The 110225-nt window shown below is 34.2% G+C and overlaps 5 protein-coding genes and 2 long non-coding RNA genes across 9 annotated transcripts; 4 read left to right on the forward strand and 3 right to left on the reverse strand.

Moving 5' to 3' along the window:
- Positions 1-9332: 9332 nt before the first annotated feature.
- On the reverse strand, positions 9333-12280 carry LOC145608073 (uncharacterized). Its single transcript, XM_081663677.1, has 4 exons — positions 12116-12280; positions 11964-12023; positions 11791-11866; positions 9333-11538 (listed from the first exon to the last, which is right to left on the reverse strand). Exons 2-4 carry the CDS (start codon positions 11991-11993, stop codon positions 9875-9877), a joined length of 1770 nt encoding a protein of 589 aa, XP_081519803.1. The 5' UTR covers positions 11994-12023; positions 12116-12280; the 3' UTR covers positions 9333-9874.
- A 31392-nt stretch (positions 12281-43672) lies between these two features.
- Positions 43673-46023, forward strand: LOC145608000 (uncharacterized). Its single transcript, XR_014105693.1, has 4 exons — positions 43673-43817; positions 44105-44200; positions 44973-45072; positions 45154-46023. It is a non-coding gene; the product is annotated as an uncharacterized LOC145608000 (long non-coding RNA).
- Positions 46024-46462: 439 nt separating this feature from the next.
- On the forward strand, positions 46463-47197 carry LOC145608001 (uncharacterized). Its single transcript, XR_014105694.1, has 2 exons — positions 46463-46549; positions 46938-47197. It is a non-coding gene; the product is annotated as an uncharacterized LOC145608001 (long non-coding RNA).
- Positions 47198-47447: 250 nt separating this feature from the next.
- LOC145607220 (D-ribulose kinase-like) lies at positions 47448-51405 on the forward strand. Its single transcript, XM_081662944.1, has 9 exons — positions 47448-47478; positions 47573-47661; positions 47770-47817; positions 47912-48044; positions 48375-48463; positions 48673-48950; positions 49332-49532; positions 50034-50157; positions 51195-51405. The coding sequence occupies exons 1-6, from the start codon at positions 47448-47450 to the stop codon at positions 48817-48819; spliced, it is 537 nt and encodes a 178-aa protein (XP_081519070.1). The 3' UTR covers positions 48820-48950; positions 49332-49532; positions 50034-50157; positions 51195-51405.
- Positions 51406-66809: 15404 nt separating this feature from the next.
- LOC145608436 (putative E3 ubiquitin-protein ligase LUL4) lies at positions 66810-80466 on the reverse strand. The gene is made up of 3 exons (XM_081664052.1): positions 79673-80466; positions 77769-78276; positions 66810-67266 (listed from the first exon to the last, which is right to left on the reverse strand). Exons 1-3 carry the CDS (start codon positions 80278-80280, stop codon positions 67150-67152), a joined length of 1233 nt encoding a protein of 410 aa, XP_081520178.1. The 5' UTR covers positions 80281-80466; the 3' UTR covers positions 66810-67149.
- An 11998-nt stretch (positions 80467-92464) lies between these two features.
- LOC145608435 (uncharacterized) lies at positions 92465-97936 on the forward strand. Its single transcript, XM_081664051.1, has 7 exons — positions 92465-92712; positions 94240-95240; positions 95346-95427; positions 96439-96505; positions 96961-97149; positions 97245-97305; positions 97675-97936. The coding sequence occupies exons 2-7, from the start codon at positions 94472-94474 to the stop codon at positions 97845-97847; spliced, it is 1341 nt and encodes a 446-aa protein (XP_081520177.1). The 5' UTR covers positions 92465-92712; positions 94240-94471; the 3' UTR covers positions 97848-97936.
- Positions 97937-98544: 608 nt separating this feature from the next.
- LOC145608437 (uncharacterized) lies at positions 98545-106828 on the reverse strand. Of its 3 annotated transcripts, none has more exons than XM_081664055.1 (10): positions 106381-106828; positions 105555-105616; positions 104907-104961; positions 103937-104035; positions 103568-103654; positions 101436-101552; positions 99969-100061; positions 99753-99783; positions 99078-99265; positions 98545-98901 (listed from the first exon to the last, which is right to left on the reverse strand). In XM_081664055.1, the coding sequence occupies exons 1-9, from the start codon at positions 106474-106476 to the stop codon at positions 99084-99086; spliced, it is 822 nt and encodes a 273-aa protein (XP_081520181.1). In that variant the 5' UTR covers positions 106477-106828; the 3' UTR covers positions 98545-98901; positions 99078-99083. The 3 variants fall into 3 exon arrangements, with proteins under 3 accessions (XP_081520181.1, XP_081520180.1, XP_081520179.1); XM_081664054.1 differs by having other exon boundaries at positions 98545-98990; XM_081664053.1 differs by having other exon boundaries at positions 98545-99265.
- Between the last annotated feature and the right edge of the window lie 3397 nt (positions 106829-110225).

Here is a 110225-nt window from a genome sequence, read left to right on the forward strand (position 1 = left end):
TAGATCATTGGGCCGCATATAAAATTCGTTTCGGGCCCAATTTAGTATTCTGGTCGTAACTTCCTCATTATTCATCAAATTGGGCTTATAATATATTATTGGAAAGCTCTTTTCGAGCCCCATCCAACTACACTATTATTGGACCCTTATCATGGACCAAACTAAATTGGACTGGCTATTTTCATAAATAGAGTACATTCTCGAAAACTAAAAAAAAATATTTAATAAAAATAACTGCAACACTAGACTTTTCACACTTTCACTTTATTCGATAATCAAGCTACGTGAAAGGTATTCAATAATCTGGGTTCGAGGCTTCTGTAGACACCCATTTGTGTCTCCCCAAAACCAAACCCAGTGATGAATACCTTTCGTGTCGAACCATAATCGAATGAGGTGAAAGTGTGAAAAGTCTTGTGTTGCGGTTAGTTTTTATTAAAATTCTTTTCTTTCTGTTTTCGAAAACCCACTCTATTTTATGAAAACGTCCGTTCCAGTTTAGTTTGGTCTATGATAAGGGTCCAATAATGGTGTAGTTGGATGGGGCTTGAAAAGACCTTTCCAACGATATATTATAAGTCCAATTCCGAGGAATAATGAGGAAGTTATGGCTAAAATACTAAACTGGACCCAAATCGGATTCTACCTACGACCCAATGATCATGAGGAGGGTACAAAGGTTTAATCCTATTCCTAAACTAATTAGGATTGATTAATCTTTTATAAGTTTCTAAAACAACTTAATTATCCTTTTTTGAAAAGATAAGATCATGGAATTTGATTTAAATATAAACTTTCTTTTTTTTATAAAACTTTCCTTTTTTAAAGTCCTAATTCTATTCGAATTTAAAGATGTTCAAAGACAGTCAGATATTATTTTAGTGCCTCATATTTTTTATCCAAATTTTATATGGTTGGATAGATCTTGAAATTATCTTTCCAATGATATATTATAATATTAATTCCGAGCTATAACGAAAAAGATATGAAAGGAATACGAAACTCTATCCAAAACTGACACCCTTTTACTATTTCGGCCATATCTTTTTATCTACAAAAGATTTTAATCTTATTTTGATTGCATTAAAAATTAGACTTCAAGAAATTTCCAACGACATATTATATGCCTTATTTGGACTTCTGGATCAAAAGATATGATAAAAAACAAAATACGCAAAAACTGCAGTCTACGAGTTTTATTTCGATTCGAATTCGGATTCTTTTCTTAATTCTTCGACCCCCTTTTTTCCTATAAATAGAGGTCATATCTCCCCTTTTTCAATCATCAACTCTCATTAAGAATTACTTAATTCTTTCTTTCTCTCTCTTTTTCTAAACTAGCTATTTTCAAACACGATTTCACATACACAAGATTTAGAATCACCTATCCAAGTTCGAAGTTGCCTTCGCCCTAGATGTGCAAGGTTTAATATTTTCTGAGGGTTTGGTCCAAATCTAGTCAAAACTTTATTTAATTTGATTTCAATTTAATTATTTATTTATTCTTTATTAATTTTCATTGAAGTTTACTAACTTGTGTATTTTGTTATTAGAAAGAGGTACGAGGCTTCAAAGTATGTAATCTTATTACTCTCTTTCAATGTAGAAAGCATGTTTATTATTGTTTTATGCTTCCTAGTATCATGTTAGGATGTTATTTAATGTTTTCTAGTATCATGTTTAGGGTGCCTTTTATTATTTCTAATATTATTATAGCATGTTAGTACCATGTTAGGTTTAAAGCTTTGATTTTTAATGTTTAGTGACATGCTAGGATTTGTTAGCCTAGGATCTTGCTATTATATTTAAGCTTTATTATTATCATGATTGTTATTATATTTGTTATCGCTTATTCTTATGTTTCTTGATATATATTATTATTATTGCTTGATCACGCCTTTTGCGCATGTTAAAGGGAATTTGTACTTGAAATCACGCTTAATAAGATAATTAATAATTTTGTTTAGGCTAATATGATTTTAACTCAAGTGATCACCAATAATGGTTTTATTTGTGCATTAATATTCAACCAACATAGGTTAAACAGGTTTAGGATTAACCTAATGTTTGCATGTTAGTCGAAAAGCGCACATGAATACGAGTAGAACAAAGTAGAGACCTATTTTATAGGGCGGGTCCTTTCTTTTGTAGATTGGATTCGTACCCTCATTCCCGAACCCTGTTTGGTTCAAGACCTTATGGATTTGACGATCTCCTGGATCGTTTTTGGGTTTACAAGTCCCTAAAACTTGTTGGCGACTCTTTTGCTCTCTTTTTCTTCCCTTTGGAGCGCCACCATACTTTAGTGTATGATCACAGTGGGGTTCAAGTTTGGGATCATAATGCTTTAAATATTCCCTACAGGGCCAAAAATCATATTAAAAACGGGATGAAAATAATAAAACCGAGCCACTAATCTAATAAGCAACTTAAAAGCAGGAAAAAAAAAAGCAATAAAAAAACTTGGAAAAAACATGATTATAAAAATAAATGAGCGAGGCTCCGATACCGCTGTTGGGGTTTGATGAGTCCAATTCATCGTGGAAGAAAACCCAAGCCAAGACCACACTCACAATAATTATAACCATAAAGCATAATTAACTTAAACAACAAGATTAAGAAAGAGATTATACCTTTGGCGCGTGCTTCGCTCACTAAAAGAGCTCATACTTAAAAATCTCTAAGTCACGCTCACACGAGGACCTCCAACGAAGTCCACTCACAACCCGAGCACCGAAAATGGTCCAATGCTTAGGTGTTAGCTAAGCTCGACCTAAACCCGAGTAATTAATTGTGTTCAAAGGTTTTCACAATGGTGATGCCTTTTTCAACGTACTCAAGTGCTTTTCCCAATACCCCAACTTGGGTATTTATAGGAAAAAGGATGAGTAAGATTTGCTCTTCCATCAATGTGGGAGAATCAATTATTCCTCTTATTTTTAAATCAAAAACAAAAGAAAATAAGCATCAACTAATACATCAAAAATTGGCACATTTAGGTGCAAGATTAGGTGAGGACCACATGGAGGGGAGGGGAACAAACTTGAGCTCCAATTTAGCCGCCACCTACACACTTCAAACTCCACTAGCCGGCTGCCACATGGCACCCCAAAAGGAGCACCAAGGCAGCCGACCTTAGGCTGCTGTCACGACCTAGCAGATGCAGCCAAGGCGCAGCTTGCGGCTTCAGCCTCGGCCCAGCTAGCTGGCCTTGGCTTGCGGCCCTTGCGCCTGCCGTGGCTACCTTCTTGCTAGCCGTGGTGTGCTAGCATGCACCGGCCACCGTAGGCTCAGCTTGGTGCATTTGCTAGCCACCTCGGCTTTTACCAAATGCCCCTAGGCATCGGTTTGCCCGGGGTATTCCGATCCAATGGGTATTTCGGTAATTGTTGATTTATTAGTAATTTTATTGTCTTGTCCTTTATTATTTCGACTCGACTTCTGATGTCGAATTCGACACTCCAAGCTCGAATTTCCGACGTCTAAATATTAATTACTCGGACGACTCATTAATTCCTTCCGAATTAATTCGTCGCGTCGGTTCGTTAGTTGCTTGAGTGTGACCCGAAGGGTTCAGTCAAAATTAAGTTGTAATATTAATTATACATTAATATTACTAATCGGAAGCGGCCTCCACCCAGGCATTCCGATCACTTGACCTCACTAAATAATTAGCTTTTGAATAATTCCGAACCTTCTATTTGAATAATACACTTGTTCGAAGGACACCATTCTTTTTAATAAATCCAATGGAATGGATCCTATAAGCTAAGGTAACACTTTGTGTTATTGGATTAACCAAAGAAAGAAGGCCCAAAGGCCTTATGGGGTGGCCGGCCATATAGAGAAATAAGGAGGGAAAAGTTTGGACTTGTTTAGGAGCTTAGGCTTGCTTAGGACTCAAATAATATTTGTGATATATAATAGAGCCTTGCGTAGGTGTTGCTTACAACACAATTAACCAGTCAATAGCAACTAAAACCTGAGCCTCATGCACACTCTCCCTCCTCTCCCCTTATGTTCGTACGGTGTACGGGGGTTCTTGTGGTGTGTTTGTGGCCGGTTTATTCCCTCTACTCCATAGAAGGTGGTATAATGGTGTTCGTGCCCAACTAACTAGCATTAATGAAGGTTTAATCCAAGCTTGTAGACCAAGTATAGTAGAAGAATCGCATTTGAGGTTCTTATTCGTCTCCTAAATTTCTTGGTCGATTGCACGTGAAAATCATGCATTAAAGGTATAATTATGTGTTTCTGTATGTGTTGTGCTTGTAGATTCTGTTTAGGTGCCAACAAATATGATTAGTGAAATTCTGCAATACAGTACCTAAAATCACATAAAGAGCTAACCATATCGCGCTCTGGAATCCCTAGTTTTTAGAGTTGTCAATTCGGGTATTCAAGTCGGGTTAAACCAGGTGTTGGGTCAAATCAGGTTTTATTTATGTCGGGTTAATCTATCCTCCAAATCAGGTTTAGGTTGGGGTCGGATACATCTCGGATTACGTTATTTCGGGTCATTCACTCTTTCGGGTGTAGGTCGGGTTCGATACAAGCCAAATTTAAGTCATGTTCAATTTCAGGTTTGGGTTGTGTCAAGTCAAGTTTGGGTGAGTTAATAACTAGCTAGTAAATACGGGTTAGGGTAAGGTCAGTTAATTATCAGGTTTATTCTGTAAATTGTATCATTCTTGGATTTGCGTCAAGTTCAAGTCAAATATTGGGTTGTGTCAAGACAGGTTTGGGCGGGTCAATAGCTAGTAAATTCGAGTTCGAGTTAGGGTTGGATCAAATAATTATCACTTTATCAAGTCTAATCTTTAAATTGGATCTGTTAAATTGTGACTCGAAATCTAGTAGAGTTAACTTTGAACGCATATATTTCTCAAACTACAAGTGACTTAGAGGTGATTCAAGTTGGAGGTGATAGCTTGGTTCAATAGCTTTAGAACGATAGCTCAGCTGAGCTATAACGAGGACTTGCAGCAGGCATAAGCTAGCTGCCGAGCTATGGCTCGGTAGTTAGGATTCTAGGATAATTTATGGAATATTTCTTAAAATTATATCTTTTCTATAACAGTTATTTGATTATACTTGGGAAACAATCTCAAGTTTTTTATTAGGGTTTCCTTGAGTTATTAAAGGACCCTTACTTTAGTTGATCAATTTGATCATACCTTTTGAGCCATTAGATTTAAGACTCCTTGTATAATTCTCTCATTCTTTCTCCATTATAGTGAAGAAGCTCTCAAATCCCTCACCTGTGGATGTAGGTCTATTTTGACCGAACCACGTAAATCCTTGTGTCCTTTGTTTATCTTATTTATTGCTTTTCTCGTTCTTACTTTCCATTGATTTGTTCCGCATTAATTAAACACAATCACACCCTTGTTTCCTAATAGGATCACTCTTGGATTTGCATCAAGTTCAAGTAAGATCAATATCGATGTTGTCAAGTTGAACCTATATAATTATGTATGTCATATAATTCGATCAAGCATCATGAAGATTTTATTAACCCTATATAATAGAAAATAAGAGGTGTATAATCTGAACAAATTGTACTAATATATTGTTAAGCCAGCATTGGTATATTATCTTAACATACTGTACAATCTACAGTTTTATCATTGTAAACAAATTAAATTCAAGATATATTAGGTATGATTGTTTTGGGTTATTTGGATAAAAGCAAGTCGGGTTGATATTGAGTTTCATGTTAGTCTGGTCGTCAATGGCAGGTTGGATAACAATGATCAATTGATGAGTTAAAAAAGCCTGGTTATAGGTCACCACGGGTCGGTTCAATAATAACATTTTGTGTCGGGCTATAATCATATCATTTTCGAGATTCTAATTGGGTTGGGTACTAGTTCGATTTCGAATTGTTGTCGGGTCGAGTTAAATTGGTTGTCGATTACTATCAAGTCGGGTGTAGGTTTAGGTTTAGGTCATAAGTATCGGATCAAATCGATTGTCGGTTAACATCAGGTCGGAATACAGGTCACTACTTTCACCCTAGTGTTCGAGTACATAGTTCGGGTCCTTGTCGGTTTGACTTTGTTTTTTTTGGGTCGGGCTAGTTTTTGACAACTTTACTAGTAATATTATTTCAAAACTAGCATAGTGCACGTGTTTGTAAATCAAATTATTAATTTCGCTGAAAAAATCTAAGATAATTAAGTTAGTAAAAAAACTAACAAATTAATTATTAAAATATTATTCCGTCCGACCGATCCAGAAATAAGGAATGTGATTTGAATAGAAATTTTATGTCATTTGCATTCCTTTTAATTATTTTATTTCCTTTTATTTTTCTAATGTTATTTTATTAATTGAAAAATAATTAAATATTGCTCCACGTAATTGTATAAGAGAAGTACTCCGTAGTATTCTTTTCCTATCTCCCACACGAATTAAAATTTTCTTGTCTTACCATTTACTTCAATAGCTATATAATCTAATATCTATTTTACCCGTCATATTCATCAAATATATAAACATAATAATAACATTATATTTTATCCATCAGTAATTCAGTATACTTCCTCTGTTAATGGTTATTTGCAACAAAGAAATATTTTATATTTCACAAATAATACCCCTTTGTTGCAAATAACCATTTACAGAGGAAGTATATATTTTCCTAAGCTTAGCATTGTACTTAATTGCCGACCTATATGCTTAATTGCCATCACTAATTCACCATCCATCAGAACATCCATGATGCATCGACTAGTTACATATTATCATATGAGACAACACTGACAAACTGAAATCATATCTCCAAATCTTCCACCACCACCATCATCATCATATAGTACAAACTTATTATCAATTAAATTTATATTCTTGTAACTATATAAAAATAAAAATATCTTTCTGTCACATTGTTTCTGTACTGCATTTGTTGACATTCACATGTTAATGATGATGATAATGGTGATGATGATGATCATCATCTTCATGATAAGCCACCTCATACAAGTATACAATTTGTACTGTCTATCTCAGTACTCAGATACGGTTTTCTGTGGGTCCCACTGTACTATGGTCTGACTTTAATTTGTTGATAACTTTGGATTTTATTTCAGTGTGTATTAGCCTACTGCCTACCCTATTGATTTTAAGAACGGATTGATTTTGCTACAACATTAAGAAGAAATGATGGAAATGCTTGACTAATTTTAGACAACATAATTTGGCATCATCTATATCATACTTCCTCCGTTTTTTCAAATTTGTCAATGTTCAACATGGTGAAATTCGAGTTCTTTATTTCCCATTCCGTTGGACATTATTACTAAAGGTCTGCTTAATTAAGGTTTTATTTGATAATTATCGGGACAATTTTAATGATCGGTGTCCTCCTACTTTGACTGCGAGGTGTGATAAATTATGTCAATATTAATGTAAATAATGTAGTTTGTAATTTATTAATCTAGCCTTGCTAACCCTAGAACTCTCATGTATATACAATTTGTTTAATCAATAAGAAAGACACAACAAATCTTTCTCATATTAATATGTTCAGATAAAATTAATTTAGATAAGTTTAAACAAGACAGTAACTTCAAATAAGTAAAATCCGACTCAATTCTTGTTTAATGTGATAAATGAGTTGCTCAAATAGCTTATGTGTAGACAAAAATTCAATTTAGCTTGTTTAGTCATGCGGATCAATTATAGACATTTTAGGTGAAGTGAGATTAGTTTAAGATGAATTCAAACCTTTTGTATGTTATTTCACTACAAAATATTACTCCGTACTCGGTAATAAAACTTAGTCATGTGAACAATCAAGTCAATTATAGGCAAGTTAATTTTATTTTAAGTAGCATTCAATTATTTGATTTCATCATTTCTTATATTGTTTAGGACTTTAAGTGATCGAGTCAAATGTGTTAGGTCTAGTTTTGTGAGTAGAGTCTTAATTTGTAAGCATGGTGAGAATGGGAAAAGATAAAAATGAAGGGATTTTTTGGGGGCATTAATTGTAACTAGCGCAAGATCCAAAATTTGGTTATGTGCTTGTTTTAGTAATAAAGCTTTGGCCACTTACTACTCCTTGAGTCCTTGGTTTTGCACTAGTTTGGTTAGTTGACCTTACAAAAGTTACTTCAAATAAATCTAAGGGCTTCCGCAACAAGCTAGAGGGAGCACAAGACAAATTTCTTATTTCGTCATTCTTCACTATGATAACTATGAAACTGTCTCAAACAGTCAAGCTGTGTTTAGTTCAGCTTTTAATTAGGACCTTGTTATTTCCAGTCAACATTGACATGAAAGCGGAATTTAATTAATTTTTAACAAACATAATACTATAATGGGTGTTTGAAGCAAATATTATGAGCATGTTACCATATATAGCTAAGAACAAGGCGAGGTGGGACAAGATAACAATCTAGAGCAAGGTTTCTCATCAATAGATTTGAATCTAAAAGAACACTTGTTGCACTACCTATTGATATAAAATTTGTTTTGTATCGAAGATGGACATAGGTTGTACCTTGTGTGCAGAGCCCATGTATCATGGGCCTGTATAGACTCAATTTACAATTAAGTTCATTATCTACCTACACTCCAAGTTAAAATTTCAAAAAGGTGGCTCATATACAACCCTAGACCATGAGGTCAGACACAACTCGCACAATAACATGCACAACTCGCACAATAACATATTTTGTTGTTACTGTTGTAGCAATGTTTTTTGTATTTATTTTTTCTTTCCCCCCTCATATTGGGTCACTTCATGGTACAAGCTAGGCCGGCCCAATGTCATCTTTAGCCATTTTCTTACACCAATCATAGATTTTATATGGACAACCGTACAAACCAAAAGAGATGTGCATAGTGGCACACTTTTACTCACTCTAAATTATGTGCTCCCATCTACACACCAACATAGATTCCAAAAACAACATAGTAATAAATAATCGATCGTCTTGTGGACCGTGGGACGTACCTAAGTTTTAAAATGCATGTATGAAATAGTATCTTGCTAAGCTTAACACCAACCTTTTGAATAGATTGGGTTTGATTTACCTAAAACACTTTAGCTAAAAGAAGCTAGTGGGACATGGGGCCATTAATCCACTTTAGCGCAACTTATGGATTGTGACCCTACAAAAATATTTTCATTTTCTTTTATGAATTAGCCTTAATAATAACAATAATTATAATGGTCAATAATAATGAATGGAAACTACGTAGATAGTGATATCTCACATGGACCATCCAAAACTAGTTAAAGCTAGCTACAAAACACAGTGTATTGGTGAAGAAGATAAGCATTTACAATTGAGCAAATAATAATATATTATAACAAAGAATTAGGAGAGAAAAAAGAGGGATTTTTTTAATACCCCTTTCTAATTTTATTATAATTATTTTTATTATTATGGGATTTGTTTTTAGAGTAAAAAAAACATTTATAAACACATATAAACATCTCACTGAACGAGGACAATGTCCCCTTCTCATTCTCTCCTAAAAGTTTACATTATCATCTTCCACTACAAACTTGTTTTCTTTTATATAAATTATCTATATAATATATAACGGACCCTTCCTCTATGATAATTGAAAATCCTGAAAATATAAAAAACTTAGGACTAAAAATAAGGAGTAAAATTAACAAGGTGAAATTATGAAAATTTAAGCTAAAATAAAGGTTTTTTTCTTGCATCATTTATGGTAAGTTTTTTTTTTTTTTTTTTTTTTTTTTTTTTTTTTTTTTTTTTTTTTTTTTTTTTTATCAAACTATCAAGATTCCGCATGCCCTTTGAGCAGAGAACTACCCTTGTTCACCGAGATTCATGACCAAACAAGGAACAAACACCACCCTCTCATGTTTCTTTAGGCAAATTTTTTATCACATTACATTGCAACTTGATGAGGTGTTTTCATCACTGAAATAGTGAGTATAGGGGTCAGCCGGTGGTGGGTACGGGGGCATATAATGCATCGCGGGTGGTGGCCGGGCGTACATCATGGGCTGAAACCGCTCGATCCCATTGGCTCGTTGTTGGTTCATCATCATTTGAGCTAACATTTGTTGGTGGTACGGGTTACCGGGGTTGGGGCCCATCATTTCCGGCGGTGGGCCCCCATGGTAGTATGCGGGTCCGGCAGTTGCTGTGGTGCCAGCTGGCAACCCTTGAACGGCCGGGATCGAGCCCATAGGGCCCATTTGCATGTTAGCCATTTGGGCTACTGGTGGCATTTGGCCCATATTGGGGGCACCACCCACATGATGAGCAGGCATGCCCCCCATGCCATGATTGAACCCTCCTCCATTTGGATTGTTATTCATTCCATTTCCTCCCATGCCATGATGATTAGGTGGTAATCCTCCATCATTCATCCCACCACCACCACCACCTTTCTTCCCCCCACCACCACCATTCATCATCATCATCATGTTCCCACCACCGCCTCCGCCTCCACCGCCACCATGAGGTTGCCCATTACCATTTTTGCCACCATTTTTAGAATCACCGGGCATCGGCCCACCGCCTTGTTTACCACCACCACCTTGTTTCCCACCTCCTTGATTTTGATTATTATTTCCTCCCCCCTTTTTACCTCCATTCATCTGAACCGGAATATTACCTCCTCCTCCTCCTCCGCCTCCACCGCCTTTTTTACCATTATCACCACCACCACCCCCACCGCCTCCACCACCTCCACCACCACCACCATTATTAGCCTTCGCTTGAGCAATAGCATTCATCAATTGAGGATTCATCATCCCACCACCATTCCCACCCCCGGCAGCAGCATTCGCCTTCGCCTGAGCAATAGCATTCATCAACTGAGGATTCATCATCCCACCACCCGGACCACCACCACCACCATTCATCATCATATTCGGCGGCGGTCCACCCCCACCCAAACCCATCGGTTTCATCTTACCGACATCCTCGAATTCATCATCAAACTCTTCATCATCCGTAAAATCATCATCATCATAATCATCATCGTCATAATCATCATCATCATCCAAATCATCCTCCGGCACATTAAACTTAACTCCTTTCCCACCCGGCTGCGGCAGCTGCGGCTGATGATTATCCTTCGCCGGCATCTTCATTCCCTGAAATTGTGGCGGCATTTTCAGATCTCCACCTCCCATTCCAAGCCCCTTCATCTGTTGCTGCAATTGCTGCAGCTGTTGTTGCTGCATTTGCTGCAGCTGTTGCGGGCTCGGCTGCTGCGGTCCACCCCCACCTTTCGGCTGATTTTGAGGAACCCCACCACCACCACCACCACCACCACCACCACCACCACCGCCCTTTTGCGGCTGATTTTTGTTTTGGTTTTGATTTTGATTTTGATTTGGATGTTGGCCGCCTTTACTACCATTATCAACGTTTTTCAGTTGATTTTGGTTGTTATTATTGTTCGGTTTCGGAGCGCCCCAAAGTTCTGCATGTTTACCAGACTTATTGAGCTTCTTGATGAGTGTTGTTGGGTCTACATTTCCTGAAACCGTTACTTTTCCTTGCTCTGCATCTATACTTAACTTGTAAACCCCTGTTTCAATTCCAATTCCAAATCAATTACTCGTGTTTCAACAACGGTTAAATTAATAACTCTGTCGGTCCATCTATTCGGAATTAATAATCATGTTAATAGTGTGAAATTCGAACTAGTGATGTGACAACTAAATCGGGACGGGACAGTGGACTGAAAGAGTTTTCTGGTCAGTGAATTGAGAAACAAGAAAGGCATAAAGTAAAAATTATAAAACAGAATTACAGAAGAAAGATAGAAAAGAAGATTTACCTTCAATTTTCTGCAGGATTTTTTTGACTTTCTGTTTACAACCATCACAATGTATATTCACTTTAAGAACACAAGTCTGCAAATTAACAAAAACCCATTAAAATTAATCAAAAAGGGTGAATAAAAATTATTGCTATAATCAGAAAATCAAACATTCATTTTTTATTTTTTACCTGAATTTTTAAGAACTCTTCTTTGCTCATTTTGGTTTCTTAAATTTGGTAATAGATCTACTGCAAATAAAAGAAATACCAGAAATTGAGAAAAAAAAATAGTGAAAAAAGGGAGTAAAATGAAATTGGAAAATGTGTTCTACTGTTCACACCTAAAATGAGAGGAAACAAATGGTTGTATTATTTTGAAGAGAGAGAATGAAAGAAAGAGGTTAGTTTTGAAGAGGGGTGGGTGGACATTAAACTTGTTTCTGATAAAAATCACTGCTTCCTCTATTTCAGAGTTAGAGAGAAAGTAATTTTAGAGAGAGAGAGAGAATGTAACACACACAATGGGAGGTGAAGGTGAAGCAGAAGCAGAGGGACTGGTCCAAAGAAGAGCTTCCCCTCTTCTCTTAGAAGACTTTTTATCCCCTTTTTTGTATTTATAAATTAATTAAAATGATATTAATATGTCCGTTTTTTATTATTGCAACATGAGAAATGTTTATAGTTTCAAAATACAATGTTAATCTTATTCTATACTCTGTTATAAATATTATTAATCATACAGAGTAAAACGTTAAGAATTATAAAATACGAAAATCGGTTCACTTCACCTTATTTTTGTTGAATTGGACTTATTTTATTGAATATTACTAAAATGAAATTATTTTTGCTTTTTAGGTGAAGAAAATAGGGTCTATGTAATACTATTGTAAAATATATATACATAAGTATATTGAAACGAATCGAACAAAATTTTATAGGACAACATATTTCATAAAGTACAATATATGGCTTAAGTTGAATACTTCAATAGTATCAAAAATTCAAAAGTCCAGACGTTCCAATTAGGGGTGAGCAAACCGGGTACCCGGTCAAAATTTTAGGACCCGGACTTGGAATTGGTTGGAACCGGGTCCTAAAATTCGGAACCGGAATTGGAATTGGTTTAACCGGGTCCTAAATTTTAGGAATTGGAATTGGAACCACCGGGTACCAGTTCCGGTTCCGGGTACCCACTTATGTATGTAATTGTTAAAATATAATACAAATTATAATTCTTATTTTAGTTGGTATCATTATTAGTGTTTAATACTTATATTTATATATGCATTAAGCTATTTGTATTCATGTTAGGTATTAATAATACTTTTTTATTGTACAAATTAAATACATTTAACATATTTTTATTATTTAAAATTTATTTAGTTTAGGATATATTGGGTAACCGGGTACCCAACCGGTTCCGGGTCCAAAAAGTTGAGAATTGGAATTGGAATTGGTTATAACCGGGTCCTTAATTTATTACCCGGAATTGGAACCACCGGGTCCAATCTCGGTTCCGGACCCGCCGGTTCCTAACCGGTTCCGGTTCCAATTCCGGGTACCCGGAATTTTTGCTCACCCCTAGTTCCAATATGTAAAAAGCGGAGGAAATACCCATAATAATTGTTGTTTTTGTTTACAATAATATAATCTATTTTTTATGTAATTTTTTGGAGAAAAATGAGTAGTGTATGAGAGTAATTGAGTTGAGGCATGTGATAGTGTTCTCAATTTGGCTTGCGTCATAAGTCATAAGGTAAAGAGATTAAAGTTGAGTGAGAACTAAAAACACTGAGTTGGCTGGCTTGGTGTCCTTCTCTTTTTCTTTTTTTTTTTTGTTTTTATTTATTTATTTATTTTATTTTTTTTTTAACATTATGTCACACTTGAGTACTTGACTCTTTAAGTGTTGAGTAGTGTTGACTGTTGAAGATCTTCTCTGATGTAGAATTTAAATACTTAAATCTGCTCCATGATTTGGTATCTTTTACGGAGTAATGTTTATTTTTCTTTTTCTTTTCAATTCTCAACTCTATTAGGGATGAACTATACTATTTTGGCAAACTATCAATACATAAACCGTTCTTTAATTTGATGTAGAAAGTTAGATAAGATATATTTAACAAGTTTTATTACGTGAAAAATATCATTTAATTACTTGTAGGAATTCAAAGAATGAAGTAATCAAAGAAAGAGTTAGGTAGCCTATTGTATACCTTTTATGGAAGTATTGATCGCTCTCAAAAAAATAAATGCACAACAATCAAATTGTTCCATTAGTTTTGTGATTGTTAAATTAATCTCCTCAACCAAAATATTTTAGCCTTTAATAAATGATTATGTGAAAATTTTGCATTCTATACTTTAATAGATGATTAAATTTTGCACTAATGTTGTGATCAACAAAGTTACTATAATGAACACAATAAACAATATATATGTGGTTGTGGTGGCTATGTAGGGTTATTCAAAGATATCAGGACTTATGTAATACTTATTACACTAACTGATTGAAATATTTTAAGATGGAAGTTACTCATTAACAAACGAAAAGCGAATTAAATTTTCTAAAATGAATGCAGGAATAAAGGAAAAAGGTTGTTGCATCATTCAAAATCTAAGAAATAACATTTTAAATTATCTATCATCCATAACTGCTTGAAAAATCATCAGTACACGTGTCTCAATGTGATGTATTAGCCATCTGTCTAACCTTTTCATATCGAGATCTTCTTTTAACTTTACACTATCACGCGCTTATTTTCAAATCGGATCATTAACTTATATATGCATCCTCCTAAAACAATAAAATGTCTCTAACATATCCATTAACACTTCTTCTCTATGGCATTCCCCCTCACCGATTCTCCTTTCGGGTCTATCAACCTAGCTTATGATCAATATCCTTTAATTTTATTCTAAGAAAATAAACGCACTACATCCTTACTCTCAAATTAATCAATATAATTTTGATTAAGTACTCGAATTTACTAAAGATCAAGATAGTTGTAATTTATAGGATGAGACTAGGAAAGATACCACAACCAAAGAATGAGGGGGGTCATGTTAGGGTCAAATAAACAACCATTATATAAGGATAACATACAAGCTTGTACATAACATGCATGTTTATCACATAAGGTTATTAGTCTAAAGTATATAAGTAATATAAGTGGAAGTAATGATTTCCCTAAATGAACTTATTACATATAGTGATGCAACTCAACAAATTATAATTTTTTGGGTGTGGAAATGAATAAAGTAGCATTCCACTACAACACTACCCCTTCCAAAACGAGTGAATGAAATGAAATCCTCCTTGTGGGCTATGTCAGATTGTTCATCCATAATTGATAGGATACATTTATTTTACCTCATTAAATTTTATTGTTTATTAATTAATTTTTTTTAATTGATTTATTTATTTATTTTTATTATCTTAAGAGATAGCACAACATAATTTAATTTCCATAGTCCCCACACTTCATACCCTCTTTGTTATTGCACTACTGCAGTCCTCATGTGTTTCTGGGCAATGAATTTAAGTCTGGAGTTGCAGCTTTGTACCCCTACATATATACTTCTATTATTTATGTTTTTTATAAAATTATTAGGCATAATAAATTTCATTATATTTTCAAAATTTAATTTTGATAGCAAAATTGTTTGCTTTGTACCATTTCCTTTCCAAGATAGCTGCATCTAATTACTACGGTACTAGTTAAATTACACGCACAAATTAAAAACTACGAAGGTATATTTTGAAAGTATATACGAAATGAAGTATTTTCTAAAAAATCCATATAAAGCTTTTAAATGTGCAAGAAAGCCATAAAGTAACAAAAAGTCAAAATAATGAATATATTTGGAGATAGAGTAGCAACAAATAAATCGTTTTATCCAATTTTGATCTCTTTAATTAAATTATACTGTATAAATTTCCATAAACAAGCCCATTTTCTTGTTTAAACAAGGAGAAAAAGAAAAAATTCTTGTTGCTTGCTTGGCCTCTCTGCATTTAATTTAAGAACGAAACCCGTTATGCTGGTACAGTACATACTAGGATATTCCAACCAAGCTATGATTGAGATTTGAGATGAACATAAATAAATTCAATTAATTTTCAACTTTGGAGTTTTAGGATTTTTTTTTTTTTTTTTTTTTTTTTTTTTTTGTGTTCTTCAGATTGACTACACATACTAGGTTAAGTAGCCTAAATCAATAAATCATTTAGCCCTAAAATAATAACGTAGACAAATTTAATTATTGTTCAGTGTTCACAGATCAATACGAGTACAAAATGAAATTGATAGCCAAATAATATAATCAATGACAAATTAAATAATTTTTATAAACGCAATGTGTGTGAAATTTTATATATTAATCACGGTCTTATAAGTTATAAGGGATCAAATGGTCCAAAAAATACATACGCGTTGTACTTTACCTATTTACACAATACTTTTATATAATATTTATATATAAAACAAATAACACTTGAGTTTGCTAGGCAAGGATTAAAATTAATAAATCACACATTTTTGTAAATAAAAAAATTTAAATAAATAGGGTTATTATTTTATTAAAATTTTCTTCTATATGATATTATAAATACATAGAGTTATATTTCAAGTGTTGATCATACATCTCTGATAATACAATTAAAATATTTTATTTCTATTATTGACTTTGATATAAAATATTGTACAATCATATTAGGTTTACTAAGAGTCTGTTCACTTTAGCTTAATTTCAGTTCAGTTCAGTTCAGTTCAGCTCCTAATTTCCTTCTTACATAAAATATTCATTTTAGCTATATTCTGTTCAATTCAGTTCAGCTCCAATCACTCAGTTCAATAAATATGAACAAGCCCTAATCTCTCTCTTTAACAATACACTATAAAATAAATTTAATAAAGTAGAATAGTTAAAAGAAATTAATTAATACAATATCAAATGTTGCGTTGTACTTTAAAATTTTTAAAGTTTATTAATTTGTTCCACTATATATTCCTCCCTTTATTATTTACCTTAAAATTTGCGATAAGTCTAATGTTGTGATCAACTTAAAACTAGGTTAGGTCTCGTGTCAGGCATAATTATATTCTATATTTATAATAGAGTACCTAATAAGATTAATACTATATATTTTACTTTTTAAATAATAGGAGTTGACACGCATCATTGCTGGTTTGTCTATTCATATATATAGCTAGACTTATTGAACTAAAAATACGTTGTAAAAATCACTTGTAATCATTTAAAACAAATTTATTCTACTAAAAGTTATTTTACTTTTATAGGAATTAGGTGAAAAAGACAAGCTTCAATTAATGCAAAGAACCAAATTAAATTCATTATATTTTTCAAATTTGACTAGATTAGACCTCACTTGTACAATAATATAGTAAACCTTACTTGTATCATCAAATTAATGTGTATTTTTTCAGATATGAAAATTTTATACTTCCTCCGTTCTTTTTTACTTGACCCGCTTTGACTTTTACACTATTCATCACCTCTCATTTGACCGTCTTTTGTGAATAATATGCAAGGAAAAACATATTCATGTAAGATCTTTTTGAATTCTTCTCAATAAGTACTATCATAATATGTAAATTTTACAATATTTACTTATGGTGAATTAAAGTTATTGTTCGTTAAAGTTTTGCATTGGCAAGCGTGATAAAAGAAACAGGTCAAGTAAAAAAGAACAGAGGAAGTAATTATTTAAACCACATAACTAAATATATCAACATAAGTAAATAAAACAATCTAATCTGATATGACCAATCTTAAAACAAATACAGAGTAATTATTTTTTTAAATAAATTGAATAAACATACCTTAGTCTAAGGCCCCGTTCTCTTCATCTTATTTTTGCTAAACTGAAATTATTTTTATTGAAACAAAATTATATTTGCTGAACTTAAATTATTTTTATTGAACTTAATTTTACTGAACTGAAATGATTTTTGTTGAACTGAAATCATTTTTACTGATTTTCTATTCTAATTCTTCTTTAAGAAACTGAATTTTACTGAACTGAACTTATTTTTACTGAACTGAAATTATTTTTACTGAACTGAACTTAAAGTCTGTTCATATTTAATTAAACTGTTTATATTTACTTAATTTCACTTCAGTTCAGTTCGGTTCAGCTCCAATCAGTTCAGTTCAGTTCAGCTCCAATCAGTTCAGTTCAGTTTAGCTCCTAATTTCCCTCTCTCATAAAATATTCATTGCAGCTCTGTTCAGTTCAGCTCCAATTAGTTCAGTTTAGTTCAACTAAAATCAATTCAGTTCAGGTAATGTGAACATGCCCGTAATTTTACTGAACTAAACTTATTTTTACTGAACTGAAATTATTTTTACTTAATATTATTTTTTTAAGGTGAAGAGAACAGGGCTTAATTGAAATCAAATGTAGGGAAAAAAATTGTAATATAATAATTCATGAAACTCTTGAAAACTTTTACACCCTTATTGAATTCTATATTAATTTGAGTGCAATTATTACATGCATATAAAAAATACTTTGTGATCTAGTGGGAAATTCAAGTGATACGTGGGTAAAATTGATTCTATTTTTGTTTCAAAAAAAAGAAAAAAAAATGGATTCTATTTACATCATAATGTTATCTTAATTGTGTTATTTGATCTAACATGAATGTCTTAATTAATTGGATTGCGCTTTTCATTACACGTAGAGAGCTTAATAAGCTGTCTCAGTATATAATTAGAACATAGTTTGTCGGAGAAATTAGGGGCATGTTCAACTAAGTAAGACTGAAATTTAGGGGTTTGTTCAATTAAGTAAGGACCGATAATTACCATATGGTATAATGACATAAATGTGCTTTGTAATTTACATTAACTTGCTCTAAATTGTGGTGTTAGATTCCTGGTGACTTGTGATTTTTTAGATCCCTAGTAAAAAACTAATACTTGTGCAATATATTATGAAAAAAAAACAAAGATTAATTTTAAAGACTCGTAGCTTATACATTTGTAGATGCAAAAACAAAATTTAAAAATAAATTTGGCAAAAGCTAATGAACACCCGAGAGCGTTAGATTAGATGACTAAAAATAGTGATATTAAATTGAAATAAACATTAATTACACCGATCGATGTTTGAATTTGGCATGTATTCTAAGATTCATACCATTTTAGGATATGCCTTAAATAGCTATCTATAGCCTCTGGGGTGCTCGTTAGCAAGATCATTATTAATTCACTAAATAATAATTCATATCGTACTGAAGATAGACATAAATATTTATACAGTACATGGTAAAGAAAGAAAGAATGAGAATAAATAAGCATTAATTATACTGATCAATGCATGTTTTTATCATGAATATCCTCTAAATATAGCATTATCCTTTGATTCTTTATCTCTACTTGGTGGAATACTCGTTACTCAACTCATAGGATTAGTAGCCATCTTCCTAAGCGGGGGATATAGTCTTGTGAACGGAGTATGTTATCCTCGTACTCATTATTTTAGACCATAGATCAGAATTTTTTCATGTATATAATTGGATGTCTTTCGTGACTCCCAATAAACTAAATGAAGAATAAATAAAATCGTGACAACTCAAAATTTCGTGACTACCCTTGTGATGAAATAATGTCACTAGTCACTGCATTGTTTACACAAACTCTTACACACTAGAGTATTTTATAGGTAGTAAGAATGAGGGAGTGACACTGTAACAATGCAACAAAAAAATTATCCACTTTATAACTCTGGACGTTATAGTACAAGAATGAACGAAGAAGTTGCCTATGTAATGCTAAGGATGAGCATCTTACTTGTACTAGTTTGCCAGTGAAATTAGGAAACAGCTAGCCACTAGAAAAGGCTACCGAATCTCTAGTAGAAGCTTAGGAAACCAAGACTATTATATAACTATTTGTGTAAATGTAACTTCATGAAGTTGATGTCATACATAATTGCATGATATTACCATCTATCTTTTCACATCTAAATTGGTAGAGATAAAACAAGAAATAACTGAATAACATGAAGAAAGCTATAGATCGTCTTTCCTTAGCTTATGCCGAAGATGATCTTGCAGACTTGAAAAAGAAATAATATTTATTCATACATCAAAAGTTCTTACGATTTTACGAGAGACACACATGCACATTGAAAGGCATTAGATAACGGTAATGGTGATAAATTTATACATAGTTTAGTAAAATGAATATGACATTCTTAAAATGTACATGGTAATGCAATGTTTTGTTTTTGTTTCCGCTCAAATTAGAGTAATTGGGCCGAATGGATATTCAGAATTTAAGACTGAAATATAAATACCGTCCAGCACATTGTGTGATCGGCTAAATTTCTTATAAAAAAAAAATCCCAAAAACGATCCAAAATCTAAGATTGGAACGAAAAAAATAGCTGTAATTTAATTTTACCAAGCCAGTCGGACCAATCAACTTGTAAAATCACCAATCACTCATTCACTCCATATTACCCTATCACTTATTACCAAGTTATGCAGAGCAAATATTTAAAATTCACTAATGACGTGTTTACTTGACATTAATTCCGCTAATAATCTATGTTTAGATGTGTGATCGATCTAATATGAAATTGATTTTTCCCATAAGATATAATCTATAACCATATCTAAATTTAGAATTTAGATAAAGTAATTACTATTATTAATATTAGGGTTAAGGTTATAATAATTGTATATAATTTAAATTTTTCTCAAAAAAAAAATTGTAAATAATTTAATTACAGTTAGTATAGAAAACAATAAAATAAAAATAAAAATAACACTTTGACAAATAGGTATGTCAATTGGGCGGGTCAAGTAGAAGACCCGCCCCATCCTCGCCGGATGGGTTTTGGTTTGGTGGGTGGTGGGGCGGGAATAATGGGGATAGAAATCATACCCGCCATGGAATTTAGTGGGGATGGAAATCCAAGTGGCTGGGGGGTGGTGGGGCGGGGATGGTTTTAAAATTGTACCCGCCAGGGTGGGCTGGGGATAAATTTTGGATCCGTCGTGGGGTTGGGGGTGAAAATTTTATGTGGGGATGGGGATAGGAAGGCCAACATCCGCTCCGCCCCGCTCCGCCCAATTGACATCCCTAGTGACAAACACACAATACTCTTATTATACAAAATACTTCGTAAATATTTCAAGGAAATTTTATATTTTAACACCAGAAAAAAAAACCCCGAAAAATGGTTTTTAACACCTCCATAAAAAAATTAATTAATTTTAACACCATAAAAATTTTCGAAAATTTGATTTTACCACCACTTAACAGATGTCGTCCATGAATCTGTTAAGTGGGGTCTACACTGCCACATATTGCTTGTTGTTTGGTAAAAAAACAAAAAAATTAATCCTAACTCTACCCAGCCACCCCAGCACCACCACCGCCTCCCTGTTCTCTAACCTCACCCACCATAGCCTACAGCCACCCAACAACCACCACCACCACCACCTGCACCTTTATCTTCAGCACACCTCCTCCTCCAACGCCACCCGAACCCACCATAACCGCAGCAATCACCGCGACAAGCTTCAAATCGTCGACTATCCCCAAATTGCAGACCCCTTCCCCAAAAAACGACCACAATTTAATGGCCGAAATAAGCAAGTTTAGGCCACTCAGCCCCAAAATCGGCCAATTTCGGCCATAACTGGTCGTTTTTGTGGCCATTTTAGAATTTAGGATTTCGGCTAGGAGGGTTTACGGGTGCAAAATGGGAGAGAGATGGGCTTTGGTAGTCGGGGCTCGGGAGGGGGATGGGTTCCAGTGGTCGGAGCTGGGGAGGAGTGTGGGTTTGGTGCCGGCCGATTGAAGCTATGTATGTGGGGATGTGGTGGTGAAGTTTTTATTATTATTATTATTTTTTTTTTGGACCAAACAACAAGTGACATATGGCAATGTAGACCCCACTTAATAGATTCATGGATTGAATCTTTAAGTGGTGATAAAATCAAATTTTTGAAAAATTTATGATGTTAAAATTGATTTTTCTTATGGGGGTGTTAAAAACCATTTTCAGGTTTTTTTCCAGGTGTTAAAATCTAAAATTTCCATATTTTAATGGGCACGACTTGAAATTACTAGGCATAAAAAAACCTTGAAATTACCAAATCATTTTTTTTTTGAAGAGGGAGGGGGAGGGGAATACTACATAGACCTTTTGTTTTATTTTTAAATAATCCATATCAATGAGTTGGATGAAGCTTTCATTGTTTAATAAGCTAATTCTTCTTTCGTTTTTGTTGTACTCGTATGAAAGTTAGAGGAAGCACTAGTTTATCTTTATGATAAACAAAAAATATTCATCTAGTTAATGGGATTTTTGTAAATAAATTTATATAAAATCTCAACAACACGACAATTCTGTAAATAAATCAACATCAGTGGGCCTACATTTAAAATAAACTGTTAATTTATTTACAAAAATGCCACTACATAAACGTTTTTTATTTATCATGAAGATGAACTTTTATTTTCTTTGAAGTATCCTTTAAAGTAGAGGTGATCAACATAAGCATTGCCCGATTCGACCCGGAAATAGGGTGGGTTTGGACAAGTGTAAAAACACATTTTTAGTTTAAAACCCGAACCCTTACCTGAAAAAAGCCCGAAAATTCCATTTTGGCTCGACAAGCCCGCAACTTTTTTGCGGATTTGGGTATGAGATATCATGTTAAAGCTCGGTTTGGCCTGATTTTTTATCACCTCTACTTTTAAGGTTGGGTACTATCATTCTTTCTTTCTTTCTTTCTCTCTTTTTTTTTTTTTTTTTTTCCTGTTGGTGAAGATGCTAATTGAGTAGGGGTAAAAGTTCGGTTTGCGTTTTGAATAAATTCAGTTTTGAATTTCTCAAACCGAAGTAAGATTCAGTCCACTTGAAACCGAACCAAATAAATTTAGTTTATCTAATAATAGTCCATTTCAAACCGAAATTTGTTCCCTTCTTTCGCAACATTTGAATCCAAAACCCAAATTCCACCCAAATAAAATTCCTGAAATTATCATTCAACCAATCTTCATTGAATACATTCACTTCTAGTGTACATTAATAACTTCAAAGAAATTGAGAGAAGAGGGAGAACTGGAGACGAAGATGTGGCCGGTGAGCAGATTGAAATGTGAAATGAGGAGGGAGAAAGTGTGAAGATGTGGCGTGAGCGGTGAGCCATAGCTCTGTGAGACACTAAGGAAGCGAAATTGGAAATTAGGATTATTTATTTTATTCTGATTTATATATAAAAGGGGCAAAAGGGTCATGATACTTTGTAAAGGAAGTTGAGCCTAATGTAATGGGCTGAATTTCATATTGTAATTAGATTTTGGATTTTTTTTAATTCAAGACAAAACTAATTGTAAAAACCACAATCCATATTTATATTATTATTCCTAGTCTATCCGAGTCGAATTAAAAATAAAATCCAAACCGAATTATTAATCATTTTCATTTTCGATTCGATTAGATTTTAATTCGTTTCACCCCTATAATTAAGTAATATTTGTAAATATTGGACATAGAGTGTACAAAAGATAAATGTAATCCAAGAATCAATTTGATTAAAAGGAACATATTACTTGATGCAAGTTTGGTAGGTGATAGGACGGAGGGGGGATTAGGTTGGTGGTGAGATGAGGAATTAGTGGGGTTTAATCTGGCGAGTCACGTGGATACCTATCTAGGTGAGGGTTGGGCGATGATGGTTTTGAACTTATACTGATTGTAGTGGGGATAGAGATGTATTTTGGACCCTTCACGGGGGATGAGGATAAACATATTAGGCGGGGAAAGTGATAGGTTGTCGTACACGCACGTGTCAAAAATAAATGCTTAACAAAACCAACTAACAATGTAGTAGGGTAAGTAGGGTCGAATCCACAGAGAGATAGCTATTCAATTCAACCTCTAAGAAAGTAGAGAAACTAAACTATGTCACGAAATTCGGATTGAAAAGTAGTCTAAATTAAAATAGGAAGGAATAAAACAATTAATATAAAGACTTAGGGTTATGGTTCACCATGCTTATAATTCTAAATCTATCAAACATCAATAACAATTCAATCAATCAATTATCTAGAGCAATTGCTAAGCCTACCATCAGGTCTTAACGCTCTCAATTCAACATATGTAGCTCGGTCGCTAACATAATCAGAATTGCTAATTGTAGGTAAGCCAGTAAGATCTTTCGATTCAAACTCTTATTAACAATAATTAAATAAACAATTTATCAGGTTGCAAGATTAATAATAAATCACTATGAATTAGAGAAATCAATAATAAAAATCAAAAATATCAATCAAGATTTATTATGTAAACATGGATTCCCAAACCCTAGAAATAAACTACTCAAACATGAAATAAATAATTAAAACTAAATCTAATGGAGAAAGCACAATTAAAGTAAAGAAATAAAATTACCTCAATGAATAAAATTAATAAACTCAAGAACAATCCATGGAGAATCCATGGAGTTGCCCATGAGAAAACTAGGGCGAAGAAAACGAACTTGAAAACGGCATAAAGGAAAAATAAAATCCCTTGGAGTATTTATATTATCCTAAAACTAATCTAAAGATAAATAATGAAAAGAAATAAGAAAATATAAATTGCACAAGTTGCATTACTATTGGATAATAGAAGATGACGTGGCACAAACAAGATCGACGGAATCAAGTGGCGAGCTTGCGTACATGCTACTGTTCACTCGCTGAAACCCGCGGTCGCAGGCATAGCTGCGGGCTGGCAGTAGTGCTGGGCGCTGATCGTGTGGGCATGGGATAGACCCGCAGCAAATCATGCGGGTGGCTGACTACATTACTTGGATTAAAATGGCCATAACTTCTGTCAAAGAAAGCGTCTCAGGGCGTGTGACCTATCATTGGAAAGTTGGTCAAGTCTAGTTTCCAACGCAATTTGAATCTCTTCAATCCGATCTAAAAAACTCAAATTATGATCAAAAGAGTTAACAAAGGTCAGTTTTGAGTTTTGATACTTTGTAAACCATCATTTTTCCTCGTCTCTAACTCAAATTCATCATCGAAAGGTGTATAGCGACTCTCGTGGAAGTAATTTTCATTCCATATGCAAATAAATCACAACCTAAGCTTTCACAAACATATCTTTCATTGAGCGACCTCGATTCATCGACTTTTCATCCTTTCATTGTCTGAATCTTCCAAAACCACTCCGAAAGCGTCCAAATAGTTATAGAAACTCCCTGAAACATAATGAAAACACAAACAAAGCGTAATAGAGCACAAAACGGACAACTTATGAAATTCTGACCTATGAAGCGACAAAAGACTCAAAAAGCAACTATAAAACTAGCATAAACGTGCTTATAAACTCTATATAAATATGACTCATCAGAAAGAAATGGGAAGGCCACATCCGGCCCACCCCTCCCCAAGAGAAGTATTGATTTATTTTAGGAAATTTTATTTCATGGGGTCAAAGCTGGAACTTCGAGTTTTTTTCGAGCCAGATTTAATTTTTAACTAAAAAAGTGTTTTTTGGCTTGCAAAATCCGTCCTTTTTTTTCGGCCCAGGCTATTGATCACCTCTAAGAAAATTTGTTTCCACACACGCTGGCATGGGCGAAGGTTATGGGTGTATGAATCTTTTTAATAACAGCCTAGATCAATTTGAAAAGATACGTTGCAATTACATTTTTTTAATCATATACTTCGTATATATAATAACACCTAGTTGATTTGCTTGCCATTTTTGTTCCTTCATTTCAATCGACACCAAAATTTTTTCTTTAATTGCCTCCCTTAGTATCTTTTTTTTTTTTTTTGAAAGAGCCTCCCTTAGTATCTCTTATGCCATCTTTATTTTCTGCTAATTTTTCTTTGAATTCGCTTGGTTAAAAGTCATTGAAAAGATGTGAAAAAATCATACACACTTTTTTTCTCTTCATCTCCGATCCCTTTCTAATTCGGGTGGGACATTTACTCCAAACGATTCTTTGTTAGTGCACAAAATTTGTATTGTTTGTGCTAATCCTAGAGGGTGATCATTTGTGAGGGTTTGTACATGTGCTCAGCCAATCTGCCATAATCACCTTTTAGGACAATTGTCTCTCACGTCATAACAACACTACGAGTTCATCTTTATCCCTAAGATTGTTCCCTTAAGTATGTATTTGTGTGTGTGCTTCCTTTCATGTTTAATTACCAATATAAAATATTGAAAAAAAGTTGACCTTATAATATTGTTAATTGCTATATTTTGACTTTTTTTATTAACCTTAACTTAGGATATAGATATTTAAAAGAAAGATCCAAGTGAGGGAAATAAATAAATCACTCATAATAAAAAAGGATAACATTTATTTGAGTACGTGATCATAAAGTATGGAAATATCTTATGTTTATTGGTTGATAGTTGATTGTTTAATGGATCATGTCTAAACGTTTTGGGGGTAATTAGTGGTGTAAGAGAAGTAAAAAACGTGTAGTCGTTTTAGTAAATTAATCGCTTACAAAAGTTGTTCTTTTGATCGAGGCATTCTTTTCGACGATCGATTTTTTGAGAAATTGCGAGGTGCGTGGGCCTAAAACATAATGATCAAAAGGAACTAATGAATATTAATACTTTGTAGTTTGTACTAAAGGTTGTGACTCTTGTGAGGGCCAATGTCCCAAATTTTTAAGTTCAATACTTCCTCCGTTTCTATTTAGTTGACGCGTTTGATTTAGGCACATTTATTAAGAAGAGGAGAGAGAGTGATAGAGAATGAAAAAGTAAGTGGGGTAGCTTGTAAATGCAAGGTAAAAAGTTTACCCAAAAAAGAAACGTGTCAATCAAAAAGAGACTTCCTAAAAAGGAATATGTGTCAGCTAAAAAGAAACTTCCTAAAAAAGAATACGTATCAACTAAAAAGAAATGGATAAGTCAATTTCAATAACATAATTTTTATAGTATGTGTATAAGAGGCTCAAATTTATGCTTGCTAGTACAATAACTATTACGTTTTTAAAGAACACCATTTTTTTTTATGTAACCTAAACATATATATTTATAATAAGAATAAAACTATGATTACTCTTATGTAAAATTTAGTTGTAATCATTTGATATTTTGTTGTTTATATAAAATTTCCACCAAAGGTTGTTCAACATCTTGATTAGAATTTTAGTACTCAACATCAATGTTCTTATGGTTCGTTTGATGTTATAGCCCTAATGTATACTTTATGTTCAAATAAATTATTTATATTGAATGAGCACATTTAATTTGTCAAATCATTACTTTGATTATAAATATCTTTAATTGTATATTAGTAAAAAAAAAAAAAAAATTATAACAAATGAATTATAAACTAGCTACTATTTGAGATAAATCATATAAGACTCAATATGATTATATCATGTTATATATATAAAGAGTAATTGAAAAACATTTCTGATCATACTATGAATATCATCAAGATTTTAAATAGGAAGAACATTATAAAATGGAGGAAATAGTGTTTTGTACTTTTGTATGTATGAGACCGTGACGTTTGAATTGCAATACTAGATTCGCTCTAAGAAAAAATGGACTAGTTTTAGGTTTTACCAAAATTTGGGCTAATATTTCAATAAGACCTTGTTCTCTTCATTTGATCGATTTTTGTTATACTTAAAATAATTTATAGTGTAATATAATTATTGTTACCAATTAAGACTCATTTTCATTGATTTTCTATTATATTTGTTTTTACAATATAATAGAAACAAAGAGAAGGTATTTTGTCAGTCCGGACTAATGAAACATTTCCTCAATCTGGACTGACAAAATACAGATTTATGATATCCTCAAGTGGTGGGATGATATCCTCTATTAGCGGGATGATGATATCCTCTATTGGCTGGATGATATTTCTACTAGCTGGATGATATCCTCTATTGGTTGGATCATATCTTCTACTAACTGGATGATATCATTTATTGGCTATATGATATCCTTTATTAGCTGATGATATCCTTCATTGGCTGGATGATATCCTCTATTGACTATATGATATCATTTATTGGCTGAATGATATTTCTATAGAAGATGACATCCTCCATTGGCTAGATGATATCATATAGCCAATAGAGGATATCTTCCAGCCATTATATCATATAACCAATAGAGGATATCATCCGGCCAATAAGTGATATCATAGACACAATCATAAATGATATCATATTATGATATCATATAGCAAATAGAGGATATCATCTAACCATAATATCATATAGTCAATAGAGGATATCATCTATCCAATAAAGGATATGTGTAACTTGTTTGGGGATATGTATAATTTGTTTGATAATATGTATAACAATGGTGGAACCTCCATTGAAGATCTCGTACTAAGGTCATAGGTATAGCATAACTTGCTCATTTCTCGACCAAAATCCATGCATATGTTATAAAAAATGCTTACAATTCAACATACAATCATATGGGACAATCAATTTTTACAATTATACATCATATAAGAAAGCCCCAATTAGATTTTTTGGGCATTTTTCGAAAACTCCAAGAATTAAACTTTCTCTCTCTTCCTCCATGAATGACCCCGCTCCTCTCCTTCGCCATTGATATCGTCATCGTCATCGTCGCCTATAGGGGGAGAAGGAGATCCACCATTGTTGTCATCATCGTCATCGTTGTGTTTATCGTCATCTACTCCACCGCACAAACTATTTGGTCAGGCTTGACTGACCCAATAGTTTGTGTTAATTTATTGCCCTCATTAATGTTAGTTACTTCTTTTTTCAAACTCTTAATTAATAATACTGTGCTGACATGTATACCCTTAAAATTATTTTGTTTACATATATTCCTTCATTAATGATGTGAAAAAACTAAATTTGTAACATAAAGTCAAATTAAAGATCAAAAATCTCTGGATATGGCTAGCTAGAACGTGCATCACACGCGTTAGCCACCCTCGTTTTATCGAAAAATGTGCTTGGATTGTTTTATGATTTGGTTCAAAAACATTTTTATCTAGTTTTGGATACCATATTGATAAATTGAGTACTCTATATATGTTCGGTACATAAAAAAAATTGGGAATTGATCGAACCCGATATATGAACCTCTTGAAACATGTTCTCGATTTTGTTAGTTGACTTTGAAATCAGTAGTTCAAGTTTCGGTACCAGTTTCGCACTTTCCTAAAATATTTCAGGCCGGATCGACATGTTGACAACATATTAATTACTGCTCCAATCCCAGTTTCACTTAATTTTTGCTCACTCCTAATTATAACCTCTTCAGAAACCAATTGAAATCCTCATCTCAATGTCACAAGCTTCACATTGATGTGCATCCTTTTTAAAAAAAATATCTACTTTCTATTCACCTAATTTTTACTTATGTCTTAAGTTTATCTTACCTTCGAATATCATTAAACCTTATTAGAATATATTTTAACTGAATTTTGGCAATCCAAGCCAACCCTATAAGAACTTATTGTCCTAAACTTCTAGTATTTGAACTTATCTAAACTAATCTGAATTTATTTTTCATAAAATAAGTGAAAATAAGGTGAATGAACATGCATTATACCAAACTAACTTAAATAAAACTTAGGGGAAGGCTCTTTACAAAAGTAATTAAACTAATTTTCACTTAAACTAGTTGAACTTCAAGATTTAAGAGTAAGCAGAATAAAATTGTAGCAGGGCCGTCTACGACAATTTGGTGGCCCTGTTCTAACTATTAAAATTGGGCCCTTTAATTTTTAGAGGACTATTTTAAAAGGTTAAAAATATTATTATTATAAAATGACTTTTTTTTTTCAAGTACAGTACTACAAATTATTATAGAGCTTAAATATTCATATTACCAAGTTTAATAGTAATTCAATGAAACAACAAACAAAAACTTTTTATTTAAAAAGTGTCATCCTTCTAATATTTTTTAAAGCAAAATCCTCAACTTCATAAACAAAGATGAATTTTAGGTTTTAGTTTGAAAATTGTGGTCTTTTACAAGGAAGAAAGTGAATATGTAAGGTTATAATTTTTTATTTTTAAAATTATGGGCCCCTGATTTTCGGGGGCCCTATTACGTGTGTAAGAAAAAACATGTCTAAAGACGGGCCTGAATTGTAGTGACTTACAGTTTGCTTAAAGAAACTACAATTTTGTTGAATTGAATGAAATGCATTATACTACCTCCGTTTCTTTTTAGTTGACACGTTTTCGTTTTTAGGAAGTTTCTTTTTAGTTGACACGTTTCCTTTTTGGGTAAATTTTTTACCTTGTATTTACAAGCTACCCCACTTGCTTTTTTCATTCTCTATCACTCTCTCTCCTCTCCTTAATATATGTGTCTAAATCAAACGCGTCAACTAAATAGAAACGGAGGAAGTACAAAATAATATGCATTACATGAGCAAACTTAAAATTAAGGTTAAATAAAAGTGTCTTAATATTGAAAAGTTTGTTGGTAAAGTGAGACATTTACTAGAGAAAACTTCAAAATGGTTTTCAAGAAAGACTGAAATTAAGGATTCATTATTTGTTGCATGTGAAAATTTTCGTTTTCCATTGACTAATTTACAAAATGAGTGATGACTGATGAGGTTACATCACTTACATGAGCTACATCTTATATATACACTAAAATCAAGTAAAATTTGTGACCATATAGAAATTATCATAACAACAAAAAACATAAAATCAATTTAGATGACACAAACTATTTGAAAATCGAGATTAAGAAATACTCTGTAGTTTAGATAAATATTCTGTAGTTTAGATAAATATTCTATAACAAAATCACACACATAAAATTTTCGTTTCACTCTATCATACCTGATATTTTGAAATAAATTTAGAAAGGAGATTGTTAGGTAATTCATTAAAAATACTAAAAAAAATATACTACATAATAAGCTGATAAGTGAGTCATTTGATTTAGAAGTATATTTAATTACATAGTATGTATAAAATTAATACGAAATACACTATCTCGATCTCAATTTAAGTATATACGGAGTAATAAAATGTCTAATTTGAGTATGATTCGAGTATGTTGAATTAACCATATTTGATAAAGGGTACTCATGTACAAGCATCACTATCTGTCTGTCCTAAACAAAGTCCTCTAATTGAAATCTTGCTGTAACTGACAAGATTGTTATTTGTTAGTGCTAAATTTCAAATTTGACACTATTAGTTTACCAATAGTAAAAAATGCAAATTACTTCTCCTAGTAGTAAAAAAATTTACTATAAACAAGACAAGGTAGTTGGATTAATGATCAAATCACATTTTCCCTCATTTTTAAGTAGCAGTTAGAGTCAAAAATCAAAGTAAGGGAAGTGGGTCCTACTTATAATTCTAATTTTTAATTTTTTAATTTTTTAATTTTTAGAAACCAAAATGATTATTGTCGTTCTTAAAAGGCTAACCCGTGATAAAACGGTTCTTGGGTAGCTTTTGTCCTTGGCACTCTCTTTTTGAATTTCAACTCTGAAGAAAAAAAGTGGGGCCCTTTCCTTTCTTTCCTCTCGTCACATGTATATTACTTCAACATTATGAATTCGAGGTCCCTCCATTATTAAACCGTTTGCATTTTTCATCAATATTATGCAGTAATTCTGGTTTTGTTCCCACCTGTCTATTAGATTACACTTGCATTACATTGGGGGGTTAAATTGGTCAATGTCACATTATATGTGCAATTATACATACACACTTGGGTGGACTTAGGTACATCTTGCTGATTTAGATAGCGTCTGTTGTAACACATGTAAGAAAGATTAACAAAAAAAACAAATTAGAATACACAATTTTATGTGATTTCATCAATATTATGCAGTAATTCTGGTTTTGTTTCCAACTGTCTACAAGTAAGCACTTGCATTACATGAGGTGGTTACATTGGTCAATGTCATAACATATATATACTTAGGCCTTATTTGTTTCAACTTATTTTTTGCTGATCTGATTTGATCTGGTCTGATCTGATTTGATTGCCTAATTTGACCAAACTTTGACCTTAAGTGTACGATAATCTATAAGAAAAAATATATCAAGTGGGATCTTGTTAGCTAGATTCGTAGTAGTGTGTAGTTTATTAATATGTAATTTTCACATTTTTTTTCATTACGAAATTAAAGATATTTAGCGATAAAAAAACCGTACATAAAACGATGTTCTAATTTAAACTTATTTTTTCTAATTTGAACTTATTTTTTCTGATCAGATATAATCTGAACTTATTTTTTCTGAAATAAATAAAAATAAATTGGACTAAACAAGGCCTTAGTTGTTTCTTATAAGTAGTTACTTCTTGCTGATTTAGAGAGTGTATGTTGTAACACTTGTAAAAATACACATATTTTGGTTATTTAGAGTGTATGTGTAACATGAGTAAGAAAGATACAATTTTGCTGATTTAGAGAGCATTTATTATTGTAAGAATATACATTTTTTGCTAATTTAATTAGAAAGCATGTATTATACAAAATTACAAAGTAACACTTGTAAGAATATAATTTTTTTTTGCTGATTTAGAGAGTGTCTGTTATAACACATATAGAAATAAATTTTGCTGATTTAGTGAGAGTCTATTGTAACATGTATACTAATACAAAGATTTACGACATACATGAAAAAGTTTTATTGATCTTAAACATATAACAAAGATAAAATTTCCGTCAAAAAAAAAGGGTTTTTCTACATGGTACCCTTAAGTTTTTGAGTTTTCAACCTTGTACCATCCTAAATTCAAATTTCTACAAGGTGACCTTGAGTTATTAGTTTATTTTACATTATACCCTTGAGTTTTTGGATTTTTCTATATGGTACCCTTGAGTAGTAAAATATATGACTCTAAATTAATTTGACTCAAACCAATACCATCTAAACGACTTATTTAGCACCCTCAAAGACACGACTAGCATGTTTATTGCAAAAAAAGGACTAATAATTTGAGTCCCCTCTAAAACAAGCTCTTGTAGTTAAAGCAGGAGCAAAATTTTTTTTTTTATCTTCCATCTCAACAATCATACAAAAGTTCCACTAAATAGCGAATAATGAAGATTGATAATTTCTCCATCTAATATAAATAGAAGTGGTGAATAGATCATTTAGATGGTGTTAGTTTAATTTGAGTCAAATAATGTTAAGCGTTATTTATTTTACAACTCAAGGGTATCATGTAGAAAAACCCAAAAACTCAAGGGCACCTTGTATAACTTTGGATTTAAAAGGGTATAACGTAGAAAACCCAATAACTCAGGGGTACCATGTAGAAAAACCCAAAAAAAAAAAGATAAAGTTATAAACAAGGCTTGACTTATTCAGTGATTAGACTATTATTATTATTATTATTATTATTTTTTAACAAAGGGAACAAACAAATAAAGAAAACTAAAAGATATGAAAAAGTAAATCCCTGCGCCGAGCAGCTGTAGCGAGAGAATGCCGTAACTGAAACCCGAGTGACCTTATGTATATGACAAGTAGTAAATGAAGATAACAGACCCTGAATTTCCTGCAGAATCCAAACAACTGAAAAATCTGGAGACCCACGATCCAGAAGTAACTGAGGAATCCTCAGACAATCAGTGTGAAGGCAGATACTAGTAAAACCCCTTTGCCGAGCATGCTTAAGCCCATAAAGACAAGCTAAAAGCTCAGAATGAAGAGCAGAGCTAGCCATGCAAGCCCTAGCGCCACCTCCCAAATCCCGGGAAGAAGAAGCCTCACGAAAGCACCAACCTGTACCAGCATTAAAAGTCCCCTACTCCCAGGCACCATAAAAAAGGATCAAGACCTCAAAGGAAGCATGAAAATCTCCCCGAATGGCCCTACTAAGAGGAGGAGTAGTGAACCCAAGAGGAGAAATAGAAGAAGAGCTTAAAACTTCAAGAGCCTTCTTACTACGGAAACACCAATCAGAGGCCAAATCTAGCATAGAGTTAGGAGAGTACACCGCCGATCTGAATCTAGTACTGTTCCGAGTTAACCAGATTTAGATCGCTTCTTCGGTACATGTTGGGCTATCTGATTAGACTATTGTTTAAGATGTTAACATGACTTATGTTCACTTCATTATTTTAACTAGTACGTAGTATAAACTTAGTTGATTTTATCATAATATGTTCGAATTTGTCTAAACTTATTCAAACTTATCAGTTTTTATTAAAACTTATTTTAAGTGAACTTATGTAGCTTTTATTAATAATTATGAAAAGTTAATAATCATTTTGTTGAACTTACCATGTTGTAAGTGGAATAAAGGCAAACAAAACAAGGCCAAATATTAGAACGACTTCGGGTAAAGATCTTATGAGCTTTTTTAATTTACAAGTGTCTCTCTGGAAAATAATGCACAATAAAAATTATAAAATAAGGCCTTGTTCATTTCACCTTAATAAAATAATATTCAGTAAAAATAATTTCATTTCAGTAAAAATAATTTCACTTCAGTAAAAATAATTTCTGTACAGCAAATATAATTTCAGTTAAGTAAAATACATTCAGCTCAGTAACATTAATTTCAGTTCAGTAAAAATCAGTAGCTTTAAAGAAAAAATAAGACAAAATCAATAAAAATAATTTTAGTCCAGCAAAAATAATTTTAGTTCAGTAAAATTAGTATTAGTCCAGTAAAAATTATTTAAGTTCAGCAAAAATAATTTCAATTTAGTAAAAAAAAAAAAAAAATCATTTCAGCAAAAATAAGGTGAAGTGAACGGGACCTAAAGTTAAGGTCTAGCTAGTGAGAATCATTCTCCTTAAATCACCTTTGATACTATCACAACCTTCTAAATTCCCATCTTAATAAATTTAGACACTCGCTCATATAAATAAATATTTATTTCCAAAATATAATTTTTCCCGTTTTCGCAAATTTTAAGATGCACCATGGTGCACCTAGAAATAGGTGCACCACGCCTATACTTTTTAACATTTAGTAAAAATCCGAACAATGCAAATTTTGAACATGTAGTAAAAACATCTGAACATCGCAAATTTTGAACATTTAGTTAAAAAATTTGAACAATCGCAATGCATCACGTCTATACTTTTGAACATTTAGTAAAAAAATCTGAACAATCTTGAATTTTGAACATTTAAATTAGTAAAAAAATCTGAACATCAAAAATTTTGAACATTTAGTACAAAAATCTGAACAATCACAATGCACCACGCCTATACTTTTGAACATTTAGTTAAAAAATATGAACAATAACAAATTTTGAACATTTAGTAAAAACATCTGAACAATCGCAAATTTTGAATTATTACGAGTCAGACAAATTTTGAAAGAAGTTTGTCTGACTCGTAATAATTTAATAATATAAACTGAACATTTAGTGTATACAACATGAACATTTCTTTATAAACTATGTACACAAAAATTGCATGTTTATGTTCAATTTTTGTGACGTGCTCATATTTTCTTACTAAATGTTCATTTTTTAAATGTAAAATGTTCAAAGGTATAGACGTGGTGCACTTATTTCTAGGTGCACATAATACTAATTGATGTTAGTTGTATGTATTCCAGACTGGCAATCGAGTTGGGCACGATTATTCCAGGTCCACTTGCGGGCCGGGTTTTGATTGGGTCAATATGAGATTCGGGTAATGCTCGTGTCAATAGATAATCGGTACAATTTAGGTTACAAGTTCAGACTTTAAATCAAGTTAGGTTCAGGTAATTTTGAGACAATTATTTCGGATCGAGTTGAGTATTCGATAAAAACTTCAGATCATGTTTGTATCAGGTCAGTTTAGATTGTGACATTTAGAGTTAGGTCCTTTCTAACTTTGGTTAAGATTGACTTTTGGTTAAGTTTGAATTGGGTCAAATGGAGTCGAGACCTTTGAAAATTTAGGTATTTCTAGTTTTACCTTGTACCCCATCATTGTTTTCATAATCAATGAAAGGGAATAAGCATTATGTGTAATTCTACACCTACATATTACATTTTAAAAGATGAAAATAAATTGAGCCGGTGTAATTTAAATCAATTTATTCAGATTAATCCGGCTTAGTTCATTTTTAGTCTGAAAATTTCGAAGATTGAAAATTTTCGGTTATAGTCAATAACTTCGTACTTCGGGCTATTTGGTTATAATTGTATAGGTTCACTTTGGGTTAGGTAAATTCAGGTTATGTCAATTCAGGTGCCTCGTTAAAAGCTTGTCAAATCCAATCGGGTCAGGTCAGATTTTGGTTCAAGTCACTTTGTGTTTCCGGTCGTTGTTTTTGGTCTAGAATGAGTCTTGGAATTGGTATTTTAGGTTGGATATTCAACTATTAAAAAAAAAAAAAAAGGTTGGATATTCATGGTTGGATTAGTTATGCTAGGTCTATGTATATTCACATTTATATTTTTATACAGCGAAGAGACACAAAATAAATATAGTATTCCCTCCGTTTTTTTTATATGCATCACTTTGACAATTACACTATTCACATTCCATGGTTGACTTAATTTTTTCACCTCTAAAAAATGAATAAATATTATTATATTATATATCATTAGATTCGTTATAATGTCTAGTTTCATAATATAATTTTGTTACAATTTTTATTCGAAGGAATCCCAATTAAATATATTTATGGTCAAAGTAGCGTCTCGTCAAATGTACCGGTCAAACTGATGTATATAAAAAAAAAAACAGAGGGAGTACTTGATGTCTTCATGTATATATACTTTGTATATTTTTAATCTTAACACTGGTGTACTCTAGTAAAAAAAAACATGTCAAACTATTCATAGCAGTTAATAAAAGAGACAAATAAAGATTTCAATCACGGTGGGTTTTATTCGAAGGAATCCCAATTCGAAATCATCATGTATAGTCAATCAATCAATAGTTATATATTTTGGATTGGAAATGACTCAAATGAGCTATTATTAGCAGCTCTCTTGTTCGGTTGTTCGTTCCCTGCAGTGTATGAGAAAGTCCTAATGCATACTTGCATAGGAGGATGACAAAATTTTAAATATTGACAATTTGCCATATGTATAAGATAACACTAAATATATACATGTAGATAGTACCGTTAATATGTTTCTAAAGTTCCAATAATACAAGTAATGAAGTAAATGATGTAATACATTGAGTGCTTGTTTTGTTCATGTAAGAATTTGATTTCCATTGGAAATTTTACATCATGGGACTAATATCCGTTTCGTAAATCATGGTAAATGCGCAAATTAAGTTTGGTTGACATAAGGAAATTTATAATTAATTCCCGTGAATTGGCATAGGCATTTTAATTATCAAAGGGGTCTCGTCAAAAAAAATTATCAAAGGGGAGTTGGTGAATTATTTTCCAAAATTCATGGAAATTACAAATTCATAATATTATAATTTCACCCATTTTCTTTATTTTGATCAAAAATTTAAATTAAACAACAGGGGTAATCGTAAGTTCGTGATTGTTGAAAAAAAAGTCACGCTAGAGAATTTGTATATATATTTTTTTTTATTGTTAATCAACTTCATGTGTAGGTTTTGTTTGTTGGAATTGTGTTTTAAAATGGGTACATTGTGAGCACAATGCACTCATTTGCACTATCTAAGTTACAATATAATTAGGCTAGCCTATTAATTTAGCCATGAATTTGAAAATTAAACTTGCTCATCCTACATTTGATCATGTGAGTATGTGACTTACTTTAACATTGAATCCCCACAAGAATAAGTAGTAGCAATGATTGTGTTTGGTTATAGAGAATATCTACTTCACAAGTTCTATTACTTCTACAAGTATATCTTTTATGTATGTGTTTTGACTTACAAATGGAAGAGACAATACTTTTCTTTAGACGAAATGATAAGAGTACTTTTGTTTGGTAAAATGTGTTGAAACAATTTCTTTCATTCGAGGAAGGGACACAACACAACTCTATTAATAGAATAATAGATAATATCCCTCCATTTTTTTTTATGTTCCTATTTTAGTCGATGTGCAATATTTTATCATTTCAATATTGCATATAAGTAAAAATTATAAAATTTTAATATTATAAAAGTATTTAATAAGACGAATTAATATAGAATCAATATAACTATAGTTGTCCTTCTATATTGATATTATTTAATTAGAAAATTCCTTTAAATTGTGAATGTTTACAAAATTGCAATATTATATAGTACCTCGATCCGTTTCTTATTTTTTGCAACTTTGGATTATTTTATAGGAAAAATACACTTTAATAATTCCAACTATGGATGATTTACTTTTAATAATCCCAACTAAGGTTTATTATCTAATAATCTCAACTATGCTAGCTGTTTACCTCCAATAGTCCCAACCGATCAACACCAAGTCAATGACCTGTTATACCAGGTAATCATGACATGTGTCAACATGAGATTGGCAAAAAAAAGCAAAAAATTCCCAGCCACCTTCCCACCACTGCCAAACCCTAGCTCCTCCCCTTAACTCGCCTGAAAACGGCCGACCACCTTCTTAACCACCACATCGGTCGACCGACTCTTTACCACCTTATCTGACCACCTACAAACCACCCACAAAGACCGCCCTGACCCCAAAAACCACCAACACGAGCCTCAATACTAGGTCTTCTCCTTTCCTCCGTCGCCAAAACCGCCCCTCCTTCCTTCTCCCACCGTCAAAATGACCAATTTCGAGGGTGGGGAAAGGGAAGAGGGGAGATTTTGCGACGAAAGAAGGAAAGGGTGCTTGATTTCAAGAGACTGGTTGGTGGTTTTAGGATCGAGGTAGGCTGGGTAGGTGGTTTTAGGGGTCGGCGGTGGGTTAGGTGGAGTGCTAAATGGTCGACCGACCAATTTTTGGTGGTTAAGGGGGTGGCCGATCGTTTTCTGGCGAGGTAAGGGGAGGGATTAGGGTTTTCGATGGTGGGAAGGTGGTTGAGAAAATTTTGGTTTTTTTTTGGGCCAATCACGTGTTGACACGTGACTATTAACCCCCCCCCCCCCCACCCCCAAAAAAAAAAAAGCTCTTTCAGCAGCTTACTGGTCGTTGGGACTACTTTAGGCAAACATACCCAATAGTTAGGATTGCTAGATAATAAAGCTTAGTTGGGATTATTAAAAAGAAATCGCTCACAGTTGGGATTATTAAAGTGTATTTTTCCTATTTTGTATCTCACAGATAATACCTCAAAGTTGCAAAAAATATAATACGGAGGTTGAGCGCGGGGAAATTAGGTCGTTGACTAACCTCCTCACGGCCAAACAAAATTTATTATAATCCTAAACTAACCCCTAAACAAGTCTAGTGGTAAGTTCGGAGTCGAACCACAAGGAACGGTAATGTTGGATTGTTCTCGATCTAATGCTTAAGCTATGCCGAAGTCGGTTTATGGATAGTGGACACTACAACTACACTAACACACATATAAAGATCAAGATATTATAAAGTCTACTAGGGGAAAAGTTCCACTTTGAATAATTAACAAGTTAATGGGAATCGATTTGATAATCAATCATGCAAAGAAAGAATTAAAATGAGAATTAATTACACTCAAGAGTAATCTCTCAAATTCCTAGCCTAGATCCCTCATTGACTAGGTGCATAGAAGAAATTTACCCAAAATGCAATCAAATATATAAATTCTAATTCACAATCCCTTGTCAAACTAGAACTAACATGCAATTAAGTTTGCTATCTTGGGAGATCAATCCAATCTAAAACAAACAACATGCCATCATCAATTCAATCAATTTAATCACACAATTATCATCAAATTTATCTCAAGTAACTCAATTAACCATACCAAAGCTTCACTCAACACCTAGTAGAATGAAATCTACTTAAACATGATTAACAAAGCAATTAATAAAGCATAAAGAGAGAAGAGAGTAAGAAATGCTCATTGATATAAAATGGAGATCTTCAAATCATCAAATTCCTCCTTTGATTATCCAAAATCCATGAAAACCATTGTTTCTCTCACTTTCTCTCTCCAAAATTTGAGAGTTTCTCTCTCCAAAAACCTAAAACTAACCTAAAACTACTGAAAATATGAATCCCCCCCCTCTAAAATGAGCAAAAAATCTATTTATAGCCCTTACTAAATTGCCTAGGAAGCTCCGCAAAAGTCGAGCAGCGCGTAGAGGAGCGGGCGTGCACCCCCTCAGGAGCGGGCGCTCCAAACTTTCTGCCAAACCTTCTGCCAAACTTCAAAATTGCAAACCCTGTTAGGAGCGGGCGTGCGGCCTTGAGGAGCGGGCGCTCCTGGCTGCGGACTGGGCAAACTACTCAGCTTCAAATGAGCATATCTCCCACGTTTTACATCGGAATTGAGCATATGACCTGTCGTTGGAAAGCTCTCAAGATAAGCTTTCATCTCCAATTGGAATCGCCCCAAAATGTTTTGTAGATCAAAAGATATAGGCGTTTGAAGTATGATCTTTGCAAATCAAGTGCACATTTCTTCATTACTTGCTCTTTTATGTTTTATATTTCTTCAATCTTGAGCAATGAACTTATCCAAGTGTTCCTAAACATAAGAGTAAACCAATAAAGTTTAATCTAATGTCATAAGCCACCAAAATATGCAAGAAAAGCCAAAATTGAGCAATAACGACATTTCACACATAAACATGACAAATGTAGTAAAACGTTATTAAAACCAAGTAAAAAGATAGAAAAACTATGAAAAACTAACTAGAAAACTCCTAAAAATAGCGACATAAATGACACTTATCAGAGGTTGTGTCTTTTTTTTTTTTTTTTTTTTTTTTTTTTTTTTTGAATAAACAAAAGCAATATTAATGTTGGAATTATTCAATTATCTGGATAGAACGTTATTCAATTCTTCTTCGTCTTTTTCATGTTTTGTTCCTATATCCATAAGATTTAGGGCCTATTCTCTTCAGCTTATTTTCAGTTCAGTTCAGTTCAGTTAAGCTCCAATAAGTTCAATTCAGTTCTTATCTTAATTTTCTTCTCTCATAGAATATTCAGTTCAGTTCAGTTCACTTCAGCTCCAATAAGTTCAGTTCAGTTCAGGTTCAGTTTAGTCAATCAGAAAAGGCCCTTATTGACTATTGATCGTTAGCACTAATCGTTCTTAAGTGTAGGATTCTTTGTAGTTTGTACGCCAAATATATATTAATCAAAGCCTTGATCGGCCGAAGGGAAAAATAACCTTACAAGGAAAGTGTTATTTGTACGCGCCTAGGTTTTAATGTTTGATTTGTTTTTCTAGTCATATTTTTCCAACAATTAAGGGCCTGTTCTCATACGTTGAAATTCAGTTCAGTTCAACTCCTAATTTCCTTCTCTTATAAAATATTCATTTCAGTTCAGTTAAGCTGAGTTTAGTCAATGAGAACAAGCTCTAATTATTAAATGTTTCATGCAAAACTAATACTTTTGCTGTCTAAACATCCATGAATGTCATTTTAGCCCGTCCCCAAATTATTGTATTATCATTATATTCATTAAATCACATTTTCCAATCCATTCAACCTATGTATTGTGGTCACCATCACTGACTAGTTCATTCTATTTTTTTTTCTCCTTCTTCTGTTATGTGATAAAAGGGCTATCCATTGATTACTCTCTTTCTCCATCAACTTTTTATTTTTATCTTCTCACTATATATCAACAATAACTTACACTACTCTATCATCTACGTACTCTTAGCTTATTTCAATAGATCAGACAATCACTTAAGAATAAAAGTACTTTATTTTGTAAATTGTACTTATATTTTTGTTAATTGTTGTTGTCTTTCATTTTCTTTCCATCACTACGCCTCTTAAGTTGAGCCATGACTCATGAGGATATGTGAAAATGTGATATTATTTGATTTTCTTAAACATATACTAATTTTCAAGATTGTGGTGAATCTATGTATCATTTGTTACATGTATTGGAAAAAATTATAGGTAGTATCATTTGTTTAATTTGTATCAAGTAGTGATTGTAATTTTTTAGGAAACCTCATCTCATTTGATTATGAATGTTCTAATCTTATCTAATCTTATTTTGTTTAATTTGGTTTCCTTATTTGACTATACTTTGAGTATATTTCTACGTTAATCTTTAAGAAAAAGTGTCAAATTATACGATGTTAGATTCTCATTATTTATTTAAAGATGTAGATAATTAACTATCAAATAAAAAAAATATATATGGCACGATTTTATTAAACAAATAATTGCTTTGATAAATTGAACAAGACGACGTATTAGCCCAAATTAAAATAAAATAAATTTGTACACTAGTGTGAAATTGTGTATGAACAAATGACCTATGAAGCAGTTTAGTTTCCCATGAACCTTGTCTAGAGACAAAAACTAAAATGAAACAAGAATTTCTTGATCTTAGAATCAATGATGAAAGTTTACACAATTATATGATCTACTATATACAAATAACCACCCTATTAATAGTTATAATTATAAGCAACTATGACTATATATGCATTACAAATTCTTTAATTTGTGTTATTTTTATGTCTTTTTTTTTTTGACAATAGTGTTATTTTTATGTCATCACATGCATACTACATACAAATAAACATGCATAATAATCACTCATAATGAAATCACTCAATCCATGTCATGCATTCCATTCCAACAAAATGCATTGATCTTCCTTTTTAAAATCAATTTCTTTTGCTTTTCTATTTGTGTAGATGTATAAAGAACACGAAGAGCAATGATATACAACGAGTTTTTATCTACGTTATTAACTAAACTTTTTGGGATCTTATCAGCTAATTAAACTAACAAACATCCACATAAATCCAAAATTTCTATATTACAAAGTTTGGTAAAGAGATAAGTATCGAGTTAACACGTTTTATCCATCATAATGCTACCATACATAACATCATGCAACTTCCTTATACTTACAAGAAAATGTTTAAAAAAAATGTCATATAATTGCTGAAGTATCACATGAAAATCCACATGGTGCATGGAAAATGACTGAAAATGAGAGGAACATAAGAGGAAGGTAGGAAAGGGAAGTTATCTATCATCAAATGCATGCATCATCTAACCTAAATAATTTTGCATTTAATTTCATGGAATTGCTTTCTAACAAATACAATACCACATGGTATTTCCAGTCCTTATTCTAGCAATTGAGGTTTAGTGTGAGTTAAAGGAAAGGTATAAAAAAGGGCAAAAGGTGTTGATGTTTTAGCTACTTTGGAAAGCATCTTACTTGAAATTTGCCTCCCCTTTGCTCTTTTGTCTTCCTTTCCTTAATTTCTCACGTTTCTAGCCTTTTCTTTTACTAGTATGTAGCTTGTTACTATTGTTTTAGTGCATAAAGCTCACTAACACCATATTTAAATTCGCCTTTCTAGTAGGCTTTACATTTACATTATGGATTTACTGGTCGGAAATTTTTAATTTTCGAAAAAGGCAAAAACACTAAAGATAGTGAAAGCCAGTCATTAGCCGTATTTGGTAAATAAGGGTTAGAAGCGTGTAAAAATTGACTTATAATTGCACCAAAATGGTACATTAAAATAAATGTTTGCGACTTTAAACTCAATTTTGTTGGAATATAAACAGCTTGAAATTTGTTTGGATCAAACCTGACTCCTTTCTTCACCAAATATACCTATTTAAATTCTATTGCAATTGAGGTAATCAACTTGTTCATATAAATTTTGTCATTGATCAACTCATCACCACTACCAATAGTCATATACTTCGTACAAAACAAAATATCCAACATATAGACCTTATAAAATATGCAAAAGAAAATACTGTTCTTATGAACAGTTCTTTGTGGTGCTATTACAAAGACACCCCTACATTTAATGAATTGCCGAAATTGCCCTTGCTTAGCTTTGTGCATTTGCTTGCCATCTGTATTGGAGAATACAGTTGTTTCTTCAGGCCTTAGCTTCCTTTGACTGCCAGCTAAGGTGGGTTGAAGCTTGGCTGCTCTTTCTCATTTCCTCAACTCATTCACCGACTTCATTCGCTTTCTGCCAGAAACCTAGAGAGAGAAACCTTCGACTCCTTCAGCAATCACCGATCATCCATTCGATGATGATTATGGGGCTTCGGTTCTTCTTTAGGGTAAGATCTTTATCCTTTTTATAAGCATCTAATATCAATTTGACAATCTAGGGTATAGCTATAATTTTATAGAAGTCCACTAATCCTTTTTTGTGCTATGTTTTTTTTGGTAATTCTTCTTAATTAATAATCTGAATTTCGATTGAATCGAAGGTAATTCTTCTTAATTAATTTTCTAAATTTTGATTAGAAAATCGAACTATTTCTTGATGAAGAAGTGCTGATGGAATTTCTCGAACTTTGATGGAATTTCTGGTTGTTCTTCCTCTGTTTTCTTTTATGTGCAGGATGAACACCCTTGCCCCCAACATTAATGTTTGGTACGAACTGGAAATTATGAGGTTTTTTTACATCGTCAAAGAAAACCTGACCTTGTTCTCAAGGTTCGCAAACTCTAATCCTTAACTCTACGATTTTATTGCTTTCTTGCTGTGATTGAGTTCGTCTTTGATCTTATGTTAGCATTTGTTTGCTTTGATTTAAGATTAAATGTGTCAAATTATCAAGGTAATTTCCTCTAATTCTCTACTATTGCATGTTTGAAATGGGTTTTTTTTTTCTTTTTTTTTTTGCGGGTTGCTAATTCTTCTTTGCGTAATTTGTGTGTTAATTTTTCCCCTTTGTTCTGAGAATTATACATGGAGATTAGTTTTTTTTTCTTTTTTCTTTTAGTGAAAAGGATGATATTTGGTGGCTTGGATATTAACTTGAGTCATGAGAATGAATAAGGTTTAGTGGATTAGTTATGTGGACTTTGTCATGGAGTATGAAATTTTAGGCTGCTTACATGAGAATTTTGGGGTAGGTGACCACCTTTTTGGTCTGTGTTAAGTGTATTTCTTTGTTGGTTGTAAGGAGGATGGGGTGGGGTGGTTTGGAGGTGGGGGTGGATGGTGACTGTAAGGAGAAGGGGGGTTCTACACCAAGTCAATTGGCTCACTTATTAGGTTGCAAATGGTAGCTACCTGAATCGATGGAAATTGACAGTCGAATTGCCTCTTTGTATAGCACTAATGTGCATTAAGTGTTGTCTCTGAGGAAATGATTAGTGTGACAGGTGGTTATGATGTAGCAGCAGCAACAATTAACATAGCATTAATCGCTTTTCTATAGCATTCTAATTTTGTTTAATTTGGGTTGTAAATTCAATTTTAGGATTCGGATAATCTCAGAGAAGCTCTCAAGTACTCTGCTCAAATGCTTACGGAGCTCCGAAACTCTAAACTTTCTTCTCCTCATAAGTATATCGAACCGTGTGAGTAATTTCTTGCTTTTATGATTTTTTACAGATGTTCATAATAATATTTTTCTGATTTTTTTATATGTGTTTTGGAAGCTATGAGAGCTTTAAACGAATTAAGGAAGCTGGAATTGTTCTTTAAAGATGAGAGCAGGCATGGCTTTTCAGATTTTGATCTTTACGAACTTATTCAACATGGTAGCAACGTGCTACAGAGGCTGTAAGTTTTAATCTGCAATCTCAATTTCATAGTTAATCTGAGTTGGTGAGCTTTGTTTTGACGAATGGTTTGGGGAGTTCTCTGATTGGTGAACCTTGTCAACTTCTGGTAATCGTTTGATCCAATTGTGGATGCTATTTCCTTTCCTTAGTATACGTTACACATATTATTAGGCTATATGCTCACTGATCAGGGGTTTTTTGTGGCTGGATAATAAGCCTTAACCTGATGTTTATTTGGTTTTACACTCGTGGTTGGAATTTGGAGTTAAGATTTTAGGTGTTCTTGGTTGTTGTGCGTCTTGTTTCTGAATTAGCACCTAAACCGTTGCATTCAACTTATTGATTTGCTTACAAAGCAAAGTTTTTTTTCAATTATGATAGATTCTTTGTTTTCCTTTCCTTTTTCTATCAAAGGCATGAAGGATATTCACATATTTTGTCAAGCTTCACTCTGAATTTTGGACTTTGACACCTTACTGCATATTGTTCAGAGTAAATTTCTTGCTCAATAACCCAAAATGAATCTCTAATTAGCGCTTTTCTTGTTTTGTTGAGAGCTAAAGGCGAGACCTTTGAAGAAGTACGCTCCACCCTTTTCATTCTATCATTATTGTAATTAATTAATGGGTTTTAATTTTGAGATTATGTAATCTAAGGTTAATTACGATTTATTCTGAAAGGATGGGGTTAGTTCACAAAGACCTAGGTTTTGATTTTATGAAATTAGCAATTTTAGGATTTTTTTAGCAGTAAAATGACAACTTAAAATTATGGGTTTTGGGAATTTGGTTGAAATTCCATATTTTCAATTGGCCTTTGACTTTAAAAATAAATGTTGATGTTGCTGATTTTAAATTGATGAATGTATGTATATTCACCTGGTTTTGATCTACAGGTTTCCCAAAATGAGAAAGTACGAGGCATTAATCGTCTCAAAGAGGAGCCTCCCCCGGCGCTGGGTTTTGCTGTACGTACTGTGCAGGGAGGGGGCGTGGTGGTTCAGATAGGCAGCAGGTTCTGGTATGTGAGAAGTGCAAGAAGGTGGGACACGAGACCACCAAGTGTTGGTCCGATAAAATCTGCAGTTTCTGTAAAAAAAGGGGGGCATGAAGAGAACCGTTGCTATGATAAATATGGCTGGCCGGAAGGGACTGCTGGCAGTCCGGGGGGGGGGGGGGGCAGCCTTCGGCAGGTCGTGGGGGTCCCGTGAAGGCTAATGCGGTTGCAAGTGGTGGCTCGAACTCAGAGGACACAAGTTCTTTTGCTTCGGGTCGGTTTTTGGGTTTATTTGTTCGATTGTTTTTCGATTTTTAATGGGTTTATTCGTTCTATTTAATTTCGTTTTTTGGGTTGAATTTTAGTGCCCTCTTCGATTGTGTGGTGGTTTTTTTTTGGGTTGAATTTGAGTGATTTATGTTTTTTGGGTCGATTTTTTATATTGTTAGTAGCATTATTGTCTGATTTGTAACAGAATTGTTGATCTCCAGGTACAATTCTATCTCCCCTTTCTCTTTCTTGTTCTAATTGATTCCATTTTCATCTAACCTTTAATATGAATGTCTGTGTTTTTTTGGTTTTGTTTTGTTTATTTCTCCTCTATTTTCCTTTTTTTTTTTTTCTCATCCTCCAGTTTCTCTGTTTTTTTTCTTCTAAAATAGGCGGAAGGAGTAAGACGGAGCAAGGTTTGGTGGATTCGAGTTTGAGGTGAAGAAACTCAGATATTATTGCATGGTCAATTTGTTTTTAATTTATTTATTTAATTTCTAGAATGTAATGATTTATTTATGATCTGTGCTGTGATTTGTGTGTTATTGTTGATGGTTGTTTGTGTTTTGTGGAATTGATGGAATTTTAATTTGATTGATTGAGAAACAAGCTCAGTTGATGTTAGGCTTTTTTTTTTTTTTTTTTTTTTTTTTTTTTTTTTTTTTTGTCAAATCTGAAGTGTTTTTAGTAAATTGGTAAATAAATTGGTGAGAGTTTTGAGTGGTAATTTTACACATTGATGAAGTGTTTTGTTGTTCAAGAATTTTAGGTAATGCTTAAATTAGGTTTTATTTGCACCATTATTGTTAAATTCGGTTTGAAATTTACTAATTTGTGTTCTTTTGTAAGAGTGATGTATGATGTGGTGGAGACTCGATCTCCTTAGATTGACTCGCAATCAAATGTGGATCATGTCACCACGTGGCTTAGCTTGTTATTATTTAGGGACAGAGGAAGTAGTTTTATATTACTTGTTATAGTGGTATATGAATTTGTAGCATTTAGACTTGTGGATGTAGCTCTACAGGGGAGCCATTATGTAGGCCTATTTTGTATAATGAGAGTTGCCCGGATGCTTTACCAGCAGTTAAGTCCATAGCTCCCCCAAATCACACAGTCTGTACTGGCTCCTCTACGCTGTGCAAGCTGATTTCTTGGTGGCATTCTGATAGCTAGAACAAGGATTCTGCTGCATTATTGCATCAAGCAGATTGGTTACTTTAGCTGCTTCATGGAAAATTAGGCATCTCGGACTACAACAATGCTTTGAAGGTACTTTGCTTCCCGGTTGATCATATGTTTCTCATTTCACTGAAACTTTGATTTAATAGGGAGTGTTTTATTGATGGAATCTGTGTGTATGTAGGTTGGATTTGACCCTGAGACGGATGCCTATCCACCTTGGCTACTTTCACAACCTTACTCGAGTATTTTACCTTCTATTGTAGCTCCAGGATCTGCAATAGCAAATGTCAAAGAGGATGTCAGAAAAAGATTAGGTATTGATTTTTATTCTGTTATGAGGATTCTCTATACAATCAAGTTATGTATGCTGTAAGATGCATACATCCTTCTACCTTTGAGTTTGATGTGATCTGAGTTGAGTACGCATTTCATGCTTGATTTTAATAGGGGCTCTGAGTTATATCTAAGTTGTAGCCTTGTTTGTGAATGAGCCAATGGCTGTATTTTCTGCAGGGCAGTAACAAGTCGACAATAGCTCTTATCACCAGTCAATACGAGGATAGAAATTAAAGATAATTTTGTCAAGTTTTGTGTAATATATGACTTATATTGACATGTCATATAATCATTAAAATGCTTGACAGGTTTCTCTGAGGATTGCACTGTTTGTGCTGGAACAACTGATAGCATTGCCGCGTTTCTTGCAGCTCGTGCCACAGAACCAGGAAAGGCGGTGAGACTTGCATTTAACATATAATTGTCATCACCGTTGTTTCCCTTATAATGTCAATGTTAATCTTGTCTTTAGAGAATCATCACTCAGCTGCAGGTTCTTTACTGCAAAGCTTGGGGGGTTAAAATTCCTCTGCCTTGAGTCAATATGTAGTCCTAACTTGCATTTGAGACTAATCCAAATAACTTTTGTTAACTAACTGTTTCTAGGTAACATCTTTGGGTTCAACCCTTGCAATAAAACTACTAAGTAAAAGCAGGGTTGATGATGCGCGATTTGGAGTGTACAGCCATCAGCTTGATGATATGTGGCTTGTTGGAGGAGCTTCGAACAAAGGAGGGGCTGTCTTGAGATAACTCTTTACAGATGAGCAGCTGGAGAAGTTGAGTGAGGAAATAGATCCTGCATTACCTTCCACTCTGGATTGCTACCCTTTACCAGCTGTTGGGGAGAGATTTCCTGTTGCAGATCCCAACATGCAGCCTAGGTAAGAGACTATGCTTAACTGCATACTTTGTGAAAATCAAGTAATTTGGTTGGCAACTCTATTTTAGTCCATCTTCTCTTACATATTTTAATGTGTGCACCTTTATGGTCAGAGATCGAGATGGAACTCAGCTCTATATATACTCATTCAGTGACCTTTATCTATACTGATTAACATTATCTATAAAGATTCAATAGATGTTGGATTGCTAAATTTGGCTTCTATTCGCTTAATAGGATTGTAAGCTACAAGAAAAAGGTGTAGGATTAAGGCATACTGTCATAGAATTTGGGATTTGGGAGGGACTTAATCTATTTGATTGTTGTACTTGTAGGATTTTGGATAGGTTATATGCAAATGGTTTTTAAATCCTTTATGCAGTTGTTCGAATCTGTCAGCTAGCCCTGATACAACAATTGAGTTGTAGTAACTCTAAAGTTGTTGTAGTTCTCACTCGCTCGCCCTGCTTTGTTGAGTTCCAGGGGGAAAAGAGGAGAAGATCGTGAGGAAGACAATCTCAGAGAAGTTCTCAAGCACTCTGCTCAATTACTTTTGGAGCTCTGAACCTCATAATAAGTATCTGTGAGTGACTTCTTGCTTTAATGGATTTTTGCAGGATTTTTTTTTTTTTGGTACTTGTATGAATTTAACTATTTTTTTATAAGTATCCTTATTAAGCTTTAAAGAAAGATTTTATTGACTTACAAATATCTGAACATTTAGGCTTTGGTACTATAAATAGAAAAGCGAGTGAACTAGGTTTTAGTATTCCTTCTCGAGCTTCTATTTCGATCATTCCTGAATTCACAAATAAATGAATGGGAACTTTGAAGCAAGTTGATCCTAGAAGACTAACTTCTTGATTTTGTATGATGTAGGCATCAAGCTTACACTCTTTTTCTGGCAGCTCTTGCTAAATTGTTGCTTCTTCGTGTTTCTTCTGCACATCCTATATGCCTTGTTCTTGAGTATGCTTGGGATGGAGGCATCATTGGCATTCCAGAATAATGATGCTGAATGAATAGTGGGTTAACTCAGGAGAAGTTCTGTGAAAACTTTCCTTGATAATCTTTCTTCTTACAGGTGAAAGCAGCTAGCAAGCTTCTAAAGGGAAGTAAGGAAACTGGCAGGGGACAGTTGATGGTGTTCCTGTTTTCTCAGCTCAGAATTTAGATATTGCAATAGCAACTCCTGAGGGAGTTAAGTGGTAAGCCCTCCTATTGTTTTGTATATTACCTTATAAGAGTTGCAACTGTTATTCCCTTTTAAAGTGGGACCTGATTCATATCTAATTGTCCATAACTCTTAAAAACATGGTATCATTCTGAAATCTATAATATTTTGGAGTTGATACATTGATACGAGATGCAAAGTATTCTACATGGTGATGATTTATTTGTTAATGCTTTGAGTTAGTTGTAATAATAAAAGCATTCTGGAAATATGTCCAGATTTCTGGGAGATCAAACTCAGAAGCAAGTACTGTATGTAAGAGTGATAGTAAGTTTTGACAATTGAAGAAATTTGATAAGACCTTTTGTTGATTTGTTAAAGTGGGTTTTAGGATAGGAGTTTCAGAACTTTTTACCGGGGACCTAGCCATTTTTTTCATTACTTACCTTGGGGTGTGTATCATATTGCAGTTAGCTTTGTAAATGGTGCAGAATAAGTAGAGAATAGCTTTTAAAAAAATATAGATACTTTTATGTCAGAGTTTATTTGTCAAAGTTTAATGCTGGATTGCAGGACTACCATGAAATGGATTGAAACATGATTAAATAATATTACTTTGTAATTTTAGAGTGGGGGACCTGGGATATTGTACTGCTAAGACGAGATCATGGGATGTAATGATGTATAGCTTGGAAAGAAGTGTACATTAATGGTGTAGGAATAGCTATTAGAATTTTAACTTTCAATCTAACAATTGTTAGGTTTTAAATATGCTCAAGCTTTGTTATGACATACATTGCCATTTCTTCTAGAAATTGTCTATTTGCCAAACCAATTAGGTAACTAATAAGGATAGAAATAGTTGCCTTAGTGACAATTATTACAACTTATTCTTTTATTGATTGTCGGGCAGCATAATAGAGGTAATACTAAAATACAGCTTATTGGTAGATGGTGTCCTGATTAGCCGATTATTGAGTAATGACTGAAATGTATGGCATGTTTGTTTTATTTTTTTGATTACCGGAATGCAATTTTTGATGAAGTGTATGGTATGCTACATTTTTACAGGTCAGGAAACATTGCTGCAGAGATGTCGAGAGCTGGAAAACATCCAAGATACAAGCAATAGATAGTGCTAATCTAGATCAGATTTGTAAGATGTGTTCTATTTAAGCTCCCTTGCCAGATTATCAAGAATATTGAGTCATTAAAGAACTCATAATTGTAACTCAAAAAATTTTGTTGATTTTAAATTAGTGTCACAGTTTCTAAATTTAAATGTTTTGCTAACTACTTGGGGGGTGTTAAATGTTGAGTAATCTAACCATGGAATACATCTCTATTTTAAATAAATAATGACCATGAGGGTTTTTAAAATTATTGCTTTTTTCTTCAAATTAAATGGATGATTTTTTTTAAAACTTATGAGAAATAATTAGGGGTTTTTAAAGCTTTGGATGATCTAATGTGATGGTGTGCTCTATGTATTTCTCGATTATTAATTCTCTCTCAATTTATGTGTCCAAAAATCATTTTGGTTAAATGTCGAATAAGTTATTCGGTAAAGATTTTGGGAATCATATTCGCCGTCAAGAGTTTACGTTTTAGTCAAAATTGACATAAAATTAACCAAAAAAACTTTAATTTGCATGTGAAAAATTGGCGCATACCATAAATTGTTCTATACATTAAGAGTTAGAGGGAAGGTAAGGGTGATAAATTCATAAATATAAGTTTAAAATTGGCTTTAAGAAAGTAGGAAATTTTTCTAAAAATGAGAAAAATATTAATTAGAGAAATCATAAAACTGAATAGAAGTAGGAATCCTAATTAGAGAAATCATAAACCTGAAAGGAAGCAGATACAGAGTAAGCAAGAAGCTAGAAGAAGATTTCAACAATTAGATCTCAACAAACTCCTTTCATAAAAAAAATGTTGTGATTAACCCTACATGGATTCGTGACAATTATGAGGAACTCAATTAATCAAAAACACCTTTTATAATGAAAATTTCAACGTTATACTAGATTAAAATATAAGTAAGTGTTTTTAATTATGTTTATACAACCATAGTAATAGATACCTTTAGAAAAAGAGATGGGGGAATTGAAGCATAGGAGAGAGGGAGAGAGAGAGCAAAGGGGATGAGAAGAAGAACAATGCGTTGAGAGAGGGAGGGAGGGAGGGAGGGAGAGAGAAGTTGAGAGAGAAAGAAGGGGAATGTGTGAAAGGAAGATGCTTTGAGAGTTGGAAGGTCAAGAGAGAGGAAAGAGAGAGCATGAGAGAAAAAAGGTCAGGGAGAGAGGAGCCGAGAGAAGAGAAAGAGAGAGAGAACGAAGAGCTAGAAAGAACTTAAGAGATAGAGGATGAGAGTGAGAGAAGGAGGGTCAGGAAAGAGAAATAGACGGGGATTAGAAGAGAGACAAATATATCGATAAAAATAGTAAGAGATAAAGTGAAACTGATAAAAAGAGGGGGGGGCTAAAAGAATGAACGGGATAAAGTGAAGTCGGGTGAGATAGAAGGGCCAGGGGGAGAGTAAGGCTAAGGGGGAGGGAGCAAATACAACCTATTAATTTTCACAACCTTTTAGAGGATGGAACAAGGACAAGAAAGATTAGGAAACAAGAGTGAGAGAAAAAGTTTAGGTCAATAAAAGAAGGAATGAGTGAGAGAGGAGCAAGTCGACCAATACCTTTCAAATCCATAGAAAAATAATAATTAAGACAAGGCAAGGGGAAAAGAAAAGGAAAAAGAGAGAATGACAATATAGGGCAACAAAGAAATGAAAAGGTTGGACTTGTTCCTCTATCACTTGCTTCTTACCACCCTTTTCAAATTATCCTCTTTTTCCACTCATTTCCAATTTACTCTACTGTTCGAAACTATTAAGACACTTTGTAGAAAACGAGTGAGTAGTTATACTCTACTTAATACTTTAGAGATACATATTTAATTAACTACCAAATTCTAGATAACTTTACTTATTAAAATTGTTTTTCCATAGATATTTCTCCATAGCAACTTTATCACTACTCCTTGTTACTACTTGCTATTACAAAACCCGAATATAGCCACGAATATCACAAAAACCAAACACAACTTAACCACGAATTTTATTTATCTTGCCGTCGGGGAGGGGGGCACGGGAGAGAGAGAGAGAGAGACGGTCACTCAATAAGTGCAAATTTGTGCTAAAAGAGGAGAGCGCATCCTAGGAGAGGAGAGGCCTTGCTAGGAGTGAAGAGAACGGCTGGAAGAGAGAGAGGGGAGAGAGAGAGAGAGGGGGGGGGGGTAGGCTAAGAGAGGAGGTATGGAAAAGAGAGAGAGAGAGAGAGTCATTCAATAAGTGCAATTAAGTGCTAAGAGAGGAGAGAGCATCCTAAGAGAGGAGGGACCTTGGTAGGAGTGGAGAGAACGACTGGAAGAGAGAGGGCAGACTAAGAGAGAAGAGCTAGAGCATGCTAGGAGAGGAAAGGTTTTGGGAAAGAGAATAAAAGGAGAGGAAAAAGGGTCGAGAGAAGAGAGAGAGAACAAGGGGTAGGAAGAGAAAGAAAGAAAGAAAGACAAGGGTCGAAAAAGAAACAAGGGTCGGAAGAGAAAGAGAGAGAAATAGATAGAGTGATAGAGAGAGAGAGTGAGTGAGAGAGGGAGAAAGAGAGAGAGAAGCCAAGAAAGATAAAAGGGTCGGGGGGATCGATTATAAACTTTAGTACTAGCTACAGTTTTCAATAGAAAAACAACATTATACACATAGTCACTCGAAATTTTTTTTATCTTAAAGAGTCTCACTAACAACAATACAATTCTTTCATATCTTTTACGTTTAATCCATTTTACATAACCTTAACCTTTAATATTGCATTTTTTTTTATTACTACTCATTATTATCACAATCATTTTAATACAAAGCTATTCGAAATTTTTTTAAGTAATAAGAAATTGTATTGCGTTTTAAAATATATAATGCCGTTCTAGATTACCTCACTTTTAATAATTGTTTATTCATAGATATATGTTCATAGAAAATTTTTCACTACTTATTACTACTTACAAATTCATGTATCCTTGCTATTACAAAACCCGAACACAACCGCGAATATCACAAAAAAAGAACACAACCACGAATTGTACTTATCTTGCCATCGGGGGGGGGGGGGGGGGGGGGGCACGCGCAACGCGCGTGCTCCAACGACTAGTTTACATTCAAATTTTAAGCCCCCTCCCTTTTACCTATTATTTTGGACCATTTGGGTTTTTAAATAAAGTCCTACTTTCTTCTTCTCACCTATGAATAATTCACCAACATTTCCGATCCATTCGAGTCTTTATTTTAATCCACTTGCAGGCTAATGATTTTAGGAAAATTCTAGCTCTTGATCAGTAATACCCAATTTTTTTTTTTTTTTTTCTCAATAGTAAATTGAAAACAAAATTATTATTTTTGGTAAACTTAAATTTTTGGTTACCAAAGAGAATAACATTTTAAATTAAAATAACTAACAGTTTTATAATAATCAAATAATTTTTTTATAAAAGATAATAACCCCCCCCCCCCCACTAGCCCAGCCTGGCCGCTCCCACTCCCTTCAATGCCGGTGTTGGCTAACCTTTCCCTGCCGACTCTTTGACCACCCCTTCCAGCCGACCCTAGCCCGACCCCCCACTAGTGACCACTCACCATTCGTCCACCATTTTTACAGAAATTCGAGGTCGCCATAACCTAATTGTGGCCTAAATTAAAGCTTCAACCGACGGCATTTCGAACTTCAAAATGCAAAAATTAGGGTTTTTCGACATGAAAGGGTTAGATTAGTTCAGTATTAATTTTTGAAATTCACCATTTTGATGTTCGATTCGTGTTAAAGATGATACTTTTCTAGAGAAATTAGCATTTGAAATTAGCGAAGGAGTTTGAATTTAGGTAATTCAAGTTGCAGGGGTTTTTGCTCCGGTTGGGTGGAGGAAGCGGATGGGCTCGATTCACGGAAAGGGGAAGGGTGGAGAGGGGTCATCGATGGGAAGGAGGGGAGGGGAGCGCTACCAAATGGGGGCTGCCGGCAAGTGATAAGGGCTAATTAATGGTAGATGCGGGTTGGGGTGAGGTGGATTTTGGTTGTTAGTGGGGACGGCCGGTGGTTCTGGTGGGTCGGCTAGAGGTTCTAGTTGGTCGGATGATGGTTCTGGTGGGGTGGAAGACATTTCTGATGGTTGGTGAGTGTAATACCCTGTATTTTTGAAACGTATCTCTAATTGATTAATTAATTAGTATTCTCTAAAAAATGGTATTTTAGTAATTTATTTTACTATTTGGATTTTGGAGCCAAAATGATAATTGAATTTTAACGCCAAAATTATTTTAAATCTCAATTATTATTTTCGAATTTTGGATAAGATTTATTATCCATTATTTTATTTTAAAAACCAAATTATTTATATATATTTCGGATATTTTAACTAATCAAAAATTATATTTCAATTATTTAATTAGGAGGTCCGAATTTCCTAAATAATACGCTATATTTTTGGATTTTCTAAGTGTAGAAAATCTGATTTTCTTAGTGAATTTATTTAGTTAATAATTGGTGTTTTCTTAATTAATTATTTTATACAATATATTTTATTTACACAATTAATTTTAATTCCTTAAAACTAGCAAATTAATTTCCTAAATATCTAACGGAGGTCCAAAAATATGAGCTTAGGAAAGCTTAAATTTCTGGCCACTATGATGGATTTTTGGGTGATTTATTTTGGTAAATTGTATTTAATTATCTCCTTAATATCTCTTATTTTCCTTAATTTTATTTTCCATCTCACAAATATTTGATAATTTTATTTCCCTACCTTATTTCATCCTTGATTATTCCCCAAATAATCTCTTTTGGCATATTATTTTTCATGACAACACATTTTCCTTAATTCTATTATTTTTAATCACCTTAATATTAAACTTTCAATAATTCTTTAACTCTCTTATCCAAGTAATTCCTTAATTCTCTTTACCATAATTCTTCCTACATTCTCCTACCATAATTTCATCATTCATGATCCTATTAATATCACTTCCTACCTCTCATATTATTCACACCAAAAACTGACAAATTAGAGAGAAATAGAATAAAATGGCTTGACTCTCATTGATGGCTTCAACCTCAATATATAAAATACAAGTTAACCCTAATTTGATAGGATTAGGAAAATAGGAAATTAAGAAAAAGATATTAACTAGCCTCAAGAGATACTAACAAATATTTCCTAAAATATATCCTAATGTATTCTCAATATCCCCCCCCCCCCAAGTTGGAGCATGAGAATCGAAAATACCCAACTTGGAAATAAGGTGATCAAACTGAGTCTTTCCAAGCGCCTTAGTAAAATATCCGCCAATTGCTCCTTGGCGATTCTCTTCTTCGCTCTTATTTTTCTTTTTCTTAAACCTTTTCATACTTTTCTTCTCCTCTTTTTAGACAAATCATCCCATTTATCTTTGAAGCCAGTTTTCGAGCACCTCTGGTCAGTTTTTGGGGTACTGACGTTACAGAAGATTGTTCCTCTCAAAAAATGCTTGAGGTTAGGCTCAAGAATCACCCTATTCGGATTCATATAGAAGGAGTTATGGCCTCTGTAAGTTCTGCCTATTCTTTCCTAGCCAACGAAAATTCAATTCTCTTTAATCCTATTCCTTTATCTTATTCATGGTTAGTTTTCACAAATACAAATACCTATTTCAAAGCTATAAATTTATATTAAAGTATTATTTTAAAAGAGTTTTATAGTCCATGCACATTAGAGTTGAGTTTATGTTGTGATATCCTTATGGTTATGTTATTTGCAAGGTGTATTCGTGATTAAACTTTGAAAGTGTGAAGTGTTGATTGATATTCGAAATCAAGGTTCTTGAGGGTTTTTTTTTTTTTTTTTTTTTTTTTTTTTTTTTTTGTGTGTGGTTTTGCTAGCAAGAATAATCAAGGTACGTTTAGGTGGCTAATAAATACCTTTGAAAGTGATTGGTTTGAATAACATGTTTTACATGATTTGATTGGTGATTGAATTAAATTGATTTGAATTATGATTTTGAAATAAATTATGTTTGGAGGTATTGATTTTAATATTTGTTCTAATAAAAGTATTTTGAATGATTGATTCTTAAATCATGTTTTGAATGGTTTAAATTACCTATCATGTTTAAATACAGGATTTGATTTTAAAAGGTTTGTTGAATTAAATAAAAGGTTTTTCAAGGAAGAATTATTGATTTTGAAAATTTATCAATATGAGATTTTATTCTCAAGTTACTATTTAAAAGGTTTTGATTTTGAAAGTATGTGGAATTATTAAAAAAAGAGTTTGAATTATATTGGAATTATTGGATATTAAAAGGATTTATACCATTGAATAATTATTATAAATGCTTTATAAGCATGTTGGTAATCATACTATGCGGATTTGGTTTATTGATAAGGCCTTAGACTTTGTATGACCGGGTCTTTCCTCAAAAATAACCTTGTAATATAAAGGAGACTAGCTTGGGGGGTGTGCATACTTGGCTGAGGAATTGGATTAAAAGAAATTGGTTCTTAATAAAAGAGTTGGTTTTGGAATAATGTGTTTGAAATTATTGGAATGGATTAAAAGAAATTGTTTGCTAATAAATTGAGTTTACATTATCTTGCACTTACTGTACAATGCATAATTTGCTAATCCATATTTTCTATTTGTTTTGGTTCACCCTATTTACCGTAATGGTAAGCAGTGTTGACTATTTTCAGGTGGAGTCGTGAATGAGCATATATAGGAGTCTTGCGATTCGCTTCACCTAGTTTAGGGGTGTTGGTCTCATCTTTATCTTGAGTACTCATAACAATGTTACTATTTTTATAAGTATTAATAAAAGAAAGTTGAGTTTCCGCTGCAAGTTTTGTTATTGAGTTAAGTATTTTGAGTAGCTTTGCGTAATCACATGACGGTAATACGCCCAAGGCTAAGTCTACGGTATAATTATACCTATTATACTGGTATATTCGTAGAGGGAGATTTGGGGGTGTTACAGTGGGTGCTGGTAGTGTGGGGATGATCGTGGCAGGGGAGGGGAGGCTAATGTCACGATTTGCGCATCAAGGGTTAACAATTGTCCTTACAGACCAACACAAAATCCTTTCGGAGCATTTTATCCTCACCCATGCGCACCCCGATAAAACTTCCCATGAGGTCACCCATCCCAAGACTACTCCCAACCAAGCACGCTTAAATATGGAGTATCTTAACATATTAGCTCCCTAAAAGAAAGATGTATCTTGTTGATATGAATAGCATATTAACTCTTTTTTAAAGCAATCATGAGGGGTATTACATACATCCCCATGCGAGAACAACAATGCCCTCATTGCTAGGGATGTCAGTGGGGCGGGTCAAGTAGGAAACTCGCCCCATCCCCGCCCCAATGGGACGGGGATAGGTCTCGGTTTGGTGGGTGTTGGGGCGGGGATGAGGATAAAAACCATACCTGCTATGGGTGATGGGGCGGGGGTGGATTTTAAGTTGTACCCGCCCCGCCCGCTTCGTACCCGCCCCATCCTCACCTCATACCCACATCTACATACTTTTAAACTATTTTATAAAATAATTATGTGAAATAAAATATTAATTATAATACTTTGTACTACACTTATATTATAAACAAGAATGTGTGTAATATTAAGAATGTTTTTTTAATATTATAATCCGTATTAATTATGTAGGATTGTGCATTTGAGAGACGGAGATTCAGTGGGTCTTGGGTGGGGATTAGGCAGGTATTTAGTGGGGATGGATATCCAAGTGGGGGTGGGCGGGGATGGTTTTGGAGTTGTACCCGCCGGGGATATCCAAGGGATAGGGTTCCTCTGATACCATTTGTAATACCCTGACCCCAAACAATTTAGGGAGGGGCTTATTGTCACGAAATACGCATCAAGAGCCAACAACTGTCCCCACAGACCAACATAAGAATTTCCGGCGCAGTTCATGACAGTATAAAAATTTCAACTTTACCAAAGATAATAAGATTTTTCACAATTCACCACTGAGAAAATTAAAAAGTATAATGTTATCAAAGAGCATTTCCCATAATTTTATCATGTTTTTGCTATTTTTGTTGTATTTCTCTATTTTTGTTGAGTAGGGTGGAAGAGAGGTAACACTAGGGGAGTAGGGGTGGCAATTCGGGTCAGCGGGTCGGGTTCGGGGTCAGATTTCAGGTCAATTTCGGGTTGTGCTTAGAAACTATCAAAAATAGTTTAAAACTTAATATTATTACGATATATGAAATGTTGGTCAAATCGGGTTAAATTCAGGTTGTTTGGTTCGGGTCGGGTTGGGTTCGAGTTTCTCTCAGTAACGTCGGGTCGAGTTGTCAGGTCGGGTCAGGGATTGCCAGCCCTAGGTAACACTAATGAGATTCGAAAGACTTTTGGCACTCCTTAATTAAGTGCAACTAGGAGGCATTTTTATGATTAGTGTGATTGTGGTTAGCTATGCTCATCAACGCATATACTTTGTCAATTCAAGTATTAAAGTCGGGTTCGGGTCGGATCAAATCAAGTCTTGGATCAAATCAGGTTCAGTAATGTTGGGTCAATAACCTTCACATCAAGTTCAGGTTCGAGTTGGGTCACTTTTGATTTAGGTTATTTTGAGTCGTACATCCTTTCGGGTGTAGGTCACATTCGATTCGAGTCAATGTATGATTTTAAATTTATGATATCATCATTAGTTAATAATTAAAAGTAATTTTAAAGTTTTTATTTAAAAACTATTATTCAAGACAAGTATAAACATGTCACATTAACAGATTAACTTTGTTTTTCTTAAGTATAAATCACAATAAAGTCAAAGTAATTTATGTGAATAATATGTAAATTCAAAACATGTAACATATATAGACCTTATTCTTTTGAGCATCTATTGAAGCATAGCAAAGCATAGCAAATTTCAGCAGAGCATAGCGGAGAAGATTTCAGCAGAACATAACAAATCAACTCTAATATATACTTCCTCGTTTTTTATTAGTTAACATCGTTTGTGTTTCAAAAAAAAAAAACACCATTTGACTTTTACACTATTCACACTACACTTTGACTTGCTTTTGTGATTTATAGACATGATAAAATATAGTCATGTGGGGTCTTGTTTAAATTGTCTCGATGTATATATATTTTATTAATATCCAATTTTTGTAATTTTACAATGTTTGTAATTAGAGATAATAATTATATTTCCGTATAAAACATGTGTTGACAAGTGTGATAATAGAAAGGCGTCAACCAATAAAAAGGGAGGAAGTAAAAGACATGGCCATACTGGGTAACAGAAATTATTACATTAATGTATGGTATTCAACACTGTTTCAAACATTCTGAGACCAATTCAGATTTCATCATATATTAAAGCAGCTTTTATGTGAAAGAGAACTCATAATAAGACTGCAACTAATATTTTCAAGAAAACAAAACAAAAGATATTACTGCATGCCACTGTATTTAATTTATTTACAATAATTTCTTTTTGTTATCTTGTTTTACCCTTCAGTTAATTACCTCTAGTAGCTGAACTGCATCTTCGAATAACTAGTACATATGTACTAATACTATAATTAATTTAAGTATGAGAGAAAATTAATTAAATAAAGCAGTAGCAATTATAGAAGCAGCAAAAGAAAGCTAAGTAAAGAGTGATTTATTAGTGACATAATGATTAATGATGCCTGAATGTTGAAAATTTTTCAGAGCAACTTTCACTCTTTAAGCAATCTAACCCATGCTGTACCTACTTTTTGACTAAGTGACTAAGCTTCCTTTCTTTTAAAAAAAAAAATAAAATAAAATAAAATAAAATTATAATCTAAAAAATCACAAAATTATTTTTCTCTTCCAAAAATCATTAGATTTTATAAATTAATTAATTCTCTCCAAGCTGAAATAGGACTACAGATGGCAAGTAAAATGGGATTAACTAAGCTTGTTTTGCAGATGGACAACAAGGCGTGTATCGAGGCTCTCAGCAAGGGTGCTGTTCAAGGAGGAGAATACACTCATATTCTCACTTCTTGCCATAGATTAATTACTTTTTCTAATTTTTCGATTAGTTTTTCTCATTGTTTTAGGGAGGGAAATAAGGTGGCGGATCGACTTGCCAATATGGGGGTCATCCAAGATGAGAGGGTTATTTATTTCGATACTCCTCCGGTCGAAATAAATAATCTTCTAAGGGAGGATGCTATTGGTGTGGCTTGGCCACGTCTTGTAGCTTGATTTGGTTGTGTTTTTTATTTTCAATAAATGGCCTCCAACCCTCATTTGCACCAAAAAAAAAAAAAAGTTATACGAAAGTTTACTATCTATAAAATGATCGATATATGTCCTTATGAATATGTATGTGATAACCAACATAACAATATAATCTGTTGTCTAATTGATTTCACTGTCTCAAAGCGGAAATGGTGAGAAGTTGAAAATAGTCTAAATAAAATATAATTTGATATTATTTATAGGCAACTGAATCTTCCATAGGTTTTGAGCTTGACCTTATTAAATAATAATGATGGAAAATTAAATTATTATTGCGTTCATTAATATTGTTTTGTTATCTATTAACTATTATTAAAACAGAAATTGCTGATGTCACCATTGGCCATGTGTCGCTTTCTCAATAAAAAATTTCCCGCCTAAATGCAATGATGTTGTCATTTTTTTTTTCTTGAGCTATCATATTTAACAAATTTTAAATTTAAATATTGGAAGCTTCTACATTGTAAATAAAACCTATCAATTTATTGTAGGAAGAAACCATTTTAAATAGCACACTAATTGCCCTCAAAATAAAAAAAATAAAAAAAATAGTACACTAATAAATGACCTCCTACATTGAACTATGAACTACTAGAAAATATTGAACATATACTATATCATAATTTTGATTATAACAAAAAATTTTAAAATTGCAAAATATACATAATTATTATTTATATTCATGTATAATAGCGATTTATTGTTAAATTGTACAAATTAAAAATAGGCTTTATAGAATCGTGCATCGCACGGGTACTAACCTAGTTCAATACCTAAAACATCTATTACATACTGCTAACGAAACTAAAGGAACTAACACTTGCAACGTATATCTATAAATTTGATCTTCAAATAATATTACTAAAAAATAAATAAATAAATAAATAAAATAAAATATTGTACTGTTATATGAAAATAAGGTTTGTATCTAAAAATTTATGACTTTTACTTAATTACTTTATACTTGAGCCTTCCTAAAATATCAACTTGCACATTATAACTAATACATATATAAATATTTTTTTCACATATTTTTAATATTTTAATATATTTCATGCGTAAATACGCTATAATACCAAGTGAATGGATTCATTATATTTTATATTTATTTATATAATTATATTGTCATTATAATTATTTAACGCATTGCACAAGGATTAAACTAATGTAATTTCTATTTTTCTAAGAATAATTTAATAAAAAGTCATGCCAAGAGGATAAGAATGAGTTGGTAATGACTAATGATATTGTTGCCTAGGTGAATTTAGCTACAAGCATAAGAAATAAGAACGCTTTACAAAGTAGTAATTATTTACTGTTTAAGTCATTAATTATATATTATTAAGAGAGTAATGAGACTATGAGACATGTGCACGTGTATTCAAAAATTAATCTAATTAATGGAGTATGTGCTAAGGTACGCCATACCCCCTGATAATAACCTTTCTATCTGATCTGTATCTACCATTATTATTCTATTTGTCTACTAATAATAGTTGTTATTGGAGTATAAATCTATTATAATTAAGGAGTATACAAAATCAATCTTGTTTGATGAAGATGGCCTGGTGAGAAACTCAGCAACTCATCCTGTTGTTTTGAGGTTATAAGTGCAAACCCTACTCTATATGAATACCTCTTCACAAACTTATAAATAAAACGGATTTTCAGTAAATTACTGAACATCCGTTATAAAGTGACAATAAAATGCGCAAAAGTTACACTAAAATCGACATATATAAGAGTTATTTATGCTTCATTGATAAATTTGACAAAAATGACACTAAATTTGACAGAAGTGCACCCGATGTACAGTAAATTACTGAAAACCGGGTGTATACAAAAGTTTTCCATATATCTTTAGGAGTAGAGATTCCGATCCTTTACTCTCCCTTTTTACCCTTAACACTTAAATGTTCCTTATCATGCACGAACCTCATGCATGTATCATGCCATATTTTGATAAATGTTCAATGTTATATTGGTAATTCTTAAACCTGATTGTGTTAGATTGCCAAACTCTCCTAATTTTGAGCAGAACTTTTTAGCCAGCAATTCGCAAGGCTTGCACCAACATTGTGGGTTTTGGGCAAGCATTTACGGTCCAAAACTTAGCTCGGTCGGACCCAACTAGACGTTTTTTTTTTTTACCATCAACCCGACTTGGCCCGCTTTTTTATCACCTCTATTAATTCTTTGTAACTAATAAGGATCGGAGGACAAATAATTAACAATGTAAGGACAAATAATATATATTTTAAAACAAAAGTATATCCAAGTATAAATGATGGATATAAATCACAATTGTGGTACATCAAAAATTAGAAAGTTAGCAACAAACAAATTTAATTACGTATTTATAATTGATTCTACAATTTTAACAACTATTTGCTTGTTCAATGGTGACAATACATTTGCAAGTGGTTTTATAAACTGAACAAGGTGGTCCATATAATGACAGTTCGATTTTTTAAAAAAAAAGCAAAATAAAACAAACTTAATTGGGTTATTTTGAGATTATTTTACTATAGGATTTTGCATGATTACCCAATCTTTGAGATTAACAGATTAGGTCAGTGCAACTTCTAATATATAGTGTCGGCATTATGCCTTACCCAAAATTTACACTGTTTATCATAAAAGAAATAAAAGGTAGGTCTAAAAAATTTCAAAAGCATCATTATATTATGTGAAAATAGATCTGGTAATTTTTTTTATCAAATCTGGAAACACACCAGTGAAATGTTTTGGTTTTGGATAAATGTATAAATTCCAGTTTGACTAAATCATATTATGAGTTAACCAGTTGAATAGTAAGAATAATGGATGGCATCCAAGAGTATATATTAGTTTGGAGAGGTAAATGACTGTAAATAAATTAGACCCGTTCAATTATAAGTGAATTGTTTCACTTGTTTTAGTTGGGTAAAAATAAGTTCAGTTGACGTTGTTTTCATCATGTTATTTCATCATAATTAGCTAAAACCTTGTGCTCGTAAATGCTTATAGAAAGATGCGAGTAGATCATAAGCATCCATACATTTTCGACAATTGAAGTATTCATCATTAGGAGGCAAATGACAGTTGATCAGATATGCTCATGTAGGATGTAGCTAATGGTTATATGGCAAAGACTGATAGTTTGGATTAGTTGAGTTTTTAATCTATGTACTAACATATGAGATATTCTAGTGTTTAAATGATCTTCTAATGATTTATTTTTATCTTAGCCTTTAAAAACCTAATCAACTCAATAATAGAAAAGCCCAACTGTACTCTGTAACTACCTATTGTCATTATTCAATTCGTGTAAGTCATCTAGTTTAGTTGGTTAAAACATTGTGAACACAGTATATATATCAAATATAAAATTAAATCCCGTCAAAATCATTGTCCCTACGACTCTTTTATATCAAAAGATAACATTAAAATCAAAATGTATAAAAAATGAAAAGGGTATATGAATAAGAAATTAAGAATGGGAAGAGTATTATTGAAGAAAATTCATGAACACAAAAAAGCTTCTACTTGTATTTGTTTGTCCTGTCATTAAAAATAAATAAATAAATAAATAATAAAAATGAAAAGTGTAACACATCACACTCACATACACATTCACATCACAAGATATTACATTACATTCTTGATCCTCTGCAAAAGAAGAGCTAGATAGATAGATTGGCCAAAAATCCTTTCTTTATTTTCAATTTATAAAAAGCTTTTAAATACAAGTAGTAAAAATTTTCAAACATTCTTGGACTTTAATAACTTTATGTTAACTTCTGTAGCAAATATACTTGCCAAATTACTCACTTTTTGGCTTCTAGCACAACTCAAAAGAATGAAAAATAGAACAAGGGCAAAAAAGGCAATGATTCTCTGTCACTTAGACAGTGAGTATGTTCACTAGTCACTACTATTGCTCCAGCAAAATGCATGAATCTTCGTGCCATTCACTTGGTTATGGTAATAAAAAGTAGTTTTGAAGAAACTCTTTTGTTAGGTATTTACAGCAGATATCCAAAGTATATCATAAAGATTATGGAATGGAATACTCAGAAGACAAGGCATCAAGAAAAGGGTTATGAATATGAATATTCAACTAAGGATTTTATGGCTTGTGATTCAAGTTTTTAGTTGCCTAGATCCCAATTTCGTCTTTTTTTTATTATTTTGATGGGTAGATCCCGATTTTGTTTTACAAAGGGGTTAACAATAAGATTCTTTTTGTAGGTCGTTGTATTGGTGTTGGATTATACAATACTGAAGTATGAAAAGCGAGGTAAGGATATTGGGCCGAGTTCGTTTATTATAAACATGGCGTGATCTTACAAGATAAATTACTATGGTAAAATAAGTGTAATTTTGCTTAAATACGAAAGCATAATACAGCATGAGACAGTTGATTTATCTTGATTAGACCCAATGTGCAAGCATGACCCATCATTATTCATATCCCACAACCATCTTTAGATGAAGGGGTGGAGGATGCGATATTATTTGTACGAAAACTTCATAAGCAAAATGGAACAAGCATTTAAAACGTAGAGAGTATGATAGAAACATATATAGTATGTATTGCGTTGACAAAATTGTCCTTGTAGTAAGTAAAGTACTACTTAAAATTTTGGTCACGCGGAAGTGACAGTAATATTGATTGACAATTGAATATTAGCCATTTAAACCTCACTTTTTTTGTACCCCATTTCTCACTAATTCACTATGATATACTCTGTATATATTTTTTACATGTTAACATAGCATAGAGCACACTTTTGTTTTTAATAAAATCATAAATGATAGTTTCCTTATTTCAAAAAAAAAAAATAAAAAAAAAAATTGATAGTTTCCTCCCTATTGAAAGGGTTGCGAAGTGATTAAAAAAAATAAATAATAAATAAAAAAAAAATTACAGTAAAAATTTACATACAATAGTCAAAACTTTATAACCATTGAATATACTAGTTAACGCGCTCCATATAATGTTATCATTATTTACATTACTCCATTCTAGAAAATGTATCAAATGCTTACATGCAACTTTTATGTATCATTATTCATTAGCTATTTTTTCGATCTATGAATATTTTATGAAATTTTACCATGTCATTGGTGAGAGAAAGAGATTATCAAGCTTGATTGCTTAAAAAAAAAAAAAAAAATCAACAGCCATAATTTTCACCAATAAATAAAACAGATCCGGAGACTTTCAAAGACTGTTCCCTACAAAGCACAAACAATAAAAAGATCAATTAAGATAATACATAACTTTCATCTACAAATATACACTAATCAACTAGTAAATAAAGCTAGAATGAAATCCTTAAGATAAAGAAATTATAACAAGGCAAAGATCCACATAAAATTTTCTCTTTTCAATCTACTTGAAGCAACCTATCATAAACTTGGCGAGCTGATAAAAGAGAGCTCTAATTCTCCTCAAAAGTTATACTAGAGTAAGAAAATGAGACGATAGACACAGAAAATGCAAGGGCAAGTTATATCAATTGAATTACAGCATCAGAGAACACGCATTGACACATAAAGAATGAACATATAAATTGGATACACACTACGTCGCATACTATAGATATATTACAAGGATAGATACAATTACAAAAGTTAAGTGGGGAGAACTGTGAACAATTTCAGCACCATATAGGCAAATTCAAGATGGAAAAAGGGACTTTAGGAGATCATTGACTACTAGTATTGTTAATCTTGATCTCAATAAGCTCGGTAATTGGTTGACGACAAATTGGGCATTTATTTGACTGTAACCCCAGCTCTTTAGCACAATCACTGCACATACACTGCAAACAGAAGCAAAATTTAGCCAGAGAAGAAAACAAAATATACAGCAAGAAAAAGACTAGTGACAAACTTTAACAAGCTGTAAGATGCATGTTCTGCACTCTCAAATGGCATATAATTTTGCAATTGTGGCTCCCTCGGGCCTACCCTACATCAGTCAAGTTCTAATCTCCTATAATTGGGGTGATTGGTGAGCTTTCCTTGTTCTTAACAGTCTATTATAATTGATAATTACTGTAAGGAAAAGTAAGTGCATTCGACTATACAAGCGCAAAATTTCAAGCTTAGCAACTTAACTTTGTCTTAACAAAAGAATACAAACAGATTGGGATCTTTTACTGCACAGAAAAAAAAGGGAAACAAATTTTAACTCCAACTCTATCCCGAACACCCCGCACTCTTCTCCTAGAAAGAAAATGAAAGAAGAAAAGGACCCTAGATAGAAAACGATAGCAGGAGATGTCAGGTTATTCACAAGCTAAACAGTGAACCAGCGAAAACTCATTCCCCAATGTCATGGGTGGAGCTCATTTAGTGAGGCATTTCTATGCAGTAATGATTCAAGCCCAAAAATAAAAAGGCACAGGGAAGCTGATCATTCCTTTTTCGATTTTTCACATATTATTGGGCTTGGGAGTTGACGGGCTTTAACTGTGGAGAGAGATGGAAAGGTGGATAGCACTTATCTCCCCAAAGATTGGACTGCTATCTCTGGCTTACTTGCCCACCCTTGCATGATTCATTAATTTGATCAAATCTTGATTTAGAATGCAACCTAAAACAATATACTTTCAACCAAGAAATCCAAAGGAAGTGGCCAGACATCAGGAAAAAGCAAGACTAAGTTGCCAAAACATACTTTAGTACACTAATGAGTAAAACTCTGCAATGCGAAATACTGTGTCTAACTTCTACAACTTATAACAACAGCCTCTACCAAACCTAACTCTACCAAGCAAAATTTACAGGGAGACACAATTTCAACTTTTTAGAGGGTTCAAAGACCTAAAGGGTTACCTATGAATTGATTGTCCCATGACCTCTCATAGGTACATTGTTGTCTCCTAATAAGGAAGCTTAATAGAAGAGAACAGGATATTCCAAAAATAACAGCATCTAAATGTAAAGTTCAAAGTCAATATTGCCAAAAGATCTATACAACACAAGGCAATTGTGTAACAGCTCAATGTAGCTACAGTCAATTTATATAAATTACGTACGTAGTAGCAGTAAATAAATCCATGACGAAGTTAAACAAAAGTTCCAGCAGATGAGAAAGCACTCTGTTTAGTTATGAGAAATTTTTTTATTAAATTATAGAATATACAAAATTTGTAATCAAAATGTCATGCCACTGTTAAAGCTAATATCCAATGAATACATCCAGATAATTGTTACTTCCTTCCTCTAGGAGTAATAATAAATATTAAAGACACATGCATTGATAGCTAATTCAAATTTCTATTACATGAAACATATAGTAGAAACTATCTACTTTCTTAAATTACAATTTAAGCTTGCAGATAGGGCCTGAATGTATATTTTAATTCATACACATCACAATATCACATGAACTCATTAGAAGTTGATTTGTAAATAGACTCCCAAAATTCTAGTGGTTAAAAAGCATGTGCAGAATCCTTGTCTAAAAAAAAAAATTGTGGTGCATTCTCTATCATCTTCCAATTGAGCCTCTTCAAGCATCTCACACACTCCATCGATCTAGTGGAAAATGCATGGTCTTTTAATAAAGATAGAAAGCACTAAAAAAGCCCCCCCCCCCCCCCCCCCCCACACACACACACACACACACACAAAAAAAAAAAAAAAAGAAAAAGAAGAAAAGAAAAAGGAGAGAGAATCCTAGCAGTAGTTCCACTTAAGATTGCAAATCATGTTAAAAATGAGTTCAGAAAAAATCCTAAATCTACAAGTTGAACAAGTCCTCAAGAACCAATGACACAAACATTCAAAAGAGGACTGAAAGCAATAAAAGATAGCACAAGCATTAAAAAAATAAAATATAAAAAAATAATAAAAAGAAGAAGAAACTGCATACACCCAAAAGTACTGAACAAAGCAGATAAGAATCCGAAGCAGAGAGACATGGGAAGTTATCAACCAGAGGCAGCAGATAACAGTCAGTCCGTCAGTCAGTAAGTATACTAGAGCCGTAGGAATCAGATTTGCTGAGATAATGCAACAACTAAGCAGCTGCATGGTCAGCAGACTCAGCAGCAAGTTACGAGGGCAGAAAGGAGGAGTCAGAGTCAATGAAAATGTGAATGGAAGCATCCTCCCGGGAGGGAGGGGGCAAGGGCATTAGTTGAGCGTCTCAGACACATAAACACAAGTTTCCAAGTACACTATGAATGTAGGAGAAATTAGAAGAGGTTAAGATTGGATTAGGTTGGTGGCGTTAAAAGGGATGGATCTCCAAAATCATAAAATTGATTGGGAATTTGTTACTTGGACAATGATACTAACTGCAGACTCATAAGTCTAAGTTCTGAAGAATATATGTTTTAGTTCAATATGAAATTGGTGTCCATATCCATGTAGCAGCATGCAAGAGAGAGAATTTCATTCTCTACAGGTTAGAAAATGATAAATTTTCCCTTGCTAAAGCAGTAAATCCTTGGTTGACAACCATGTCAGATTATATACTTTAGAGATTTTTTTGGGAAAGAAAAGAACCAAAACAGCAGAGGTTTGTTATTCTAAGATTATTTATACATACTATTTTTAATAATAGCTTTTTTAACAAAAATATAATCCACTACCAGGGTTGGTTTAAGAAATGAAAGCACTGACATTCAATCCGGCATATTCACAAACAAAATTGAGTTCTAATCTGACATGAATACTTGAGAAAATCTGAAGCGCTCCAGTAACTAGCTAGAAACCATATATGAAGTATTCAAAGAAAAAATAATTGGATAAGGCAGGGAAGATAATAATATATGTAAATTAGCTACCTCAGATGGAAAACTATATAAGTGCGGAAATGATTAGGCAAGGTTTGTGTTAAGCGGTTAGCAAAACTCTTTCAAATAGAACAGAGAGAGAACCAACAATCTACCAGTGCAATAGACGAAGAGAACTTTGGTGAACAAGAACAACGAATATGCTCTAAACCACTATTAAGGGATATTAAACTAAAGGTTAATACCATAAAGTATGGAAAACGGTGATTGAGTGCTTGGAAATGTTTTAAAAACCCAATTTGACAGCCCGTCAAGTTGTATTGTTGTTGTTTAAGTTGTGTATAGAAAATGAACTAGAGCACGTCATTAATTGATATCAAGAAGGCATAAGACAAAGTAACAAAAGACATGCTTTGATAGACATTGGCAATGAAAGGTTCATATTGCATACATTACCAGCATAATAAAGAACATGTACAAGAATATGAGAAATAAATTTTTACATAAGCAAAAATTTTCAAAAGGATTTTCCATTACAGTTAAGTTACATAAAGGATTTGTACATGTCATTTTCTCTTTGCAGTGATTATTAATAAGTAGGTGAGGTCCACACAAGATGAGGTTTCTGCAACGGACTAGCGTTTGAGACAATAAATTAATTCGAAAAGTTGATGTTTGATTGCTAAGCTGAAAGCTTCAACAGATAAATATGGCTTTAGGCCATAACTCTCCAAGTTTGTCCTTACAATTTTCTACATACCCCTCTCCTACTATTCTCTTACTTCTTATACTACAATTACATTACTAAAAATGGCACATAGCCTTAATTAATACATTTAACTACTCTTGTCTTCTCACCAAATTAGTGCAATACAAACAATACAAACAAAATACCCAAAAGCTGCTTGTCTCCCAACGGTCCTCTATTTCTCCTCTCGGCAGTGGCTTATGGCTTAGTGTTGTAGCTTGTAAGTGGCTGCTTCTTTTTGTGTCTCCTGCTGTAAACCAAGTTCACGGGTGGTTGTTGATGTATTGCAATACCGCCCCCCAAAAGCGCCACCTTGTCCTCAAGGTGGAAATGCGGAAAGTGCTCTTTGATGGCATTGGCTTCCTCCCATGTGGCCTCGAACTCGGGCACTCCTAACCACTTGATTAATACTTCAATGCTGTTGTTCTCCCCCCCTTTGCGCCTCACCTCCAACACTTGCTCTGGCTCCAACACTAAGTCCAACTCCGGGGTTAGCTGAGTGGGTATGGTGGTAGAAATAGGCGCATCCCCAACAGCACGCTTCAATTGAGAGATATGGAAAACAGGGTGAATGCGACATTGCTCGGGAAGGAGTAATTTGTAGGCTACCTCTCCCACACGCTGCACTATCTCATAAGGACCATAGAATCGCGCGGCGAGCTTCTCAAATGGCCTTCTTGCCAATGACCTCTGACGATAGGGTTGGAGCTTGAGGTAGACGAAATCCCCTACTTGAAATTCCTCATCCCTACGCCTCCCATCCGCATTTTTTTTCATAATTTGCTGAGCACGCATCAGATTCCATTTTAACTCATCCAACATCAAGTCTCTCTCCTGCAAAACCTCATCAACCGTTCCCACCGTGGTTTGCCCTGTGCCCACTCGAATTAACTTGGGTGGTTCCCTCCCATACACCGCCAAAAATGGAGTCACTTGGGTGGAGGCATGAGGTGTCGTATTATACGAGTACTCAGCCCAAGGAAGCCATTTAGCCCATGCTTTAGGCTGCCCACTTGCAAAGCATCTTAGGTAGGTTTCGAGCCGTTTGTTTACCACCTCCGTTTGCCCGTCAGTTTGGGGGTGGTACGACGTGCTTCGCTTAAGCTCCGTGCCTTGTAATCGGAACAATTCCCTCCAAAAAATGCTTAAGAATACTCGGTCCCGGTCAGAAACTATACTTGAAGGAATACCATGGAGTCTCACGACCTCTCTCACAAACACCTCGGCCACCGTATAGGCGGTGAATGGGTGTTTAAGCCCTATGAAATGGGCGTACTTCGATAATCTATCTACTACTACAAAGATCGTGTCAATCCCTTTCGATCGTGGCAACCCCTCGATAAAATCCATACTAATATCTTCCCATATCCTCTCCGGGACGGGTAGTGGCTGCAACAACCCCGCGGGCGATTGTTGGGAGTGTTTGTTTCGTTGACAAACTGAACACTCTCGTATGTATGCTGCCACGTCTTTCCTCATTCCACCCCAAAAACAATCCGAACCCAACTTCAAGTAAGTCTTCGTTTCACCGATGTGACCTCCCTCCGGGGAATCGTGATAAATCCGCAGCAAGGCCGCCTTATTTGCGGAATCTCGCGGCAAAACAATTCGGCCCTTATACAGTAGCTTGTGATTCTCCACTGAATAACCACGAGGCCCCTGCCCCTGCTCCACTTCAGCCTTCAATTTTTGAATCTCACTACTCTCTTCGATTTCTTTATGCAAGGCATCCCACTCTACCTTATGTGTTACCAACAAGGCATTACACGCTTCCCCTGTTGCTTCCCCTTCACTTCCGCCGCGCCTTGAGAGTGCGTCAGCCACCCGATTGGCCACTCTGGGCTTGTATTGCAACACAAAATCAAATCCCACCAATTTGCGCACCCATTTCTGAAATTCCATTCCGATCTCTCGTTGTTCGGCTATGTATTTGAGACTTTGTTGATCGCTCCGAATCACGAATTTCCGACCCAACAAATAGTGCTTCCACTTCTCAACGGCTAGACACACCGCCATGAGTTCCTTTTCATAAATCGATTTGCCTTGACCTCTAGGGCCGAGCACCTTGCTAAAGAAAGCCACCGGCCTCCCTTCTTGCATCAACACCGCCCCGAGACCGTAGCCCGAAGCATCGGACTCCACCACAAATTCCCTCGAAAAATCTGGCATAATTAATACTGGAGCTGTAACCATTGCTTGCTTGAGGGCTTGAAACGCCTCCTCGGCTGCTGACGACCAACCAAAATTATCTTTTTTTAATTGCTCTGTTAGAGGTCTTGTAATGTGGGCATATTGATGGATGAATTTCCTGTAGTATCCCGTAAGCCCCTTAAGTCCCTCAAAGATTTCGGTGTGGGCCAAGTGATCATGGAGCCCACTTTCTCTTGGTCCATTGCAACCCTTTCACTAGAAATGACATGGCCCAAATAAGCCACTTTGGGCTTCCCAAACTCACATTTTTTTAGATTTGCAAACAGTGAGTGCTTCTTAAGTGTAGCTAACACCAATTTAACGTGAGCAACATGATCCTTTTCACAAGCACTATACACTAATATATCATCAAAAAAGACTAGTACGAATTTACGAAGATAAGGTCGGAATACCTCGTTCATGAGAGCTTGGAAGGTGGCCGGAGCATTTGTGAGTCCAAAAGGCATGACGAGGAATTCGTAATGCCCTTCATGCGTTCTAAACGCGGTTTTGTGGGTATCTTCCGGCCTCACTAGGATTTGATGATATCCGGCCTTAAGGTCAAGCTTTGAGAACAATCGAGCCCCATGAAGCTCATCTAGTAGTTCATCGATCACCGGAATTGGATATTTATCCGGAACGGTCTCCTTATTGAGAGCCCGATAGTCCACACAAAATCTCCACGATCCATCTTTTTTCTTGACTAGTAGCACCGGGCTTGAGAAAGGGCTCGTGGAAGGCCTTATGATACCGGCTTGTAACATTTCACCGATAAGTTTCTCGATCTCGTCTTTTTGGAATTGAGGATATCGGTAAGGCCTAACACTAATTGGGTTACTCCCTTCCTTGAGAACTATGGAATGCTCATGGCCTCTACTTGGAGGAAGCCCACTTGGACTCTCAAAAACCCATGCAAACTCCTCTAGCACCTCCTTCAAGAATTCTGGCGGCCCACTCTCATGAGGCCCATCCTCTCTTGGGCCATCAACCTGCTGCCCAATCATGTTCATCTCCACCAAAACGCCCCCTTCTTGTTTCCTCAAAGTTTTGATCATAGCCTTGAGGGTGATGCCCGATTTCACTAAGCTAGGATCTCCTCTAACCACCATAGTCTTCCCGTTCATGGAGAAGCTCATCTCTTGCGACTTCCAATTGGTGAGCACGGTTCCCAATTTTTCAAGCCATTGAATACCCATGATCACATCCGAATTGCCTAGTTTAAGAGGTAAAAAATCTTCTTCTATCTCTACTCCATCCCCTAACTCCACACGTACCCCCTTGCATTGCCCCTTGCCCTTGATATTTTCCCCATTCCCAAGTGAGACACCAAATCTAGCGTCGCCGGAAACGCTCAATCCTAGGCTCTCCACGGTCCTTAGTGATATAAAATTGAGCGTGGCTCCCGGGTCAATCATAACTACCACCGATTGTCCCTTGATTTTTCCCTTGAGTCTCATTGTTTTTGGGTTAGATAATCCCACGATTGAATTCATGGACACCGCAACCGGCGTCACCTTACTCTCAGGCTCCGGCGCCTCCACGGCCGCGAACTCCTCTTCCTCCACCATCAATACGCTAAGCCCCTTAGCGGGACACACATGGGTAGGACCCGTCCATCTACCGTCACAATGGAAACAAAGCCCCCTTGCTCTTTTATCTTGAATTTCCTTATCGGAGAGTCGCCGGACTTCCCCGTTAAACCTGGTGGTGCTGGAGTTTGGTCGGTTGGAAAAAGATGGTGAAGGTTGGTTAACAGAAGAAGTTGAGTGTTGTATGGACTGGGTTGGGTTGTGTGTTTGGTGCGTAGTTGGGCTGGAACGAATTGGGCTAGGAACTGATGGGCTGGTTGTGGTTGTTGTTTTGTGGGTTGGTCCAGCTCCCAAAATTGTGGCTGCAGGGCTCCGATTAAAGTACGAATACGGTCCCGGTTTTGAGAAAGCCCCACCCGACTTCCTAAGGCTGCTGACCCGGTTCCTTTCTTCGACCCGGATCGCCAGATCCATGGCGTCTTCAAGAGTGAGCGGGTTTAACATTCGGATCTCCGCCTTAATCTCCTCCTTCAAGCCATTGATGAACTGACCCTTCATTATGCTTTCGGGAACATCCAACAGGGGAGATGCCTTCTCTATGAACAACCGCCTATACTCCACGACCGTCGTCAATTGCTCCACCGCCAACCACTGCTCGTGTAGGGTCCCCGAATTCACTGGCCGGAACTGGTTCAAGACCCGACTCTTCATGTCTTCCCACCCAACCATGGGTCTCCTCCTACTCTCCCATTGATACCACAAGAGAGCGTCTCCGTCCATCGCCACCACCGCGGCCTGTAGCTTCTCCGTCTCCGTCAGCCCGTAAAATTCGAAGAATTGCTCTCCCCGGAGAATCCAACCGTCGGGGTCGGAACCATTGAAGGACGGCATCTCCAACTTACGATAGCGCCAATTTCCACCCCCTTCGCGATTGTCTTGGTTGTGTTTCCGAACTCCGCCACCCGCGCCGGGGTCCCAGTTGCCAAACCTAAGGCCACCACCCACTAGCGGTGTTTCCCCGAAATTGCCCTCTCCAAAGGGTTGGTTTATCTCTCTGTTTTGCATCGCCGCCATCATCGCCCTCATCTCCTCTATGAACTGATCCTGCTTCCGGGTCAGTGCGTTTTGGATTGAGTTTTCTCCCTCTCCGACCTTCTCGAGAATCTCTTCCAGTGCGGCCACCCTCTCCGGAGTCACCTTCAACGGCGTCGGCGGCATCCTGCTTTGATACCAAGTGCAACGGACTAGCGTTTGAGACAATAAATTAATTCGAAAAGTTGATGTTTGATTGCTAAGCTGAAAGCTTCAACAGATAAATATGGCTTTAGGCCATAACTCTCCAAGTTTGTCCTTACAATTTTCTACATACCCCTCTCCTACTATTCTCTTACTTCTTATACTACAATTACATTACTAAAAATGGCACATAGCCTTAATTAATACATTTAACTACTCTTGTCTTCTCACCAAATTAGTGCAATACAAACAATACAAACAAAATACCCAAAAGCTGCTTGTCTCCCAACGGTCCTCTGTTTCTCCTCTCGGCAGTGGCTTATGGCTTAGTGTTGTAGCTTGTAAGTGGCTGCTTCTTTTTGTGTCTCCTGCTGTAAACCAAGTTCACGGGTGGTTGTTGATGTATTGCAGTTTCACGGTGTATGATGTTGCAGAAGATACTTTTCGATTATATGGTTTTAGAGTAGTTGTTAAAAATAAGTTAGAATAGCAAAGGGTCAAGACTGGCAAACTCGATGGTCGAAACTCAGTCATGGTAAAACATAAAGCTAGAGTGAAAATTTGGTTTGAAAGAGGATTCCAATCAAGAGGTGAAACTGGATGAAAAAATGTACCTTCATTGAGCGGGTATTTAAGGTCTAATGTCTACAAAAATAAAGATCTTGATCAATATGTTTTGCAAAAGACCAAGTCTGGATGACTCAAATGGAGAGAAGTGACAATAATGTGTTTCTCAAGTTGAAGAACTTTTTTAAGGATGTTCCAAATATGGGTCAAAAAATTTAGCTTTCAATAAATATCATGTTTGGATAATGAATGTGGAAAAGATGTGCATGTTAAGGTGGATGCGTAGTAACATGAAAAGAGATGCAATTATGAAAAGATGAAAGAGAACAGACTGTGTCGCTGCGGTGAGTTAGACATTCCAACATTAGAAGGTATCGATTTGGAAAACAGGGAGTTACGTAATAATGACATTAAAAGAAGGCAAGGGTAACAAATATTGACCAAGATAGAAGGGGTAAAAAGGAATATCATAGTGCACTATATATAGGTGATTGGATTTTTGACCTTAACAATGATGCGTTAGGTTTTTTTTATATTTTTTCTTTTTGGACATAACCTTGTACAAAGTTAAAACAAAATTAATACATACATGTATGATGTATTAGAAGGGTGAGTGGCTTGAGTGTAGAAGAAAAATTTACAAGAACAACTCATGGGGGTGCCATCAAGCAGTGGGAATGATAATAATTGTGAAAATAACAATAGGAATAGCATTCCCTGAAGGTATAGGTGAAGCACTCCTTCATTGGAGGTTTTCTAAGCATGGAGGAAGAGTCAGAAGATTTTCCTTCTTATGGTTGTACAGTGTGCTAATCCGAATTAATATAATGCTTGTCAGCAAATTGTATAATTAATTAATCACATAAAACAGCAACATTACACAAAATAATTTGTGTTGCCTGGAAAACTCTCCATGACTTCCACTATTAGAGAACTCTCAAACACTTACACCACTGATGAAAAGCTGCATCTACGAATCACAAAAACACACACAGGCATCTAAATCTTAAGACCTCACTATCTTGTCAAACCTAGCCTCTTTCAAAACCCATTTATGAAACTTGCACTGATGACTAACAAAAAGTACTTCAAAGAAGAGATCCCTTGCTAGGAGGTGGTGGTTGATTGGTCGTTGCAAGGCTAATGAATAACTCCTTATAAATGTTTGGGAAATGTATGCGTTAATATCATTGCAAAATATAGAAGGGATATAAAGGGGATGGATTATCAGGCAAGTATAAACTACAATCATTTCACAATATCATGTCACATATATACTTAATCATGTTTGAGTAAACTCTTACCAGATGCCGGCAAGGCATTACAGCTGTAGTCTTGGGCTCGGTCATGCATATTACACATTCTTTCCCTGGTTCATCATCATTAAAGGTTTCTGAAGATGAATTTCCTATTCCATATAAATCACGAAGTTCATAACGAACACCATCAATCCATAAAATTTGCCTGATTGCTTTTACTTGAAAGGAACCTTCATTCTTTTTCTCAATAATAGCTTGAGTAACCTGTACCCTGGGAGAATCCTCTACTAGAGATTCTCCTGGCACATTATCTGCATCGTGAGATGAGTATACTTCAGCATATATGACAAGTGGAAAGACATCATCTTCTGATGGCTTCCCAAGACTTTCCAGATCAAAGAATCCCAAGTCCACGCCGGTGCCAGTAGCCTGGCAAAATCTCTGCCCAAACCCCTTCTGGAAAGGGACTTTAACTGAGCTGATTGCCTCAGGATATGCCGGAGTAAACGTACAGGTTTCTTTGTCCTCCTTTGCAAAGTAATAGATAGTAATGCTGTCAAAAGATGTAGCAAACCCCAAGTATCAGTTCATAGTAATTATCCACAAATAAGAAGTTCACAAGGAGATAAAATAATCAAGAGCCAGGTCATACTGCTATTACAAACAAGACACCATGGATTGGAAAAAAAAGGGGGGAGGGGAAGGGGGTCATGGCTTTATTGGTCTGACAGGCACAGCCCTGTAACTATGTAACAAATAATCTTGTCAGTCCCGCAACTTTGAAACAAAGATAACATTTGTAAATTCATTAGTTAAGTCCTCCCTCCTCACCTTAATACCCAACATTACCACCCTATCTAGCACATATAATCTAAGACCTTATACGGAAAAATAGATAAATGAGTAAAAATCTGAAGATTGAATCCAGCATAGACTTTTAACAGCACAACAGGTAGTCAAAATAAGTATTGTATGAGTATATGAATGCTAGGGTCTAGGAGGCCTACACCATCCAGCTAGATATTTAGGTACTCCATAGGATATAGCATAAGCAAACTGACTTATTTTGCATTCTATATATGAGATTCATTGAGGTTATAATAATATATATGCATAATTACCACAATAGTCAATCACTAGCATATTTTATATATGTTATAATAATATTTTAACACAAACTATAGCAGAAACACCTTGTATGGGTTCATACTTCATAAAATATGCCCCACCAGAAAGTCTTTTAAGCCTCTATCATTCAGGGTGAAAACACAAATAGAACAACCCTCAAAGTATCAGCTCTCTTAACGGTGCTTAGAGGGCGTCAATTAAGCTTACAGGAAGCCTAAATGCCTAATTCAATCATTCAATCCATACAAAAACCGATAGACAAGTCAATATCCGAACACGGAACATGAGATTGATCAAATCATTGGCGAAAACATTCTACCTAGATAAATTATGATATGGCACATTGTTCACACAACACACACACACACACACACACACACACACACACAAAATGTGATTATCTTACAAAATTCACCTCTTATACCCAAAAGAAACCTCGAGGGATATCAAATTATCGACTTTAGTCATACTATAGATACTCTAGACTATAATCCATTCATGCAGCCAACAAAAGTAGCTCTACTATCAATTACCTATCTCAACTTTTCACCTTAGCATCACCATAAGCCAATTCCCACTCACATTGCACTTGATCATTACTTAACATCACACTCCAAACTCAAACCAATTCGCCTCCCTATTAAACCCATTTTACAACTATATACAATCAAACAAGCTAAATGCAACATTGTTTCGCCTACTCTAGTCATTCAATTTAATTCAATACAAGAAAACAATCAATATTCAATACCCTACCCTAATCAACAAGAAAACAATCAAAAACCCATAAAAAAAATTCAAGCAAAGAAAGATTAACAAACCTGCCATCATATTGCGCATCAAAAACAAAAGAAACCAAGAAATGATCAGGGTAATTCTCATCAACTTGAAGCTTAATGGTATCCTTATGAACATTAACATCATTCTTCACCACCTTAGCACTCTGATGCTCAACATAAGGCGGCGGAACCTGCGATTGTGGAACTGGGTACCTCATCTGATGCCACCCATTTCCATTTCCATAATTAGCAGGAATATAAGGAAAATTGGGACGACCCATCATCTGATTTGGGTAATTATATGAATTAGACCACCCAGAAAAGCAATAATTGGACTGAATTGCAGGTGGGTGTTGATACTGGTAATGGGTTGTTGGGTATGGGGTGGAAGACACATAAACATAGTTGTTGTTCTCCAATGGTTGTTGTTGCGGCGGCAGCGGTGGAGGCGGCGGTGGATGAGGGAGAGGAAGAGTTGAAGGATCAGCGATTGCGGCGGCCGAAGCCGAAGTAGAGGTGGAAGATGGGTGGTAGTAGTACGGCGGTGGTGGCGGCGGTTGAGGCGGTGGATTTGGGTGGTAGTAAGGTGGATGATGGTGGTGTTGATGGTGGTTTTGGCTTCTTCTTCCGGAAGATAATGAAATCCCCATTTTTGATTAGTGGAAAATGGGAAGATTTGGGAGATTGAAGAGGTTTTGGAGATTGAAATCTGGGAATTTTGGAAGGATTTTGTGGGTTGAAAAGTTGAGAATTGGTGAGAAAAGTGAAGAAGAAATTGGAAAGAGTAATTTTATTTTGTTTTGTTATTTGTTTATTAATGTTGATTGATTTTAGATGGAGTTTTGTTTTGGGTTGTTTTGTCATCACCGCGTTGATTACGCATTTACGCGCCAGAGAGGTGCCTAGTCGTTGCTTTTACTTGTTCGGTTACTATGAGATCACTATGGATTTTAGGGTAAGAACCAAAGTTTTAGGTTGTACTTCTATTGCCCTAGATCTTAAGAAGTTAGGAGACTACTAGCTATATAGATTTTATGATATACTCCCGAGCTTTTCTTGGTCTCTACCTACTTGAGTCCTCTTGGACTCTACTAAGTAGGGTCCACTTGTACTTTAACCGACACTTACTAGTATGTCTTTAGATACTAACGAACCTTTATGTAATACTATTTATATATTAATATCAATTAATGTTCACTTGTTTCTTGATTGATGACTTTTAACGGTACTAGTTATCACAACTCTATTGCTTATACATCAAAATAAATTATTTTTACAGTTTAACAGCCCACCATGCTTCGCAATAATAATTCTTTAACTAGAGAGTTTTGACCAATGCTTGAACTTAGTCGACAATGGAACCTCTTGTGTCTTGAGCTTCCGGCTTTACCAAGGTAGCTAACCTCAAACCATGTCTTCCTTAGATCAGGCACAACACAAATCTAATTCTTTTCCTATCTTAGACCGTAGTCTCTAATCAAACAATTCTTATTGTGTTTATGATGGAACTTCTTAAACAGAAAGATAATTCATTTGATATATAAGGTTCAAGGGGATAACGTTCCCTTCTTGAACTAACTTTTATTTAACTTGAAAAGATTACAACACTCATATATTACAACACACTAACTAAAAGCTTAAACAGACATAAGTCGAACTAGAGTTTTCTCTACTTTAAGAGAGATGGAGAACCAATCTGTCTCTTAAGGTGAGTATTTTTCTCTAGAGAACTCTTTAATGCTTTCAGAGGAATTCTCTAGCTAACTCTTCCAACTCTGCCTCCACTTCTTTGCCTAATACCCTTTATATAGGGGAAGGCTCGCAAAGGTCACCGAAACTTTCTATGGCTTACAGAAAACCATGACTCAGCAAGTGAATATCGTTCACTCCTTTTCTAAAGATTCTTTAGAACAAATAAAACGTGCTTCAACAGTTATAGTGGAATACATTATTGCTGGTGTGAACTCAGGACTCCATCATATTTTGTAGACCACCTTCGTTATCTTTACTCTCTTCATAATGGACATACATTTGGTTGTCTTTTTCAATACCGAGATCCATCACACATTTGGCAGCATACGATTCATCCCATGTGACAAAGATATCACATAAGTGCTCTTTTCCCTCTAAGGATAAATATCTCCCAGCTTCAACTTGTTCAAGATAATCATACACTGATTCATCATGTAACACTCCTTCTAAATATCTTTTTAAGAGCCAGACCAAGTTAATATCCTATATTAACAAACTATGTTAGTATCAACAATAAAAAAAAATATTTCATTCATCTTCTTCCTTTAAACTCACACAGTAGACAAATTTCATCAAAAAAAATGGCACAATACACTTGCTTCTTTTTTCTCCATCAACACCACTAACAACCCCTTCTTCCATAAACGCGGACACGATGCCCGACGGCGGCTTTGCCGCCAAATTTAAAGAAAACCCTAAGAAAAAAATACACAAATTAAGGGAATGGTTAGCCCAAAATGGTAGATATTGTCGAGGGTACCTGGTCTTTAACAATGGAGCATCTGTTAGAGCTTGAAGAAAGCTTCAATTCGGTGGGGTTTGAAAAAAATTGAAGAAGGTAAAGACCATTTAACTATTAAATTGCTCATATCATGATTTTTTCAGTGGTTCATTGTGGTAAGCGGCAATTGTAGTGGTGGTGAAGAAGGGACATTAAACTCCATTGTTGAAGCAGATTTCCATGGTTGAAGGCTTGAAGGTCTAATAAAGTTGCTGAATTTACAGTCTTGTCCGTAAATAACTAACGAAAATGACTTTTATACCCCTATATTAACAACTTTTGTTTATATAGGATATTAACTTGTATTTTCTCATTTTTTTTTAACCATTCTGGTGCTACTATTGTAGTATTACCCACATGTATTATGATTGGTGATTCTTCCTTTATTTCTATGAACTGGTTAAGATACTGAGCAATATAGAAAAATCCATAAGCTCTTGCTTCCGTAGGATCCTTTAATTACTCGTCTCTGTTGGATACATATTGGGTCTTTGACTTTGCGATGAACATCTTCAAACATGATCAGGAAATGTGGAGAGCTTATTATTCCTTCAACCATTTCAATGTTTGTACTTTGTACTTGGACTTGTTCAACTCTTCGTCCTTTATATCTTGTTGCATCATAAATTCTCCTAAATACATATTTCTGGAATTTTGTGAGTCTCTCAAAGAAAGTAGTATTATTATCAGGAAATAGTATGATGCTATGAACCATTCCATAATCCCGGTAGCGCTCCACCACATACAATGCCCTCCATTCCAGAGAATGTGGATGAATTGACACAGTACCCACTCTGGAATTAGTGTTGAACATTATTCTACTTCCCTATAGATCATAAACATCATACAACTTGTGTGATCTTGATACAACTAAATTTTACCAGAATATAAAATCGTTATCTTTTATTTTGTTTAATATTATATCCTGAATATCAGGAATAAGTCGCAAGATAAGCCATTACTTCATACACTAGGAACCTTCGAACTGCTACATGACAACTTTTAATCAAACCATCTCATGATCTCTTTTTTTATGAAACAATCATGGCCTCCATCAAGGCCCAAGTGGAGTTTGAAAACCGCTCCATTGCTTTATCATTTTCTTTAATAAGAGTTTTTCTCTCTACCTCCATCTTTTCTAGTTCATGGGCAGGAGGTTTTTCTGATGTCTTATGCTTCTTCGCCATTGGCTAATTCTCTGGTCAAGCTATCGGCTAGAGAGTTCTTCAATCCCTGTATATGTTCAACAGTAAAAGAGAATCGGTTAAGCCATAATTGCCAACGCAGAAGTCTCCCTTGCGCTTGCATATTAGACAAATTCTTTTTAACAAAACCAAGTATGCCTTTGCAATATGTTCTTATTAAGAACTGTTCAGGGCTAAGAAGATTAAGAACTTCTCGATTCCTCTAATAACTGCAAGGATTTCCTTTTGCATTGTGGGATAATTTAACTCGGCTTTATTAAAACTTCCACTATTGTATCTGCAAAGTCTTTCTCCTTCTTTGACTTTAAATACAGCACTCCAGTGGTCATTAGTAGCATCTGTCTCAAGGATTAAATCATCTTCAATTCACTAGTAGGTAGTAGGTAGTGTTAGTATAGGAAGATCTTTACACATAGCTTTTAAATTTTGAACAATTTTAGAATCACTTTCCTTCCAATTCCAAGTTATTTCTTTCTTAAGTTTTTGTTGTAATGGTTTCTTTAACAGAGAAAGATTTTCAATGAAATCAGAAGCATAGGTTAAACATCCTAGAAATCTTTCTAGTCGTTTTCTATCTTCAATCTTATCTGGGAATTTTTCAATCTTTTCTAGAATATGTTTTTGCAATATTATTTGTCCTACTTTAATTTCTAATCCTAATAACTCAATTTCTTGTTTAGCATATACACATTTATCTTTTCCAAGGATTATACCATACTCAGCACATTTTTGAGTTACAGCTTAAAGATCATTCTTATGCTGCTCTAAGTCTATTGAGAAGATTAGAATATCATCTATGTAAACCAAACAACAATGATTAAGTTCTCTAAAAATATTATCCATTCTTCTATGAAATATATGTGGAGCATTTTTTAACCCAAAAGGCATCACTAACCATTCATAATGCCCTTGAGGGGCACTAAATGCAGTTAATGGAATACTTTCTTCTTCCATTTTAATTTGCCAATAACCACTCTTACAATCCATTTTGGAAAACTATGTGGCTCCTTGTATTCTATTAAATAACACAATTTTATTAGGAATGTAATAGCCATCAGAAATAGTATTGTCATTTAATTATTGTTTGTAATTAATGACCATTCTAGCTTTTCCTCTTTCTTCTTCTGCATGATTTCTTACCATGAATGCTGGACTATTGTGAGGGCTCTTGCAATTCCTAAGTAACTTTTTATTCAATAATTCTTTTATTTGTTCATCGAATTCTAATATGTCTTGGTAGTTATAAACCACTTACTCTAATAAACTTATTAGGATTTGTTAGAGTTACCTTAACAAATGATTTATCCTTTTCCCAATATTTTAATGGATGTATGGAATATAGTTTTTCACATAATTTTTCTTGCTGCTTATTAATCTGATCTATTAATGATGAATCACACTCAGAGATTCTAAGTGCAACCTCTCTTTGTGTAGGTGTAACCCTATCACCAAGCTGGCTGCGCATAAATTCCATAGTCTGATGAGTATAAGCCTTTGTTATCTTTTGTATAGGAACAGAATGACCATTAATAGTAAAGATAATTTGATCAATGGTTTGAGTGCATATAGAGTAAAACATTTGAAAGTTATTTCATATTATCATATCATGGCTAGGTTGATCAGTTGCCCATATAATAGGAATAACAGATTAAACTCCTCCAGTTTTTATTGGTAATTCTTCAAATTATTTTCGTATGCATCATGACACTATTATTAGCAATTCTAACTTGCATAGGATTTTTAGCCTTTTTCAACAAAAATTCTGGAAATAATGATCTTTTTCCAAAACATGTAGAACATCCATTATCAATATATGCACATAATTTATATTTATTATAATCTTCAATGCATATATCAATTGGAATATTAATGCTATTTGGATTAGTACTTGTTACTTCATTACAAGCTTTCATTTGCATATTAACTTCATATTCATATACTGGTGCACTCACAGTTTTGGTCTTATATCCAATTACTTTTCTTTTATCAATAGGATATTTGGATCTTCATTTAACTCTAAATTAGAATATGAACCCATGTCAATGCTATGTCTTGCCGGTTGTTTTAAGGCTTTTTTTACTCTCATATTTTTCATTTAGTTTTTTTTTTTAAAACTAATATTTCTTCTTCATCCTCTTCTGGCTTTTTCTCGCCTTGTTTTTTCATCTTTATTATTGTTGCATTTTGTCTACTTAGACTAGGTGTTTTAAGACTCATATTTATCTGTATTTTAGGATTTGTAGTCATCCCGATATGAAGTAATCCTGAATCATCAATTAACATCTTACTTGATCTATTACTAACTGGAGGATTCATAAAGAATTCCTCCCAAGTTTTTTCAATTTCAATTTCGTTAGGATTTATATTTATAGGTGTAATTTTTTTTAGGGTCTCCTCGTTGCTCGTGTTTTTGAGCATCGACTACTTGTTTCTTAAAAGATGAGTCTATAGTGTTTACCAACTTATAAACCGCCTTCCATGGTATATGTATGGGTCGTGTTCCTTTATGCATCTTTACTCCTTCTGTTAATAGCTTGATAGCTAAAATTTTTGACGCAAATGAATCTTCTAAGCTCACATAATATCTAGATTCACATATATAGCTTATCGTTCTTTGACTTAAGTTACATGTCATACCACTAATTATTTAATCATAAAACTCTTTATGTCTAATATCACAAATAAAACTCAAGCATTTAACATCCTTGCCAAAATCTTGTAATTATTCAGTCATAAACGTATGTATACTTATACTGCACCAATACAAATATAGCTATAATTTCCTTTTTCTTTATGTTTCTCAGTACTTTACCAGTTTATGATATTAATTTCGGCTGCCTTTTGTTCACAATCTTCGATTACTATATTCCCTTCCATTTCTTCACATACATATTTTGTTCTAGTTTTAAAGAAAGAAGTTTTATATATTTTATTCTTAGTAATTTGTGGGAAATTCCAGCTTTCTTTATTTATCTGATCTAGGTCATTATCTTCAAATGAATACCCAGCTCTTTTTAATTGACCTATAGTTTTTTGCTTTTATCCTCATCATTGTCATATGATTATGAATTTTCTAACTCTTCTCCTTTCATCATATTATTTATTACTTCATAATTTTCTTCTTCAAATTCGCTATCCTCAAGTTCTTCATGATACTCATTTTCTTCTTCTATTTTTTCTACGATTCCTTTATTATTATTTAAAGCCAATTCTAAAGCCTCGTCTTCTGGTATTTCTATGTAGTCCCAACTACCTAAGGCTCCCATTAATTTATGATAAGCTTTCTTACATTCATTAGCATAATGTCCTAATTCTCCACAAGGCCAACACTTTCATGTTTTTTTTTTTCTCAGGACAATATGTTGCCTTTCAGAAAAACCTACTTGGTTTTCAATATTTGTGTTTATAGTACTCTTTATAAGCTTCTTCTCTTGATCTGTCGAATTTATTTTTCTTGTAATTCAATTCCTTTTCTTATTATAGTTTTTTCTTTCACATCCATAGTTATTTGGGAAATCCCAACAAGTGAGGAATTGTCTCTTCATTTGTTGAGTTCCTGCAACCTCTCTACATTTCTTTTCAATCCATTTTTTTAAAAAAGCAATTCTGTATCCTAGGGCATCCTTAGCTAAGAATTTTTCTCTCCATTCTTGATATTTTTCACTAATCTCTTCATTAAGAGGACTCGGTAATTTATCGTAGAACATTCCTAGACTGGTTTCATTTTCGGAAATTTTGCCAACAACTACCATTTAAATGACCACTTTTGAGAACAACTACCATTTAAAACTTTCTTTTAAAAAAACTACCACAAAGTCACAAAAACTTTGAGTAGCACTACCACGTTTAACTTTCCGGGAAGATTTTCCGGTTGAGAAAGCCTAGTTTATAAAATTTCAATCAATTGTGTTATAGAAAACAAGAGATTTCGATAATTAAACACAATTATAGATCAATTATCTTTAATTTTGCATTATAGTTTATTTAATTTCTCAATTAAATCTTAAAATTAGGGTTTATGGTCAAAAAATTGAATTAAGGGCTTTACGAAATTGGGGGATTTGGGGCAATTGAAGTGTATAATCTAATTAAGGGTTAATGTAGTGCAATATTATCATTTAATTTGGGTTTTTTGAAGGAAATTTTATAAAATATGCCCCAAAAACGGAGATGCTTGCCGGAAACAATAAATGTGGTAGTGCTACTCAAACTTTTTGTGTTTTTGTAGTAGTTTTTTCAAAAGAAAATTTTAAATGGTAGTTGTTCTCAAAAGTGGTCATTTAAATGGTAGTTGTTCGCAAAATTTCCTTCATTTTCACCAATTTTTTAATAATGTGTCTCAAACTCCATAATGTAACTCTCGACATATTTCATATTACATATGGACAAATTACTTAATTTTCTTTGATATTCCATTTGTTTTTCCATTAGGATCAGCTATAGGACCAATGAATTATAACTCAATGTATTGACATAACTGCCTAAACATTCTAGTAGGAGATTCATTAGCTCTTAATGTAGTTTTGACTTCTTCTTTTATTCCATCATACCAATCTTCTACACAACCATAAAAACTATGTTCGCTATAATTTAAGAAATTTTCAGAAGTCCATTCGGTGTTTAAATTGAGTACACTACTTATGCTCTTTTTTCACTGATTTAAAACATCTTGATTATCTCTTGCACCATCTAATTTAAGCTTATAACCAGTTTGACTTAAAGGTTCAAGAACCACTTCTTCTTATTTGGGTATTTGCTTAGGCATAACCTTGACACTAAATCGGGTAGTCTTCCCTAGTATGTATCTTGGTCGTGTGCAACTTCCTTCTCCTTGGTACCTAGGTCTTTGGATAACATTGTTTACATTAATGTTTTCATTAATAATTTCTTCTCCAATATCATTATTATCCATTACTCTTTTACCTAGTTGATTTTCAATCTTTTGTTGGACAACTTCTATGGGTAGAAAGTTTAGATCATTTAACTTCATTAATCCCATTTGTTGAAATAGATCTTCCTCTAAAGTAACATAATTATTTTCCTATATTTTATTATCAGAAGCAATCCCTTTTTCAGAAATTAAATTCATGAATTCGTTAAGCTTATCAAGGGCTTCTTTCATATCAAATAAGGCTTGTAATTCTTCAAGCGTTTTCTGCTGAGGATGATGGCTCAAATTTAGTTTCTTTATTGCTCTTTTCTTGGTTACTAGTAGGTCTTTTAGGGGTGTGATACCGTAAACTTCTTATTTTTATCTAGATTTTGAAAAGGATATTTATATTTATAAGGAACAATCTTTTCCTTATTAGGAATACTTCTTTATTAAACTGATGTCTAACCTCGTTTGTTGAAGCGAGTTGTACTTGTTTAACTTGTTCTTTTAGCTCACTTAATTTTTTTTATTAATATCTGATATTGTTGTTAACAACTTATGTTCACTGCTCATGCAATGACAATGTATGCTATCAACTTCTACCTTAAACTCACCAATTTGATCTACAGTATAATTAAGGACTGGGCCAAAATTATTAGTGTTTTCCGAAATACGTTAGTAATGCTTAAAATCAGGCTTCTTACACTCAGTAGAAGGTCTAGTATTCTCCAGTTTTACTTAATTATTAACAACTTAGTTTAAATTTTAATCGTATGGCTTTGATGCCAATTAAACGCAGCTATATACCAACGAGTTAGGATACCAACCAAATATCAACTTATACTAACAACAATGTTTGTTAAATATGATACAAACTGCAGTACTATGATGATACCATGCCAATGTGTTATTGGATGGTATTTCAATAATACCGAGGATGGTTTTCCTTATATATCTCGTTGGTACTAAATTTTAATATACAGATAAGGTACTTTTTTTAATTTACAAAAATACCCTTGGTTGAGTCCACTTGGACTCTAACTAGTTGAGGCCAAGAATTTCTGATATACACTCGGGTAACTTGCTCATTAATTTTTGCTCATTTAATAAATGAGCAATTTTAAATAACATGGGTGTACATAACAGACTCTCCTTTCTATGGAGTACAAGTATCAAAATAGTCATTAAACTGATAAATAGGGATTGTTAAAATGCTTGTGCTTCGAGATCAAAGAAATGAATATAGTCGTTAAATTATGCTGATAAATAGGGATTGTTAAAATGCTAGTGCTTCGAGATTGAAGAAATGGATATTAGAATAAATGAAATGAGAATTTGGTTAGATTTCTTATCTTATGTGAGTACTTTTTACGGGGTAGAAAATAGTCAATAAACTAAATCGGTAGGAGGGTTGGTAGAATGCTAGCGCTTCGAAATTGGTAAGATGAATATTGGAACGGGGTAAGATTATTGTCCAAACGTTAATTATCTTTGGATTTTGAGAGTTCATTGAAAAAAACACTTTACAAAGATCAATACATTAATGTTTTGTTTGGTATCTAGTAGATTGGTAACATAAGGCGTGCAACAATGACAATTTACGGCTAAGAACAAAAGAAAAAAAAGTTGGATGCATGAAGGTTTTTTTGTTCAAAATTTGTGAATTTAAATATAACTTGGCAAGTAAAATAACATTTTAACATCCATATTAATCAATTTCATCACAAACCTATGAAAACTTCAAGTATATCCTTTACCACCCAATACCACCCAAAATAATAATGGATGCATGACACTAAAAATTTGTGAAGTGGTAAAAGAGATAATTTTGGGTGAAACAACGTAATCAAGAGAATAAACGATAATTTTCCTTACAATTGAAATAAAATTCAGTCACATACTATCATTATCATTCATCACATAACCTGTAACTGTATTTGTACATATATAAGGAAAAGTTTTACATCTTACATGTCATAGTAAGATCACGATGAACTAATGAAGATTTTGAGTAGGATAATCATAGGAATATTGTTTAGCATAAAGGCATGCCCTTAGGACTCCACCACATGTGCCATTTGTGATGAGCTATTAATCGTATCTATCATAAAGGTATTACATACCCATCCGGCATATGACATTTGAAATTAGTGTGTTTGGGCTTCTTAGATTTTTAGTGATGTCAAACAATTTAGCGGTTGTTTTTTGTTTTGATATCAGATATTGTTTTCTATGTGCGGTAACAGCTATGTTAATTCAGGTTCTTGAAGATTGATGACCCTCTTGAATAAAGTTCAAGAAAAGAAGAATCATCATAAGTTGATCAAGGGAAGCTTCAACGCCTGAAGAATATGAAGATATCTTAAATAAGACTTTATTTTATTAGTTAGTCTTCTTGTTGTAAATGTGCATGAGTAGTTGGTTAGATTTGCGAAATGTTTCTCATTAAGGAGATAATTAAGTGTTGTGTGAATTAGGAACTCAGAATATTGTACTACTAGTTGGAAACATAACAAAAAGTATGTTTACTGAACTTGGTCCATTAGTTGACGAATGTTCAATATGTTCAAAGGTTGAGAATCTTGTCCTTAACATATTTTTAGCATGAGAATATTTGCAAACTAGGAGGAATATGTGATTGTCATAATAAGAGAAATTAATTATTTCACATAAATCTTAGGATATTATGCTATTTCTATTTGTGGAAACTAAATAATATAGAAGATGTTTTTTCATCATGTGAGTGATGCATTATGGAAAGTATCTTCACCTAAGTTATGATCTTTTAGGTCAAGAAATACTTAATCTCCTAAAGAACTTTTGACACAATCATATTTCTAGTTTGAGTTAAAAGCTTTTCACGTATATATTTTAGAGGTCATTCAAAAAGCTCAACACACTTCTTGGGAAACAATTTGTCAATTTATCAATTATTTCACACATTTTGTTATAAGTTGCTCGAGTAAGTAAACAATCATTTGTAATTGCTTTTGTTTTTCTGAGTTGATTAACAAGAGTAATTAGGATGAGGAGGAAATAGGCTTTGAATTGAGTTAGCTTTGGTTAAAAGATCACCAAGAGCTTCTCCAATCCAGATTTGACACAACGCTAAAAAACTCCGATCACCCACCCTTTTACAATAACACCAACAAAACTATACAAGAAAAGCAAGAAAAAAGCTATATAAAGAAAAGATGCTAGCCAACGACCGTGGATGAGTAGCTCTGCTAAGGCCGCTTGCGGCAGAGAGGAAGAAGGGAGTTGGCCTTTTATTAGAGAGAGATGAGAGCGTCTTAAGAACAAGTATAATCTGTACTAATACTTTTTTTTAGTTAGTGTATGATTTGGATATCTAACATATAATTTTGAGATTTTTATATGGATTATGATTATATTTTTCTTTTCTTGTCAAAAAAAAAACATTATATCTTTTAACTAAGTAGTATAGTTTGAAATTACTTAAGTTAGCTGCCTAATAAAGTATATACTTACATACTCTTTTTCTCTAATAGTGCAACATGAGAAGGGGAAACGAATTTTAAGAAGTAGGGAGAGAAATAAAGATAAAGATCCATGTGATGATGAGAGCAAGAGAGAGATACATACTAAACTCTTAATATTTGTTTTAATATTAAGTTATTGATTCATGGAGCTAGGGGTGCTAATTGAGTTGAGTAGCTCGTGAGCAACTCGTACTCGACTCGGTCAACGCTCGGTCAAAACTCGACTCGACTCGAGATGGTAACGAGCACGAGTTGAGCAAGTTCTAACTTGACTCGACAAGCTCGCGAGCAACTCGATAATATATTATTAATATAGAATTTTGCAAACAAAGTTTCTATCTTTAAACAAATTTGACACTTACTAAGTCTTAATTTATATCATAAAAAAGGAAAGAGTAAATTTTTAATAATATCTATATATAATAAGGAAAACAATATAAATTAAACTAAAAATAAATAAAGGTATATTATAATAGAAGGACCAAAATTTTAACGTGCAGATCGTGAGCTACTCGACTCGACTCGAAACTTTAACGAGCACGAATCGAGCAGTTTAATTTGCTCGAAACTTTAGCGAGCACGAGTTGAGCACATGTAAAAAGTTTTCGAGTTGAGTCGAGCATCCCTCGTCTTGTAATCGACTCGCAAACAAATAGAGACGAAACCCACCCTAAATAACTCGTAAGATCTTGTCAAAATAAAGGAGGAATCTTCATCAATTTGTTTCCATTGCCACACCACAACACATAACTCAAAGATACATTTTATCCTTAAAAAATTTCTTGGTTACTATTATATGTCTGAAATGCCTCCTATATCTTCCTTCTATGTTTCTCTTTTAATTTCCCTCTAAACCTTTCCACTTTTGCGCTGCACCTCTCTCTCTATCTCCGCCATTAAAGCGTAATCCGAGCTCTCCATTGACGCAGCTTCTGAGCTTTCTCTCCTCCATTGAAGCGGCTTCTGAGGTACAATGTTTCTCCTTTTCTTTTTTAAATTATCGAATATCAATTTCACATTCTAGGGTTTAATTTCTCATCAACGTTGATTTTATCGTCAATTTAGGGTTCGATTAAGGTAATTTGTTGAACTAGTGGTTGTAATTACTGAGGTAATGAAAGATTATGATGAGAGATTTTACTGCTGGAATTTTGCTATGTGTAATTTACGTTGATATTCTTAAGCTAGAAGAGTTTTGAAATTTTCGATTTTTACTTTGATACGAGTCAAAATTTGATTTTAATGTGTTGCATGTTCCGACCTCATTCGAGTTCACGAGCTGAGCTTGGGTTTTGAGGTATTTTACCGAGCCTGCCTTAATCCCATTGAGCTCTAGCCGAGCCTGCATTTTCGCCCCCTAATGAACCATCTTAACTACCCGGATATTGCCTATGAGAGTATAGAATTAGATTGTGCTTTGTTTTCCAAATATACTCTTTGTTAGATAGAGGGAGGAAGAGAACACAATGCTGATGAAACCATGGTGAATCCTTATTTATAGAGGGTCGGGGCAATGTGACGCTTAATTCTTAACGGAAAGTGTTGTAGTTTTGAATTAGACTTAGAAATCAAAACCTACTCTACTGAATAATTAATTCTAAGTAGTATTCCTTCTTCCAATGCATAATTGATACCTAATGCCATCCTCTAGGAAATATTAATAGATGGTGGTAGAGAGCCGAAGATGTGTGTGTCTTCGTAAAGAGTGTTTTGAGTTTTCTTTGTCCTGGGAGAAAGGGATATCAAGTTTGTGTAAGCTCTCAAGTTCTTAAAAATATTCTTCATCCCAAAGTAAAGACGAGTCCAAACTCCAATTACAAAACCTTCAGGGTCTATTTAATTGTCGGTGTTCTTGCATGACTGCAATGCACAGCCTTAATCATGCTCGATCATGATTGGTGCCATCCAGACTGTATATTACAGATACTCTATCCAATTTGAATTGTCCAAGTTTTACTATGACCAAAATTCCAAAATACATATCCCTGCTTTTTGGTTAAAATTTTTTAAAGTTCAGCAAGAGTGGCCATTTTTTAGAATCTGAACAACGTTTTACGTTTTTGGTAGTCAAGATCAACCTTGTTAGAACTTTTTTTTTTTTTTTTGGAACAAACCTTGTTAGAACTTAAATGATGTTAACTTATTTGTGATTGATAGTGTACTGTTTGATTAACTTCGAGTTTTGACACTCTTCAATGCTTGGGCTATGGACACGGATAATTGTGCATCAAAACACAAGTGGTTATGTATATGTATTGTGACAAAAAGAACATGGATATGTAACTATTGCTACATAAATAAATTAATAAAGGAACATATCCCATGTTCTTTCTTCTTAAAGTCATGTTATTTTACATAAGCAATTGTGTTCTTCAGGTGCACTGAATTTGTGATTTACTCTAGCTTTTTTGTAACTCTGTAGAAGTGGTGAGTTGCTCATATTGGAATAGAACGATAACCTGATTTGTTTAATTATGGTATCCTAATCTTAACAGGGCTTATGTAAATTGGAAGAGGAAACTAATAGCATTGGTGAAGAGGAAATGTTGTTATCCTGAGCGGGAGAGAGACAACTTCATGCAACGAATGACACAATACCCATTCCAAGTTGCATAATTTGAGACTTGGAAGAACATAAGAAATAATTTAGAGCTGGCTCCAACTCTTTATTTTTCAGTCAATATACCAGTAAGGGCAGATGTTGGAACTGCCCAAGCTATTGGACAAATGGGCCCTTTGATGAAAAAGGAAATGGAAGTGTCATGCAAGGTGACGAAGAAGGCAATGCATAATGTAGAGAGCCATAACTTTCCTGTTTACAAACAAACTGAGAAAGGCTATATGTCTTGTCTAAAGAAAAAAAGTTATTGCTCAATTCATTGCCTTTCACTAGGGAAATGTAAGCAATTGAATGGTACCCTCCAAGGACTTGGACCAATTAAAGAATGTAATTTGAAAACATCACAAGCTTTTGCTTCTGAGGAATTTTTGCAATTGCCTACCTCGGATTCTAAAGTGGACCAAAAGGCTCCAATAGGTTCTTGTGAAGATGGCTTTGTTGTTTTGGAAGCTTCTCTTGGGACTTCAGACAAGAGACGTGAGGATGTTGATTCATTGTCAATGAGCTCTAATAGTAGGATAATTAATTCTAAAGAAGATGTTTCTAGTGAGTCAGTTGTCTTGTTAGAGAATCCGATAGACATCTCAGGAGCTGGATCTTTCTCCCAGAAACATGAAATGCAGCCGTCATTGCTTGAAAGCCTCAATGGACATGAGCTTTCTTTATCAAATCTGAATGTTAACGATCCTTTCTCTCTGGCTAATATCAGTCGAAATAGTAGCATACTGCATTTATTAAATTATTTTCCACAAAAAGTTCCCACTTTTAGCTCAAGAAAGAAGCTTCTTATTCTTGATATCAATGGCATATTGGCAGATATAGTTTATCCTCCTCCCAAGGGATACAAGGCAGACACTAAAATTGCAGGACGGGCAGGTTTGTATTGATGCTTAGTTAACTTTTCCACCTTTGGGGTCTACTGCATGTTTTATGCATTCAGCTCAGCTGAATATGTGCTTTGTTTGCTACTTATTTGTGCAGTTTTCACTAGACCCTTCTGCTCTGATTTCTTGAAATTTTGCCTTGAGAGATTCAATGTGGCAATATGGTCATCAAGATCAAGGTAAATACATTGTATTTAGTACTTTTTAGAATTCCGCCACACACCCCCTCCCCTCCCAACTTGAAAAAAAAAATTAAGGCCTTCATCCTTATGGACACCGTCACCCTTGACACTAGAGATGGAGCTTAGGAGTGTGTCCGAAAATTGGAGCCTTATGTCAAGCTTTTAAAAGGCCTTATATTTCCTTGCAGTAATCTTTTGATTTGAGCTTCATAAATACATTCTTTAGTAGTTCTTTACCATGAAAATTCTTTTTAAAAGAATATTTTCTCTTTGAGAACCAAAAAAAAAAAAAAAAAAGCACACTTGTTTTGAATGCTTTGGATTCAGGAAATTAAATGATATGCAAAGCTAATTATGAACTAAAATGGACTAAAGGAGAAAAAGAGATTTGGGGCCATAAAGTTGATAGCAACTATAATGATGAGAATGGCTCAAAAAAATTTCGTACCTACTACTTTCTTTGTTCCAAATAGTTAATTCGATAATGGATTTCAATATAATTAAGGGGACAATGTTAAATGTGTTCACAACCTGTTGTTTATTTTTGCAAATCCTCATTTTATCTTTAGAAATGAGGTAGTTAATACATTAAAGATGAGAAACTTTCAGAGCTTCAGAAAATTTTAATAACTTATTGTCAATGTAATTTAAGATCTGGGACATCAAAGGACTGAAATGTTGGGAGTTTATTAGGAGAACTGAATATTTTAATTACCCAAGTTAAATGATCTTCAATGTGAACATTTGATAACCATGATTAAAAGAGAAGAGATAAGAAAGTAGACTCTGAAACCATATACATTTTATACGAGCATCAAAATTGCTGCCCCTATATCGCTTGAGTAATGTACATTAATATTGCAAATTATAGTTAATTTGATTTAGATTTCTGCATAGTGATCTGAGTCACTTAGGGTGTCCAATGGAATTGATTGTATCTTGTATAAATCAAATTTCTCCATTGTACTTATTAAGTTCATGTATAACAATGTTTTTTTCAATTTGCAGGAAAATTATCGATAGATTACTTAACTACTTGATAGGAGATATGAAAGACAAATTGATTTTCTGCTGGGTAAGTAATTATCCCATTTTTATATTGTCAGCAATGACTGGAAAATAATTTACAAGAGTGTGCAAAGCCTAGAAATCTAGAACAGTGCACAAATTAGTAGCCTCACATATTAGGTTGAAGATCCCTGGAAAGCAAGCTATAAGATAGGGAAAGCATGCAAGTTGCTTTGTTCAAAAGGACCTGATGCTCGGTCTTGCAGAAAGTAGAGTAGTATGTGTCTGTCAAAATGCTGGCTTGCATAACTTTGTTACTTGTTTTTTCAATATTAATGTAACTGCAGTTTTCTGGACAAATTAATATAGTTCTTAGACGTTTCATAGATTGGGTTGATGTCATTTTAAAAAGATTTTCAACCAACTTAATTTTCTTGGCTTTATACTATTGAAGTGGATGCTTGGACAGTCATTGGTGCATGTCTACGAGCTTCAAAATTCAATGCATTGCTTTTTTTGCAGGATTTATCCTATTGCACTGCGTCAAACTTTAGAACCTTGGAGAATAAACACAAGGCATTGGTTTTCAAAGAGCTTAGAAAAGTCTGGGAGAGTTACGATGACCCTGACCTACCATGGAAGAAAGGTGAATTAAATGAATCTAATACATTACTGCTGGATGATACTCCTTACAAGGCATTGCTCAATCCTGTAAGTTGATCACCGTTTCTACTGAATGTTTGGTAGATGTGACTTTGACAAATTCTTGCATTAACCTTTCTTCTAAACATGTGATTCTTGCACAGCCTCATACTGCTATTTTCCCATACTCTTATGACTACAAAGATGGTGCAGATGATGCAATTGGTATGACTCACCTGCTCCTTTGTCAAGTTTACCTTAACTATCTTATTCTGGGTTAATATTCTGTATGTTGCTTAAAAGTATGCATAGATTTTGTATTTGCGTCGTTGTGTATTTTCTGGGTCTGCATTATTGACCTGGCCACATCCATTATTCCATTTTTTCCTGTTATGGTGTGCAAGTGTCCTTGGTAAGTTGGTAACTATTAGCTTTTTATAGTTACGATGAAGTGTCAAGTCAATAAATGCATTGGTTCATGTTCCTGAAGTTTCTGTATCATTATTCTGAATTAGCTTTAGCAGAAGTTGAACTAATTTTTCAAATGGGAAGATTTAAAATTTGTATCCTGAGCATGGAATAATGCAATTACAGGTCCAGGAGGGATCATTCGAGAGTATCTGGAAGAACTAGCTATGGCTGACAATGTACAGGAATATATAGAGCAACATCCATTTGGTCAGAGCGCTATCACTGAAAGAAGTTTGTCCTGGCAATTCTATGACAAAGTTATCAAAGGACAGAGTGCAGTGGCAGCCGGGGGTTAACCTGTTCTATCTTTTGGTTGTTCAATATCAAATTGAATTTCAAATATATCTTACCTGATTCAAGAAATTTTGCTTTTGTTCTTGTCTTGCCTGATGTGTTTATATGCTGTGCCTCACTTTTCTTTTGTTGCAATGTAACAATAACACCATTTATATAGGAAGCAGGCTGAAATATAAATTATTTTTGAAATCAATTTAATCGACTACTCCATTCTAGTTACTACTACCTACTTCCTCTCAGTTAAAAAAATTGCTTCCTCTCAGTTAAAAATTTTTGCAATCATGGACCGTTGGGCATTCTGCATTTGGCGTAACTACAGTAAGGTAAATCACCTCAAGCTGAAGAGTAAAAGTGACCACTTCCAGGCTTTTAGGGTTGTAAATACTCCGTCATTAGTTAGTGTTCATTATAGCTTGTAAGTGCATCACAAGCAACTGGAGATCCCAAGGTAGGGAAGGTACTCCTCATCAAACATCAAGTTAATAGAAACATTACAGAAATAGCTGAAAGCTTTAAATTTTGTCTTCCGCGTGAAAGCAAGTAGAAATATGGTAGAACACCCAAAATCTGGCAGCTGCTGCGAGGAAGGGGTCGTGATTCCTTCCATCTGATCACCTTAAATCGTTGTTAAAAAAGGGGTACAACATTATGTTTCTTCTCCTTTTTGGCAACAAGACAGAAATGCAGAAGATAAAATATCTCAAAGTTAAACAGAAAGAACACTCTATAAGCTTTTTCTTATGTTTTGTTTTGGTGCGGATAGCACTAAAAAGCAAATTGTTAATTACAATAGTCAACAACTAACAAAATTACAGGGAGAGAAGTGTTACATCACTTACATGAGTAGAATAAGAGGAAAGTAAGATGTTTTAAAAATACAAGGGTGTTGACTAATAGTTAGATGTAGCCTAGCTCAACGAAAATATTTCTTTCAGCAATATCTTCATCAGCATCTTTCATTCTTGCTAATTGCTAACATGAGTTCTCTAGCAAAATCCTTGTCAATCTTGACTATCTCAAATTAGCAGTTCCAATTCAGCATAAGGGAAAAGGCTATACACAAAGGAAATTAGCGGCCAATTTCACGAAGGGAAAAGTAATGCTAAGGCTGTACAAAATGTAGGAACTTCGAATGCATGTTGCTACACAAAAATGAAAGTAAGAAGCATCAATGTCAAAGGGCATGAGACTTCAAGGCACAAAATGAAGAGTGTGTAGAAAAATTCTACCGATTTTCAGTTCTGCTGGCTATCCTGGGACAAATCCGTCCTAACAATGAGAGGTTGTTGAAGATCCCCTACCAGATCACCTGAGATAGGCAGCTCGGAGCAGGGCAGGGTATCTTCATTCTCAGTTTCAGCCAATGCATTTTCTAAAGCAGTCTTTGCCACTTTAGTTACACAAACCATCAATATCACTGCAAGCAACACGAACCATCAAGATGATGCAAAGCAGAAATGCGCTCAATTTACTATTTAAGCAAAATAGTCAATTCAAAAATTAACTTAATACGAAGTTGCAGGGCATTAAAATTATTCTACACTGAACAAACATAGCCACTTAGCCAGTTAATATATCAATCAAAAAATATTGACCCTGATAAGCTCAAGCATAATTAATACACTCATACTTTTCATTCTGAATCGGAAACCTTGAAAATTTCATTCTGATGTTTGGATTACTAGCTATTACTTGTATAATTCAATATAGAAGTATAATTTTGGTCTAAGTCATCAAAATTCAGAATACATATGCCTTTAGAATGTAAAGCACCTCCAATAACAAGAACATATTAATAATATCAGTTTAATTCATTAATTTGCACATTGTCAATGAGTCAAGATATGGATAGAACAAAGCAGTGCTACTGCTTGTAAAATGCAGAAGAGGCATCTACAACATACCTGAAACCATAATACTTGATACAAGAAGTACCTGCATCCACAATAACACTTATTAGTTTAAAACTTTAAATTCCATAAAAGGTGTTTTAGGGGGGAGGCAAAAGCAACCCATGTAGTGGTCATGACAGGAACATAATAACTGTAACAGCCATGAGCAAGGGAAAATGTTATTTTCTGAAGTGTTAACACATCCAAGCACAAATTAGCAGATCTTACCCAACGGGAGGGAGAGAACTCATGCCATCCATGTGTAATATCTGAAAGATCCTTGAGAGTTGTTCCAGCATACACCAATGCAAGTGTTATAGGCTGTAATCAAAACCAAAAAGGGAGCATTAAATAATTTAATTCCCCAAAGAAAAAGGTAGACAAGTGGTTAACAAGAAAAAATAAGATATATACCACCTTAGTTCGTAACATAATTATAATTTATAAATAAGAATTCAAACACGTTCAAAGATTAACTGAACACTAATGTTCTCATAAGTCATTACAAAAGGCAGGGCAGACATGCCAGGCACAGAAATCAAGTTTTTGCAAATTGAGAATTCAAGACTATAGTCCTACTATCACTTTGTTTGGATAGAGGAAATAGAAGGAAAAGAAGAGAGAAGATAAAGGGAGGAAATTTTTTCTTATTTGGGTCAAGGATTGGGGAAGGAAAGGGAGGGATCCATTTTCCCCCTCTCTTTAGCATAATCCCTCAAATTTCCCCTTCTCTTAGCATAATACCTCCAAGCACACCCCTCCCTTTCTCTTCCCTCCCCTTCTCTTCCTTCTATGCTATCCAAAGAAAGCGTACATTTAAAAAATAATAATAAAAATAAAAAATAAAAATAATAAAAAATAAAAAATAAAAAAAATAAAAAGAGGACACCAAATCCACATTATTTAAGCAGTTTGGAGAAAACATGATATGGGTCAGTCAGAGGGATCTACACTTTGTCAAGGACAGTGTCTCAGCAGATTAAGCAAGCTTTATGTAATATGCATGCATGATGCATCATATGATGCACCTTTCTACAGTTTACTGCTAATTTTTCTAGCACAAAGGAATGGAAGATAATTGGACAATAATCCAACAGAGCATAAAATACACCATAAATTACTTTGACAAGAACTATATTTTAGGCACTATACCTTCTACTGGATCACTTGGTATTCTATAACATCACTAAAAAATAGAAGACTTTAGAGTTTAGACAGGTAATTCGCATAAAGGTCATCTTGCAGAATCATCAACATTTTTCAGAAAAATACAGGTCAAAGTAGACTCAATTTCATGTCATTAACCAGTAAACACTTAAATGTTGTTCTTGTTGATAAAGATGAGCAATAAATGAACATTGTTTGTCTGTTTGACCATAAAGCTTCAAAGGAAAACCAGACTGACCAATTTTACAATTTTTACAATGATGTACTTTACAGATAGAGAGTTCATTCTCATCCATGCAATCAATTTTATCTGCTACAGTCAAAGTTTACTCCAAAGACTTTTTTCCTAGCCTAAGCTTTCTCTTCAAGTATAGAAGACAAATAAATACAAGTATGATATCTTTTCGCACTCACTACAACAAAAATTATGTGGGCTCAAACACAAATGTGCAATCTGTATTATAACTGATAAACGAAGATTGGATAGAACATACAAGCAGCTATGAATAAATAGAGAGTAGAAATTACCAGCATCCCTAACCAAGAGGCCAGGACATATTCCCACAGGGGAACAGGAGTTACAGACAGTAGGTAGTTCAACATATTAAATGGAAGTAAGGGTACAAGCCGGAGAAGCAAGACAATCTGTTAAAAAAAAAAAGCACATCAAAAAAGATGGAACAATCACATCATAAATGAGTCAACAAACAACAACAACAGCAAAAAAAAAAAAAAAAAAAAAAAAAAAAAGGCAAGCAGCCATCCATTGTCCCCCATTCACCCTTTCCCCAAAAAGAAATAAACTAGACCCTTATCTAGAACCTACAGAGAGGACACAATCTTTTTTGCATGTTTTAAGTGTAAATAGTCTAGCAAATTTGCATGCAATTCAGAGAAACAATGGATGTTTTTGCTAAAACAAATTGATCATTTGGCTTCAACACTCAAGACTCCTCCACCATCGAAATAGCATGGTACATATTTCAAGGTAAAATTCATGAGCAAGATTAATTAGACAGTCTCACCTTAAACTCACCTATTCTGTTACTTCCTAACAAAACCTACAAGAAACTTTTTACTAACTTTTAAAGAGAGAACAAAACTACATCATCAAATAATTCAAGTACTCATGAGAGTCATGGAAGAAGCTGTGATGGATCCTGCAGATTTAAAGAACTATACCATCATTTCACTTAATCCACGTCAAAGTAAATTTCCAGAATTTACCAATGCAATGCTGTCAGCCAAGACTAGAATCGGTACAATTACTGAAGTCTAAAGCACAAATAAACTTGGAACAGTAACAGTAGTGATTGAAACTACTGAAAGAACCAGAGAATGACAAATTGATACACTTAAATCCCTTGTTTTTACAACCTTCCACAGTGCTTTTTTGATTGACACACGTTGACTTGCCACTCTTCACAAACTCTACTTTGATTAGTTTTGTGATTTATTATAACGATAGAACAATCATGTGGGATCTTATCATAATTGCCTAAATGTAAATTTTCATAATATTACCTTTTGATTGTTGATAATTAGAAATATTAACCCAATAAACTTTGTGCATTGACAAACATGATAAAAGAAACTTGTCAACTTAAAAAAGGACAGAGGGACTATTAGATAAAAGTAAAGCAATTCTAGATCCCTTAGTCCACTAGGGAGAGGAAGGAAACAATAATATTCAAGCCACTAACCTACTAGTTCAAACTAAGGTGTAAGTTATTTGATTGAGCCCTTATACTCCAAAAGTCCAAATAACAAAACAAAGGTTAAATCATGGTCTTAAAAGCCCGAAAAGCTCCAAACTGACAATGCATTAACAAACATAACATGGAGTCTTTAAAAATCTCAATAACCTATGAAGCTGAAATACCGGGGACAGGTACCACTGAAACATGTGAAACCATTTTTTTTTTGTCTGAAACTATGCAATATGGTAAACCCAAAATCATCAACAGTACCCACATCTTTTAAAATGTCAATAATCACATATCTGACAAATAATAAAGGTGTGGTGTGCCGTATAATGAATCTTAGAAGGGGAATATTTTTAGAATTCACTTAGGAAAAGAAAAAAAAAAAAAGTCTAATTTGTTCTAACAAAATTAAATAAACTCTGAAGAAATCTTCTGCACTTCTAATAATCCTGGTCTTGCATCATCAAATACAAATAATAGCTACATGAATCTCGAAATCTCAAGGCAGTACCGCTACATTAGACTCTCCGAAGCAGTTATTCATCAATCAATCTTGTCAGTCAGGAAAATTACTCGGGAATTATTGCTATTAAATTTTTCTCGTGAATCATTGTTGCACTAACAGTAAAAGGGCGGACTCAGATCTACCAGTTTGTCCATGTCCCACCTCATACCTCGTAGAGTCAAGTCTTAAGCAAAGAATTGTATATATTTTGGTTGATTGTAATTAAGAAAAAGAAAAAATAAAAAAAGATCTAGCAATTTTTCAAGCCCACAGAAAATGAGTCAGCTAACACTTAACAAACCGATTACACTATTAGTAAGTTCCCCAATCTAATATTAAAAAAATATGACTATGGAATCATGAACCAAGTATTCATATAAAATGTAAATTAAACTGTCATTGAATGGAATTTGCCAAGAAAATGACAGTGCTCAACTATTCATTCATACCTTAAAACCAGATCTTTGTATAGCAATAGCAACAGCCCGAAACTTAGGGTAATCCTTGATTTTAGAAATAACAAATGACCTTCCAATCTGCACACATGGTTCAAATGTAAATTAATTCATGCACCACATTAAAGAAGTAACAAAAATATAGCCTGCTATAGGTAGAACAAAGAAAAATGTAACTAACTTTCAAAATGTATGTCATACCATCACATAAATTCAATTTCAAGACTCACAAATGACATGTGAGATTCAACTAGACACAGAAATTAAATTTGTGTAATATAGCTAAGTAAAAACTACATACAGAAATTCTCCGCCCCTTCACATATCAAATTCCAATTAAAAAAAATAAGATAAAGTACTCACAGTTCTTCCCAAAAGAAAAGCTGCAGTTGCCCCCAAGGTAGCACCTACAGAATCAGCAACAAAACCCAGAAGCAACCCATAAAGATAGCCACCACCAAGCTGCAGAACGACAGGTCCAATCAATACAGTAGCATCAAAGACAGTGACACAGGGGCATGAACTTACAGACAAAATTTATTCAAAGTGCAGACAACAAACACGTCCTTTAGCATAGAAGATTAGTAGGAAGGGTTGGTATCTAATGGTAGATCATAATGAGACATGAACACCTGACTCAATCATTTGTGCTATTTCCTCTATTTAGCATTTAGGCATGAAGGGCACACTGAATAAATGTTAATATCAACTACGATATAAAAGTAACCTTTCCTCTCAGTTCCATCCAAAAACTAGAGCACATCAGGTCAACTAATGCATTTACACTAGAAAATGGTTAATCAACACAAATCCAATCTATCACAGAAGTAACACAGCAGAAATTGAATACATTTGGCAATCCATAAAGCTACTCCCACTGCTTTTATTTTTAAGTACTCCATTTTGAATAAGCACGTCATACAAAACTTTGACCAATAAGATCTTTATTATCAATAAGTATAAACTATAATAATTGAATATTAATAAACTACTCATTAAGACAATCCAACAAGTACCCACAAGATTATATTTTTTTCTTACAAATAAATCACTAGCATTATCACTTTTGGTTCATGTAGCCAACCCCACCAGCCCACCCAAGGAATTAAGGCTTTGTTTGATTGATAAATCACTAGCATTGGTCAAAGTAGGTCAAGTGAATAGTGCAAAAAGTCCCAATGAAGCACTTAAAAAAACAAAGTCAGTATTTTGACTAATAAGAATCAAGTCAAGTCAAGTCAAGTCAAGGAGAATCTCAAGGGGAAGCTAGCAGCCTAGCATGTAACCTCTTTTGCAACAGAAAGAAAATCAGATATTATTATTCATTACTTACAGTGAGCACTGAAGCTGGAACTGCCAAAATAGTCAGAGGGATGTATGCAACAGCCCTATAAACATCAAAGGTGAACATAATCAGTCAAAATTAAACATAAAGCTCCAAGCACCAATAATATACCAGTACTGAGATTCTGAGAACAAGGTATCGCATGTCACTCCAAGAAGCCAAGGACATATATATCACCACTTCAGAGAATAAGTAGATCCTTGGCTCAAACCTTACAGACAAGATGCAAAATTTTGAAATAAGAAAGAAACTAGGCTAAAAATTAGGGCAACACGAGTAAGATATGACAGTAATTGATGAACTATGGGGTAATAATAATTCACCAATGACAGCCTATGCCAACTTCAGATAGATTGGAACTCTCCAACATGCTTCTCTTTCTACAGATTCTATGAAAAGCCAACAAAACAATCCCAAGAAAAGGATTCACAGAAATTTCAGATAATAATCAACTAATCAAGCATCTATTAAGGACCACAGCAAACATGGAACTTCAAGTCTAAAAATTAAAAGTAAAAGTAAGTCAAAACTAAACATTAACTGTAAGGTGTAAAAGAGTATATCTTGAAGGAAAAAATAAAGACAGAACACTATCAGGCAAAATTTGTTTCAGAAGGACAAAATCAAATGACTTACAAAACTAGAGGCCCCCAATTTCCAAGGTTTTGATCCACCCACAAGAGAAAGTTTTTTAATATCTGCAAGCAGAGACAACAATACAGCACACTTAACTTGACATGAAAAAAATGTTGCAAATGCTACAAAACCAATAAGATAACAAAAACAGAAGAACTTTGGAGCCCAAAGTTAGTCTGTACTTATATCCTTGCACAGCAGCATAGTGAACTTTTGTCTTCAAATGAAAGCAAATTTACATGATAAGCCACATCAACGTTTGTCATCAATTCTTATCAAGTTCAACTATTAATTCAATCAATTTTTCATGTCACAATGCCAAAGTTCAACTAGCAAGTAATACTAAGAGCTAAGATAAATCTAAAAGTATAATTTCACAGCATAACTCAATACAGACTTTGCCAAACTTATGGTAAGAATGATTAAGCTTTGATCAATCCAAGCTAAATTCTTCGAATACGCCAATTTTGTGATGGTAATAGTAATTTAATAAATAGAAATTATTTTTGATTCAAAACTCATACGTCATGTTTATATTGTATATATAACTCAATATTCAATTTTAGTTCATGAAATGAATTATTAATCACCATTTTATCACTAAGCAACATTTCCCAAAAATCAATCAAAATTCATATGAAATTACTCTACTAAGAAAACAGAAAGTTGCAAGCTTTGACATTCAAAAATCATAGCTCATAAATCAATTACTCCATTAGTGGATCAAAATCACTCACCATACATAACATATATCCAAATTATTCAAACCCTAATCAAAACAACATCAATTAAGAAAAAATCAAAAAGGGGGTAAAAAAAACACGACCTTTTCAATGGGGAGCGTGAAACAAGCTGTAGCAATGGCGACGATGAGGAGCAAAAGAAGGGTAATTCGAAAACAATTTAGCCATGAAAACTCCATGAAAATGAAAACCCAGAAATCCCAAACAATCCCTAAATTACTCCTCAACAATTATGGGCTTAAAAAGTAATAACAACAAAATTAAACCCCATCAAAATTCAAAACATCTCTTTCAAAATGGTAATGGTGGGTGTTTGTATTAGGCTATAAGCTGACTGTTGCAGGAAATGGAGATCGGAAAGTGCAGAAGAAATTGCCGATTTCCCAGAAATTTCTCTCTCCTAAGTATAGGATTAGGGAAATGATCTAAATTGCGTTACTTTAACACGAAAATTGGTGAGGTGCTCCGCGTAGACGAATTGTCGTTACTTCTTGTCGTGTTTCTTCGGGAGTAAGGATTGAGTATATATGATATTCAAGGAACAAAGTCTTATGTAAATGTCCGTGATCACAAATGTCTTTATGCTTGTTTTTTTTTGGGAAATTATGAATGGTACCCTTGTGGTTTTGGCTTTTATCAATGGTACACTTTACTAAACTTTTATTATCAGTGGTACCCTTATACTTTACCCTTAATTAGTACAGTAATCTCAACGTTAAACAAATGTTAAGTATGTTTAATTAGGAGGGTAAATGGGCTGGGGAATGCGAAAAGACTTCAATGCCCCTTTTATTTCTCCCTCCAAAAATCCCAACTTTTTTCCCTCCTTTTATTTCTTTCCAATTTCCTATATAACCCTCACCCCTCTCTTCTCTGTTTCCATTAATTTCTGAAATTTTTTTTCTCTACTCTGCAGTTTTGTCAAGGGATTCAAGGGAGTGACAGTAATGGCTTCTTCTGGAAGGGCTTCATCTTCAAGCAATTTGAATGGGGGAGTTACATGGTTTAGAGCCATGAATTGCAATTGTGAACCACCAAGAGTTGCGGATATTAGGTTTTCAAACTCAATTGCGAATCCTAGAAGGTCATATTATAAGTGTAGGGTATGTGAATTGTTAATGTGGGTAAGTGAAGACCAAATTTCAAGGGACATAGGAGGGAGGCAAGGATCCATGGCAGAAGTAGGCCAAGTTCATGCATTAAGGGCAGAATTTACAGAGTTTATGCACAAGACTGATGAATTTGCTGATTTCGTGTACATGGTTGTGAAATTAGCTGTAGTGATGTATTTGGTGTTGTTGATTGTGGCTTTAAAATAGTAGCCTTTTTAAGATATTGGTTTGAAAATGATGTACTGAAATTGTAGTTGACATTAATTGAAGTTGGTTATTTTCGTGTTATAATGCATTTTATGTCTTTAGTTTACTGTTTTGAGAGAGCACAAAAATAAGCAAATAATTACTAACATATTCACATATATATATGCAAACAACTCATGTTGTATTGCTTCCCAAAAAAGCAGCTAGTTCTGCTAAGTACTTGACACAAATGTATCTTGCATTAATAAGCATATAAGTACTAGCATTCACAGCTAAGTACTTTCCCAAAAAAAAAAAAAAGACAAGTACTTGCATCAAAAAAAACTGTTAAAACATGTTCTAAAATTGATTCATTACATCAAAGTCAGTCCTAATAGCCTAATGCTGCAGCATCCAAACATATGTCATGGTGACTGGGACAAGTCATGTGGTTGGCTAGCCAACTGTGAAGAAGAGATCTCTGTTGCAGCAGATATAGCTCTAGCCTCCTTAGCTGCATTTGATTGATCTCTTGATCTTGTGTTCCTAACAACCATTGCCTTCACTGACTCCAACTCCTTTCCAGTCAAACCACCCTTGCAAGTTGCTTTGTTGTGGCCTAAATTCCCACAGTTGCTGCATCTGACTGTTCTAGACCTCTTCCCTGGTTGGTCTTCACCCTCTTCTCTTTTCCTGTTTCTACTTGGCCTCCCTACACCTCTCTTCATTTTTGGTGGGCGGATGTGCTGAGGGTGGGTAGCATCAACAGGTGGCCATTGACTTGAATCAGGAATTGGGTGAATCACAAACTTGTAAACTTGCTTGTAGGTTCTAGCAGAGTACCATGAGCTCACATAATTGTGTGGATCCACTTTGTCATGTAGCATTGCCCTCACTGCATGTCTGCATGGTATACCAGACAGCTGCCAAGCCCCACATGAGCAAATTTTTTGGTTTAGGCTTAGAGGGAACTGAGACCTCCCCTCATGTATCTCATATTCACCTGGACTTGACTGGAAGGCTCTGCAGGTAGAGGTTGCTTTGCTTATGTCCCTGACCAACTTTGCAATTTTGGGGCATAAGTCATTATCCTCCCAGCCTTGTGCTCTTTCATGCCTTGAGGCAATCCTCACCATACACACTCTTCTAATCCCTGCCAATCAACCATAAAAGATGCATAAGTAAATCTAACCATAAGAGTTGTGTCTTAACTGAAAAAAATAAAAACAAAAACAAAAAAAAATTACGAAAGTATACCTTCAAGGAGTGTCAAAATAGGTCTGCACCTGTCAACTCCCAGAGTGGAGTTAAAACTCTCCACAAAGTTAGAGGTGTTTGAGTCATTGCATACATTAGGATCAAATTTGTGCTTGCTCCATTTTGATTGATCACCTAAGTTTGCAAACCACACCATAACATCCTCTCCTCCTTCCTTCTGCAATCTCTCCATTGCTTTCCTGAAGGTGAATTTGTTGGTTGCATTGCATGCCCTCTAGAATAGTGTGTACATCAAAGGGCCTGGGAATTCTTTCTTGTAGTTCCTGCTTAAGTGTCTGCAGTAGTATCTCCTCTTGGCATCAGGCTATATATCTTTTAGGTCTAGATCAACCCCCTGTTAATGCAAGTAATGTTAGTGCAAGTACTATATTAAAAGCATAATGTTAGTGCAAGTAATATAATGCATGTAATATAATGGAAGTAATATAATGCTAATAGTGTTAGTGTAAGTAAAATGTGTACCTTTTGTCTGTCAGAAATAATTGTCCAATGTTGCCTGTTGGATTGCTTCACTATGTTGTACAGATGCCAGAAGAAGTAAGACCAACTTTCCTTGTCTTCAACACTCACAATGGCAAATGCTATTGGGTAAATTTCATTGTTGCCATCTAACCCAACTGCAGACAAGAGAATTCCACCATAATTTCCCTTTAGATGAGCCCCATCAACTCCAATTAAGGGTCTGCAACCAGCCAGAAAACACTTCCATTGCCCAACAAAACTGAAACACACTTGTAAGCAAATTCACTCTAGGAATGCTCTCACTAAGCTGCCATGCTACAAATGCCTTTGACTCAGGATTAGTCTGGCAGATCATGTCAGCATACCTTGGCATCAATGAGTAGGACTCATCATGTCCACCAAGAAGCTCTTGAATCACATACCTTTTCAGCCTATATAAGGACGCTTGTTTCATGTATATCCCATACCTCTGAAACAACAATTCATTCAGTGCTTTTCCTGGAATATCAGGGGCATCCCTAATATCTTCCATTACTTTAAGGGCAGCCCATTTCACAGTACATATAGGATTATATGTTTCCAAGCCCCTACAGTTGTGTACATCTGGCCATATTTTCTTGATAGCCCAAGTTTTTCCATCAATTAGCCTACTAGCATGCAGCCTCCACTCACAACATTCAGCATAGCATGTCACTGTATATCTGGTGTTATCTGCAGCTACAACATTCAGAGCAAATCCTTCCTGGACTGCATAATCCTTCAAAGTTTCTCTTAAGTGTGCCTTGTCTATGAACAGCATCCAAGGCCTAAGAACAATCTTCCCAAACCCCATATCCTCATACATTTCACCATTACCATAAAGTTGTTGGAAGTAATTATCATCATCATCA

The sequence above is a fragment of the Chenopodium album genome, chromosome 23, assembly GCF_948465745.1.
Source record: "Chenopodium album chromosome 23, dcCheAlbu1.1, whole genome shotgun sequence".
Taxonomy (NCBI): domain Eukaryota; kingdom Viridiplantae; phylum Streptophyta; class Magnoliopsida; order Caryophyllales; family Amaranthaceae; genus Chenopodium; species Chenopodium album.

Bases quoted from the DNA above. Each gene is read 5' to 3' on its own strand.
- LOC145608073 (XM_081663677.1), bottom strand. From the start codon at position 11,993: ATGAGCAAAGAAGAGTTCTTAAAAATTCAG. The intron at 11,867-11,963 runs GTAAAAAATAAA...GTTAATTTGCAG, and splicing joins AAGAGTTCTTAAAAATTCAG to ACTTGTGTTCTTAAAGTGAA. The intron at 11,539-11,790 runs GTAAATCTTCTT...GAATTGAAACAG, and splicing joins AATCCTGCAGAAAATTGAAG to GGGTTTACAAGTTAAGTATA.
- LOC145607220 (XM_081662944.1), top strand. From the start codon at position 47,448: ATGTGGATCATGTCACCACGTGGCTTAGCTT. The intron at 47,818-47,911 runs GTACTTTGCTTC...GTGTGTATGTAG, and splicing joins ACTACAACAATGCTTTGAAG to GTTGGATTTGACCCTGAGAC. The intron at 48,045-48,374 runs GTATTGATTTTT...AATGCTTGACAG, and splicing joins GGATGTCAGAAAAAGATTAG to GTTTCTCTGAGGATTGCACT.
- LOC145608436 (XM_081664052.1), bottom strand. From the start codon at position 80,280: ATGGGGATTTCATTATCTTCCGGAAGAAGAAGCCAAAACCACCATCAA. The intron at 78,277-79,672 runs GTTTGTTAATCT...ATCTTTTGACAG, and splicing joins GATGCGCAATATGATGGCAG to CATTACTATCTATTACTTTG. The intron at 67,267-77,768 runs GTAAGAGTTTAC...TTCTGTTTGCAG, and splicing joins TAATGCCTTGCCGGCATCTG to TGTATGTGCAGTGATTGTGC.
- LOC145608435 (XM_081664051.1), top strand. From the start codon at position 94,472: ATGGGCCCTTTGATGAAAAAGGAAATGGAAGTGTCATGCAAGGTGACG. The intron at 96,506-96,960 runs GTAAGTAATTAT...CTTTTTTTGCAG, and splicing joins ACAAATTGATTTTCTGCTGG to GATTTATCCTATTGCACTGC. The intron at 97,150-97,244 runs GTAAGTTGATCA...ATTCTTGCACAG, and splicing joins ACAAGGCATTGCTCAATCCT to CCTCATACTGCTATTTTCCC.
- LOC145608437 (XM_081664055.1), bottom strand. From the start codon at position 106,476: ATGGAGTTTTCATGGCTAAATTGTTTTCGAATTACCCTTCTTTTGCTC. The intron at 104,036-104,906 runs GTAAGTAATGAA...GTCGTTCTGCAG, and splicing joins TTCCAGCTTCAGTGCTCACT to CTTGGTGGTGGCTATCTTTA. The intron at 101,553-103,567 runs GTATGAATGAAT...TTTTTTTAACAG, and splicing joins TACAAAGATCTGGTTTTAAG to ATTGTCTTGCTTCTCCGGCT.